The sequence below is a fragment of the Peromyscus eremicus genome, chromosome 8a, assembly GCF_949786415.1.
Source record: "Peromyscus eremicus chromosome 8a, PerEre_H2_v1, whole genome shotgun sequence".
In the NCBI taxonomy this organism is placed as follows: Eukaryota; Metazoa; Chordata; class Mammalia; order Rodentia; family Cricetidae; genus Peromyscus; species Peromyscus eremicus.
This window is the reverse complement of record NC_081423.1, coordinates 2,238,456-2,382,634: the sequence shown is the minus strand read 5'-3', so window position 1 is coordinate 2,382,634 and position 144,179 is coordinate 2,238,456.

The window sequence follows — 144,179 nt, the reverse complement described above, 5'->3', positions numbered from 1 at the left end:
CCACTGCACAAATCCTTGATAATCCACTCCAACTATCTAAATGTGTTCCTTATCTTTACTGCTTAGCACACACTGATGGGTTTGAGATGCCTTTGATATTTGCCTGAGCTTCCCCTGTAAGAGCTATGCTCAAGAGATCCTTAATGGAATATCAAATTCCAGACCAAAATCTGGGGAGAGAGAAGCAATTGCCTTTGATGTACACACTGCAAGGAGGAAAAAAAAGTGATTGTCTCTTTACCTTAGATGTTGGGTTGTAGAAAGACAAGAGACACCCTAAGAAAACAAAGAGGCAAATTGAGAACAAGCAACACAGGATGCTCCCAATCAGTATTCACTCAACTTGCACAATTTCTGGGGAGTGTGTCTTTCAGTGAATATGCAAGATGATTCTTTTACCCAAATATAATTAGCACCATTCAGTATTGTTATTCAAAGACAACATATCATATAGACAATATTAAACTGACAATACCCAATTATAATGAACACCAGGGAATATTCTTATTAAGGAGACAATTTGATAATAAGCAGCATCTGAAAGATTGTTTCCAATTTCATTTATTCTTGGATTAACTTCTGGAAGAGTCTTAATCTTTCTCTGTGTTTGAAGAATTGTTCTCTTCAGTGAATTCATCAGCTATGGATAATGCAAGTGACAGTTTTAAAGGACACACTTGTATTTGGCTAATTTTCTTTGGTTGGCATACGCTATTTTGAGCATGTTGCTGGTAACATTAGGAGTTCAACTCTTGTACTCACAGTTAGGATGAGAATATGAACACTTAACAAAGAATAATAGAGTAGGAAAAGTAGAGACTAAAAAAGCGTCATGAATTTCTACTTTGAATAATCTAGGGAAACTAAGTCCAAATACTTGGAAACTTGGGACAACACAACTCTGTTGCCAAAAGGATAGTTATATTGAAAGTTAATATCTACCCCACACTAGCTATTCCATATTGTGCTGAGTGGTTTATGCGCAAGCATTTGTTTAGCTTTCTCTACATGCTGGTGAAAAACATAGTATCATGCCCAGGAGACAGCCTTGGAGATCCTACAAAATACCCACAAGTCACACTTGTAGTAAAGGGCTGAATCAGCCTTCGAGTCCAGGGAAATCTGCTCCAGACTCATGTTCTTAACCTCTACATAGCACTGCCTCTAGCAGGGAGGACCTGAGATGTGAGGAGAATGCTGGTTTACCTATGTTGTATACATATGGAAGACACACTCTGTGCCTGCCATTATGTTAGCATTTAGCATGCTTTATCCTATTCAATACTTTCAATGTCCGTGTTTAATGGGTTGCAGAAGTATTTAGAGCAACATGTTCTGATTGTTATAAATGGAGGTATAATTCAAGAATGCCTTCTGAATTTACAACTGTCCGTTGGAATTCACAAATCTGTAACTCTAAAGAAAAATTGGGACAAGAGTGGAATAGATCCTTAAGTCAAGAAGTTTTCTCCAAGTACAATTTCATCTCACAAAATAGAAAACCTCTGTGAAACTTTCTAGATTGGCGTATGCTGAAGTGTATAGAGGCCCTGCTGTGGTGTCATTACCACACAGCACTGCTAGTGGTACCTCCATAGTCCAAAACTCATGTATTACTCACGGCCATGGGCAAGATGCATGTATGAAACTTCCACCAGTTATGCATCAGTGACTTATGTCAATTAAAAAGATTTTGTAATTACTCAAAAATCAGTGCTTTGATTTAATATGGTATTGCACCTCTTATCTGCCATTTTCATTGTTTGTTATATACACAGACTCAGCACTTCTCTTTAAGAAGAATGGGGCTTGTTTTAGTGGTGGTGGCACTCTTGTTTGGAGTACCAGGGACTAAACCGAGGGTTTTGTGACTTTTGGATAAGTATTCTATGCTAAGCTATACCCACAACTGGGAGTGTTTTCATATATATTGTAAACATCCAATAAACACACTTTGAATCTTATTATTCTTGTGATTCTCCCAGGAATCTTGTTAACACATAGATTCTGACTCTGGTGGTACCATAGATTTGTTTCAGGTTCCAGGCAATCTCAGTGTTCCTAACCCTTACACCCACCCATGTTTAATAGCAAAGATCTGATTGTAAATAGCCAAGTTAATATGTGCAATGGTTATCACTGACTGTCAACATAACAAAATATAGAGTCACTCAGTAAACAAGCCTCTGGCATATCTGTGAAAGGTTTTCTAGACTAGGTTAATTGAGGTGGGAAGACTTGTCCTGAATGTGAGTGACACTATCCCATGGGCTGGGGATCTGAACAAAAAAAAAAAAAAAAAAAAAGAGAAAGTCAGCTGAGCATCAGAATTCATCAATTTCTGCTTCCTGACTGTGGATGCAGTGTAACCACATCCCTTGCTCCTTCCTCATGCCTTTTCCCACAACAGTGAACTATTCCCTGAGACTGAGCCAAAGAACCTTCTTTCTTCAACTTCTTTCGTCATGCAGCTTGTCACAGCAACTAGCACAGTACAGAATGTAGCACGTGTATATAGTTCATCTCTTTTTTCAAAGAGCATGCCCTAACAAGCCATTCATCAAATCAATTCAACAAGCAGAACTAACTAACAAAATGTAAACTCAAAGTTTTAAGCCAACTGCCAGGGTAAACTTCTAAAAGCATTCAACATTTGCAAACAACCACTTCAGTGATCATGCTTTGGGGAAATACCACGTGCCGAGTATGTATGAATGCTAGACACCACACAGTGTTTATTCTGTGGTACCCAGTCATGCTGAGCTTTAAATTAAGGCAAACCACACATAAAATGGGAATAGAAAAAGCCACCCATGGCAACATTTACTGTACTCTTACTCTTTAAAAAGTTGGACATGTTACAGATAATCTGCCATTTTTGTCTCACAAGGAAAATAAGGAAATATTATTATTGTTCCCACTTGCTCACATTCATATTGTCCTTAAGGGAAAAACTGAGATTTTTGAGCAGTTTGTGAACTCAGTTGACTTCCTTATCATTGGGAATGAAAATTATTGTCCTAGTACTAAAATGAGATGAATAGTAGCCAAAATAGAGGAGAAATGAAGATCTTTGTCAACACACACACATACACACACACACACACACACACCTCTAAGTTCACCTCCTTCCTCTATAATTTGGGCTGAATACACAGATCTCCTTTGACATAGCCAGGGCACCTCATCCGGCTCCTAGTTTCAGTTCAAATCCATAATGTTCTTACTTAGAACCTTCTATAGTTCAGAAAAGCTGCCCCAGAAATTTACATACTAGCTTCAAATAGTTAATGAGGTCCCTCAGCCAGCCCTTCACCAGGTTGAGATTAAACAGAGCCATTCCTGAGTAGAGGGTGCTCTTAGGTAGAATAGTAAAAATGATCTTGATCTAGGTTTTTCCTCTTCTTAGAATTCTAGAACTATCTTTCAAGACAGTAAGTAGAGGGAAGAAGGATTTTAAGGAAATTTGGTTGGCATGGATTGTCTCCTATCCAAGAAGGTAATACAACCTCTCATGTTTCTGAAAGCATGCATTCACAGTATCACATCTCTACTTAGGAATAGAAAACAATTAGAGTCATGAGACCACCGGGAGAAAGGCCCATGCAGCCTCAGCAATGAAGTGTGTTATGTAGGTCTTAAAACGTATTTGTGTTGAGTGGTGAGGATTGTTATAGGAATGAGAAAAAAAATGTAAAAACAAAATCTGGATTTGTTTTAACACTGAGGGATTATGTATTTATGTATTTACTTACTTATTGAGGTCCAGACAGATCTCCAACTTGCCATGTAGCTCAGAATGACCTTAAACTTTTGATTCTCCTGCTTCAACCTGCTGAGTGCTGGAATGGAATTCCACACATGATCCACCACACCTATTTTATGTAATGCTAGGATCAAACCCAGAGCTTGTTCAGCTAGGCAAGTACTCTGCCAACTGAGCTACAACCCCAATGAGAGTAGACTTTTGAAAGATGTGCACAGGTGCTAGGAAAGTGCTCTGATCAGAAGCAAATTCTCTTGTCAGTTCTAGTTTGGGTGAAAGAAAAGTGGTAGGTTAAATTATACATCATCAAAATATATTTGGTTAGAAGAGTAGCCTCCAAGACAAGATTTGCGCAAAAACAAAAATAAAAAGAAATTTTTAAAATTTTAAAAGATTGGGATATAGGAAGACAATGTTAGAACTACTAAAGCTATTGATTTTTACTTAGAAATTTAGAAGAAAAGTCAACTTTACTAATGTTAAACCTGATTGACAAGTAAATTCATACTTTCTAAATGAATATGCATGTGGCTGGGTTATCATCAAATACTTTTCCTAAGAAGAGTGTGATTCCATAAGAGTAGCATCACTGATGTGAATATATGGATTTCTAAATGTCATGTTGGTAGAAAGAAAATGTACCAGGATGTATCAAAAGAGTATAATAGTTATGTACTAGAACATTAAACAGCTATTAAAACGAACAAACTGGATTTAAATAGTCTCAAACAAATGCCAAATGCTACATAATGTGCTAATTCTGATTCCTTTCAGGACAAGCTTAAAGGACATATAAATCAACACTGTGCTGTTTATTGAAATTTACAAATAAGTTTATCAATAAGATTCCAGAACTTCAGAATAATGTCCTGCACGGAGGTGAACACAAGGAGTTTAAGATGAAGGGAAGATTACAGAGCAAGGTATGAAACTAAGATCCTTCATTTGACTAGAGACAGGGTGCTGTTTGGGTTTGTTAAGTGAGTCTAAACTCTGCTGATCATTCAAATTATATCATGACAGTCACTGCAGCAGCAGCTGAGAGGAATGTGTCTTGAACCACAGCACCCTGGACCACAGTGGGAGGGTACAGAACATCTTGTGATCCCAGAGGTAAGGTGAGTTGCAAGCACACTGTCCAACCAGGAGAAGCAGGGGATCCAGCCAGGACTAGATTGCTATTGCCACCTCGAGAGCTAGGGGACCCCACCTCATGCATCCTAATGAGCAAAGCCATGTGGTCCTGGGAAATTTCCAGGAGGTTTAGGGGTGAGCTTGAGAAGTATATGAAGGGGAACCACAGTTAGACAACAGGACCAGAGGTTCTGGTCCCTAATGGCAGACCATCAACACCTGGTTTGCTTAATGAAAGCTGATCCTTCAGCAGGCCAGCTCAGTTAGTGATTCTGATTGGGACCATGACTTCTGCGTCTAAAGCTCCCAGCTGATGTCAGCAAGCACATGCTAGGCGGAGAACAGTAGGCTCTGTTACAGAATTTAGGCTCCAGAGCCAGGGTCCTTGTCTGTTTTCACTCCTCCTGGCCTGGTAACAACCAGTGCTATATGTGGCTAACAGAGGCACCTTGTCTGCTTCCCCTCTCATACCTCAAACAGAAACCTTGATAGAAAAAGAGAAAGTCAAGGGCCCCTCAGGAAGTCATGTGATATGATGTCTCTATTTTCAAACTTAGGAAACAAGAACTCCCATATGAGAAATGTGTTGCCCAAAGACAAACAGATCATTAACATCAGGTTTCAGTTTTAAATACTAATTTCTTGACATCACTTTGAAACTAAAACTTAATATTTTAGTTCTAGTAACAAGGGTTCATTTGCTCAGGTGACACTATTAACCTAACTGGCTTGAGCATGTACTGCTCTGCAGACCTTATTTTTTAACACAAACTATAATTATTCTAACTGTGAAATCAGTGGCTTCTTGAATGTGCAAAGGGCCATAAAAGTGTCATGTCCATGTGGTTTCTGAATGCTCACACTGTGATCCAGTTTCTCACATGAGTTTATTTAACTCTTAGAGAATGTTTGATCAGCAGTAAAAAGGCTCTAATCTGCACTTTAATCTACACTCTGTTTGAATTTGTGTACTCTAAATTATTGAAAGTCAAATTAATAAGGTTCTGAAGGACTCTTTAGTCTGACAAGGGCTGGTGATAGGGAGGGCTCAATACTAAATAGCAAATTCTAACACTCACTGGTCATCCTTCTTCATACTCTAAATAGCAGGGTTGCCAATTTAGTGGTAAATACAGAGCACTAGACAGATCTGAACTGTAGATAAATAATTTTTGAGATTTTATAAGAATTTTCTATTTTCTTTGCAGATTTTGACAACTCTGCTAAGGGAATTAGACCATTTAATTCTTGCTATTTTCCAGCTGGGCTTCACTATTGTTTCCAAAGCACAGACAAGTAGATGGAGGCAGTTGGTATTGGGTCACATGCAGATTGACAAAGCTCTGGCAGAGTTGGTTTTGAATAAAAACCTTGGTCTCCAGAGCCTGTGCATCTAACTGTGATTACATATTGCCTCTCTTAAGAAACAAAGTCATTTGACTCTCATTCAGTTTTCAGTCATATCATGTGTGATTCCTGTGGTCGCGTACTGCTTCTTGGGAGGAAGTAAAAACCTATAGTAGCAACACATCTGTGTAAATCATTACTGCTTCATGTGAACAATGAATTATTAAAGACAGATAATCAGGTTTCAACATGGCTGAGCAACTGGGGATTTTCCTAAAATTCCAGAGGTCCATCCTCCTCCTCAAAGATCCTGATGTTGTCAGTTCAAGAGTGCATCTTTGTCACGTACTAACTGATGAGCCTGCTGTTTAAAAACCCCGCAAAGAGGTCATTTTCATGCTTCATGATTATCAGCCCTTGATACAGTTTAGTATCACCTAGGAATGCTGTAACCTACCTGCTCTGTGATGGAGATTCCTGAGGATTTCCAGCATGGCAGCCAAGGTTGAGTATCAGAACTATAGACCTTACTGGTTTCAACCTGACTTAGTGATAAGTGAACACACAAAACATGGCTGAAATCCCAATAAGGTTACAGAAGGTTATATATGTGCATGCACATGTGCAAGTGTGTGCTAGTGTGTGGTTATAGAAAAGACTTGACATCTGAATACTCAGTATTATAGTAGTTCATTCAATATGTATACCAAAAACCTACTGTGGACTTGGTGGAGAGATATGCAGATACATGCTTGGGAAACAAGATGGCAGTCTGAAGTCCCAACTTCTCCAATGTGAAAATCCCCCCAGTTGTGTCCATTTTCCTTTGTTTTTTCTTTAAAACTAAATATTTTCCATGTGTATACATCATGTTTTCTTAATCCATTAACCTGCTCTTGAGCACGTAGGTTGGTTCCATAACAGCTGTTGTGAACAGTACTCAATAAGCTTTGATGTACAGATATCTCTATGATGTGTTGAGTTGCAGATCTTTGTAGTACATTAGGTCATATGGAAGATCTATTTCCTCAAAATAAACCTCCATTCTGAATATCATGGTGGCTTCACTAGCTTATATTCCCATTGTAAGGATTCACTTTTGTCCCACTCTAGTGAGCATTTGTTGTCATTGGCTTTCCTAATGTCTGCCAATGTGACTGGGGTAAAATAGAACCTCAACTAGTATTGACTTTCACTTTGCATCATGCTGGTGTCTAAGCTTCCATCATGCAAACCCTTGGAGAGCACACGCAAATCAAATCAAATTCAAGCCACATCAAATGGCACCTTCTTACTAGAAAAGGAGCATGTACTACCAAAACACCTGTCCCAGCATACGAGTAAATGTAGCACTATGTCAGAGATAAGAGCCTGGGCCATGTTGCTAAGATTTGGAGCCTTTGAAACCACAGGGGTTTGACCCTTACAACAGGCTCACACCAGTCATTCACCCAATTCTCAGCAATCACTAAGCACCATGTGAGATAGTAACCATGTCAAACGTGGACCATTCTTCAAGACAACATGAATGACTTCAGTATATTTCACTATGAACAACTTCAAGATGGCCCAGGAAGAAACAGGCTACAGACTTCTCTGCAAGGTATCTCACACAAAATAGTATTTCCTAACATCTGATGTGATAGCCCCAAGAGCCCTTTGAAACAACATCTTTTCTGAATTGTCTTCCCCATATAAAATTTTAATTTCCAATACACTGTTTACATATTGTAAGTTTCCCTTAAGTATTTAATTATTGTGTGTGTATATCACCTTATAAATAAACAGCATGCTTTTCTCTATCATAGAATCAATTGTTGTTCCCTTGGAGGCCAGAATACTCCCATTTAAAATGCATGCCTCAAACCTTAGATAGCATCACCTTTCTATATTTCATGGCTTCATTATGTACAAAACACTATCAAGAGTTCCAGATGAAACCAAGCATTGGAAGAAACAAAATACAGCATGTACACAAGACAGTAGCATAGTTGGTTGACATAATACAGTTGAAGTATGAGCTGATTGAGGTTCTTATACCTCCAAAAAGACATTTTGACACCCTGACTTCCCAATACCTCAGAAAGTGATCTTATCTGGAAATAGGATTATTACAAAAAAACAATCAATCAAAGTGAAATCATTAGAGCAGATCTTAATCCAATATAAACCAGTATTATTATGAAAAGGGGATATTTGTACATCGATACATACTCAGAGAACACTGCACCAAAGGAAAGGAGATGTAGGAAGATTCAAAGACTAGTAGGGGTGGACAGGTCATGAAAACGCAGTTTGTTTGAAAATGCTTTGATGTCTTGTGTGATAACTTAAAAAAATAAAGCAGCACACATGTACACACATGCACACACACACACACACACACACACACACACACACACACACACATACAGCTTTGCTGTCACTAATAAAGGGACCTTCATAATCCAGGAGACAAGCCCAGAATACATTCTCCTTTTATACATTTTGAGAGAAAACAGCCTTGTCAACACTTTGATTTTTGTATTTCCACCCTCCAGAACTCCAAGGCAGTAAGTAAATTACCATCATTTAAGACACCCTGTATCTGATATTTTGTTAAGATAGCTTTAGGAAACTAATGGAGTGAAAGAAACCCTCATGCCCTGAATAGATCCCAAAACACTGCAACAGTGAGCTGTCATGATAGAGACTTAGAGCCCCCTTTTGTTAAAACAGACTCTTCAGTGTAGATAACCAATGGTTGACTAAATGCAGGGCAGCTTTGCATCAGTCTTCACATTGCCTCTGTCGCTTTGGTCTAAAATACAGGGTCAAATTCTTGCTCAGCTCTGCACATAGACATGTTGATTGTTTAAGGAACTTCTAACAGCTGGAAATACAAGGCTGGTTAATCCTAAGTTTTTCTAACTTCTCTCAATACTTTTCAGACTGAAGATGCTATGATAAGAGAATTTAAGATATTTTGAAAATCTGGAAAATGAGTCTCTTAGACAGATCACTCCCATGAGAAAAGACTAAGACTGCCCTCTCCAAGCACATCAGTCATCTCTCACTGGGAAAGAATTGTATCCCTGAAGTATAATGACTCCCTGGAGCTGGCACCCCCTAACTCAGAACCAGACTGAAGTTTGACCAAGCCTACTTTTCTTTGTATACACCTTGCTCTCTTACTCCAGTCCTTCCCTGGTGTAATTGTGGGTTTCTTGTTAGTACCCCCAAAGGCAGGCCGAAATATTCATTCTTTTTCTAGAATGGCTAAATTAATATATCCCTGCCCTACTTTTCAGCATTACTTTTCCTATTTGATTTTAGGGTTTTAATTCAATCCTGGTCTGTGGGTCTCCCCAAAATTAAGCTCTTCTATAGTCTAGTGTAATTCTTTTTTTTAACTCTTAACTCTTTGGGGGCCCACCACCCAGCTCTCAAATAAACACACAGAGACTTATTCTTACTTACGAATGACTGGCCTTAGCTTGGCTAATTGCTAGCCAGCTTTTCATAGCTTAAATTATCCTGTCTACCTCTTACCTTTCTCTATTCTACATCTTTCATTACTTCTTACTCTGTAACTGGCTGTGTGGCTGGCTGGGCCTTGGGGTCCTCCTTGCCCTGCTCTTCTTCTCCTTCTCTCATTCCTCCATCTTCTCTCTTCTCCTCCTATTTATCCTCTCTGCCTGCCAGCCCTGCCTATCCCTCTCCTGCCTTGCTATTGGACATTCAGCTCTTTATTAGACCATCACGTGTTTTAGACAGTCACAGTAACACAGCTTCACAGAGTTAAACAAATCAACATAAAAGAATGCAGCACATCTTTGCATCATTAAATAAATGTTCCACAGCATAAATGAATGTAACACACCTTAAACTTTATTCCACAACAATCTAGTATTAGATCAATCCATGTGAGTCTATTTTATGGATAATAGGGATTTATTAAGATATAAATTGAGGAAATACATTCATGAATACAGAACCAAGTAAACAGCTGAAGTCATCCTCTGTTCTGACTGGGAGAAAATTCACCTGATGGTTCGATCAGACCAAGAAGCAGGCACAGAGAGAAGGAGCTTGTGAGCCTTCTCCCTTAACTTTTTAAGAGGTCATATACAATGGCAGGAAGCACCTCCTCCTTTGAACTCTATAGCCCAAGGTCACGGGCAGAGCAAATTTTCCCTACATTTTCCCTTCTTGTCTAAATAAGAAGGTTCTAAACTTAATGCAAACTATATACAATAAGAATGATTATCAAGTACTGTCCAGGAAAAACAAAGGGTAATAATAAGCAGAAATGGAACTACAACCAACAGGAACAACATCAAACAAGAAAGACATGCTAAATGTCCAGAAATGTCCAGAATGCAGATAAATGGCAAATTACTAAGATTACTCCAATATATTGCTGTCCTAACCTGAAGATTCTAACTCTAGTATTCAATATGTTTTAGCTAAGATATGAGATTATAACTATAACTATCTAATCTTCAACAACACCAAAGACCTGAGAAGAAATATAATAATACCTGAGAAAACAGAAAATATAAGCAAGCAATTTCCAAAATTTTTGTGAGAATAGACTGATATAGCTGGCAGCCTGGACAGTCACCTAAAGTTTCTCAGCGTCGTTGTGGTGTCTAACTCACCTACAGGCCTAGAATATCTGACAGACCATGTTCAGAAGCAGGAATTTTGAAAGTCCATGTTACCCTGTCTTGGTAAGGTTCAGTAGTTGCTTTTTCTTGTGTGCTGCTCATCCAAAAAGGACAGCATTCATACTATCAGCAGTTGAGGCAAGGGCAGGCCATTTTGCCCAGCAAGCCATTTTGTGCCAAGAAGAAGACAAACTTCTAAACATACATGTCTTAGAAGCCCAACATTCTCTTGGGATCAGATCAGTGCTGCCAGTAGCAATTGTGTCTCACTTCAACAGAATTCTAAGTTATCAAAACATTTAAATGCCATATTCTCTAGGTCTATGGAGTGTTTGAAGATTACCTATCCATCTGACATATGTTTATGTAAATCTGGAGAACCCTAGAAATGACAAACATAAGTGACTGTAATTCTGTAAGTCTTATCTACTTAAATAACTTAAGGACTAAGGCTACACATTAACAAGGTAAACAGTCTGTAAGCAGATATACCATAGAAGGACAATGCCTCAAAATTGTGACAATGCACAAAATATTTTAAACAGAGGTGGAAATGTGTAGTGCAACAATATGCAATATGACAACAATATCCTTAATATATATCAATATACAAAATATACTCAACAGAGGTAGAACATACATACAGTATGACAAATACAATTTTATATTTGCATCAATATACAAAATATTTCAAACAGGAGTAGAAATATATGTACAATATAAGACATATAGTTTTATATTTGTATCAATATACAAATTATCTTAAATAGGAATATAAGAATAGTTTACATTTGTATCAAATGTACAAGAATCAATATCAGTGCAAATTATCCAAGGCTGATAGTTTGCTAAATCAGTTTACTAGTAGATACAATAATCTACCTTAATATACTGTACCTATCCATTCTCCTTTTTCTTTTCTGAAGGAGAATATTGAGTCTAAATTTTATTGTTCCTAACCCTATAACTTTCCATCCATAACCCTGAGAAAAATGAAACCTTTGGGAGAGGAGCGTCCTTTTCTTAGAATTGCTTTCTGCTGTTTAAGGGGTGATGGTATCTTTGTGAAGTCATGTAAGAAAGTTTAGATAGTTAGGTCCCAAAAGGACTAGCTGTAGAGTCTTCAGCCAGTCTCAGAGTAATGGGTAAGATTGTCTGAGATTCTGTCCTGAAGTGTAGTATGATTGACCATCTCATCTTGAAACTATCCTGAAGAATTATCAATTCAAGGCTGATCATTGAGTAATGTTCTTAGGTACCATGGCATCTTTCTGGACTGAGTAGAGTTACTGTTGAGGGGCCCCATCTTCTTTCTAGAAATTTCAGAGATTGCTATTAGAAAGACTTATTTTTCACTGTGGAAAACTTGAACATTATTAATATCAAAATGGAAAGTTTGAATCTTAAAATGACATGACATGTGAGGAAGGATTCTGAGAAATCAAGAATAAGCATGGAGGGAAATAGAATCTTGATAACAATGGTCCTTAGATTATTTGTTTTCTTCTGTCTCACACCAGTTGGCTCTAATATGAGACAGAATCTCCTAATTTTTTCTTTTAGCAACATGCTTGGGTTTAGAGAAGTAGAGCCACATTTCAACTCCAAAGCCAGCTTGATTTGTAATTAAATTGGGACCACAACTTTTCTAGAGTTAAAGAGATATAGATGTTAGACAGTGTAATATTACCCTGTAGAGTATATTGATACCAATAGGTCCTTCTTTTCTGCTATAGACATCTGGGTATCCAAGGTCTTTTGATTTCTTGAAGATGGGTCTATTATCCCTTAAAGACTAAAAAAAAAAAAAAAACCTTCCCTGACCCTTATTTGTTGAGTTTTTCTTACAACTTGTAGAGTTGTCACATTGGTGGATTAGCTATTACTTATCATCAAGGGGCTTCTGTTAAAAGTGAATTTTTATTTATTTTGTTGGTATCCATAGCTTTTCTTCTCCTGCAGAAACAAAAGTAAAATCTCTTCTGCTGTGGATATCTCTATATGTAAATAAACTCTGATTGGCCAATAGCCAGACAGGAAGTATAGGCGGGACTAACAGAGAAGAGAATTGAGGGAACAGGAAGGGAAGAGGGAGACTGCCTGGAGCCGCCGCCGCCAGGACAAGGAAGATGTAAGGTACCAGTAAGCCATGAGCCATGTGGCAAAGTAAAGATTAATAAAAATGGGCTAAATATAAGAGTAAGAGCTAGACAATGACAGGCCTGAGCTAATGGCCAAGCAGTTTAAATAATGTAAGAGTCTGTGTGTTTATTTTATAAGTGGGCTCTGGGACAGGCGGGACTTGGTGGTGGGAGCTGGAGAAAAATTCTCCAGCTACACTCTTCCCCAATGTAGGACATATCCTGGTTTCCATTCCAAGGTCAACACATCTTTGAAGTAAGTGATTGGTTTAACTCAGGAGTTTTTTCTGTTGTCCAATGTCTCTCCACAGCTGTTGTCCCTTTCACATTAGCATTGAGAAAATTCAAGGTTAATAAGCATTATGTAATCTATTTCTAGGAGTCATTGTTACCTCTTTCTGATTATTTAGCATATGCTTTAAACTTCAATTGGATCTTTCCATGACTACTTGGCCTATAGGATTGTGTGGTATACCTGTAATATGCTTTATATTGTAATAAGCAAAAAACTGTCTAATTTTATTTGAGACATATGCTGAGACATTGTCTGTCTTAATTTGTACAGGTATTCCTATGATGGCCATAACTTCTAATAGCTATATAATCACAGAGTCAGCCTTTTCAGAACTCATAGGAGTTACCCATTGAAATCCTGAATAGGTGTCAATGGTATAGTGTACATATTTTAATCTTCCAAATTCTAAAAAATTAAACACATCCATCTGCCAAATTTTATTTCTTTGTATACCTTTAGGATTGATTCCTGCAAGTAATGGAGTTCTGCTATAGAAGGAACAAGTAGAACATATTTTTGCAATTTCCTTGGCTTGTTGCCAAGGGATAGAAAAGTTCCTTTTCAAGCCTTTGCTATTTACATGGTGTTTCTTACAAAATTCTGAGGCTTCTAGCACATTACCTATTAGTAATTGATCAATCCCAGCATTACTTGTGCTAGAGGGCCTGGCAGACTCATATGGGATTTAATGTGTTATATATATATATATATATATATATATATATATATATATATATATATATATATATATATATATATAATTTCCCTTTTTCTGGTGATTTCCTGTAATTGTATAAATAGTGAAGTTAATTCTGCGTTATCAGGAATAAATTCAGTAGTTTCAATATGTAAAACATATCTCTGCATATTGAGAGTCAGTAACTATATTGAGAGGTTCTGTGAAGCCCATTAGTACCATAAGAATGGCATACAATTCTGCCTTTTGTACAGAATTGTAGGGGCTTTGAGGCACTTTAATTAAGTCTCCTAATTTATATCCTGCCTTTCCTGATTTATTTGCATCAGTATAGAATGTGAGGACTCCAGAGATTGATTTTTGCCATACAATGTGAGGAAGGACCCATTCAGTTCTTTTTATAAGTTCTATTCTCTTGCTTTTGGGATAACAATTGTTAATCTCTCCCAAAAAGTTACTGTAGGCTGTTTGCCAGTATTCATTATTTTTCCATAAAGAGGATGAGGACATTTCCTCATTAGTTAAAAGTATTACAATTTCTGCTGGGTCCATTCCTGTCAACTGACAAAGTCTTAATTTTCATTTTAGAATCAAATCAGAGATCTTTTCTACATAAATCTTTAATGTTTTACTTGGTTTACATGGTAGAAATATCCATTCCAATATAATATCTTCCCTCTTCATCAAAATTCCTGTGGGGAAGTGTCTCGGGGGGAGTATAACAAGAATGCAGTTAAATTCTGGATTCACATGGTTCACATTTGCTTGTCAGATTTTCTTTTCTACTAGAGCCAATTCCTTCTCAGCTTTGGCTGATAATTCTCTTGGACTATTTAAATCTTTGTCCCTTTTTAGGGTATAAGCCAAATTTGCTAGTCCATCTTTAGTTATTCCAATGATGGTCTGTAATGCTTCCTAACAATTTTTGAAAATCATTAAGGGTCTGCAATTGATCTCTCCTGAGTTGTACCTTTTTGGGGGTCTGATTTGTTTTGTAGATCTATCTTATATCCTAAGTAATTAATAGAATTTCCTCTTTGTATTTTTTCATGAGCAATTTGTATTCCCCCACAAGGCAAAACTTTCTTTACTTCTTCAAATATGCTTTCTAAGGTACCTAACATTGGATGTACTAAGATATCATCCATATAATGGTAGATTGTAGATTGTGGAAATTTTGCACGAATTATTTCCAATAATTTTTGCACAAAATATTGGCACAGGGTGGGGCTATTTAATAGTGCCTGTGGGAAGACCTTCCATTGATATCTCTTGACTGGCTGGGAATTATTGGTAATGTAAAGGAAAATTTTCTCTATCCTTTTCTTGTAGAGGTATGATGAAGAAACAATCATTTAATTCAATAACTATAATAGGCCATTCTTTGGGTAACAGAGAGGGTAAGGGCATCCCATTATGTAGGGAGCCCATAGGCTGAATTACTTTATTTATGGCTCTCAGATCTGTCAGTATTCTCCATTTATAAGATTTCTTTTTAATAATAAATACAGAATTCTAAGGACTGGTAGATTCTTCAATGTGTTGAACACTTAGCTACTCCTGAGCCAGCTGTTCTAAAACTTGAAAGCTTGTAGTTTCTCTTGTGTCATAGGCTAATGTCCAACCTAGACAGTTTTATCAGTTATTCATTTTAAAGGTAGGGCCATTGGTACTTCTGAGAGTTTAACAGCAATTGTGCTCTGTTTATGTACAACCTGAATGATTGGTGGTTGTTTTTTATAGTGTCTTATATTATTACTTGCACAAACATAAATTGGTCTATATTCCACTTTTGAGATTGAAGGCATTTTAATCTGGGTATTCCATTGCTGTAACAGATCTCAGTCCCAAGGATTTACTGCTACATTTACCACATATGGCTTCAGCCTTCCTCTTTGTCCTTAAGACCCTATGCATTCAACCCATTTTGAATTTTGTTTTACCTGAGATAGGGTTCCAATCCTTAGAAATTGGAATCTACCTCTTGAAGAGGTCAATTCGGATGCCATGATTTTATTGTAATTATAGTCACATCCACAACTATGTCTACCAGTCCTTCCAGGACAATGTTGTTAATTCACACTCTAAGCTTTGGTCTTTGTTACTTTATGGAAGTCTGCCAAAATATCATTTTATTGTGTTTTTTTTTTTTTTAGAATTTTTGATCCATCTGTCAAAGTTATTCTATCATCCAATGCAATATTGTTCTTTACATTAGGCACTGGGTTATTTAATTGTCCTGGGGAGGAATTTCCTCTACAGTAAGGTTTGGACCATGTTCAATTTGGGGGCCTGCAAGAGGCTCCCAAAGGCATCTCCCACTGGTAGATGGTTGCCTTGTATGTCTCTTGTTGATCTGCATTCACTGGTCCAGTGTCGGCCTTTGTCACATCTTCTGCATAATCCAGAATATTGTGGTCTCCTGTTTGGGTTATTTCTAGAAGAAGCATTGCTTCTAGGAGCACTCTGTGTACAATTTCTTCTTATATGACATGGTGTACCACAGTTAAAACATTTGATACTTTGAAGACTCCTTCCACCATTGGAAATCGCCTCTCCTATCCAAGTGTCATTACCATAGTTAAGAGACTCAACACCATTTTTACATTGAATCCATTTCTGCAAAGATATTGACCTGAACTTTAAAGGTGTTAAGAATTCTTTTGTATTCTATATTAGCGTTATCAAAAGCCAAAGATTGAGTTAATACTTGTCTTAATTTTTGGTCTGAAACTGCATTGTTTATAACCTTGATCAGTCTTGGTAAAAAAAAAAAAATCAACAAATTTTTTTTTTGACCCCTGGAAGACCTTCATATATAGTTCAATTGGTTTCTCTGGTTCTGGAATTTTTTCCCCAAGCATTTAAAGTTGCTGAATGGCATAGTGATAGTGTATGTTCATCAAAGGTAGCTTGTACATATATATCAGTGACAGTCTTCACCAATAATTTGATCTTGGGAGATCTCAAAACCTCTAATTTTACCTTACTGCTCAAGGGCCTTAGCTTCTTCTCTCAACCAGCTTTTCCATTGTAACTGCTGGCTATATTCTAACATAGCTGAGATTAACTGATTTCATCATCTGGGATAATTCTATTTCTAGAAGACCATGTATTTAACATCTGTTTTACATATGTTGAATGTATGCCATAGGTAACTACAGCCTCCTTAATGTGTTTTAAATCCCTCATATGAATAGGTTGCCAGATATATTCTATATATTCTTCAGGATGTGTATCATCTGCTGTCTTCTCACAGATGGTGACAGGATAAGCCATTTTATAAGATCTACCTGGTGATGTTATTACTTGTTTGGCTTTGCCCTTCTGCTTATTAGCTTCTTTATTATCCTTACTGAGAGACTCTTCCAGATCTTGAAATCGATTAATTACCACCTGTTGAAGTGTTTGAACCTCCTCTGTTGTAAAGGATTCTAGAGATTTCATGGAGTCATACAATTTTTTATGTTCATCAGAAACATATGATTCCCAAGACTTTATTCTGTCAATTAGCGATGATCTTTCCTCCTTAGAAATTATCTGAATGACATTAAGATTACTCTGAAGAGTTATTGTGTTATCCATTAATTATTTATATTTTTATCAATAGAATTAAATCTGGTTGTCCAATTATTGTTAACAGACTGAAGTTTTGTGGTAAATTAGTAGATCTTGTGGTAAATTAGTAGATTCCAAAGAAAAAATTTGTCTTTTTAAGTCCTCATTACCACTCTGCAGAGCTTGACATTCTTGTGGTAAATTAACAGATTCCCTAGAAAGAACCCTTCTATTTAAGTCCTCATTACCACTTTGTAAAGCCTGTATCAATCTTATTAATGTCTCATTTTTGCTATTATTATTAAGCCATTTTTTCAATAATAGGAGATTAATCAGTATGCTAATTGCTAGTATGATGAACATTGTATATGTCCCAGGAAGGTTGTATATATCCTGTAAATTTTCATTCATAGTACAAACAAAAAAGTTTTTAAATTCCTGAGTGGTGAAATTGATCATCCTAATGAGCTTCCCCTTTATCAGTCTTAACCCACAGTCCCTTCTCTAGTTCTCTGGACTCTCTTTCTTCCTCTAAATCAACCCTTCCTGGCACCTACTTTCATCCCACCAGCAGACTCTAGTTCTCCAGCTACTTGCTTTGTTCTGCCATGAGGCCCCTTTAGCTTTCCCTACCTGACCTAAACCAGCCACAGTTCTCTTTTTGCAGGAGGTTCTGGGATAGATGGCTTGGTCAGGATAGGAGTCCCTTCTCATTAAGTGAACTTTCACAAATATAAAAGAGATTACTAATTCTTCCACCTTTATTAAACAATTTAACTACATTACTCAAGTTTACAACCCTACTTCACATGGCATTTGTATGATTCTCACCAACAATCTTCTTCCTGCTAATTTCAGGGGAGTCTGGGACCAGGCTAGGGTACATGCACATGCAATCCACCAAACTAATTCTACCTACCAAGTCAGGGCTGAGGCAGTCCTTGACCAGGACCCTGAATGGAATTACAATACCCCAGGGGGCATCCTTGCTAGGGATCAATTTATAACTTACCTCACAGCTGGTCTCCACAGGCTGCCCTAAAGCAGTAAATTATGAAAAATTCTAAGAGGTCATCCATCTCAATTCCTAGACTGCCTCACAAAGGCTCTCTTACAGTATACCAGTCTGGATTCCAAGATTCTAGATGGGAAAAAAAACACCTTATGACCTACTTCTTCTCCCAGAGTTTCCCTGATATTAGGGCCAAACTTAACACATCTAGAGAAAAGACTCTTGACTCCACAGGCAGAAGTCTTAGCCATGGCCTTAAAGGAAACCTTGGGAGAAATGAAAAAGCCTGAAAACAAAAATATCTGATTCTAACTAAGGCTTTTCAGCCAGCCATAGCAACTGCCCAGCCTCCTTTGCCTCCCAAAACCTGAGGAACTCTGGATCCCTGCTTCAAATGCAGCTAGAAGGGTCACTGGACCCAGATCTGTCCAAACACACACAAACCATTCTGACCATGCCCATGATGCTATCAAGAGGGTATTGGGCTGCTGACTGTTTTTATTTCCCTTGTGGCATGGAAACATCAGACCCAGATCACCCTCCAGCTGACCTCCTGGTCTGGTCATGGACAACTGAGGGAGCCCAGGTTTCTTTGGCCCAACTGCTACCATCTGCAACAGGGAACCTTGGATAGTCATCACAGTATCAGAGCAATAAATTTCCTTGCTTCTGGACACCAGGACCACCTAAATCCAGTCCTGATGGAGTTTTGGGGACACACCTCTCCTTCTTGTTCCCCTACTGTTGGGATAGGGTTCAGCCTTACCTGCCTCAAGAAATACTGCCACTTAGCTGTATTTTTAGAGGTATTCCTCTTACCCACTCCTTTCCAGTGGTGCAAACCTGCCCCATTCCGTTGCTGGGAAGGAACCTCCTAGCCAAAATGGGAGCCTCTATTTCCTTCTTTTTCCCCGTTAGCTTGATCCTAGGTATGCCAGTCTTTCTCCTCTTCCTTTTCCTCCAAGCAATACAATCTGATACATCTTTTCCCTTACTAGCCACCCAAATGGATTCCCTAGGTATGAAACACCCAAAACCCTTCTGTAGCCAAACAGCACCCCATCTCATCATTCAACTACAAAACTCACCAAATATATAACCCAGGTTCAATACCCAATATCTTTCCAATGCCTTGGGGATTTAATCTTCTAATCTCAGACATTTTAAGAAAAAAATCTTCTATGCCCCATATCTTCCCCCTTTAATACTCCTATACTCAGAATTTTTAAAAATCCAAACAGAATGTACCACTTGGTTCAGGATATCTGATTTATCAACTCAGCGGTGGTCTCTCTTCTGTGGAAGGCCAGGTCCCACCTTTTCAAGGGTTCTTATGAGGAGGAAAGAGGGATAAGAAAATATTAGATAGAAAGATAGTGAAGAAGAGAAAGACAGAAACACAACACAGGATAGCTTCGGGAGAACCTGGGTCAATACCCAGTGGATTTTTCCATTTATTCAAAAGGGCTTTTTATAACAATGCCAGGGTGACAGGCAAAAGTCCTCCCCCTTGCTAGATCAAAGCATACCACACAGCCAAGTGTAGACTCTTCCAAATACCTGGTAACCACACCAGTGGTCAAATCATCCCTTTATGCAGCCCTGCTGGATAAAGCAAGCTCAGATTCTTGGACCCTGAGTAAGTTCTCACTAGGAAGCCTCTATGGGTCTTTACAGCTCCCCCTTTTTAATATTTTAAAGGGACCCTCAGACCCCTTAGATAGACTATGCCTGTCTTAGGTCATCTTCTTTTTCACTAATCAGCCTTACCTGTCATGGAGATACACTTTCCGTCAAGTGTACTCTGTCTTAGGTTAGTAGCTAGCAAGAAGAGCTTACCAGTCTCTAACTACCAGCCTCTGGCAGGTGTAACATGAGTCTTAAAAGGTATTTTAATAAAAAAAATTCAAGAGCCAGATATTGGGATGGATGCTGCAAGATCAGAGAAACAGAACAAGCCACATCCAACCTCACCTTGCCAAATTCTCAGCCAATCCTGTTTTTTCAAACTGGAAGCCTCTGAGTCCTCACCTGAAAGGATCTCAGCTGAATTGCTGCTAAAAGCCTAAAAGCTTAAAAGAGCTTCTAGTCCCTGGTCTGTTTCCTGCCATCACTTCCTGGCATTAAAGGCATGTGTCTTTCTCAAGCAAGACATGAGATCTCAAGTGCTGAGATTAAAGATATGTGTCATCATGCCTGGTTGTTTCTAGTGTGGCTTTGAACTCACAGAGATCTGGATGGATCTCTGCCTCCAGAAGGCTAGGTTTAAAGGTGTGTATGCCACCATTTTCTGGCCTCTATGTCTGTCTACTGGCTGTTCTGTTCTCTGACTCTAGATAAGTTTACTAGGGTGTACAATATATTGGGGGACACAATACCACCCAGGCAGGGGAAAGTACAGAGCTTAACTTTATGCAGCTCTGAATCAGGTCCCCACTAGGAGCTTGCAAGTACCTGGAACAACCACATTAATACTCCTGCTCTCTAGGCCTGCCACATCTCCCAGTAAAGGAGTAGAGGATCACTAAAATGAAATGTTTTTGAATGGTTCTAAGATGTCTATAGCAGCCTCAGCTGTACCAAGCCTTTTTTTAAACCAATAAACTCTTAATGCAATGGCATCAAATAAATCAGTAAACTCCTGATGCAACTGCATCAAACCTAAAGACTCTCTTAGCTTCACCAAACCATATTTCATAAATATCAACAGGTTAACATAATTCTAGCATGAATATTACTATACACAATTACAATTTTTATAAACTTACATCCAAAAGCAAACTCTCAATAGAACTATTTACACTTTACAAACTTTAGCAAATATCAAAAAGTGGTGTTTAACAGAACTATTTACATTTTCTTCTAACAAGACAGAGGGTACATGAATTGTGAGTCACTATAGTTAAATTTGTAAGTGAAATAAAAAACCGTTCCATTTCTGAAGTTTTCAAAAGTTTAAAAAGTCAGTTCTAATACCAATCCCAAAGTTCAACTGACAGCCCAAGATCAGGGCCTGGCTCATCAGCTGCCCCGAAGTCTTTGTATAACAGTCCAAGTCATAATAACTCTTAGGCAAACAGTTCCATATATGAGGAGTTCCATTATCCAAATTTATTTCAGCTTCCCTGAATGTGACAACTCAACTCAATTCAAACAGGTGCCTCTGAAGCCTCACTCTCAGCCACAAAGGCACTTTCAGTTAGCTTTCCCCTAGGCAGAAACTGTTCCAGGACAAAAGCTGCTAGCTGGCTGAGGAAGACCTCTTTGTATAGCCTGCATGAACTGCCAGCAAACAAACTCTGCAGCATTTTTACTGTCCCAGTTGTCTGCGCCTCCCATTTCTGGGACTGTCTACCTAGAGACTCCAGCATCCTGAGGCCCTGTGGGTTCTCTCATGCCTTGAGCTTCATGGCTAAATGCTGCCCTGCTGCTATGAGCTACAGTTCTCAAGCAGCCCTTCTGGGTCTGGGAGGAAACCCAGCCATGACCAGTTGAGGCTGCTGCATCCCTAGATCCATTACCTGCTTTGCTGGAGGTCTGAGTGCTGCCATGCTTACATGGCCAAACACTGCTCCCAGGGTAGCTGCATGACTGCCTCATTCTGCTGCTGGGAGCTTAGGCTGGCCTAGGTTCCAGTGTCCCTGCTGTTCAACCTGAAGCATGACTCTGCATCACCTCAGCATTTCTTGCTGCCATTTCACACAGGGGCACATCTCAGCTGTCTATCTGGCTGCTGCTTCTCCCACAGCATCTCTGCTTGGCTCCTCACTGTGCCTTCTTCTCATCAGAAAACTTGCAGACCCTCACTGCTCATGCTGCTTTCTCAGAATCTTCTACTTCTGCAATGATGCCACAAGGGTCTCAGCCACTGACACCTGCGACAGCTGCTCTCAGACCATCAAGTCCACAGTAGCTGCATGGGCCTGAATGTTGTTTTTTTGCATTCCAGGTCCCATCTGTGCTGGGGGGGCTCCTCTTACCCTAAGTGGCTTTCTTATTAAACCTTCACCATATTCCTAGACCTAAATCTTGTTCTACCCTAATATACCTAAGCCTACATTTTTCAAACTAAACTTCACCAAACTGTTTTACAACTTTAGAAGAGAGAAACAGAGAAACCTGGACATAGACAGAAACAGAGAAAGATATTTGCTGCAGCCTAACTTTACTTTGCTTTATATTTACAATTTTACACCCAAAGAAAAGAATACCACCACCTAATCCTTAATTCATAACTGGACATGTCCAGCTGCTTCCACAGTGCCCCCTTCTCTCTCTTACTTATTTCCTCTGCACCCAAGTCCCTGTTCAGGCATCGTCTGTGGGAGGCCAGCTCTCACCGTTTCAAGGGTTCTTTTGAGGAGGAGAGGGGGATAAAGAAATATTAGATAGAAAGATAGCAAAGAAGAGAAAGACAGAAACACAGGAGAGTTTCAGGTGAACCTGGATCTATACTCAATGGCCTTTCCTATTTATTCAAAGGAGCTTTTTATAACAATGCCAAGGGACAGGGCAAAAGACCTCCCCCTTGCTAGATCAAAGCACACCATACAGCCTAGTGTAGACCCTTCCAAATACCTGGTAACCATGCCCATGGTCAAATCATCCCTTTATGTAGCCCTGCTGGGCAAAGCAAGCTCAGATTCTTGGATCCTGAGTAAGTTCTCACTAGGAAATCACTGTGGGTCTCTAACCCTTCACCCTATAGTAACCAATCCTTATACTCTCCTCTCCATCATCCCTTCAGGGACCTCTCATTTTCCTGTTTTAGACCTTAAGAATGCCCTTTTCCCTTTCTCTTGATCCCAGTCACAAAATATCTTTGCCTTCACTTGGACTGATGCAGACCCTTACCTTTCTACCCAACTCACTTGGGTAGTACCAGAGTAGGACAGCCCACATCTATTTGGCCAGGCTCTAACCTCTTGACTCCTCCTAAATCCAAGCTTATACAATATGTAGATGATTTCTCCTTTAGAGTTCATCCCCATCAATTAGTCAGGCTGACACCTCTACCTTATTAAACGTTTTGTCTGGCCAGGGATATAGGTTTCACTTTCTAAGTTCCAACTGTCTATTCCTCAGGTAACTTATCTGGGATTAGCTATTACTCCAACTCACAAGGCCATTACTCTAGATAACAAACATCTAATTCAGCCACTTTCAGTTTGTACCACCAAGATGAAGAAATTCTTTCCTCCCTAGGGATGGCTGGCTTCTTAAGCTCTTGTATTCGTTCTCTCTCTCTCTCTCTCTCTCTCTCTCTCTCTCTCTCTCTCTCTCTCTCTCTCCACCTGTCCCTTATATGAGGTGGCTCTTGGCCTCTCACATGAACCCCTCCTTGTACCCATTACCAAGACCTTTCATAAGCTCCAACAGGCTCTTCTTCAGTTCCCAGCCTTACATCTTCCAGATTTGACTCATGCCTTCTCACTCTGTCATAGAGAAGGAGGAATATGCTCTCAGGATCCTGAGTCATCAATTGGGACCTTCCTCTTTGCTCATTGCATACTTATTAAAGAAAATTAGACCATACTATCCGAGGATGGGCACCTTGACTACATGCTCTGGCTGCAGTCAAACTTCTTATGTGAAATTACAAAAAAAGTTTAATCTTTGGATAACTTACTAGTGTTTTCTCTTTTCACCACCTGTCCCATCTCTTAACATACAAGGGTCTCCAAACACAATTCTACTCCTGAGTTCTCTCTCATCAGGTAGCATTGGTAGAGGATGTCACACTTAGCTTTCAGCTATGCCATGTCTCAACATTTTAAATCAACTCAAGTTGCTGATTTGATGCTCTTAAGGTATGCATGGACCTTCTGTTTGTGCTGGCTTCTGCCACCCATCATATTTGTTTCCAAATTCTGGAGACCACCTCTTCAGCCACTTCTTCCCTCCACCTGCTCTACATCCATCTCTCCTCACCTATTTGGTAAGTGTCTTCTCACTGGCTCCTAGAGCCTGTTATGCCTTCTGGGGTCCCACCACATGGACAACTATCTAGTTACTAAGACACTTGCTCCTCTGCTTCTATTGGAACCCTTCCTGTTTCCTTGTCTCTTCTCCTCTAGAAGCTGCTTGCTAAGTCCCTCAGTTTCCTGAATTCCTTCTAGGCCTCTGTGACCTTGTCCCTCCTGTCTCTCAGCTCCTTTCTGGAAGTCTCACAACTCCCTTATTCCCTCCTGGGCTTCTCTTGTGCCTCTTAGCTCCCACTTGGAGCTTATAGAAACTCCCTCCATCAGAATTTTTTTGTGACACTTCCTCTCTTCCTTCAGGGATTCATATTTTACTAATGCTTTGCTCTGTTACTACAAACAGCTTGGCCTGAGTACAGCTGAATGGCCAAAATTGGCATGTTCAATTTTTAAAAAATAATTTATTATTATTATTACATCCTAGCTGCTGTTGACCCTCCCTTCTCTTCTCTCAGTCCCTCCCCACCATCTTACTTCTGTTTCCCCCATCCACTCCTCCTCTATTTCCCTTCAGAAAAGGGCAGGCCTCCTAGATATATCAACTAAACATGGTACATTAAGTTGCAGTAAGACTAGGGGCCACCCTTCATATTAAGGCTGGACAAAGCAACCCAGTATAAGGAACAGAATCCCAAAGGAAGGCAAAAGAGTTGGATACAGCCCCTGCTCCCACTGTTAGGAGTCCTACAAGAAGACCAAGCTACACAACTGTAATATGTATGCAGAGGGCCTAGGTCAGTCCCATGAATGCCCCTTAGTTGTCAGTTCAGTCTCTGTGAGCCCCTAGGAGCTAGGTTCGTTGATTCTGTAGGTTTTCTTATGGTGTTAATGACCTCTCTGGCTCCTACAATCCTCCCCACCCTCTTTACAGGCCCCCTCAAGCTCCACCTAATAATTGGCTGTGGGTCTCTGCATCTGTTTTCATCAGATGCTGGCTGAAGCCTCTATGATGAGAATTGAGCTAGGCAATGATCTCTGAGTATAGCAGGATATCGTTATGAATCATTTCATTGACTTTTTTTCAAATAATTGCCATCATCCTGAATTTTATTTTTATTTTTTCATTTTAAACTCTGAATTTTACTCTAAAATTAATTAATTTATTTATTTTAAAGGATTTTTTATTCATCTTACATACTAACCACAGATCTTCCTCTCATCCCTCTTCCCACTTCCCCCAGCCTCCCCTCCCCAACCCACTCTCTATCCCCTCCTCCAAAAGGGTTATACCCCCCATGGGGAGTCAGCAAAGCCTGGTACATTCAGTTGAGGCAGGGCCAAGTCCCTCCCCACTGCATCAAGGGTGAGCAAGGTGTCCAACCATAGGTAATGGGCTCCAAAAAGCCAGCTCAGGCACCAGGGATAGATCCTGGTCCCACTGTCAGGGGCCCCTCAAACAGATCAAGCTATACAACTGTCTCCCGTATGCAGAGGGCCTAGTCAGGTTCCATACAGCTTCCACAGTTGTTGGTTTAAAGTTTTTGAGTTCCTACAAGCTTGATTCAGTTGTCTCTGTAGATTTTCCCATCATGATGTTGACCCCCATTATTCATATAACCACTCCTCTCTCTCTTTGACTGGACTCCTGGAGCTCAGCCTAGTGTCTGGCTGTGGATCTCTGTATTTGCTTCCATCAGTTACTGGATGAAGGCTCTATGAGGACAGTTAGGCTATTCACCAATTTGATTACTGGAGTAGAGCAGTTCAAGCACCCTCTCCACTATTGCTAGTAGTCTAATCTGAGGTTATTGTTGTGGATTCCTGGGAAATTCTCTAGCACCAGGTTTCTCTCTTACCCCATAATGCCTCCCTCTGTCAAGATATGTCTTTCTTGACACTCTGTCCCTCCCTCAGCTTGACCACCCATTCCCTCATGTTCTCATGCCCCATCCCCTGTCCTCTATTGCCCCCCATCCCGAGTTTATTCATGGAGGTCTCATCTGTTTCCCCTTTCCAAGGCAATCCATGTTTCCAGCTTATGGTCCTCCTTGTTTCCTAGCTTCTCTGGAACTGTGGGTTGTAGTTTGGTCATTCTTTGCTTTGCATCTAGTATCCACTTATGATTGAGTACATACCATGTTTGTCTTTCTGAGTCTGGGTTATCTCTGTCAGGATAATGTTTTCTAGATTTGTGTGCAAATTTCATGATGTCATTTTTTTTACAGCTGAGTGATGTTCCATTGTGTATATCTACCACAGTTTCTTTATTCATTCTTTGGTTGAGGGGCATCTAGGTGGTTTCCAGATTCTGGCTATTATGAATAATGCTGCTATGAACATAGTTGAGCAAGTGTCCTTGTGGTATGGTTGAGCACCCCTTGAGTATATACCCAAGAGTGGTATTATTGGGACTGAGGTAGATTGATTCCCAATTTTCTGAGAAGTTGCCATATTGATTTCCATAGTGGCTGTACAAGTTTGCACTTCCACCAACAGTGGAGGAGTATTCCCCTTGGTCTACATCCTCTCCAACATAAGCTGTCATCAATGTTTTTGATCTTAGCCATTCTGACAGGTGTAAGATGGTATCTCAGTGTCATTTTGATTTGCATTTCCTTGATGACTAAGGATGTTGAGCAATTTCTTAAATGTCTTTTGGCCATTTGAGATTCTTCTGTTGATAATTCTCTGTTTAAATCTGTAGCCCATTTTTTAATTGGATTGTTGGTATTTTGCTGTCTAGTTTTTTGAGTTCTTTATATATTTTAGAGATCAGCCCTCTGTCAGACGTGGAGTTGGTGAAGATCTTTTCCCATTCTGTAGGTTGTCATTTTGTCTTATTTACTGTGTCCTTTGCCTTATAGAAGCTTCTCAGTTTCGGGAGGTCCTATTTATTAATTATTGTGTTTGTGCTACTGGTGTTGTATTTAGGAAGTGGTCTCCTGAGCCAATGCATCATTGAATTTTTTTTAAACCAGTGTGTTTTGATTTATCTTAGGTCTCTGGGTTATCCAGCCTCTGTGTCCTGGTGCTCTAGGCAATGCCAAGGTTGGACTCCCTTTAGTAGCATGGATCTTGGGCTGGACCAGTCATTGGTTGGTCACTCTCAAAATTTCTTTGCCACTTTTACCTCATCACATCTTGTAGGCAGGACAAATTGTAGGTCAAAGGTTATGTGGTTGGGTTGGTGTCCCAACCCATCCACTGGAAGTCTTGCTTGGTCACCGAAGAGCCAGTTCAGGCTACATGTCATCTATTGATAGGATTCTTACCTATGTTTACCCTTGCAGATTCCTGGGAGTTTCCATTGTACTAGGTTTCTACCTCACCCCAAAATGCCCCCTTTTCCAGTTGTCTCTTCCAGTATTCTCCCCCTCTATCACACTCCTGATCTCTCCTACTCCCATTTCCACTTGCCCCCAGTCCACCCATGAAATCTATTCTATTTCTACTTCCTAGGGAGATCCCATCATCCCCCATTGAGCCTTCTTTGTTACTTAGCTTCTCCATGTCTATGGATTATAGCACTTTTATCCTTTACTTTGCAGCTAATATCCACTTATAAGTGAGTGCATACCATGTTTGTATTTCTGAGTCTGGGTACCTCACTCAGGATTATTTTTTCTAGTTCAATGCATTTGATTTCAAATTTCATGATTTCATTGTTTTTATCAGCTAAGCAATACTCCATTGTGTAAATGCACCTCATTTTCTTCATCCATTTTTTCAGTTGAGGGACATTTAGGTTGTTTCCAGTTTCTGACAATTATGAATAAAGCTGATATGAACATAGTTGAGCAAGTGTCCTTGTGGTATGATGGATCATCCTTTGGGTATATACTCAAGAGTGGAATAGCTGGGTCTTAAAGTAGATCAATTCTTAGTTTTCTGAGAAACTGCCGTATTGATTTCCAGAGTGGCTATACAAGTTTTCACTCCCATCAGCAATGGAGGAAGGTTCCCCTTGTTCCACATCCTCACTAGCATGAGCTGTCATTTCTGTTTTTTATCTTAGCCATTCTGATATGTATAAGATGTAATCTCAGAGTCATTTTGATTTGCATTTCCCTGATGGCCAGGGATGTTGAACATATCTTTAAGTGTTTCTTGGCCATTTGAGATTTCACTGTTAAGCATTCTCACTGTTTAGCTCTGTATTGGGTTTTTTATGTCTAGTTTCTAGAGTTCTTTATACATTTTTGAAGTTAGTCCTCTGTCAGATGTGGGGTTGGTGATCTTTTCCCATTCTGTAGGCTGCATTTGTCCTTTGGAAGGTACAGAGGCTTTTTCATTTCATGAGGTCCCATTTATTTATTGTTGATCTTAGTGCCTGAACTATCAATTTTTTTTTCAGGAAGTTATCTCCTGTTCAAATGCATTCCAAACTATTTCTCACTTTCTCTTCTATCAAGTTCAGTAGATCTGGCTTATTTTGATGTCTTTGATCCACTTAGACTTGAGTTTTGTGCAGGATGATAAACATGGATCTATTTGCATTCTTCTACATGCAGACATCCAGTTAGACAGCACCATTTGTTGAAGACGTTCTTTTTCATTGGCATAATTTTGGCTTCTTTGTCAATAATCAGGTGTCCATAAGTGTGTGTATTTATGTCTGGGTCTTTGATTTGATTCCATTTGATCCATCTGTCTGTTTTTCTGCCAATACCATACATGTTTTTTTTATTACTATAACTCTCTAGTAGAGCTTGAAATCAGGGAGGGTGATACCTCCAGAAGTTCTTTTATTGTACAGGATTGTTTTTAGCTATCCTGGGTTTGTTGTATTTCCATATGAAGTTGAGTATTCTTTTAAGATCTGTGAAGAATTGTGTAGGAATTTTGATGGGGATTGCATTGAATCTGTACATTGCTTTTGGTAAGATGGCCATTTTTACTATGTTAATCTTATTAATCCATGAGCATAGGCGATCTTTCCATCTTCTGATATCTTCTCCATTTTTTTCTTCAAAGACTTGAAGTTCTTATCACACAGGTTTTTTACTTGCTCGTTTAGAATTAAACCAAGACATTTTATATTATTTGTTGCTATTATAAAGGGTTTTGCTTCCCTTGTTTCTTTCTAAGTCAAGTTGTCATTTGTATATGTGAGAGATACTGACTTTTTATTTAAGTTAATCTTCTATCCAGCCACTTTAATGAAGGTGTTTATCAGGTGTAGGAGTTCCCTGACAGAATTTTGATGGTCACTTATGTATACTATTATATTATCTACAAATAGTGATACTTTAACTTCTTTCCTTCCAATTTGTGTCTCCTTGATCTCCTTTAGTTGTATTATTGGTCTATATAGAACTTCAAGTATCATATTGAATAGGTATATAGAGAGTGGACAACCTTGTCTTGTTCCTGATTTCAGTGGAATTGCTTTAAGTTTCTCTCTGCTTAATTTGATGTTGGAAATGGACTTGCTGTATATTGCTTTTTATTATATTTAGGTATGTCCTTATAGCCCTGATCTCTCCAAGACTTTTATCATGAAGGGCTTTTAGTTTTGTCAAAGGCATTTTTAGCATCTAATGAGATGATCATGTCTTCTTTTTCTTTCAGTTTGTTTTTATGGTGGATTACATTGACAGATTTTTTTTGTGTTGAACCATCCTTGCATCTCTGGGATGTAGCCTAGTTGATCATGATTATCTTTTTGATGTGTTCTTGGATTCAGTTTTCCAGTATTTTATTGAATATTTTTGCATTAATATTTATGAGGGATATTGATTTGTAATTCCCTTTCTTTGTTGAACCTTTGTATGGTTTGGGTATGACTGTGGCCTCATAAAATAAATTTGGCAATATTTCTTCTATTTCTATTTTGTGGAATAATTTGAGGAGTATTGGTATTAGCTCTTCTTTGAAAGTCTGGAAATTCTATGCTAAAATGGTGTTGCCCTGGGATTTTTTTTGTGTGGGGGGGTGTTGGGAGACTTTTAATGACTGCTTCTATTTCCTAAGGGATTATAGGTCTGTTTATATTATTTATCTTATCTTGACCTAACTATGACAAGTGGTATCTATCAAGAAATTTGTCCATTTATTTTACATTTTCCAATTTTGTGGAGTACAGGGTTTTAAAGTATAGCTCAATGATTCTCTGGGTTTCCTAGTTGTCTGTTCAGACCTCCACCTTCTTGACTCTGATTTTGTTAATTTGAAATGTCTCTCTCTCTGCCTTTTAGTTATTTTGGATAAGGGTTTGTCTATCTTGTTGATTTTCTCAAAGAACCAACTCTTTGTTTCATAGATTCTTTATATTGTTCTTTTTATTTCTATTTTATTGATTTCAGCCCACAGTTTGATTATTTCCTGCTGTCTACTCCTCTTGGGTGTGATTTACTTCTTTTTGTTCTAGAGATTTTAGCTATACTGTTAAATTGCTAGTATGAGATCTTTCCAATTTTTTTACATAGTCACTTTGTGCTATGATCTTTCCTCTTAGCACAGTTTTCATCATTTCCAATAAGTTTGGGTGTGTTGTGCATTCATTCTCATGGAATTCTAGGAAGTGTTTAATTTCTTGATTTCTGCCTTGCCTCAGTAGTCATTCAGTATAGAGTTGTTCAGTTTCCATGAGCTTATAGGCTTTCTGTTGTTTCTGTCACTGCTGAAATTCAATTTTAATCCCTGGTGATGTGATAGGATACTATGAGTTATTTCAATTTCCTTATATCTGTTGAGACGTGCTTTGTGATTGAGTATGTGTTTAACTTTGGAGAATGTTCTGTGAGGTGCTGAGAAGATTTTCTCTTGTGTTTGTGTGAAATATTCTGTAGATATCTGTTAGGTCCATTTGGTTCACAATGTCTGTTAATTCCATTATTTCTCTGTTTAGTTTATGTCTGGGTGATCTGTTAATTGGTGAGAGTGGGGTATTGAAGTCTCTCACTATCCATGTGTGGATGTCTATGTGTGATTTAAGCTTTATTAGTGTTTCTTTTACAAATGTTGGTGTCCTTGTAGTTGGAACATAGATATTGAGAATTGAATCATTATCTTGATGGATTTTCCTTTAATGAGTGTAATGTCCATCCCCATCTCTTTTGATTAATTTTTGCTTGAAGTCTATTTTGTTAGATACTAGACTAGCTACACCAGCTTGCCTCTTGGAGCCATTCACTTGGAAAAATCTTTTTCTAACCTTTTACTTTGAGGTAATGTCTATCTTTGATGTTGAGGTATGTTTCTAGTATTCAACAGAAGGATGGAGCTTGTTTTCACACCCATTCTGTTAGTCTATGTCTTTTATTAGGGAATTCAGTCCATTGCTATTGAAAGATATCAATACCAGTTATTGTTAATTTCTCTTTTTTAGTTATTGTTGGTGGCAGTGTGTGTGTGTGTGTGTGTGTGTGTGTGTGTGTGTGTGTGTGTGTATGTGTGTGTGCATGTGTGTGTGTTCCTTCTTTGGGTTATGCTGGTGTAAGAGTATTTGTTGCCTGTATTTTTGTGGGTGTAGCTAACCTCCCTGGATTGAAGTCTACCTTCTGTAGGGCTAGATTTGTGGACAGATATTGTTTAAATTTGACTTTATCATGGAATGTCCTGTTTTCTCCATCTATGATCATTGAAAGTTTTGCTGAGTATAGTAGTCTGGGCTGGCATCTGTGCTCTCTTTGAGTCTACAATATATCTGTCTATATACCCTTCTTGCTTTTAGAGTCTTCATTGAGAAGTCAGGTGTAATTCTAGTAGTTCTGCCTTTATATGTTGCTTTGCCTTTTTCTCTTGCAGGTTTTAATGTTCTTTTTTTGTTCTGTTGTTTAGTGTTTTGGTTATCATAGGACAAGGAGCCTTTCTTTTCTGATCCACTCTATTTGGTATTCTGAAACATTATTGTAACTTTATAGGCTTAACCTTCTTTAGGTTAGGAAAATTTTGTTCTATGATTGTCTTAAAAATATTTGCTGGGCCTTTGAGCTTGGAATATTCTCCTTCTATTCTTATTATTCCTTTGTTTGGTCTTTTCATTGTGTCCCCAATTTCCTGCATGTTTTATGTCAGGAATTTTTTAGATTTAACATTTTCTTTGAGTGATGTATCTATTTCTTCTATTGTATCTTCAATGCCTGAGACACTTCTTTCATCTCTTGTATTCTGTTGGTGATACTTGAGTCTGTAGTTCCTGTTTGCTAACCTAGATTTTCTATTTTCAGAATTCCCTCAGTTTATGTTTTCTTTATCTCTTCTTTTCCATTTTCAGGTCTTTAGATTTTCTTTATATCAAGCTGTTGATGCCAATTAAAATAAAACAGTTTTATTTGTTTCCTTCAACTGTTTGCTTTTTCTTGGCTTTCTTGACATTCTTTAAGGAACTTACTGATTTCCTCCAAATTTTTATTGTCTTTTCCTTGGTTTCTTTAAGTGATTTTTTCATTTCCTCTTTAAGGACCTCTATCATCTTCATAAAGTTGGGTTTAAGGTTGCTTTCTTGTGCTTCAGCTGTGTTGGAAAATTCAGGGCTTGCTGTAGTGGGATGATTGGGCTCTGGAAGTGACATTTACCTGGCTACTGTTGATTGTGTTCTTACACTGATGTTTACACACCTGGATTTGGAGTGATTATAGGTCTAGGTGCTGATTTCTGGGTTTATCTTTTTTGTATGAGTGCTTTCTTCTTTGATTTATGTTTCCTCTCTAGTCCTCTGGCTGGAGTGGCCTGTGGTTGAATAGAGATTTTTCACCTAAGTTGAGGGCTAGAATTCTGATGGCTTGGATGGCCTCTGGTCCCATAGGGGGTTGCTGATCCAAGTTAGGGGCTGGAGTTCTGATAATGTGGTGGCATCCAATATGGCCAGGGGTCCTCTGTGGTTAATAAGGCTAGCCTGGTTTCTGGTGGGTTAGGAGGTTTTTGCCTAGCTTTCAGGGAGCTGGCTGGTTTTCTGTGGTTCAGGATGCTTGTCTGCCCTTGGGTTGAGTAGAGGGCTTCTGCCAGAGGTGACAAGGAGGGGAATGGCAGTTGGGGCTATGTTGGGCAGCTGGGGCAAGGTAGGGGTGTGGTAGGGTGATGGCTTACCTGGTTTTCAAGGAGCTAGCCTGGCCTCTGATGGGGTAGAAGGCTTCTGCCAGAGGTATGGCCTGGGATATGCGATGAGGAGAGGAAGGGCAGTTGGGGTTATACTGGGTGGGTGCAGGCAGGATGGAGGGGCAGTGTTATCTTGGTTTCAGGGAGCTGAACTGGCCTCTGATGGGTAGGAGGCTTCTGCCAGATGTGAGGGCTTAGATTGGCATTCTCTATTTTAAATGGTGACAACTTCTACTACTGTACAAACAACTGGTTCAAAATCTCATACTGAACTTGCTCTCTCCTCCTCTATTTTATCTCATCTACACCTGTCTGGCATAGCTCTTAAATATGGGTGTTTATCATCCAAGAGACCCCTACTGTCTAGACTAGGCCCTCTGCATACAGGAGACAGTTGTGTAGTTGGGTCTGTTTGAGGGGTCCCTGGCAGTGTGTTCATGATCTATCTCTGGTGCATGAGCTGGCTTTCTAGATACCATTACCTATGGTCAGACACATTGCTCACCCTTGATGCAGCAGGGAGGGGCTTGGCCCTGCCTCAAATGAATGTACCAGGATAGGAGAACTTATCCTGTTGGAAAAGGGGATGAGGGGTGATTTGGGGGGAAGGTGGAGTGGGGGAATGAGAGGAGAGATGAGAGGGGGATATGTGGTTGGTATGTAAAATGAATTTAAAAAATTAAAAAAGAGAGACCCCTACCTCTAACCAACAACCTGTCCTATTAGGGTTGAGAAATTGCTTTATACCAAGCTGTCAATGTCAATTCAGTTTGCTATAACTCCCTTATCTATCTCTCCTTCACCATGGCTTACCCTCTATTCCCTGTCTTTTTCTATGACCAAAAGGAAATTACTGTAAAAAGTGGCCAGAAACTTAAAGAGGTTACCCATTTTGGTCCTGCAAATACCATGTGACAAATTGGACCACTCTAGTTGCATATCAGCTAGTGAGTAACACTGCCTGGCCACTTTGGAGGGTGCTGGTTGTGTGTGTCCCTCTCGGGCCAAACTAACAACTACCATTTGTGGCCCTACTCATTGGAATATTAAACTCTCTCACCTCAATACTTATTAACTGCTCTGAGCCAGATACTTCTACCAGCCCCTTCTCTCCCACATCCCTCTCTTTGGTATCACAGATGGCTTTAACTCCTTGGGGGCATACTTTATGGGCACACTGGATCCTTCAGACCATAATAATACCTTGACCCTGAGTACTGCCACCCAACCCTTATGGCCAAACATTCATAACACCTAAATTCTCTGTGGCACTCAAGTTTAGTACTGCCTATTGACTGGGTGGTCTGGGACTTAAACCCTGGTGTTCCTTTTCCCAAAATCAGGGGTGGTACACAGAGAAGAACTCCTGCTGGTTCCCATCACAGAGTTTATAGCAGCATGACATGACATACAGTTTAGGTTTTATCCTTTCTTACAGTCCTAGTTATGACCACTGATATCACCACTAGAGTGGTAGGACTGACTACTTTCCTTGCTATTTACCATCAGTTTTCCTCTCAGTTTATCCAGGATTTCCAAGGGGTGGCTCATATCATGCTCACCTTTCAGGGTCAAATAGACTCACTGTCTGTTGTGGTGTTATAAAAGAAGCAATGATTAGATTTATGAACAGCAGAGAAGGATAGGCATTGCCTCTTTGACAGGGAGGAATGTTGCTTTTATATTAACCAATGAGATATAGTAAAAAAAAAAAAATAATAAGATCTGACAACTCCAGATGGATCTCCAAAAAAAAAAAAAAAAAAGGAAAGAAATAGCTGGACGTCTCTGGCCAGGGGCTCACAGACAGTCCAATATGGAATCAGATACTGCCCTTCTTAATTCCCTCTTTCTTTTTTTCTTATTCCTACTACTTGCATCCTGTCTTATAAATGTGTCTAGATTGCTTGAATGATAGATCCAAAAGATTTCTAACTAGACTTTTAAATCATTTGCTATTACAGGTTTGCTGGTCCCTAACTATGGAGCCAGAGGCATGCGACCCCTGGTTATACCTATATGGTGAAGGTCAAGTTGCCCCATGGACTTTGACACTCTCAATTATCAGGAAGTAGTGTAATGATAATGCTGCCCCCTTTCCCCACCCTTGGTTCTTTATTAATAATAAACAAAAGGGGGGAATGTAGGGTAAAAGGTCTGAGCCACTTCTGTGTTTGAAAACCTACCAAACTCACCAATCCCTGAGCACAAAATCCCACCAATCCCTGGGCTTGGCTTGAAACCCCACCAATCCTCACCCTATAAATCTCCACCCTGGAAAAGTCCTTCCCTAAGAAACCCTATATAAGCCTTCTCCTGTTCAATTCCCTGCTCGTCTCACCTAAGCAGAAGCAGCTACCCTCCTATGTCTCTCCCAGCAAATTTCTTGTGTGTGGTTTGTTATGCAATGTGACTTTATGGTATTCCTTGGCTCCTGACTGCCAGATGTCTTTCCCTTCAGAGACTCAGTACCTCTATTGGGGAAGCCTTTCTCTTTAGAGCTGTAACACTTCCATTGGGGAAGCCTTTCCATTCAGAGCTATAATACTTATACTTACAGGAGCAGAAATTACCCAAAGACAGCTGTATCACCAAGGCCCATAGCTCATAGACTTGGGAACCTGGAGTATACTGCAATGAACCTTCAAGCAATTCAACAAATTGGAGACTGTCCTATCCAGCTTAGCTTTGCTCCTCTGAAGGCAATTATCAGTTTTTATTACTTATACTGTAGGGGAGGGGTCTAATTAATCTGATTAGTTTCAGGGACTTCCTGAAGCTATTTTGAGTTGTTTATCTTCCTGCATGAGGAGCTTCCCTGCAGCATGGAATGTTTCAATCTCAGAGGAAACTGTTACACAACACACTTCTATCTTAATGTCCTATACGCATACATGATGTTATGTGCCTATATAGAATCTAGATACATTCATATAGATACATAATATAGGAGCTACAAATGAAAGAAAACATATTTGTCTTTCTGAGAATGACTGTGTTCCTTTTACTATAATGGATTCTACTTGCATACATTTTCCTGCAACAAGCACAACTTCATTCTTCTTTGTAGATGAAAAAAAAACCTCCATAATGTATCCATTCCTCTGTTGGCCACCTGGGTTGGATCGTACCTGTTGTCAATGTGCAATAATTTATCTGCTGATATGTTGACTTGGAATTCTTTGTGTAAGTACCCAGGAAGATACAGCTGGGTCTTGTGAGTAGTGCAGTTGGATCACACAGTAGAAGACCCAGATGTACCACCAGCTATAGGAATGTAAATTGATCCAGTTGCCATGGAAGTCAGTGCAGAAGTTCCTCAGAAACTGAAAACAGATAATTTTTGTTTTCTTAACAACACTGATTTTCCATAAATGGAAGAGATTGGCCAAATTTCCCCCCTTGGTTATTCTTGTGTAACTTAACACTGGTTAGAGTCATCAAGCATCACCTAGCCAAACTCTCTCAGGATAGGGATCAGCACCAGAGTATGGTATAGAAATGTAACTGTAGATATGATAGGATGAAAGGGTAGATTAATAAACCTGCTTTTAAAGAGCAACAATTTGTTTAAAATGTTTTACATTAGTATAGATTTTAATTTATTGATACAAGTTTAAACTTAATTTTTTATACTGTATATATATTTCTACTCTTGTTTGAGATATTATGTTTATGTAACTCATTTAGATTGTAATGGAAATTTAAAAATACAGATTAATAATTAGTCTTCTATGATAGTCAAACTTATAGTCATGTTAAGTTTTCTAGGTATACATAGATATATTTCAGATAGATAGATAATCTTCAAACACTTCAAAGACCTACAGAATATGGCATTTAAAATGTTTTAAAAATATAGACTTTCTGGACAGTGAGACATGTCTGCTTCTGGCAGCACCAATTTACTTCAGAGAGGAGGATAGGCATCGAAGACACTCTGTATGGAGTTTATCTTCTTCTTGGCAAAAATAGCCATTTGGGCAAGAAAATGTTCTTACCTGGACTGCTTGATTGACTGGACATACAGGACCCATAGGAAAGTGACCACTGAACTTTGCTTGGCAAAATGGTCCTTCAGGTTCCTGCTTCACAGAGGAAACTGCCAGACATTCTACAGAACACACAGAGAAGTGACTGAGGGACTCTAGGCCTGTGGGCTGAAGACAGATGCCCCAACTTTACAGAGGAACTTTAGATGACTGTCCAGCTGCCAGCTGTCTCTGTATACTCTTGCAAGACTCCTGAAAGTTGCTTGCATCCTTCTCCTGTTTCTCGGGTATTATTATATCCTTCTGAGGTCTTTGATGTAGTTCAAGATTAGATAGTTATAATTTCTTTAGTCATGATAAAAGATAAGTTAGATATGAAACCTTAGACTCACAAATATAGGATAGATATATTATTCTTTAATTTTACCAAATACAAATAGACTAGATATTATAAATAGACTAGATATTGTAACTGTAATTCTTGCTTGATAATTGTTTTGTTATATATAATTTTACTATGTTAAAGTTAAAACCTTCCCTTTTGAAAAAAAAGAAAAGGGGAAGTGCTAGGGATGCTGTGAATATGTTGCTCTGTTGATTGGCTAGTAGCCAGGCAGGAAGTATATTATAGGTGGGATAAGCAGAGAAGAGAATTCTGGGAACAGGAAGACTGAGTCAGGAGTCACCAGCCAGAGACAGAGGAAGCATAATATGAAAGTACTGGTAAGCCACAAGTCATATGGCAACTTATATATTGATGGAAATGGGTTAATTTAAGATATAAGAACTGGATAGCAATAAGCCTGAGCCATTAAGCCAAATAGTTTAAATAATATAAGCGTCTGTGTGTTTATTTGGGTCTGAGTGGCTGCGGGCCCAGGCCGGATTGGAGAAAATTCCAGCTACACCAGAGCAAGTATCTCCCCACACAGCAGACACTTTCAGGCCTCAGGGAGGATTGTTATGCCTCATGGGACAGAGAGGATAGCATTTGTCATGATGACATTTAGTTTCCCAGTTTTCATGTTTTACCTCATCTGGGGACAAAGATAGACATGTTGTCCTCTGTTCACTGGCTACAAAGAGTAAGTTGGAAACCTAATACTGATTTCCATAGAAGATGAACGAATTTATACCTCTCAATAGATCTACCATGTGACCTGGCTATAACACTCTTGGATATTTACATGTTATTTGTACATGGGTGTCTATCATAAAAATACTCACTACAGCTAAGTTATGGAATCAACCTAGGTGTCCATCAGCAGAGAAAGGTAAAGACTGTAGGGTGTATGCACTCAATGAAACTTCATTTCACCAAAAAGAACTGGATAATGCCAATAGCAGGAAGATAGACGCAACTGTATATTATGGTATTAACCAAATTAGGAAGCTTTGAATGACAAATACATTCTTTCATTTTTGGATTCTTAATTTTATATAGATACATGAACTCATATATATGTACACAGCATGAAAGTAGAAGTGAAGCTATCTAAGCACAAAGGAGATAAAAGAATGTGAGAAAGTGAGGGGGAACAAGGGAGTTACGGGTGGGGAGTGTTTTTAAAATATAGTATATGCTTATCCAGCCTACTACTCTATATACACCAATTTAAAAGAAAAATATTCCGTGTACACTGCCAAAACGTTCAACTCAAGAGGGACTTTTTACAAAGAATTCTTTAAAATAGAACAATTATTAAATTAAAAGGCACTTTAAAAACAGAAACTTTTGGAAAACTCATAATTGCATTTTCTTGTTACAGTGAGGTACATTTTAATTTTCACTAAGAAGAGGTGTCTAGGCCTTGATACACCTTTACAAAAGCTTAACTCATAAATTCTGTCTGCTCCTACAGGGATGAACCAGGACTTCATGGCAACACTCTCTTTTAAGACTAAAAGGTATTTTCTAAACCAATTGGGTAGTGCTGCAGTATGATCAGGAAAAGTATAGCCTTTCCACCCTCCAAAGTAGCTCAGCTAAATAACGTTAACATAATCTCCCAGGACTTATTTCTGGACATGTCTCCATGCATATAAAATTCATTCATGCATTTATTCACTCATTTGCTCATTTATTTGATTCATAAAATACCTGTGAAGTGTATTAGGTAACGTTTAAGATATTAGATAATAAAAAAAAATGTCTCTTGCAGTGGTTTGAATGTGAAATGTTTCCCATAGTAGGATATTTGAACACTTGGTTTCTACCTGTTTTCAAAAGCTGTGGTCCTTTTAGGAGGTGAAGATGGAGGTGGAGCCTCAGTGGGGAAGTGGGACATTGGGGGGGGGCTTTTAGGCTGCATAGCTGGGCCCTAGTTCCTGCTCATATTTTCCAAAATACAGTGACCAGCCAGCTTCCTGGTGCAGGCTTTACTCCTGTGCTAGACTGCAGCCTCCAGGAACTGTATGGCAAGAAGAACCCTGTCTCCTATGATTTCTTTCTGTCAGAATATTTTATTTCAACAACAGAAATACACAATACTGTCAGAAAACATCTATCAGTAGGGTTACTGAATATGAGACGATGAAGAAGAATGAAGGGCAGAGTAGGTGACAAAGAAGATGACCATTGGTGGCTTCTCTAAGGAGGTGTCACTGTAATAGAAGCACAGATAAAGGAGTGGCAGCAAGTACAACAGTCCTGAGGCCAGAAGGTGTATGTGGACAGTTACCATGTATGCAGAGGCAAGAGGAAGTGAGGGAATGAGACAAGCTGGAACCAGGGACTTGGAAGGCACAGTGCATGCTCACATTACTGGGAAACCACAGGTCAGTTTTTTACACACATATATGTAGATGTCACTCTATTTCCATTGACATGGTACTGCAAGCCTTCTCTGGCACTTATCTTTGCATTCTAGAATGTTTTGGTGATCTTATCCATGCACTTGGAGTCCCTCTCCTTCTTTCTGGACTATTGTACAGATTTTTCAAATGATGCCCAATCATAGTTCATCTACTGAGTTGTAGTAGGGGAGGCTGGGATGCCAGGTGCAGGGATCAGCAAGAGTGATGGCCTTGATGTCTCTTCTTGTAACAAAGCAGCTGCTCACAACAACTTGTCATATCTTCATGGTGTAATCTGGAGCTTGTTTGCAATGGTTCCTCTTTTCTTCATAGCACAGCACCCTTTCCCCATCTCAGATGCTGAGAAGTGGTCCATTTCATCCACAGTGGCTCCATGAAAACAAAAGGTATGGGTTAAAGGGAAAAAGCCCAACTTTTCTCCAAAAACTTGACTGGAGCCAACAGATGCTTTGAGATCTGACAGAGGACCAACACTCACTCCTGCTGCAGCCATCTGGGAGGATAACTATTTTACTCAGTCAAAGGTACACTTTGTACTTGTTTATAGTCTACTGACTAAAAAAAATAAGGAGGAGGAAACTGCCTCTTAAATCCTGCATCAGATTAACTTATTTGCTTGGGGGAACTTTGTAATGTCTATTTGGTTTGAGTGATTATTACTGTAGACTTAATCTCTCAGCTGACTAGTCACAGCACTTGTGAATCTCTATATTGCCATAGCCAACACTACAGACTTGGAATCAAGGTTTTGCCTTTTGCTCGTTCTATAAACTTTAAATGAGTTAGTTGATCTTATCCATCTGCTACTGTTGTTGTTTCATTGTTCTTGGGCTAGAACCCAGGACTATCATGCGTGCTAATCACCGTCTCACTGGCTGAGCTATATCCCTGCCCTTTCATCTTGTTTTGAGTATGAAAAATGCTATTTTATGCAAAATTATCTGACATAGAGATCATGTAGTCTCATTAGATGCCACTGTTAGCACCAAGATCATTATGACCCTGTATCAGGTTTCTTGCATATGTTATCTTTTCTAAACTACACAATAACCTTATATAATATATAATATTATCTCACTTTATTGAGCCTCAGAGCAATATAATATTTTCCCCAAGTTCATGCACCTTCTAGATAAATAGTAGATTCATGTCTCATTGTTTAACCATTATGCTAAGATGCTCATAAAAAGGCAAACTTGCAGTCATAATGGCCAACTGACAAAATAAAACTGTTATGAGATAGCACAATTTTAGGTAGAATGTAACATATAAAATATTTATACTGTGGATTTATTTTCCCTTTTATTGAAAATAGTTTCTTTCATCATACAATATATCCTTATTATAGTTTACCTCCCTCCACTCCTCCCAGTTACTCACCACCTCCCCTCCCATCTGGGTCCACTCCATTTCTGTCTCATTAGAAAAGAACAGACTTCTAAGAGAGAACAACAAAACATAAAAAAATAAAATATAGTAAAATAAAACAAAACCCAGCACATTGAAGTTGGACAAGACAAACTAACATAAGGCAGAGAGCCCAAGAGAAGGCACAAGAGCCAGTGATCCACTAGCTCACTCACTCAGGATCCCTTAGAAATAATATACTGAAAGCTTAATATGGATGCAGAAGACTTGGTACAGACCCCTGCAGGCTCTGTCCTTGCTGCTTAAGTTTCTGTGAGTTCATATGAGCCTTCCTTAGTTGCTTTAGAGGACTTGTTCTGATGTCCTCCAACCCCTCTGGCTCTTATACTCTTTCTGCCTCCTCTTCCACAGGATTCCCTGAGCTCTGAGGGGGAGGGAATTGATGAAGATAGACCATTTAGAGATGTGTCTCTGAGGTCTCCCCCTGCCTCCCACCCCTCTCTCTCTCTCTGTAAAATGTCTGGCTGTGGATCTCTGTATTTGTTCCCATTTTCTACTGGAGGAAATGTTTCTGGTGATGGATGAATAAGGTACTGATCTGAGAGCAGAATATCATTAGGAGTCATTTTATCACTACTATTTTATTTTAAAGTACAGTAGTTTTTGGTTTTACTCTAAGTCTCTGGGCTATCTATTCTCTGATTCTTGGTCACCCAAGCAGTGTCCAATGTGGGTTCCATCTCATTGAGTGGACCTTAAGTTACATCAACTGTTGGTTAGGTACTCTTTTTTTAATATTTTTATTTTATGATTAACTTAATTTCACATATCAGCCATGGATTCCCCCGTCCTCCCTCCTCCCACCCCCAGCTCTCCCCCCCAATCCACCCCCATTCCCACCTCCTCCAAGGCAAGGTCTCCCCTGGGGAGTCAGCCCAGCCTGGTAGACTCAGCCAAGGCAGGTCCAGTCCCCTCCTCCCTACACCAAGACTGAGCAAAGTGTCCCAACATAGGCCCCAGGCTCCAAAAAGCCAGCCCATGCACCAAGGACAGGTCCTGGCTCCACACAAGCTTTGTGCTACTATTGCCCTAGCATATTTTGCAGTCAGGACAGCATTGTAGATCAAAGAGTTTGTGGCTGGATTGGTGTTTATGTTTCTCTTTCAGTAGTCTGCAGAGTACCTTTGCTCACCAGAGACTAGAATGCAGGGGTAGAGGTTCTATGGAAGTACCAGCTTGACCTCTCCATGTTCAATGGGTTTTGTGGGTATTTTTCTTTAGCAAACTGACCTTGCTGTCAGTTTATGGACAGGAACCTATTGTCTTGGCAACAGCCTTTTTTTGTTTTTGTTTTTGTTTTTTGTTTTTTGTTTTTATTTCCATGGGACCCTTTTGGCCAACAACTCAATTAAATGTAACCCCCAGTTCTGGTACTAGAAGCTTCATTTGGTGAAAAGAAAAGGACATTTGGGACTCTGTTTCCTCATTATTTGGAGACTTCATTAGGATCACCTTCATATGTTTCCAGAGGTTTCTACTGTACTAGGTTTCATGCCAAGCCTCAGATACCTCTGAATTCTAGCTCCCTGCCAGCATACCCTTCCTCAATGCCATCTCCCATTCCTCTTCCCCCTGCCTCCAGTCCACCCATAACATCTATTCTGTTTTATGTGTGTTCCAATGTGGGCTTCCTGGGAGGTCAATGAGTGCCCCCCACCCCGATATTGTCCCTTCTTCTATGCCTAATCTCTCTGGGTCTATGGATTGTACCTTGGTTATTATTTACTTAATGACTAATATCCACATATAAGCAAATACATACAGTATTTGTCTTTCTGAGTCTGGGATACCTCACTCAGGTTGATTTTTGTCTAGTTTCATCCCACTTCCTTCAACTTTGATGATGTCATTTTTGAACAACTGAGCAATACTCCATATTGTGTATGGTGTAAAGGTATCATATTTTCTTCATCCATTCTTTAGTTGAGGAATATCCAGGTTGTTTCCAATTTCTGGCTATTATAAATAAAGTCACAATGAAAAAATTTAAGCAAGTGCCCTTTTGGTGGGATGAAGCATCCTTTGGGTATATGTCCAGGAGTGGTATATCTAGGTCTTGAGGTAGATTGGTTCTCATTTTTCTGAGGAATCATTGCACTTATTTCCATAGTGACTGTACAAGCTTGCACTTCTATCAACAATGGATGAGTGTACCTCTTATTCCACATCCTTGATAACATGAGCTGTCACTCTTATTATTGATCTTTGTCATTCTGACAGGTGTAAGATAGACTCTCAAAGTAATTTTGATTGGCATTTCCCTGATGGCTAATGATGTTGAACATTTCTTTAAGTGTTTGTCGGCCATTTGAATTTCCTCTACTGAGAATTTTCTGCCTAGATCTGTACCCCATCTTTAAATTAGATTATTTGTTTTTTTGATACCTAGTTTCTTGTGTTCTTTATATATTTTGAATATTAGCTCTCTATTGGATGTGGAGTTGATGTTATGGAGTTTGTGACCCCTGGGAAAAGAGCATAGGCTCAATCTAATTATAATTAGAAGATTTTTTGATTAACTGCTCATAGGATGACAGGCATAAAGCCAAATCTCAGGCATGTCCTGAAGGAAGAGTATGGGGAGGTGTTTTTTTTTCAAGGCAAAGCCACAATGACTATTTGAGGGTGTCACTGAGTCAAGGTTATTAGGAACTTATCTTTCATGGACTGGAGTCAGAGACAAATGGCTAGTGAGTACCAAGGTAGAAGCCCAGCCAAAAAAATGGAGTTTCTTTAAGAATTTCATTGGTTAAAAAATCTTTTCCTATTCTATAGGCTGGCATTTTGCCCAAAAGACAGTCCTTTGCTTTCAGTTTCATGGGGTCACATTTATTAAATGTTAAACTTCATGTCTGTACTAATGGTGTCCTGTTCAGAAAGTCTTTTCCTGTGCCAATGAGTTCAAGGTTTTCCCAACTTTTTCTTCTATCACGTTCAGTTTATCCAGTTTTATAATGAGGTCTTTGATCCATTTGGAGTTGAGTTTTATGCATCGTGATAGGTATGGATCTATTTGCATTCTCTACATGCAGACATCCAATTTGACCAGCACCATTTGTTAAAGATGTCTTTTTTCCAGTGTGTATTTCTGGCTTTTCTATCAAAAATCATGTATCCATAGGTGTGTGGAATTTTGTCTGGGTCTTCAATTCTATCCCATTGATCAATGTGTCAGTTTTTATGCCAATACCATACTGTTTTTCTGTTTGTTTGTTTTTTCAGTATAGCTCTGTAGCACAACTTGAAATCAAGAATGGTGATACCTGCATCAGTTGTTTTATTGTTCAGGATATTTTTAGATATCTTGGGTGCTTTTTGTGTTTCCCTATGAAGCTGAGAACTATCCCTTCAAGATCAATGAATAATTGTGTTGTAATTTTGATGGGGATTGCATTGAATCTGTAAATTGCTAAACCTACCAAACCATGAGCATGGGAGATCTTTCTATTTTCTAATATCTTCTTCAGTGTCTTTTTTCAAAGAATTGATATTTTATCATACAAGTCTTTCACTTGCTTAGTTAGATTTACCCCAATATATTTTATATTATTTGTAGCTATTGTGAAAGGTGTTGTTTTCCTAATTTCTTTCTCAGTCCATTTGTGATTTATATATAGGAGGGCTTCTGACTTTTGTGAGTTAATTTTGTACCCAACTACTTTGTTGAAAGTGTTTATCAGCTATAGGAGTTCTCTGGTGGAGTTTTTAGGGTCACTTATGTATACTATCATGTCATATGCAAATAAAGATACTTGACTGTTTCTTACCAATTTTTATGCCCTTGATCTCTTTCAGTTGTCTTATTGCTCTAGCTAAGACTTCAAGTACTATAGTGAATAGCTTGGAGAGAGTAGACAACCTGATTTTAATGGAATTACTTTGAGTTTCTCTCCAGTTGACGTTGCCTGTGGGCTTGCTGTACATTGTCTTTATTGTTTTGATGTATGTCTCTTGTATCCCTAATTTCTCCAGGACTTTTATCATGAAGGTGTGCTGGATTTTGTCAAAGGTTTTTTCTGAATCTAATGAAATAATCATGTATTTCCTTTTTTTTCAGTTTGTTTATATGATGAATTACGTTGATTTTGTGTGTGTGTGTGTGTGTGTGTGTGTGTGTGTGTGTATGTGTGTGTTTTGAACCATCCCTAAATCTCAGGGATGAAGCCTATTTGATCATGGTAGATGATATTGATGTATTTGATTTGCTTTGTAAGTATTTTATTATTTTCATCTACGTTCATAAGGGAAACTGGTGCATAATTCTCTTTCTTTATTGAGTCTTTATGTGGTTTGGGTATCAGGGTAACGATGGCCTCATAAAATGAATAAGGCAATATTCCTTCTGTGTCTATTTTGTGAAATAATTTGAAGAGTATTGGTGTTAACTCTACTATGAAAATCTGACAGAATTCTGCCCTAAGACCATCTGGTCCTGGGCTTTGTTTTGGTTGGAAGACTTTTAATGACTGCTTCTATTTCACTAGGGATGATAGGTCTATTTAAATTGCTTGTCTAATCTTGATTTAACTTTGGTAAGTGGTACCTATTAAGAAAATTACTCATTTTTATTTTAGATTTTTCAAATTTTGTGGAGTACAGGTTTTTTAAATATGTCCTTATGAGTTTCTGGATTTGCTTGGTGTCTGTTATCATATCCCCCATTTTGTTTCTGATTCTGTTAATTTGGATAAGGCTGTCTATCTTGTCGATTTTTCTTAAAGAACCAATTCTTTGTTTCATTGAGTCTTTGTTTCTATTTTATTGATTTCAGACCTGAGATTCATTATTTCTTGACATCTCAACCTCCATTTGTTCAGATATCTTTTTCCAACCCCTTTCCCTAAGGTAATAGCTATCCTTGATGTTGAGGTCTGTTTCTTGGATGCAGCAAGTGTGGATCCTGTTTTTTGCATGCATTAGTGTCTTTTGTGGGGAGTTGAGGTAAATGAGGTTGTGGTCAGTGATACTGAGAGATATCAATGACCAATGATTGTTGATTCCTGTTATTTTGGTGGTGGTGGTTGTGTGTGTGTGTGTGTGTGTGTGTGTGTGTGTGTGTTTCCCTTCTTTTGATTTTGCTGGTGTGAGGTTATTTATTCACTATGTTTTCATGGTTGTAGTTAATCTCTTTAGGTTGGAATTTACCTCCCAGAACTTTCTGTAGTGCTGGATTTGTAAATTAATATTGCTTACATTTGGGATTATCATGGAAAGTCTTATTTTCTCCATGTAAGGTGATTAAAATTTTACTGGGTATAGTAGTCTGAGCTGACATCTATTGTCTCTTAGAGACTGCAGTACATCTGTTCAGGCCCTTCTGGCTTTTAGAGTCTCCATTGAGAAGTCGGGTGTAATTCTAATGGCTCTGCCTTTGTGTGTTATTTAGTCTTTCTCCCTTGAAACTTTTAATATTCTTTCCTTGTTCTGTACACTTAGTGTTTTGATTATTATGTGCCAAAGGGACTTTCTTTTCTGGTCCAGTCTATCTGGTCCAGTCTATTCTGTATGTTTCTTTTACCATTATAAGCATCACCTTCTTTAAGTTAAATTTTCTTCTATGATTCTGTTGAAAATATTTTCTGGGCATTTGAACTGGGTTTCTTCTCCTTCCTCTATTCCTATTATTCTTAGATTTGATTTTTTCATAGTGTCCTGGATTTCCTGTATGTTTTCTGTCAGGAGTTTTTTTAGATTTAACATTTTCTTTGACTGATGTATTCATTTCTTTTATCATACCTTCAGTGCCTGAGATCCTCTCTTCCATCTCTTATATTCTGTTGGTGAAGCTTGCATCTGTGGTTCACATTAGAATTCCTAAATGTTTCATTACCAGAATTCCTTAGTTTTCTTCATTGATTAAACTCAGTCCTGTGTTTTCTTTATTGATTCTTTTTTTTAGGTCTTGTCTGTGTTTTCCTAAATTTCTTCAAGGGATTTATTTATTTATTTCCTTTTTAAGGATACCCCTCCTTTTTGGGTATACTTGGTTTATTACTCTTCTGGGTCTGAGTACCCAAGGGTGTCAGGTCTCAAATATTATTAAAGAACCAGCCTTAATAATATTCTTCTCAGGGGCCTAGAAGAGAAACTACGAATGGTGAGAATTATTTTTGGGAAGTGAATCTAAGTACACCAAGTTCTTTGTCCATCTACTTTATTCCTCTGGGATGAAATTCTGTTTACACAGCTTCAGTTCTGCTCTCATGTCTAGCTCCTTTCTTGCCTGATTTCTCTCTACATTTATCTGCTGTCCCCTCTATGTTCTACCTTAATTCTCTCATCTTAATTCTGCCTCATCTAGGTTCTTCTCACCTCATTATTACCTATCTAGTACTTCCCCATCTGGCTTTTCCTCATCTTCCATCTTGTCCTCAAGTTCTCTAGTCAAAATACTCCTATCCCTCTCAGTTCTCTGTCCTCAAGTTCTCTAGGGTATTCAGTTATAAACCCAAGCAATAGCAATCCTCCTCCTCCAGCCAGGTCACCAGGCTTGAATTTCTACGGGGTCATAAAGGCAGGTAAGAATTTTCCTCAGGCAGTGACTGTTAGGCTTTCTTTTACAACCCAAAAGGAGAATGGTTAAAGGAGGAGGTCAACTGAGAGCTAATATCGGTTAGTATATCAAAAAGGGAATTTATGTGCTCTATCTACATTCCTAGAAGTGGTTAGGTAAGAAGTTAGGAGTCTATAATGTTAGTAAGACTGTATAAGAAAGGAGGGTCTCACCTTAAACTGCACAAAAAATAAAGCTATCTGCCTGACCTAGGAGACAGGTGTTGTTTCCATAAGGGTATTACCTTAGTTCAGAAGTTTGTTCAGCCTTGTATGATTGATAGGTATTTTAGATAAATACACTGTTAGGAGTTCTTGGAAGCACAAAAGAAAATCATTATAGGAACCAGCTAATACATATACAAAAGCTAAAATATCACCAAGACTTCTGAAGCCACGGCTTGATCTTTGGAAAAGTTTTTGACTTTTTTAAGTAGTAGCTTTTGTGATAGTAGCTGAATTCCATTGCATTTTCCTGTGGCTTGCAGCACTCCATAATATTCACAAAGGCTGTTTTTAGGTCCTTCTTGTGCTTCAGTTATGTTGGAATACTCAGAGCCTGCTGTGGTAGGGTTGCTGAGCTCTAGTAGAGACATATTGTCCTGTCTTTTATTTATTATTTTATGCTGATATCTAGCAGTCTGAGATTGGGAAGATCATAGGTCTAGATGCTGGTATCTGTTTGTCTTTGTTGTATTTTGTCTTTTTGTTATATTGTTGTTCCTTGGTTTCTGTTTCCTGTCTGGATTTTACTAGAGTGTGGTGGCTGTGTGTTGCCTGGTAGAAAAATTTCTGTGGACCTGATAGGTGTGGCCACTGGGGAGTCCAGGTAAATTATATTTCTGGTTACTGGGAGCTGAGAGTAGGTTACAGGTCTGAGGGGTTTCACAGGAGGGAGGAAAGCAAAGGGTTTCACCAGGATATGCTTACCTAGTCTCCTTGAAATTGGGATTGAGAATAAAGAGAGGTCATCCCAGAAAGTCTGCTATAGAGCTGGAGATGAGATTGGGAGATTGAATCTGTAGGAATGGAAGGAGAGGGGAAGATCTGCAGTCAGCCTACCTGCTTCCTGGCAGGAGTGGCAAATTGTTTAGCAGGGAGTGTCTGCTGGAGTTGGGAGCTGGAATAAAGCAGAGTTGGGGATGGAGGTTAGGAGGGGAAGGTCTGTGGGATCCATGGGAGATGTGGGCATGGGGAAAGGAAGGCTGCAGCAGATATTCTGTTGCAGACCTAGGAATGAGGTTAGAGGATTGGATTCGGAGGAGAGGAAGTGAAGGTCTTCAGTTAGCTTACCTGCTTCCCTGGCCTGCTCAGCTGGTGTGTTCACAGGGAATACCTGCTAGTGTTGGAGGCTGGGATGCTGGGATGATTTGGTGGAAAGGAACATTGGAGATGATCTTTGTGATTTATTGTGAATGGTGTCAGAGAGGAAAAGGAGACCACAGAAGGCGTTCTGCTACAGGGCTTGGGATGAGACTGGGGGATTGGATCTGAAGGAGCAGAAGGAGAGGTGAGGAACTGTGGGTTAGCAGCGAGTGTCTGCTGGAGTTGAGCTCTGGGATAAAGAAAGGAGTTTGGTGTGGGGGTGGAGGTTAGGAGGTCTGTGGGATCCACAGGAGACAGGGCATAGGGCAGGGAAGGCTGCAGCAAGTGTTCTGTTATAGAGCTAAGGGTAAGACTTGGGAATTGGATCTGGAGGAAGAAAGGGAAAGGCGAGTATCTGCAGTCAGCCTACCTGCTTCCCTGGCAGGATTCAAAATTGAGGTAATTCTGTTTCAATTAAAACACAGTTACAAAATAAGTAAGTAAATAAAATGTTAAACAAAAAATAACCTTGTTTTCTTATAATTTTCTTGACTACCATCTTGCCTTCCAGGAGTGTGTCTACATAGCTGTTGAATCCACATAGCTCCTCACCAAATCTTTAGTAGGTGGGCTCTCAGTGTATATGTTGAAGGAACTTACACAAAAATTAATATCCAGATGCCAAGTCCTTTCTCTAATCTTATCAGAAGAGTTCTCACTCTCTGGTTATTAGCATACTTGTCTGACTCCGAGCAAAGTATCTTGTCCAGCAACATGATGGAGTTCATATCCCAATTGACAGGAACTGCTGTCAGTCTTGAAGGCATCATACATTAGCTAGTTCTTCTTGTTGTTCACACCTGAGTGTAGTCTAGGGTACAGTGGCCCCATTTCTAAACAAATAACAGACTAAGCAGGAGTTCTTGTAACACCTAGTCTCTTATCCAGCTCTAAATAAAGAGCCTTGAGATAGTTGGTGTATCTCATTTTTGTCTCTGAGCTTATGCTCCCACATCCATAAAATGTGATCAGTGACAGGAACTACCAGGGAAGCTGTTTTGTGAGCCAAAGTGGTAGCACAATGAAGCAATCTCTACATAGGCAAACATAATAGAGTTCACTATAACTTCATATGATTGCAGACTGGCTTCTCTAGGAGCAGATACTGAGATGGGTTTTGGGAGGCTGTATATTTATTCATGTTCAGTCCTTAGGCCAGGAAGGAATTGGAGGAAAAACATTTGGCAGCCATCACCCGTGAAAGAAAAGAGATGAACAGAGACACGTAGAGTGAGGCATATCTAGTAAATTTTTACCCAACTTGGACACAAGTACTACAAAAAGCAGAAAGATCATCATCAGGCCCAAATGGCCAGATTTATCTCTTCCCATTCACTCTGTCATAAGATGTCCTGGGAAGGATGTGATCTCTGACCACGTGGCTATTTACACCTAAACAAAAATCTACAGGCTGTCTGCTGGTCACACCCTCCATACCTGTGCATTGAGTCCTGCTTGGAAGGTCTTCATAGTACATCTCCATGTCCACCACAATTATCAGCATCACTATCGTCATATTCAGTGTTGGGGAAGAAATGCAATAATCACTTAAAAATTACGCTTTAGAGAAGTGGATAAATACCTCCATTTCCCTGCTGTAACCTAGGAACCAATGCCCATCAATCTCACACCATATCTGAAGGGCACTTTGCAGATGGAAACATGAGACCACAGCAGTGAACTCATTTCTTCAGGGCATACTCCTGTGGACTTGGCAATGCATGGATAGATGGGGCAGAAATAAGATTCACAATACAGGAATGGGGCTTCCCTGAGGAGAGCAGGCTTTCACTGACCTACAAGTTACTACTATTTTTGGGGTCTACTGGTGTCAGTGAGACCCTCAGGATGTGATTTTAATGAGTATGTTCTCCAGGGTCAGAACATTGCAAAAGCTGCCTCCCTCTCTGACATTTGCCATATTGGAAATCTTGGCTGAATCACTTCCCCCAATGTATAGACACATAGTCCTAAATATACTCAGGCAGACACCCTCATGCTGGGTACAGTCACTCACACACTGACAGACACAAAGACAGATATGAACAGAGCCAAAAGTGAGGATTGGGCAGCAGCATTCTAGAAAACTGATGATAAGCTGGCCCTTGAGCATACATTTGTGGATTTAGTGATGGAAAGGTGAAAATGTAAGTGAAATATATTGGTGACTAAGTGAAAAAGAAAAACAAAACAAAGAAAAGGAACAAAGGGAGATAGAGTGCTGTAGCATCCAGGTAGAATTTACTGGACTTTTACTCTGTAGTAGGCGCTGTTCCAATACTGTATTTCATATACAATGCTGTTTAATCCTTACATCTGGATACTTCAGTCATATCTATTCCCATTATGCACATGTGCACATTGAGCTCTGTGGAGCTTAACTTCTTTCTTCCAGTAGCCAATGGTGAAGTTTGGTGTAAGCAAGACAGTCTACAAGCAGAGCCTGTTGCTTAATCACTACACATTGAGCCACATTAGCTCAGGCATGTCCCAGGTTCATACATACAGGCATGTAGTTACACAAATCCTACATGCATGCAAACAGATACAAATGAATGTAATGAGACATGCATGCCATTAAAAGGAACATACACACACAAATCTATATTCATACATGTATGCATGCACACACATACTTCAGCAGGTTCAAAAGTAATTGTATCTGTTTTCTCTACCTCAATTATATGAGTCCATATGGATATGGTATGATGTGGGCTGCAGCTTCTAATCTCTTCACATTCAAAAGTCATGACAGTTGTCTGCATCTCTGTATGAGTCATTTCATACTTTTTCCCATGGCTGACAAGGTAAAATAAGCCAGTAGAAGAGCAGGTGGAAAGGGACAGAGAAGAGACCTTTGAGTCTCAGACCAGGTCAATGCCATGACTGGGACAGGGATGGAAAAGTAGCAATGACCACCACTCTGGAGAACATAAATAGCTGGGTAGGAATCTGCTGGTAAATAACACACCTCATGAACATTTCATCTTTTCCAATGAATGTGCCAAATGAGCTCTAACTACTCATCATTTCAAATCCTCCCAAACAGAGCATCCTTTATTTACAACCTACAGACAATCATTGACACAAGAGTTTGAATAAGTTATATATTCTATGCAACACATATCAGCCAACTCACAGTGCTCACACAGAGGCACAGGGAGGTGACTATGTTACCCAACAGGATCAAAGCCTTTGGGATATACACTATTAGAAGTTGAACTTCAAAACTTTCAGTGTAAATTTTTAAAATAGAATTATTTCCCCAGAAGAATGTTGTGCCATTGTCCCTTTAATAGAAAAACTGTTCTAAAATAATATAATTGTTAGAGGAACAAAAGCAAATCCACATTTCTTTTCCATTTCCTGCCTGTTAAAAACTTTGAAATGTTTTTTTTTTTTTTTTTTTTTTTTTTTTTTTTTTTTTTTTTTACTTTAAGGCAACTAGAAAGTGGTATTTATATAGCATTTTCCATGCACAAACACTTTGCATACATCACTGCATTCACTTTGCACCCTGACTTCTTAAAGGCTGGGGTTACTATGCCTCCATTGATCCAAATGAACAGAATGAGGTCCAAGATGCATAGCTGTCTGGGAGTAGTAGCTCATATGTATAAGACTAGAATTTGAACTCAGAAATATTTTGATTCTAAACCTTTAATGTCTGACCACTAATCTATATTTCTGCCCCCACTGATAAATGATAGATACTGATGTCAAAGTCAGATACCAATTAACACAAGGCTGTTCTTCATACTGGTTCTGTGACCTTAGGACAATTGCTACAGTTAAGAGACTTAGTTCCTCTTTATATAAAATTGAGAATAAGACCAATTTCTGTTTAAGACACATTGTTTATTCATTTTTAAATGTTGATTTTACCCCCTCCAAATTCTAGAAATTGACCTTGCATCCATTAATGTATTCCACTTTAGAGTAAAAATATATTTAGCTATAAGACCCCACCTGAGTAAGGTCGCCATTTGATTTTAAGTTTTCATTGGGTTTAACTCTTTATCTGTCACAAAACCTTACTCACTCATTTATTCACTCTTGGATTAATCAAATACTTGAAGTGCTTGCTATACAGAAGGTCCTTGTAATAAGTAGAAGGAGATAATAAGAAATATAGCAAACTCTATCACTCTCTTTGTGAAACACTGAGAATTATGGGAGCAGCACTTAACAAAAAGGATTATTAAAGCAAAGCATTTAGCTATGTATTTAAAGTCCATCGGGGGACATCAGAGGCACACAGTGGGAATTACACAATAAAAACCTCTCCAAATCTGCTGTCTCATAAAAGCAATGAAAATGCCAGTAAAAATATCAAAATTGACTTTTCTAGAACTCTGGAAATTACCTAAATGCTTGCAAAAATATACAAATCTTTTATTAAGGAAAACACTACTAAATATTATTAAGACTTTGTGACATTGACATTGCTCTTTTATGCATCCTCAGTTTCATGGTATCCTTGGAAACCAGCAACCAGCACACATGTGGGACCAGAAGGCTTCCGGTCATTGGGATAGGCAGAACTCATTCTGAGTACCCAGAACCCAGGGTCTCAGGTCACTGTCATCTTTGGCTTGTCTTACAGCTTCCTGGAAACAATAACTCACACGGCATGTGTTTACTTGAACTGATTCAAAGCTTTCCACAAGACAACCTTCTCCCTGAAGCCATTGTCAAAAACAGTGAGGGGCAATTTCTGAACACAGAAACTGCCAAAGGCAGCAAAAAAAAAATTGAACAAACAAAAAGTTGATTAAAAAAATTAAAAGGAAAAGGTGAAGAATGGGATGTCCACAGAGACTTTCAAAAATCTACATGTTCTCAAAGTCTAGAAGGTCACAGATGTATGCAAGGCTGTGTGCTCATCTAGAGATGGGCACATATGGAGATAAGAACTAAAAAGGTTGTTGGCTGACCCTGATACTCAGTGCGAACAAGCAGTGAGGGCACAGGGCTGGAGAGGTAGCACAGCAGGTGAGAGTATGTTTGAATGCTTGATCTCCAGTTGATGGACCTATTTGGGAAGGATTAAATCTGGCCTTGTTTGAGGAGGTGTGTCAGTGAGGGTGGTTCCAAAGAGTCATACGACTCACAGTGTACCCTCTCTCCTTCCTATCTGTGGATCAGGATGTAAGCTCTCAGCTGCTGTTCCAGTGATGCCTGTCTGCCTGCTGCCACCTCACCCTCACTCTCGCCGTGATGGTGATGGACTCCTATTCTTCAAAAACTGTAAACCCCAAATAAAACCACAGCTTAGGGAATACTTGGCAGGCATCCCACCAGCTGAGCTACATCCCCAGTCCCAGAAGCACACCTGTAAGATGACCATCTATTTTAATTTGTCTGACACTGAGAAGACTTCCCAGTTGTGAGTCCTCCAGTGATAAAACCAGGAAGATCTTGACAAATCAGAACAAGTGGGTCGCTCAATGTCTTCATCTTTGGGAAGTCAAGATGAACCTTACCAATGCCCTTGAAGAGTGAGTGAACTGGTTGGTCTCTTGCAGAGAAATCTACATTTCTTGCTGGAGAAATATTGAAAAAGCAAATGAGAGAACATGAAAGTGAAAGCAATCACAACCAGGAAATAAGTCAACTACTATAACTGGATGAACGATTTCTGTTGATCTCAAAGAGTCACACATTCCCAAAGAAGCTTCAAATATGATTTAAAAGTATGTTTGAAGGATAGAGAGAAGAATCAGCAATTAAGAGCACTTGCTGCTCTTGCAGAGGACTTGGGTTCAGTACTATCTGGATGACTCTTATACATCACCAAGTCCAGCTGCCACCATGAGGTACAACCTTGGCTGCTTCTGGAACATAGCTTCTCTGTGCTCTCAGGAAACACTTCCCAGAAGATTTCACCTCAGTGATGCTGGTCTCTTCTTAATTGCCACTAATTTCTTAGCTCCAGCTGACCAACATCAAGTATCCCAGTAGAGCAAAATTTTGCCTTAGTAGTTCTGGTATCTTGTTAATCACAGCTGATTCTTCAGGTCCAGCCAACCAGAACCACAGGATCTTAATTCAAAGTAACACGTGACCCTGATAAAATCTTTAAACTTCCCTCTGAAACTTTGCATGTCAGGCCTCCGTTCTCAGTACTTCTCTCAATATTATCTTCCAAGTTCCTAAAGAACATCCCATTGATCTCTTAACACTCAATTGTTCTTATAGCCCATAGTCCCAAAAGCCTTCCCAAATCCTCCCCAAAACATGGTCAGGTCTGTCACAGCAATACCCCACTCCTGGTACAAATTGCAATTTTTCTTAGTTAAGGTTTCTATTGCTTCAATGAAATAACATGACCAAAGAGGGAGAAAAGGGTTTATTTGGCTTATACTTCAGCATTGCTGTTCATCACAGAAGGAAGTCATGACAGGAACTCAAATCAGGGCAGGATCCTGGAAGCAGGAGCTGATACAGAGGCCATAGAGAGGAGCTGCTTGCTTCCCCTGGCTTGCCTAGCCTGCTTTCTTATAGAACCCAAGACCACCAGCCCAGGGATGGCACCACCCACTATGGGCTGGGCTCTCCACCATTGACCACTAATTTGCCTTATAGCTGGATCTCATCGAGGTATTTCCTCAACTGAGGCTCCTTCCTCTGATGAGTCTAGCTTGTGTCAAGCCGACACACAAAACTAGCCTGTACAACCAATATAGTCCCTGAACAATGGAGGCTATTGCCAATGCTCTTGGTTACACTCCAGGACTTGATGGTAAGATCCTATTACCACATACCACAGAGAAACCTTACCTATAAGCTTCATTCTTACTGGCTAGCTTTCATAATACTAGAAGATGCTATACATGCTACCAGAAGAGATTAAGTAACTATCAAGCTCACTCTGTGAACTATAATAACAGCTAGCTTGACAAGATATTCCAAATGGTGCAATATGGGCATGAATGTCCCAGGAATAACTAATCATTTCCTGATTGGATTTAATGCCTGCTCCACAAGTTGGGACTCATACTTGGCACCACAGCTAGGGTCAAGAACCTGTAAGTAGATAGATCAAAAGTTGCTAGGGGAGAACCTACTACTACTTTGCTTGATTGACTAGTATTAAGTCAATTCCCAATTACTTACTTTTATACCGATAGATTAGTACATCTCTCATCAGAGAAGGTTCTCTTTTGCAGCAGTTTAACATAGAGACTTACAACTGGTCAAGTTGTAGAAAAGGAAGGACTGGGAAATTCTCAGCCTTAAATGGACATCTATATCACACCTTTTCCTCCCAAGGTTCAGAAGTCATTGCAAAAGAAGGGGTGCAAATATTGTAAGAGGTGGGTGGTGATCAAGTACAAGGAAACTGTGTTTTTCAGACACATCTATGTAGTTGCACATACAGACTTACCACAACTAATAGCAACCTTAATGCCAACAATATCCCCACATGGAAAACGGAGACTGGATTGAAGTCTCACCCTTATATAAGGAGCTATTTGCAATTGTTAGAGTTTGAGAAAGTGGGGAGTCATTCTTCTTAAAAGTATATTCCTAATATGTCAACCATACTTTAGTGGATACCTATATACACAAGCACATATAGGCAGCAATACTGTACTTGAGTGTTTTTTGTGGGTTGTTTTTGTTTATTTAAGGAAGGCACAAAGTTGGGTAGGTAGGGGGTGGGGTGGATCTGAGAGCAGTTTGGGGAGGAGAATGAATATGATCAAAATACATTATATGACATTCTCAAAGAACTAATATGAAAATGAGAAAAAGAAATGAAATGAGAAAGCTAATCATGTAGTACTTTATAGAGTATAAATTCAAGCCTGTAGTTAACATATCAAGAAAAAAGAAATTATCTCTGTGAAAAACCCACATCTAGCATCAAAATTAATGACAGGAGATTAAATGCTTCCCTCTAAGACCAAAATCAAGACACAGTTGTCTACTCTTGTCATATCTACTTAACGTCATGGTAGAGTTTTTATCTAAGATAATGAATTGAGGAAAATTAAGTAAATAGCCTCCATGTGAGAAAGAATGGAGCAGAAGTAGCATGTGCCTGCAGACAATGAGGTGATGACTAAAGAAATTCCTAAGTAAATATTTCAAACTGATAATGCTAATAAATTATATGCAAATGTAACCAGATACAAGATAACTATGCAAAAGAACCCTATTCTATTCATACACACTAACAATGAACAAGCTCAAAAAGGAAGAAGCCAAGGAAACAGTTCCATTGTCAATGGAATAAAAAAATGACTAATACTTAGGAAATGTAACAAAAGAATTCAACAGAAGCCTGAGACACTGAAAACTCTAAAACATCATTAAACACAACTGATGAAACATCAAAAGTAAATACACAGAAAGACATCCTATATTCATGGGTAAGAAGACACTGTATTGCTAAAATGACAATGCTCTCTAAATTTATTTCAAGAGTCAACTTGAGACATATCACAGTCCTAGCTCCTAGTTTTACAATAGTTGCCAAACTGATTTTAAATTTTATGTGGATCTACAAGAGAGTCATGGCAAACATGTTAAACAAACAAACAATTAAAACCATCACCAACCTTATAGGACTTTATATTTTGTGATTTCAGAAGTCACATCAATCAAAACAAACAGGTTTTGGTTAAGACTGATGGAAGAGGACCCTGCTCTGTAGAAGGCTGGTGATCATATCATTCAGGAAAAGAAATACTGTAGAAGTAGAATTCAGTGCTGTAGTCATTCAAACTTCTACCCATGGGGTCTCCATCACTTTGGCTCACATTCTATTGTTCTAAGCAAGTTATGTGACCAAAAATCATATAAGTGGGCTACGATACACAACCATCCCTTAAGAAGAGGCAGGGAATATTCTAAGCACACACCTAGGTGGCATTTAAATACAGTGATGACATAATTTAGGGTCTAGTTAAGAAAAACATATTTGGAGACAATTATATTTGCTCTCCCCTCCCAAAAGCTAAAGATATGGTGTTTGATATATAAATGAGTGACCGCATTTGGAAGCACAATAAACAAGTGTTGGTGAGTTACCAGACCCTTGGAAGCTCATTGTTGAAGAGTTAGTTGTATTCAGCATACAGCCTAATCCATGGCTGTCTTCTCTGGGAACCTGAGTGGTAGCACATGTGCTGATCTGGGTAATGGTTGCAACGTTGTCTACCCCAAAGGAACAGGACCTCACTCCCAGACCATCCAAGGTGAGAATGAATGCCTGCCTTCTGCAGGTGTCCATGTCTTTGCTGATAGTGAGATGCTGTAACACTTTGCTCCCTTGCTTCCTGGAAAGATGGAGGTGACATTAAGACTCTTTTCTATTTGGGTATCTGTCTTCTTGATATTGATCTCAATCTTAAAGAACTAAAGATATCCTTTTAGCTTTATCCATATCGTTTTTGTAACTAGCCTATGACAAACCAACATGCTTGTTCACAGGCAACATTCTGATTCATCTGTGTTTTATAATTTTAATTTTTCTTGGAGTTTACATAAAAAACACCTCTGCTTGTAAAGGTAAAGGCTAGGTGGGTTGACTTGGGATTCCCCACCAGAGTTTCAATATGCAGGCTTCCTAGAAGCATGTACTCACAGAAGTGTGGTAACAGTGTCTTCACACTTTCCCAGGGCTCTGCCAGAGAAGCAGCCAGCCTCCAAGATGGGGAGAAAGGGTGTGAAAATAAAGCCTCCTCCTGAAAGGGCACAGCTCCTGTGCCTGCAGCAGCATGGGAACATTTCTAAGAACTTCAAATAACTAAGGCAAGTCCAAGATGTTCAACCACGCTCGTGAATAATGAGAAGCTATTTTAATAGCAACGAGATCAAATTATTTATCTATCAAAATGACAAAAATTGCAAATGTTTGCTAAAACCCAGCGTGGGTGAGAGTGTGCAAAAATGTGCATTTTCACTGCCAAAGGAAGGTATGTGAATGAATGTAGCACCTTCAAAGAGCAATTTGGAAAGAGCAAAGTGAAGCATGGATCTTTTGTGCATGTATTTTACCAATGCATTCATCTCTTTGCAAAGTCATGCTTAGAGCCACATCTTCCTGGCTGCATTGTTTGCAATTCCCCTGCTCTGTAAATGATCCACATCTAAACAATGGCAGGTTTATAAAACAGATATGTAATAGAATAACCTGAAATTATTTAAAACATTACAAAGTAGCTGGTATGGAAAAACACTCAGCGTATGTTGCTAAATATTAAGTGCAAAGTAGAAATGAGCCCTTTAAAGAACTTTTCCAGACTTAGGCAGCACTGACATCTTGGGATGCTGTCTACACATGGTAGGATGCTGATCAGAGTCCATGACCTCTACCTACTCAGTGACAGGAATGACTGCCCCAACTCTTAGCCAACATGGTGGCACGTTCCTCTAATCCTAACACTCAGGACTCTGAAACAGGAGGATTGCCGACTGGAGGCCATCATGGACTACATAGTGACTTCTACGTTAGACTGAGCTACCGACCAAGACCCAGTCTAACACACACACACACACACACACACACACACACCACACCACACCACACCACACACCACACACCACACCCCCCCACACACACACACCACACACCATACACCCCCCCCCCCACACACACACACACACACTTTCAGGCAAACAAGTATCCTGTTCCTAAGTACAGAAGATCAAAAATATGGACAGGTGAGTGCAACCACCTGGTTGCTCTGGACTGTGCAACCTTTGGAGCTAAGGGACTTTAGTCACAAACCAAGACTGGCTCTTGCTGTTGCTGCATGACCTTGCTCAGGAAACCTCTCCAGCCTCAGTTTCCTCCTTGTAGAAACTGTGTCCTAGATTACAAGAGCAGCACTACTGCTCAGTGAACACTCCAGAGCTGCCTTTAGAGGCCCTTTCCTCCAGGCTCCAGGCTCTCATTTCATACCCAACATAGAAACAGGTTAACTCACCTCATTTTCTCCTTCTTTAGAATTCTCCATACTGCCCAACACTTGGTACATTAGAAGAATTTCTCCGAATATTGTTTCTTTGGACAGTAGTCTCCTGAGAAAGGGTTGGGGTTAGTACTTTAAGGGTAAAGTGTTGTTGCTGAAGAAGACCTTCCATTCAGCTGCCAGATGTCCAGCCACAGGGAATGCTGGGACAATTTATCCATGCCTGAGTCCTGGCATTCCCTCTTCCACGCAGAAATTAAAAAAATAAATGGCAGCGGGGCTACACAGGAAAAGCATTTCATAAGAGTCTGGATGGGATGGTCTTTGATGTGATGACAGACCTTACTTGAGAAGAAGCTCTGTGTGGGCAAGGGATGATATGGTTGCTACACCACAGCAGGGTTATACGGCCAACCTAGATGTTGTAGAGGAAAATCTTCAGTTACATTTAATTCACGTGGTTAAGGCAGCAGGAGTGTGTTTATGAGCACCCATCATGTTGTTCTGGAGGTTGTATCAGGAGGTTCCATGGTGATTAAAAGCTTCCTTTTCTTGAGTCAGAAAAATCTGAATTTAAATCTCAACCCTGGCTTCTAGATAATAAATCAGAGAATATCTAAGTTTCCAAAATTGTATGAGTTAGTACAAATAATAAATCTGTCTATCTCCCACCTCCTTCTCTCTCTCATACTCACACATATGCATGTGTATATATATATGTGTACATTTGTACACAGTCATACATATATACCTGTAATTATACATACATACATACACACATATTAGTTCTTTTCCAGATAGATAGATAGATAGATAGATAGATAGATAGATAGATAGATGGATAGATGAGTGGGTGAGTGGGGGGTTGGGAAGTGGATGGATGGATGGATGGATGGGTGGATGTGTGTGTGGGTGGATGGATGGATAGATAGTTAGATGATTGGTAGACAATACTCTTACTTGGATTCCAGCCGGTTCCATTGTGCATATACCGCCTATGTAAAACAAAGAGGTAAAGGAAGTGAAAACCTTTGTCATCAGGACTTTCAGGCCATGCTAAGCAGATACAAAACTGGATACTTTCTGTTATCTGTGATATTTATAGGGTTTAATCCTTATTACTTCAAAAATATGTTAGTGAGATGCCAAAACATATATATGGTTCTCCAGACAGAGATGTATTCTTCAGACCTTGGGTCTCAATTTACAAGGAATATATTACTGAAAGTACAGGGAAGTGAGAAATGGAAGATCAGAGAAAGAGAGTACGTGGCATGATCACATGGTCAGGAGAGACTGCAAACATTTTTATTTATTTATTTATTTATTTTTATTTTTCGAGACAGGGTTTCTCCGTGTAGCTTTGCGCCTTTCCTAGAACTCACTTGGTAGCCCAGGCTGGCCTCGAACTCACAGAGATCCGCCTGGCTCTGCCTCCCGAGTGCTGGGATTAAAGGCGTGCGCCACCACCGCCCGGCTTATTTTTTATTGTATGTGTGTTTTGCCTGCACATATGTCTGTATACTGCACACATGCAATGCTCACAGACACAAGAAGAGAGTGTTGGATGCCTTAAAACTGAAGTTGTAGGAGATTGTGAGCTGCAGTCAAACCCAGGTCCTGTGGAAGAGCAGCCAGTGTTCTATTCTGCTGAGCAATCTCTCCAGCTCCCTTAGGAAAGACTTTAAAAAGAAGTGCTGGAGAGTGGGTTATGGACAAGCCCAGAGAATAGATGGGTGGGACAGGAAAGGGTGGCCAAGCAAGACTCAGAGCACCTAGTAGTGCGTTGCGGGGGGGGGAAAAACTCAGAATAGACATCCTTTGATAATTACACAGCAGTAGATGTGTGCCTCTCAACTCTCCACTTAACATTCACCTAACCAACATTCCACCTGGTGATTAGTCTACATCAGATATGACTCCAAGTATTTCAGAAATATGAAGTCATTTCCTAACAAACACCAAACTCATCCATTTCTCAAGACATCTGTGATGTAAACTCCATTGTTACTTTCACTTTGTAGATGAGCAGGTTGAAGGGTCAGCAAACATCAAGAAACAGAGTCATTTATAGAGAGCAGAGACACAGATTTTCACACCTCAGACTTTGCTATCCATTCCAGCATTTGTCTTAGCCCTTAGTCCTGGGGCTTTAGATACACACAAACAGCACATTCTGTGTTGCATCTGTTAGACGTCTAACAGACATACAAGCTAAGGGCTCTTTTCCTTCTTCCAAAGTGCATATTTTCGTGTAAAACACCTGCTCATTTTCTATCAAAAATACAACTATCTGGGGCCTCCAGCATGATGGTCAAAAGAATCAAACCGAACTCTATCTAGCTTGTAAATAGTATATCATAGATTATCTAACTTCTAATAGTAAACCTATCCCTTATATCTAGATACATATATGCATATATATGTACAATATAGACATGTAGATGTGTATGTATATACACACATGCACACATAGATACACATATCCCATTGGTTCTTTTTCTCTGAAGCACTGCCACAATGTGTGTGCGAGGGTTTGTGTGTGTGTGTGTGTGCATTCTTGCGTGCTTTCTTGATCAGATCTAGCAGAGTTCTATGATGACTCCTATGTAAAAACAAATACATGAAAAGCTTTTGTTTCCAGAACTGACAAGCCATGCTGAGCAGAAAATAATGCTGGGATGCTTGCTTCCATGATACTCACAGAGCTTGGTCCTCATCATTTTAAAAGTACATTAGTGAGATGTACAAATGCATATATGCTTCTTGGAGAACAAACATGTTCTTCAGCAGTTTTTGTTTAGCTAAAATAAAGTATTTCCTTCTCAGATATAACTCGGAGATATTCTCAAAAGAGAGAATCCCTTCTGTATAAAACAAATAAGCCCCCTCATAGAAGTTAGGGACACCTGACATACGTCCCTTCCCTGAGGCTGCAAATCCTGGAGATTTAGAATAAATGTTATCTCAGGTCTTGTGTTACTTAAGGGTGGAATTCACATTGGTTTGTGTTTGGGAAGAAATTTAATGACAATCTGAACAATTCAGGGATTATTCTAACATGGAATTATGTGTGTTCAATAACAACTCAATAAATTTCAGGGACCACATGTATTCTAATTACCTTGTTGGAGATTTAAATCAGTAAGTAGTTCCTCTGTGAATAGAAATTACATCTGACATTTGTTTATATTATCAGCAGAGTACACATTAAGTGACCAGTTAATGCCTGTTAACTAAGCACATAATTCAATGAATGAGCTCTAAATTCTACTATTGGACGTGGTTATACTTTCTTCATCTCTCCATTCTCTGTGGTAAGACCCTAGGCTCAAGGGACTTGGCACATCTGCTTCTCCATCATCAGGCTGTTCTCCACAGCGTTTGTTGCCTGAATACTGTCTAGAGTATGTGGCCATGGCAAGAAGATAATATGTGTGAACAAAAAGAAAAGCAAGCAGGAGGCAGATGAGTTCACGGCAAGTTCATGTCTATCTTATTTTGGAAGGAAGTGGGAAAGGAGAACAAAGTTTTCGTGAATAATGCTGCTTATTGAAACAGGCTCTCTTGCTCTGATGTGCTTAAGATGGATGCAGCATCACACTGACTTCAGAGGGAGTGGGAGTGTAGCTGACAGTTTTCCATCAGAGTTTTCATGAAGAAGGAGTAAGGTCCTGGCCCCCTCCCTTTCCTGGCCCTCCTCCTCCTGCTGCAGCCTGCCTTTCCTTCACAGCTTCTGGCTGCTTCAAGGCACTGGGGGAGGAATTCATCAGGGGCTGACAAGTGGCATATGATATTAGCTTCCAATTACATGAAAGGACCTGAACCCCACGGGATGGTGTATTAGTCCCTCTTTGTGTTCCCAGCCCTTATGCCAAACAATAATGCCTGGATCCAGTAGGCATGGTCATTTGGTGGTGGGCATGTGCCATCTATGGCCACCCTACATTCGTTTCTTCTACCATCACGTGTCTTTCTTCCCTTTTGAAGAACCATTCTCTACTCTCCACTCATTTGGTTCTGAGGACAAAAGGAGCTAACTCTGAAAGCTCTTAAAATACAACTTTGCTCAATTAGTATTAACTACCATGGTATCTTGTATTAAATCATACCATTAGTACTCATAAAATTCCCATGTAACAGGAGAGCATGAATAAAGGAATTTTCAGAGTGCATGAAGGAGCTCTGGGTGAGTTAAAATATAACCCATATTTTGAAAGAACTAAGCATGAACTCTGAAGTATAAAAACTGAGGACATTTCAGAGAAAATGGAACAATAAAAAGGATACAGATGCACAGACTCACACATATGTTTAACTTGAGAACTGATGCAAGAAAGCTGATATTTTCACTAAAAAGAGCCCTAAAAAATAGAACAAGTATTATTATAGAGGAAAGAAAATAGCCAAAGAAAAAGTACAAGACAATGTCTTGGTTTTGAAAAGCATAATTCTGATGAAAAGATGTTCTTCCTATTCTAGTCTTGAGGATTTAAAACAAGGAAAGAAGTCAAACCAAGACACACCATCGTGTTTTTAGACAAAAGGGGCAAAGAGAAAAGTTTTAAGTTTTTAAAACAGGAAAACAGAAGGCAGTAGAGAGAATGCTGGCGAGATTATGGCACTGGACTCATACTGATGTTAAAAATGATGAGACGTGAGAAATTATTTGACAGTATTGCTACCAATGGCTTCTCAATTAGAGGTCTACACTTGTCCAAAGAACAAGTCACGGATGAGGAGGCACTCGCCTTCTTTTTCTCAAATTAGCAACTGCTTGAAAAGCTGATGGACAAAATGCTCCACCAGAATGGAGGAGGATACCAAATAGAGAAATAAGGTCTTCAAGGACATAATTCCAGAAGAGACTATCAGCAAAGGTGATTTTTAAGAATAATTTTGCCCTAGAGGGCAACAAAAACATATTAGAACAGGAAATACAGGAATTTGAGAAATATGAATTGACTCATCCCAGAAGGGCTGTAGAATCAATAGAATAACTGATTTATTTGACTGTGAAAAAAGAGTTACAAGGATAATGTTCTGTGAAGAATGTGAAGTAATTTATAAATAGAAAACCAAACATATGGAAAAAAGAGGCAATTATCAACACCAGGAAAAGCAAGAGGTTACATAACCAAGAAAAACTAATATAATGTTCCCTGTTCAACAATACCCTGCCTTTCTGGGCCTTAGTTTAGTGCTTGGCACATAGAAAATATTCAATATCATTTTACTGCCCATGCATTCTCATTAAACACATAGTGGTTAGAAACTGCAATACCCCTCTACGAAAATCAGTAGCAATACTTCAGAACGTATTCTTACTTGGAAATCGTGTGTGTGTGTGTGTGTGTGTGTGTGTGTGTGTGTGTGTGTGTGTGAGAGAGAGAGAGAGAGAGAGAGAGAGAGAGAGTCTGTGTGTGTGGGTGTGGGTATGAGTACATGTGAGTGTTTCTGAATGTGTATGTATGTGTTTATATGTGAGTGTGTGAATGTGTGTGAGTGTATGTATGTGTGTGAGTGTATGTGTGTGTGTGTGTGTGTGTGTGTGTGTGTGTGTGTGTGTGTTTAAGTTTAAAGTGTGGTTCTTTGTAGCTTGATGGACTCACTATCTAATATGACTGGTATCATAAAATAAGGGAAATATTAACTCAGAAAAGAACACCATACGACAATGCAGCCATACACTTATTTGTTATTTTTTCCCTAGAACAATATGTGTGAAGTTTCTTTCCATGCCAGTAGATGTCAAATTCTCATTTTTAAATTTCTATTTTAATTTAAACACATTGAAAATATTGTGTTGTGCTCTAGAATGCAGGTATTTTAAAATTCACTTGCCATTATCCTATTGATGGAGATTTAAGTTCTTCTCCCATCATCTCACATGAGTATCTTTCCATGTTCTATATGGGATGTGAAACAATTGACATGGAGTATAGCTTTGAACACATCTGATGTGACAGCTGGAATTCCAGGGCTGTTCATGTGAGTTTCAGGCTCTGTGGCAATAGTTGAAAAATCTCCTACCCACCTCTGCAAAATTACTTCCCTGAAAGGTAATTCACATACTACCAAGTTTACCCTTACTGCAAATTTACACACACTTGCAAACAGCACTGTTTTAGTGGGTTGAATTTCACCCCTTACTACTAAATCACATTTTCAAATCCTAAACCCCAAGTCTTCAGACATGGACACCTAGAAGAGGTGAGGGAGCGTCTTCTCTGAGAGGCTTTGGAGGGTCCACAGCCCAGCAGACACCTTGGTGGTGCCACCAAAGACACTGTAAAATTTCAACACTCATAGCATTGAGAGACTAAAGGACAATATTGAATCATGTGACTGGTTCAAAAGGCCTCCAAATAAAAAGTGCAAATGAAATCAGGAGCCCCAATTAAACAGAATCTAAATGCTTACATTATTTTTCATTTGTTTTCTTCTTGTATTCCTGGACTGAACCTACAATTCAAGATTTTATTTTCCTTCTTTCTTTAAAAGCACCAGGTAAAGGGGAAGCAAAGACGCATTTCCTAAAACCAGCCGATGTCATAACCTCACCCAAGTCTTATCACTGGAACCTCCCACACCCAGCCTGTCCACGTGGAGCCTCCAATAGCCAGCTTGTCCATGGGGAACCCCTGATGCAACTAATATCCAGACACAAAATGTGGGCAGTGTGCTCTCCAGATTCCTCTTGATCCAGACTCCATTCTCTGGGGCCCCCATTATGGTCTGCTCCATCCAGCCTTGTAAGTTCTGTACATAACAGTAGCTATTTGTCCCACCCACGTGCCTCCATCTTTTGTTTCTCTGTTTCCTTCTTCTTGGCTTTCGATCCTTCTGTGTGACCTTTCACCTACTTCCTTGGTCTCATTCTGAATTGCCTGTCAATGCAAAGACAAGTTTAAGTGCACAAACTGGGGCAAAGGTCCTGAGGTTGGTACCCCGCCTGTCTTGGTCTTAGGTCTTTGTACATGTCTGTATGCCTAAGAGAGCACAGTGGGTAACAAGCACGTTATAAACATCACAATTATAATTTATTACCTGTGTATAGCTAACCTCTTTAAGTTCTTTCTGAGACCAGTAAACAGGCTCACAGAGCATATTAGCCCCACATTGGTCCAAGGAAGAAAATAATGACCCACATTGTGCTTGGGCTCTATATTTTCTCCTCAGATCTCTGCAAGAAGCAATCTAGAATATTGTAGAGTATGCAGAATATTCATGGCATAAGTCAATTCTCATAATCTTTTCACTGTTTAATGCCTGTCACTTACCCTCCACTCAGTCTTAAAAATCTGGGTAATCAAGGAGAATGAAGATATGAAGGGGAAGAAACACTAGACAGCATAAGAGAGAACGTGAGACAAGGAAGAGGATGAAAAGCAAAACGGGATAGTAAATCAAGAGTTAACAGAGAAAAGAATGTGTGTGTGTGGGGGGATTGGTTTGAGATTCCCTCATGTGTTAGTGTATCTTGTTTATAACATTTAAATGTAACACCCTGTTGTTGTCGTTTGTTTTTGGCTTTTTGGGGGGGTCCTACCACCCAGCTCCCAAATAAATCACACATGGAGGCTTATTCTTAATTATGAATATCTGGCCTTAGCTTGACTTGTTACTAGCCAGCTTTACTTAAATTATCCCAGCTATCTTTGGCTTTGGGGCTTTCCCTTCTCTATTCCTGTATATCTTTCTTTGTTTCTTACTCCGTGGATTGCTGTGTAGCTGGGTGGCTGACCCCTGGGTCCTTCTCCTTCTCTCATGCTCTTCTCTCCCAGATTTCTTCTATATATTCTCTCTGCCTGTGAGCCCTGCCTATCCTTTTTCCTGCCTTGCTATTGGCCATTCAGTTCTTTATTAGACCATCGGTGTTTTAGACAAGCACATTAATACAGCTTCACAGAGTTAAACAAATGCAACATAAACAAAAGTAACACACCTTAAAATGATATTCCCTAACACCCTGTGGTGTTGAAAATGGGAATATCATGTGGTGACCCATACTTCTGCTACTTATCATATGTTGCTCCAAGTCTAAGCCGTCTGTTCCCTCCAGTCTCAATCAGGTGGGTGTCCTGTGCCGAGGAGCTGCTTTATAAGCTAAAGTAGGTCCAGACATCAAAGGTTTGATTCCTAAGTAGCTGAAAGAAATTATGCTAAAGAAGTAAAAATGGTACATTTGGTGTCACAGGACTAAAGCAAAGAGACACTGAATTATTTAATTTAGGAACAACAACCAGCAAAGCCATGCCATGCCATCTGCAATCAACGTGCACCCTTACAGTTACACAGATGGCTGCCTCTGGGAAAGTTCCAGGCCAGTGGTTTGCAAACTTAGCCACATACTGTTATCACCCGAAAGCTTAAAAAGGATTTTCAGTGCCTAGGTTGTACCTCAGACCAACTAAATGGAGAGATTATTGTTTTTAAAGGTCTCCAAAAGACGCCAATGAGAAGCCAAGTTTACCAAACTGTCTTGGATAACCCTGTAAATCAAATCAGTGTTGGGGTGGGAGGCTCTGTAGAGAGGCAGCATGTCAAGTAGCTCAAGAAATGATTGCACCTGTTGGGTAACTGAGGTAATGATTCGGGGACTGTCATAGGGCTATGAAAAGCCCATCTGTTTGAGAGGACAGTTAATCAGGTGACAGGCTTCAAAGCCGACTTCCACATTCCCTGACATATGGGTTGCCCCAAGTGTTTGATGGTCTTAGCTTATTGGTGGCTGTTTATGGCCATCTGCTGCCAGCAACTATGGAGGAGAATGACATGCTACCAGGCAGCTCCCTTTTATATTTGTGTCTCTACTAAATGACCTCATTTCTCAAACACTTAAAAAATACAGCTGTTATGGTTTGAGTTGGTTCTCCTAGTTTCATATGTTAAAAATCTTATGCCCCCAGTGCCTCAGAATGTATTGTTATTTATAGACGATACTGTTGTGGCCGCATTGCAAGACCCCCAAGCAAGACCACCACAGAGCCAATATCCGACGCAAAACACAAAGGGGTTTATTGATAACAAGCAAGACCAGGCTTGGTCTGCATCCAACACACTGGCTAGCCAGGTGAAGGAGGACGGCCCTGAGCTCTCAGGGTGAGGAGTTTTTAAAGAGAAAAACTGCAAACAGGGTGGTACAAGCCTTGGCATCATATGATTGGGTCAGGGTGTGTAATCTTTGAATTTACTGGTTGGGGGGTTACAGTTATCATTTTGGGGCAGGCCTGAACAAGTCCCCAGCTTTGTCCTTGAGCTGCCATGGGGGCTGGCTGACCTCACACATTTACATTGACCCATGTGCATAGCTCTAAGTTGGTAAGGGGTCCCAGACAGTAAACAAACTGGCTGAACCTTGAGCAGTAACAGTACGTGCAGAAAGGGAGCTACTGCAAGGACTATGTCTTTTGTTCATGGCCCTCCCAGAAACTGCTTGCTTAAGTTTCAGGAAACTGAATTTGAGGCCTCATCTCTGAGAGAAGACCGACTGCCTGTTATGGCACCTGCTTGGTCCTTTCAATACTTAAGATGAGGTCATCCTGGAATAGGTTAAGTCCTCAATCAAGTATGATTGGTGCCACCTTCGAAGAAAGAATTTGGACAGAGGGCAATGTGTATAAGAAGAAAGCATCTGAAGATGTATACAGGGGGGTAGAGTAATGCTCCCAGCAGTTATAAAGATGTACCAAACATGTCCAGCATACCACCAGAAGCCAGGCAAGAAACAAGGGCCAGATCTTCCCTCAGAAGAAACCAACCCTACCAATGATACTGAATCTTGAACCTCCAACTTCCAGACCTGTGAGATAACAAATTTGTAATTTAAAGCCATCATTTTGTGAGCCTATGTTACAACTTACATTATGGGAAACTCATGCAACATCCAACCCTGGTGAAACCAGCACTGCACACTAATCACAGCATGAAGTCTGAGATGTGGGGAGAAAGGACCCTGAACTGATCAAAACCTCATTTCCAATCCTGACTTTAGATCAGTCTCTCAAACAGCCATGCCTGGCCCCACTTGCTCCCTGTATGCAGGGTCCAGGCCATTGAAATGACCCAAGGGAGACTTGTCCTGTATGTATACAACTTATAAGTTTGTACGGGGCCCTGCTCCTGCCTTGGCTCATCTACAATGCCCTTTTGAAATTCTTAATAATTTTTTAAAGATGTTTTAACTTTATTTTTTAACAAAGACCTTTTTTCCCCTTTGTACTGGGTTCCACAAATTTTGTCACTAGTTGTATAGCTTGGTCCCCTTGTGGGATTCATAACAGTGGGAGCAGGGGACATCTTTGACTCTTTTGCTGGCTTTTGGGACCTTATTCCTCATACTGGGTCACCTTGCCCAGCCTTAGTGCAAGGGGAGGTGCTTAGTCTTACTGCAACTTGATATGCCATGTTTTGTTGATATCCATGGGAGGTCTGTGCTTTCTTAATAGAAATGGAGGAGGAGAGGGTGGGGGACAGAGGGGAGGTGGGGTGATTGAGAGGAGAGGAGGGATGGAAAACTGTAGTTGGGATGTTAAATAAATAAATTAATTAAAAAAAATAATAGAAAACTGGGCCGGGCAGTGGTGGCGCACACCTTTAATCCCAGCACTCGGGAGGCAGAGGCAGGCGGATCTCTGTGAGTTCGAGGCCAGCCTGGACTACAGAGTGAGTTCCAGGAAAGGCACAACACTACACAGAGAAACCCTGTCTCGAAAAAACAAAAAAAAATAATAATAGAAAACAAATTGTGTCACTACCTGCTTACCAGCTTATTCCCTTGGTGAGATCCAGGTTACTTTCCTGAAGGATTTTTCATATATTCATTCTTCATTCATATATTAAATTTTCATACATTTCATACATTCATTTATATATTCTACAAGTTCTGTTCCATTAGAGAACCCTGCCTAATACAACAAATAAATGATAGAGCAGAAGATATGGAAACTGACATATGCAGTCTTGGCATATGCAGTCAAGTTTTGAGCCTGTGCTGACCAATTGTGACTGAGAGTCATAAGGATTGCACACCCCTTAGGACTTCTAAAGGAGGCTGGATGCCGTGCTCTTTTATTAATATGGTTATTTTATTTACAATGCCATTTGAAACTGACATAGGTTTAGATGTTCCATAGAATAATGGGAAGTTGGGGAATTGTCCCCACTTCTTCACACCCTCCATGAATTATAATTATATATCCTTGACTTTTCTGTGAGCAGCTAAACTGTGTCGCATTGCAGCCAGAGTGACCTTCTGTGCACATCTGTATTGACTTGGCTATGTGACTTGTCATGACCAATAGAACTTACATAGAACTATTAATGTGTTGCTCCCCAGCTGAAACCTTAAGGAACATTGATAGTTAGGGTTATCAACTTAACAAAATTTATAACCATCCATGAGACAGGTTTTTGGCCTGCTTTGGAAGGCTATCTTGATTGTGTTAATTGATATGCCCACTGTGAGTGACATCATTTTCTGGATGGCATCTTGAACTATTTAGGTGGATGGGGGCTTGGGAGGAGTATTCATTATTTACTGCTTCCTTATTGTGGATTCTGTGTGATCAGATGCTTAAGCTCCTAACTCTAGACCTCTATATCATGAAGTACCTTGAACTATGAGCCTGTCTGTAACACAAATTGCTAAATTGTCTTATAATAAAAAAAAATAGAGCCAGATATTGGGGTCAAAGCTGAAAAACCAGAGAAACAAAACAAACCAGCCATATTCTTACCTCTACGAAATCCTCAGCCTACAGAGAGTGAGTTCCTGTTTTCTCACACCTTATATTTCTTTCTGTGTCCTGCCATATTATTTCCTGGGAGTAAAGGCATGTGTCACCCCTGCCTGGTTCTGTTTCTCTCATGTAGCCCAGTGTGGCCTTGAACTCACAGAGATCCAAACGGATCTCTGCCTCCCAAGTGATAGGATTAAAGGTGTGTGCCACCACTGTCTGGCCTCTATGTCTAATCTAGTGGCTGGCTCTGTCCTCTGATTCCACAATAAGTTTATTAAGGTACACAATATATCACCACATTTTCCCTTTTTTGTCTAAAATAATAAAAGGTTATAACTAATATAAGAAAAACTATATACAATAAGTATATACAATATATACAGTCAAGAATCACATTAACAATGTCTAGTCCATTAATGTTTGACAGATTAAGACAAAAAACTCCATTATTTAGCCTATTTTGATGAGTCCAAAAATGTACCTAATTCACTTTCTATTCTAACTTGCATTACCAACCGAAAACTATCTTTTGATGCCTTTCAAATTTATACACTTATACACCTCTTAGTGAGTTTCTTTTCTGAATTTCTTAACAAGGAAAACTCTATCTAATCTTCAGATCACTCAGAGACCTGAGAAGGAAATAATATTAACTGAGTAAGCAGGAAGTGGAAACAAGCAACTTTTTTTTTGTTATTATAAGACCATTTAGCAATTCGCGTTATACCTGTCCTGGCTAGTTTCATTCAACTTAATACAAGCTACAGTCATCTGAAGGGAGGGAACCTCAAGTGAGAAAATGCCTCCAGAAGATCCAGTTATAAAGCATCTTCTAAATTAGTGATTGATGGGGAGGGCCCAGACCATTGTGGGTTGTGCCATCCCCGGGGTGGTGGTCCTGGGTTCTATAAGAAAGCAGGTTGAGCAAGCCATGGGGAGCAAGCCAGTAAGCAGCACCCCTCCATGGCCTGTGCATCAGCTCCTGCCTCCAAGTTCCTGCCCTGTTTGAGTTTCTGTCCTGACTTCCTTCAATGAAGGACTACAATGTGAAAGTGTAAATCAAATAAACCCTTTTCACTCCAAGTTACTTTGATCATGGTGTTTCATTGCTACAATAGAAAACCTAAATAACACAGAGTCACAATAAATCCATTGTCCTGAGCTGCTTTGTCAGGAACAACAGGAAGAGGAACTAAGACAGAGCTCTTCTCTTACCTTGCTGCATCTCTGCCCTCTGTCATTAAACAGCCCCAATGTAGAAGCTGATCCAAAGACAACCAGAAGACAGATAGGATAAGCCCAATGTCTAGTTTGGATTCAAAATGGATCCTAACTCAGTCTAGAGAGTCATTTTCTCTCTACAAACACATAACACTTAAGAGTCCGATGTATTTGCCCATTATATTCTGAAGATATTTCTTCTGGCTAGACCTTGAAGCCACACTGCTCTTCCACAATTTCACTTCTGGGATGACATTAAAATGGCTTATATTTTCTTAAGTTATAGAAAACAATATATTTTGGATTCACAGGCCTGTCTGCTGCCATGCAGCTCAGGCAGGTGAAAGACATACGCTGGCCAACCTGGGTCCTCACAGTCCAAACTGAAGGCAATCAGAGGCCTGTCTGGTGCCAGAAGGTGCCGTTATGATGAGCAAATATATGGTGGATAAATGGGAGAGAAAGAGAAGTAGAATAGCTCATGTGCTGTGGAAAGAGGCAGAACTGAAGAACTGAAGGCAGTGAGGAACAGCCTGATGTGGGTGGCCTGCTTGCCACCTGGGGCCAGGGTGACATCCAGGCCTGGGCTGCTGCTGAGGAACATGTCTGAGTCCATGGTTCTACCACAGCCAGGGTCTGTGTTGATATCCATGACCCATATTGCCATCAAAGACCAAAAGGATGCCCAGAGTCTGAGCCACCACCAGTGGTCATTTTGGTGTCCAAAGGCCATGACATCACCAGGGCCAAGCTGATCTACATGGCTTGACTGACACTTGGGGACATGATGATATCCAGGCCTGGGCTGCTGCATAGGACCATGTCTGGGTCCATGGTCTTGCTGTGTCTGGGGTCTATGTTGATGTCCCTGGCCCATGTTACCATAGGGGTTCATAGAAGCCATGCATGTTGAAATCAGGAAGACGACGCTGAGCCAGCCCTGCCCTTCACTGGCCCTGGGATAGCTGGCCCTGCCCCTTACTGGACATTGCAGCAGGAGAGCTGACCCCAGCCCTCATGGGATAGCTAGCTCCCACACTTAGGAGAGATGGTCCCACCTCTCACCATGGGAAAGCTAGCCTAGCCCAGATGGCATGGGCCTACAAGAGCTGAACCTACACCTCACTTGAGGGGGTCAGTACCAGTGGTCTAGACTGATTAGCTCAGCTACCACCCAGACCCACAATCTGGCCTTGGATTAGCTCACCCTGACATCTACCCTATCTAGTACCTGCTGGAGAGTGAAGGTTCTGGTCCCATAGAACAATATCCGCAGGATCTCTATGACTCAGGGCAATAACAAGATATCTGAGAGGAATTTCAGCAAGGGTCCAGTGATGATGGTGTGCCAGAGGCTTTAAACTGGACTGGACTAATGACTCATTGCAATGAACATTTGTAGGTGGGGCTGATTGGACAAAAGGGTATAATGCATGACACCACAGCTTTCAATGCCACTACGGCAAATTAAGAGGTATTGGAGAGTGAGGTAGATTCTTTGGTTTACTTTGTTTTGTTTTTAATTAATTTTGGGGGCTTCCTTTTTGGGGAAGGATGCTGCAGTGGTGAGGTGAACATGGAGGGATAAGGAGGTGAGCAGGATTGAGGTGCATGATGTGAAATTTCCAAAGAATAAATAATGTTAATATATATGTATATATATTCTGATTGTGCTTTTAAATGAGTAAGCATCAAAGGAAGAACATCTTTGCTGTGCAGAATTATCATAGTAATAGCTGGCTGATGGGTGTCATTTCCTCTGGTGAGCTTGCATGGATTTCCCTGGTCTGACCCCTCCTTAGTTCTCACCTTTACCATCTTATCTCTCCCTCCATCACTCAATTCTTTCAGTCTAAGAAAGTGTCATATCTGACGTCTTATTTCTGAGGCATTCACACATTCTCTCTTCCATTTTCCTATCCAAACAGTTACTCACTAAGTGCTAATTCCACCAGAAGTCTCCTTCAAAGATTCTCAAGGAAATACCATCTCACAGTCCTCTGACAGTGTTGATCATCACTGGTGTGTTCGGAAAATACATGGAGATGTTTTTTATTGTATTTTATTTTCATCCCTGTAGAATTATCAGAATAGAGAGACAGCAACACTTTGCCTTCCGCACTGACTCCCCCACCTCCATGGAAAGTAAACCCTTGGAGCCTCTAAAGCACTTCCCTCTGCTGCTGTCATCATAACGGAAAGCAGAACCTGTGTTTTCTCTGTCTTCTGAGGTCATAAGCCATTATGCTGTCATGAAAGAGGACTATGGTTTCAAGGTCGACCCATGGGAAATCCCTCCAGATCGAGGATGGACAGAGGCTCCATGAGCCTCTCTGTGACCACTTCAATAGAGAGGAGCTGGGCTTCAGCCTCTGACTCCCAGCCACCTACATTCTTTCTTAGGTGTCATGGAAACAGCAACTCTAGTAGTTTCAGAGAATATGTAGGCTTGGAAAATGGGGTAGTTGACAGAAAGCACGGCATATCATAAAGGTCAGGGGAGACTGTGTTCTTATATTTTGTTGCTCTGTGACAAATTGCCACAATTTAATGGCTTAAAATGACACAAATGTGTTATCCTATGGTTACAATGGGTCAGGAGTCTGGACTAAGCTTACATATATTCTCAGCCCAAAGTCTTGCAAGCTAGAAATTTGAGGTCCTTTGAAAAGTCCCACACTAGGAGAGTGACTCCTAATGGTGTCTAAGACAGAATTACCTGTCACCCAGATGTGCCAAGGGCTAAGAATGGACCTTAACCCAATGTACAGAAAATGTATGTCTGACTCATTGTGTCCTTATGTGGAGACTTCAAATTGAAACTAGCTACATTTTAAATCTTGCTTTCCTAGTACACTGTGAGGTCTTGGAAGCTGAGATATTTCTTTGTTGTACACTTTTTATCTACAATGCTTTGCACACTGCCTGGAGCATCTAGAGACGGATTCAATAAATATTTGCCAAATGAGTGAATGACTTTCGGGTGTTAACACATGCTTGCTGAACTAAATGGAACTAGTTCTAATGTACATTATGTGATATATGAAGGGTGGGCATCACTGTAGCTATTGAGTAAAGACGAACTTGGAGACAAATCAATAGTAACAGCAAAGCTAGAACTTTTCATTCTACCCAGAGGAAATACTCCTTTTTCTTTGAAATATGGCCCTGAAATTGTAAACTCTGACACATTCTAAACCATGTGACTCACCCCTTTCATCTTCTAGGATCAAGATGGTTGGGGAATGAAAGACAAATAGGAACTCTGTATTAGACGGTATTTTCTGGTGAAATTCCAGATGTTGACATTTCACACATTGTAGTACTCAAATTTTCTGAAGGGTAGGTCTTGCTATGTAGCCCAGGTTAGCATCAGATGTTGATTTGTTACTTTTCTTGTTGCTGTGACCAGATGCCTGGTTGGAACAACTTAAGGACAGAGGGGTTTTGGTTCACAGTTCGAGAGAGCACAATCAATCATGGTGGAAGGCATGGCCAAGTTCATGGCTGTAGAAAGTGGGGCTGAGACTTCTCTAGGGCTTATTACACCTCTGTAGATGTAACCAACCATCTTTTTAAAGTAAGAAACACAGAACCAATGCAAAGAAGAAAGCCAAGAGGTCAGAGCTAAGAGCTAAAACCTTACCCTTCCTCCTGCGGTGGTCCTACCTCTCTGAAAGAGAGCTACTTTCTGTGTTAAAGTCCTTATATAGAATTTAGTTCTGCTTTCTCATTGGTTGTAAACCCAACCACATGACCGCCTCATCACAGCCTGTCTGTATAGACCTCCAGGTTTTCCATGATTGGTATTGAGATTAAAGGCATGTGTCTCCAATGTTGGCTGTATCCCTGAACACACAGAGACTTACCTAGCTCTGCCTACCAAGTGCTGGGATTACAAGCGTATGCCACTACTGCCCTGCTTTCCTATGGCTTGCTAATAGCTCTGACCTCTGGGCAACTTTATTTATTAACACACCTCTGAAGGCCAGAAGCAGATAGTATGGACTTCACTGGGGCCATCTATAACCATTTATCCTAGCCTTAGAACTCTACATGTGTCCATTAGACACCATGCCTCAAAGGTTCCAAAACCCCCTAAAAGGGCCACCAGCTGGGGACCAATTCAAACACATGAGCCTGTGGGGACATTTTATGTTTAAACCATTACAGTATCCAGACTGGCCTTGAACTTGCTATGTAGCACAGGATGGACATGAGTTCTTGATCTTCTTGCTTTGGGCTCCCAAATGCCAGGACTACAGCAACTCCAAAGTTTTAAGATTTATTTTTATTTGTGTGTGTGTGTGTGTGTGTGTGTGTGTGTGTGTGTGCGCACAAGGGCATGCATTTGCTCACAGAGGCCAGATGAGTGCATGAGATGCCTTGGAGCTGGTGATATAGCTAGTTGTGAGCCACCTGACCTGGTGCTGAGAACCAAAACTCTAGTCCTCTGCAAGAGCAGCAAGTGCTCTTCACCACTGAGCCATCTCTCCTGCTCCCCAAACTCAATTTTTTTTTTTTAAACATTAGGTTGTCTATAAACGTCTTTAGTTTTCAGGGGTTAAGAATTTCCATGCCTGACTTAGTTCCACAACCCCACTAACCAAGAAACCGAAGTGACATATTTCCAATCAATACTTTTATTAACATGTTTTAAATTTGCAGGCATCTTTGCCCTAAAACTGGCACTCTATATTTAGCCAACATCGTGAGAGACATCTGCCCAATGAGGCAACAGCATTCCTCATAACTGATACGTCATCTGTTTATTTTGGTAGCTGAGCACCTTCTGGAACAACAAACAGACACCTTTGGAAACAAAGATGGAATTTTGGGTATCTTAACTGATAGGGGTTGTCTAAAATTAAAGGCATTGCTAATTAACTGGAACACAGAATTAGAACCTACAGTTTGGGAAATATGTGAGAAAAAGAATGTTTGTCAGGAACTTCAGCACAGGGGAGCTAGGCTGGCTGCTTCAAGGACATGTAATTGATTATAAGAATTATATAATGTTGTTAAATCTCATTAAACAAAAACCTACTAGGTTGTGCCTGAATTAGATCATTTGTTTGCTCAAAAGTTGGCATCTAATTCTCTTTCACTGCTAAAATTATGAATAGAACTAGTGGTTTAAAAAAAACTACCTGTGGGAGGGGATACTGAAATTGACCATGGTTTCATTTATTTTTAATCAACCAATCACTACTTCTTAAGGAAAGTACACCTGAGTTCAAAGGAAGCACTTGTCTTTAGTATCCTTGGATAGACACAGAATGAGTTGCTTGACACGTTGCAAACTACTTGCAGAAGTTGTACTACAAGTACTGGATCCAGAAACTAGTGTTCTTCCAGGAAAGCCATTTAGACGAGGGGAAGGAGTAAGATGTAAGTGTCTTCAGACATGATTTTCGTCTGAGGTCCACTGTTAGCACAGAGAGAACTGCAGTGAGGTCTTCCTTGCTGGTGAGAAGCAGAGTACTCCTGCCTCCTTTCCTGAGACCATAAACACTATGAATATTATTAAAGAGTGGGAGTCACAGGAAAGCATGGTGCTTAGAAAACAAACTATGTCCATCAGGATGGGACTCGGCCACTAGCTAGCGTGTGGCCATGGACAGGCTATATAACCACTCTTCCTCAGCAGCAATGGTGATGATGTCGGATGTGATGTGTGTGTGGACTGGCTGATCTCTGTATATCAGAAGCCCATGATAATTATGACTTACAATAAAGAAGATGAACTCAAGCCAAACTGTGCAGACTAAGATGGTTGCTCCACTCCAAGAGATGTTTGGGGATCAAAGATCCTTCTGGGTGCACTGCCATGCCTGGGCTATTGTTCACTGGCAAAAATGGTTTGATAATACATGCCACCTCCAAACAACAGGATGGGAAAAAGGAGGGTAAAGAGCATAGGGACATGGCATTTCTGCTCACACTCACTGGCATGAAACTTAGACACATGGCAGCCTATAACTTTAAGAGAGATGAGATCATATAGACTTTATTCTGGGGGGCCTACAAGCCCAGCTAAAACTCAGGGTGTCCACTACCATGAGGAAGGGGACATCTCCTGTGGGGGCACAGCTGCTGGAGTCACAGCATCCAAGTTTCTTAGCATGTGACTTGTCAGTAAGAGGTCACTATTGTTCTATGACAGGTCCATCAAATACGGAAAACATTTTAAGAGAGAGAACCTGGGACATTCTCCCTGCCTGAGTCTCATCTAGTCTGCCGGCTGCCTTCCCTTTCTCAGTGGCTCTCTAAGCACATAGAGGTCAGGAAGACCACATATGGCCCACATGAAGCTATTTCCTGAGTTCTTAGTTGCAATATGCCTTCCAACAGAGGAGCAACGTCCACCTCAGGAAACCATGACAGACAGTTGTGAATACTAAAACATGACTGCTCCCCTTCCGTTCTCCCTCTCTCACACATATATGTTTTATTACAATGAAATGTTGTAATTTCATTATAATATTTAAAAATAAAACTACATTTTGGAACATAGTCATTGTCATATGTATTTACAGTGATTTTGGCTTTTCAGCATATGATTTGATTTGCAAGAAGAGTCATCCTGGGTTAAGAAAATCAAAGGAAAATTGCCAATCTGAGATGACAAACATGTCAGTCAACTTCTTTACATGTTCTGGGTTTTAACACTGAAACTCCCATACCCCAGGATACCTCCAAGTTCAGGAAAATCTGAGATGACTGGCCATCTGAACATCAGAGGAGCTTTACAGATACAGCCATCTCTCCCATAGCTAGGAAAGGGGTTCAGATAATTTCCTCAGTACTGCATTTAGCCAACCTGGCTTTGTCTCACAGCCACTGTTATCACCAGAAGAAAAGACATGGTAATTGGCCAGCCTGACTTACCCAATCACTTCTCCATGCAGACTGTGATGTTAGCTCCACTTGAGTTTTAAGAATGCCAGTTCCCGGATAATCACAAGGATATAAGTATCAGCAGAATGGAGCAGGATGTTCCGTGTACAAAAGTGTTGTCATCCATGACAACAGGAGTCCCTCCTCTCTCTCCTTCCCCTCTCTTTCTTCCCTTCCCTGCCTTCTTTTTCCTTTCTCTCTTATATGATAAATATTGTACCATATTTGAAGATCAGCTGCTTATGGTGCTCAATGTTGGGCAGCTCTTAAACTCAAGAAAGAGAGAATTAAATAAACTCTAATAATGTATGATGTGCTTGAGGGGTACAGATAGATAGACAAGTAGACAGACAACTAAATAAATAGATGAATTAATGTTATAATAGGGAAATATACAAAATATTCTGTGAAACCAGTACACTGAAAACAGTACAGACGAACTTCTAAAACAGATGAGGACTCAGGGATGTTCACAAAGGAGACCTTTGATGAGTCTGAATGATGCAGAGTTTGTGACGTTTTCTGGCATGAAGTGGTTCCCAGGCAATCTCAGCTGTGGTATTCACTATTATGTGCGTGCTCACCTTCACACTTCCCTAATGGAATTTAAAAAATTCTATGAATAATAATTAGTAAATCTAGGTAGACACAGTCACTGTCTTCTGTTGTCATTAGTTTTTATCATCTATAAAGAAGTGTATAGAGTTATTTCTTCTTTTTAAATGTATGAGTATGTACATGTTTATGTATATGACTTGTGTGTGTATATATTTGCATGTGCGTGAGTGTGGGAGCATGTGGACGTAAGAAGAACAACCTCAAGTGTCTATACTCACCTTCCCTTGCTTGAGACAGAAACTGTTATTGTTCTCTGCTGCATATTCCAGGCTAGGTGTACCCTGAACTTCCAGTGACTACTCTCTCTGCCTCCCATCTCTGTTAAAAAAGCTGGAATAAAGACTAACATTACTATGCCAGACCTTGCATGAGTTCTAGGAGTCTGAACTCAGCTCCTCATGATTGCTACACAGTAAGTACTTTACTCCTGGAATCATCTCCACATCCCAGACACATCTGTTTCTTGGGCTCTTGGAAACAAGTAATTTCTCTCTGCAAAGATTTCAGGTGTTTGAGTTTTACAGTTGATGAAAGATGTTTGATGGTGAGATTCTAGTTATTCAGGCATCGTTGTCTTAGGAGACCGTGGTGTACATGTGATAAGAAGCAGGTTTATCACATGTACACCACGGTCTCCTAATCGGGCGGTGGTGGCGCACGCCTTTAATCCCAGCACTCGGGAGGCAGAGCCAGGCGGATCTCTGTGAGTTCGAGGCCAGCCTGGACTACCAAGTGAGTTCCAGGAAAGGTGCAAAGCTACACAGAGAAACCCTGTCTCGAAAAACCAAAAAAAAAAAAAAAAAAAAAAAAAAGAAGCAGGTTTACCTGGTATCTAGATCAGATACTGAACCTGAACATTTTGAATCTCCAAGGGAAAGAGGCAACCATATGTCTCTGAACTAAAGCAGAATCATTTTATCCCATTATCTGAAGTCATGTTGGACCTGGAGCAATGGCTGACCTGAGGCCAGTGACAGAGCTAACAGAGGATCTTCTGTGACCAGATGGGCTTTCTGAGTTCTACTATTGATAGATTTCTTGGACAGTCTCTTCCTCATGAGTGAAACTTTGTTTTCTCATATCTAAATTGTATTTGGCCAGCAAATGAGAGAGTTAGGTGGACAAAAACATATACAGCTTCAAACAGTTCCAGGGCTTTGTTTTTATTTCTTCAGTTAGTAAACAGGAGGGTAGCAAACCCTGTGCTATCTGCCTTGTGATCTCATATTCAAAAGCCCCATTATGAAAACAGCAGGACCCATTAAGCCACAACTTTCCAACCCCAGAAATTACTACCTTGACTTAATGATTACAATTTGTTATTGGTATGCAGCCCCAGCAGATGAGTAAGTCTCAGCATACAGAGAAAAGTGGATTTGAAAACAGGATGGAGTAGGAGTTCACAAATGCCCACACAGCATTCCTGGAAACAAGGGCTTTGAATCCCCAGGGACATTATCAACCTCATTTTAAACACAAGGAAACAGCTCAGTGAAGTAAAGTGACTAGCTGTGTCACATGTCTGGGGGCGGGGGATATAAATTCAAGAGTTATAAGCTCAAAGTGTATTTTTCTTTCCATTGCTCTCTGTCAGACTGATTGGAGAAGCAAAACCAATGCAATGCACCAAAGAGTCTGAAACGGAGAGGCAGGGTGGCAAGAAATGGGTGCTGCTGCAGTTCTCATGGCAGCTGGTGGCAATGTCCAGAGGGATCCCTGCTGTGCAAAATCATTTAGCATTGTCTGACCCAAACACATTCATACACTGTGCACTCTGCCATTCCACTGCCCACAGCAGTGTGTTCAAACCTCTACCCAGAAAAGCATACTAGAATGCTTGAGGCGTGATCCACGCTGCCTTAAAATTAGAAACTACTCAACTTTCCCTATGCAATAGAGAGATAAACTAAAACAATATAGTCACACTGCGGGATATTAGACATGTAACAACATGGTTGAGTCATTAAATATATGCTGAGCAAAGCCAGACATGAAGGACCAAGACATCTGCCTAGCATTCAAGATGTACTCAATTCAAAGATGGTGTGTGCCTGTAATCCCAGCATGCACAGGGGATATGCATGGAAGAAGGAGGAACAGAAGGCAGAAGTTTGAGACTACCCTCTGTTACATTACAAACACAAGGCCATCCTGGGTAATATGAAACTCTCATTAAAAAAGTATACTGAAAGTTTTTATTTATATAAAGTTTAAAAATATGATGTTATAAGAGTGGTTGACCTAGCAAAGTGGGTCTAAAAGGACACATGAGTTGGACCTTCTGGAGTATGGATGATACTCTCCCTCTGGGACTGATTATATTTATGGCTGAGTATCTTTTTGGGGAAATTCATTGAGCAATCTTCTTAGGACCTAGGCACATTCTGAAGGTACATTACACATGAATAAGTCAAAAGTGAAATCTAAAATAAAATTCACACAAATTAAAAAACATGCTAGCTAAAGCCCACTAGAAAATCTGTGAACAACAATGGGGACTGATACCATAGATCTTTCTTTTAGGGTCTGGTATTTTGTACTTAAATAATTTGGCATCACAAGGGGCATGCAGTTGTCACCCTGTCTTGGAGGAACATTACTGGAAGGTTGATTATGTTGCCTCTGACTGTACAATAGGTAAGAATAGAGCGCCCCACATCTGATGACCCAGTTCTCACCATCATGTGATGGCATCTCTTTCACACTCGACTTTGGATAACCAGGTTTATTTTAATTCACAGGTTTATTCCTGGGAAACTCTCAAAGAGCTAAGATGAATTCCCCAAATTTCTCAGGGATAAAAACCTGTTTGTGTCAAGATTCAATATTACCTGAGATGGAGAAAGTTTGTTTATCAAAAATCAAGGCACCCACAGAAAAAAATCATGAAGGTTATAACTTTCTGCTTGCTCAAGCTTCCTTTTGAGTAAATCATGCCATATATCACTGCATAGTAACTACAGAGGAGGCAGATTGGTTCAGTCACATTGGGAAGTAGAGGACTGTTAACATCAGCATAGAATTTGTGATGATGTGTTGAAGGATGGTTGGCACCCAAAGGAGAGAAACGTGTGTGCTCATGTTTTATGACAAGTTTTGTCACTTGGAAAAATTGGAAGGTGGAGGCATTTACAAAGATTGGAAGCCAACTTCCTCACATTGTCAGTTCTGTGATTTTGGAGGCTTTAAGTTTGAAACAATAAAAGCAGATACTATATCTGACACTAAAGGAGAAGTAAGTCAATGCTAATGACCGGCCTGGGTATGGTGGTTGGTGCATGGCTGCAATCCCAGTGCTTGGAGACTAAAGCCAGAGGACCTAAGGCAGGGGAAGGGGACCCATGGCATCAGGACAAAGGTTCCATGGCTTCTGCCTGCCCAGAGTGGTCCCAAGGAGGGGCTGCCATTGTTAGTCTCTTGCTTGGAATTTAAAAAACATAAAGACTTTGCAGAGGGGAGGGGGAAGTATAGGGTAAGCATTGTGGGTGCCCACCTCTGTGGTTTTTCTAAGAATCAGAGTATCTTCAGCTATGATTGGTAAATGGTTGTCAGCAAGCAGCAAGCTCTCAAGAAGGTGATCTTGTAGCTAGAGTTTTCCTGCCTGGCCCACAGTCAGGACAAATTTCTCTCACCTGCCAGTCCCACAGCCACTCAGACCCAACCAAGTAAACACAGAGACTTATATTGCTTACAAACTGTATGGCCGTGGCAGGTTTCTTGCTAACTGTTCTTATATCTTAAATTAATCCATTTCTATAAATCTATACCTTGCCACATGGCTCGTGGCTTACTGGCATCTTCACATGCTGCTTGTCATGGCGGCGGCTGACAGTGGCTCCCCCACTCAGCCTTCCATTTCCCAGAATTCTCCTCTCTCCTTGTCCCACCTATACTTCCCACCTGGCCACTGGCCAATCAGTGTTTTATTTTACATAATGATATCCACAGCAGGATCTTTCAAGGCCAAGGACCTATCCTGACTGATGTGGGCTCAAACAACCCCTGGCATCACTGAATGGCTGCAGGTGGCTGGAATGGTTCAACTAAGGATGTAGATCAAAAGCTTTAATATTTCTCACTGTGGCACCTGCTGTAACAGCTACATCCAAGGACTACTTCCTTTGCATGCCTGGTGCCTGGACCAATATGGCTAGACTCTGGACTCACTGGCATTGCTTTCCCTCCTGATAACCATTAGATTTTCTCACAATATGGCAGTAGTCTTCTGGTACTCAACCAGGAGAGCCTGGTTTAGGCCAGTGGAAAGAGCATAAATTTCAGGAGTTCTGGTGAGGTGATCTGGGGACCAGATGAAAACGTACAATGTAGGCACAATAATTTGTTCACCTTCATTGTGTGTTCAGAGTCACGCTGTGACTCAGACTCCACAAGGTCACAAATAACAACATGACCTTCACAATATGAAAATAACACACTTCATGTGAGTATACCAAGACACAGTTCATCCAACTCCAGGAGCAGTACCAACAGCACAGGTCTCCTCAGCAGGAGGGCAAGAACCCTTACACACGGCACAATGGTCATAGCTAACTGTTCAAGTAAAGAACACAAATGAGAGAGCCCTAGGGGATTCCTAGACATAAACTCAGGTTGTTCTAAAGGGTTCTGGAGGTTCTCTGTAAGCACCAGTGACATGTGACTGTTCAGGCTGACACACGGCTCACTTGTACAACCTAGTTTGAAAAGAGGAGAGTCACATTTTATAACATTTGTAACCCAAGCTTTGCACTTAATGACCTCACACTCGGGGGTTAGCATCTAATTGGAAAAAAAATGAAATTAACATATACTAAATGATAGTGTATGTTATTATAAGAGATACCATCAGGGAGTCCCAAATAAATGGCTCACATACAAGGTTTTATAGGCACAATCTCCAATAAGGAAGTATTGTGACAGCTACAAGAAATGGATGAGGAAAATAAATCTGTTTTGGAAGTTGGTGCAACTTACTTAGGTAGAAAATGAGAGGATTTAATCTCAAAAGTAGAGACATCTTAATAACATTTGGCCTAAGACACAATTATTTTTCTCCTAAACAAAAAAGTTAGGCTTCAGCCATTCATAACGTACAATGCATAAAAATCTGGGGTTTCAAGATTCATGGGAAGAATAACTGCCATTAGAAGAAGGGACTGAAAAGTCAAAATTAGAAGAGGCATTTTAAAATAGCTATTTACTTATGTGTCTTTTTAGACTCAAAATTAGAACCTGGTTAGGTTGTCTGGAACTGTCTTCACTGCAAACACTCAGTTCACGGCCCAAGAGCAGTCTCAGACAGGCGTCAATAAGTGAGTATGGCTACTGAGTATTCACAAACCAGAAGGCAGAGCGGCCTGGCCTGTAAATCATGGCTTCCTTGCTCCTACTCCAAATGTTTTTCTTCATTCAAATGAGGTTAGAAGGGCCTTGCTCCTAGCACAGAGGGCTACAGAAATGGGCAGGGGAAACGTTCCATGTAGGGCAGTGTTTCTCAACCTTCCTAATGCTGCAACCCTTTAATACAGCTACTCAAGTTGTGGTGACCCCCAACCATAAAATTATTTCATTGCTATTTCAAAATTGTAATTATGCTACTGTTATGAACTTTAATGTAAATATCTGATTTGTGACCCCCACAAAGGGGTTGTGACCCACAGATTGAGAACTCCTGATGTAGAGGAAACCTGTTTCAGACTCAGAGGTAAGAGAGGGTATATTTATTGGAGAAAATATCAGTGTGACTACAATAGATTCAGTGAAATAATAAATTAGAGGTCTTACTGGGTTCCCACCAATACTTCAAAAAATGTACACATGGATCAAAGTCATTGACCCTCAATGGATGTCCATTTCTTCCCAGGAAATGCATCAAGCTGTTACCTATTCAGTATTTTTTAAAGAACAGCTGATGCCCTGCAGACAACAAAAAAGCACTATGAAATTCCCTCATGCAGACATTGATTCCACTCATGAGATAATGGCATTATGGCTGCTCCAAATGAATCAGCTAAATGCTTCACCAGGGGAAAGAGGTAATGCTGCTTCTTGCCAAGTGCACTAGTACATTCCCTCCAGTATGTAACTCTTCACCTCTTTTCTGTGCCACGTAAATAAGGGTCTCCTGCATCAGACCACTTAGAGGCTGCACAGTTTCTTCTCTGCATCATTTCTGACAAACTCCTCCTGAGATCCATGTCATTCCAGTTGATATTTGGCTCTAAAGAACCAAGACACAAACAACCCAATGGAACACAGTAACTACTAAGTGAATTTTGACTGATATTTTGTTGCATGGAACAGGGTCCAATATTTGTACTTGGCACACAATAGGTATTTGCAAACATTTTTTTTCTCTTTCCTTTCTTCCAGGTCATTCCACTGTTCCATCCTTTGCCTAAATCTCATGGCACCTCTCATGGGTCACATTTTCCACTACACCAGGCACCTCAGGGGCATCTATGTAAACAAACATCAGATTGGAGCAAGACTTTTTTGTTTGATATCTAATAGACAGGATTGAAAGAAGCTAAGTGCCTGATGGTGAGCCTGTGGGGTGATCTTCAGTCTATGGCCTGGTTCATGCTCTACATACCCTGATAGAAAGGACTGGCTTCACAGGGTGCTCTGAGCATGACAAACCCAGAAGCTTACACAGTTGGAGCCACCAGCTTTCATCTGTGTCAGATGACTGCAGTCTATGAGTGCTTCCTTTGGAACAGTAGAAAGCTGCAAGAAGACTCTGTGAGTGGGTATGTAACACACAACACACACTTCCCAGTCCAAGATCAAAGGGTGACATAAAACAATTGATAAAACAGTGACATCTAAATTCTCGGCTTGTGATTTCAGCTACCCAGTGAGTGATCCCAGGTTATTTTACTAATTTTGTGTCTACGTTTTACAGGATTAGAGCTAATTTCCTTCTAGACCTAAATTCAAAGCTTCCTGTGGCAACTTTGGAATAATGAGGAAAAAAATACTAGCCCTTAAGTTATAGACTGTGGATTCTTATTCTAACTTTACCACTAATCAGCTGTATGGCCTCCCATAAATAATTTAATGTCTCTGGGAATCATTCCCTTTAGCTACAAGATGAGAAGGGTGGACCTGATTAGCTCTAAGTTTTGTGAGTCAGTAACTCATAAAAGTTGAGATCGCTCGAGGCATCTCCTGTGAACAGCATCCGTGAGCTCATGAGGGTCAGGCATCTGAATGCCTGCCCAAGAAACAGGAAGCCTTTGATCTGCCATATGATATGGAACTTGTTGCCTACTTGTTTTGCAGAAAGACCACCGCTCCAGATATCTGACATCTGCCTGTGCTTACCTGGAAATTATTTCTACATTTTTGTCTTATTATAAAAAAAAGATGAGTTCAAAGAAAGAGAAAAGCAAACAGAAGAGCATCTGGGTCCTCCCCATCCTGGGATACACAGGCCCACCCCATCCTTGGATACACAGGTCCACCCCATCCTTGGATACACAGGCCCACCCCATCCTCTGATACACAGGTCCATCCCATCCTTGGATACACAGGCCCACCCCATTCTCAGATACACAGGTCCATCCCATCCTTGGGTACACAGGCCCACCCTATTCTCAGATACACAGGTCCATCCCATCCTCAGATACACAGGTCCATCTCATCCTTGGAAACACATGTCCATCCAATCCTTGATTACATAGGTCCACCTCATCCTCGGATATACAGGTTCATCCCATCCTAGAATACACAGGTCCATCCCATCCTCAGATATACAAGGCTCATCTCATCCTGGAATACACAGGTCTACCCCATCCTCAGATATATAGGCCCATCCCATCCTGAGATACACAGCCCCACCCCATCCTCGGATACACAGGCCCACCCCATCCTTGGATACACAGATCCATCCCATCCCATCCTGGGATACACAGGTCCACTCCATCCTCAGATACACAGGCCCATCCCATCCTGAGATAAACAGATCCATCCCATCCTGAGATACAAAGGCCCATCCCATCCTCAGACACACAGGCTCATTCCATCCGTGGATACATAGGTAGCTTGTTTTACAACTTTCAGTCTTGTTTGAAATATCCCAAAGCGAAATACATCATTTGCCCAAATTATCCCCATTTACACATGCTATATAAACCTAAGTGTTCTAGCATTCAATGACTTCTTGCAGCCAACTCCCTCTCTCTTGCTATTCCAGCAGTGTCTGCTGTTGGTCACCTCTGGCCACACCACCTTCACTGGCTCCATGTTTCTTAAACTATCTCTTCTCTTCAACCTCAAAACACCCCAAACTTCCCAAGAGAGCACTAGCCAAAGTCTGGTGCTTGGATATAGTAAGTTCTAGAGAGGAGAGAGCCAGGTGGGGACAATTGAGAGACATGCTAGTAATGGCATGCTATGACCGGGGCCTTTTGTTAAAGGCGAGGTTACAAACATGCAAATTTTTACAGGTCATGGTGTGTTTGTTATAGCTGCTCACCTTTGATATTGTAATACAGAAGCAGCCACAGTGGCATGTAAATAAGTGGATGTATCTGTCTCAGTGTCTATTTCCAAGCTCAGGCATGAGTCAGGACTGCCTGTGAACCACTGCTCAGTGACCCAGCCACATGAGGCTATGAGTCACTATCTTTGAACTGAGTCTCTGCTCCTCTAACTTCTCATTTAAGGAAATACCTGTCCTGCACTTGAAAAGGAAAGTAAAGAGTCTGCACCCAAGTGGACTTCCATCCCAGGACAACCCTCATTCATACTAAGGTGGAATTCCCAGTCCTGAACTTTGTCATTCTGGATTTTTACAACACCTTGAAAATTCTAATTTGACAATTGTTGTCTTTGTTTGTTTGCTTGTTTCTTCAAAGGAAGAACTCTTATGCAACCCAAAGAATCCAGAGAAATAATGAAATTATAGTTATTTGCATATTTAAATGTAACAATATCTATATTAGTATGTTCTATGTGTTATTATAATTTGTGTTTTTGGATGGGCAAGTGCACACATGAACATGTGCATTTGGAGGGCAGAAGACAACATTTGGAGCCCTTAGGTGGTAATTGGCCTGAATTTTAACAAGTCAGCTAGGGGTGCTGACCAGCACCCTAGGAATCTGTTCATCCCACTATTGCTTGGATTACAGGTGTGCACCTCCATACTTAGCTTCTTGTATGGGCTCTGGGGATCAAACTCAGGTCCTCACGCCTGTGAAGCAAGCTCTTTACCAACTGACCCATCTCTTAATGCTATATGGTTATACATGAAATGAAATTGTTCTGTTGGACCCTTAGGCATAGATACCATTCCTACGGCTTGCCAAAGGCCCACTTACGTGTGCCTTGCCTTTACAGCCATTCTGTAGAAGAAGCTAATAGACTCAGAAAAGTCCTCTTTTCCTTTAAGCCCAAACTGAAGCTCTCTGTTTTCTTTATTTTCTTTTTCTCCTTACTGTTGCACAAAGAACACCACTGTTCAGTGGGTTCTGTACGGTATTAGAAGCAGTGATTTGAGCTGCAGCTTTCTCTAATAGTAAGAGCTGCCATTATTAGATGCTTATTACAGAGTTGGCACCTTACCAAATTTTTTTTTCTTTTCCTGTTTTATGAATGGGGAACTAATGTCAAGAAGTTGATCAGCTCCCCTAGGTTCACAGAATCAGAAAATGGTAGAATCCATGTGGAGAGAGGGTCTCTGTGACTCAACAATAAGTTGACCTTAACACAATGCCAAGAAGCCTCTGCATCCTGGAGACCTCTCACATTGCTTCCGCCCCTAAGGCAAAAGAAGGACATAGCTTCTCCCACATGGCAGCAGAGAGTCTTAGCATTCCCCTAAGACAAATACACTTACTGAAGCACTTCTTCTACCTGTCAATCATATGCAGTAAGAAAGTTCATGACATGATGGTGGACTTAATTTGAGATGAAACATATAGGCTTAGAGGAAGAAAGTACCACGTATATAATTTGAAGCTTTTTGCTTGTGGGATCTTTCAAACCATACAAAAATACAACACTGAGATTGAATGGGCATGCAATTAAATATTTAAGCCAAGAAATGTCACCTGTTGATTTGATACAAACTTATCAGCCAGCAATGTATTCTAAAAAAAAGAATGAAATATTTGCTTGAATGCTAATGTTATACTTCTTCCTCTTACAAAGGAAGGAAGATTTGCTAAGGCGCTTACCCAAGGTCTTACAGCTAGTCAAATGGCTGAGCCATGATCTGTCTTCCTGATAGAAGTGGAAGCTGGTTACTATAATGCAAAATAGATTAAGATACAAAAGCAGCTTAACAACAAAAGCTCAAAGAACTGTGTAGGTGATATCATTCTAATTGGGCATCGGATCATCCTAAAAAGGAAAAGAAAAAGCATTTTTCAATGCATTCTCAGAGGCAGCTTGGGGTACACTTGCAAAATGGGAAGAACATTTCAAGTAAAAGGCCGAGGGAAAGTAAATGCCTGGGGAGATCAGCTGTGCACGTGGCTTGGACAGAGAGAAGGAGACTTGAGAGAATCAGATGGGGGTGAGCAGGAGACAGGGTAATGTCAGGCATCCTCCCATCACAAGAGGATGCAAACGGGGCATCATTCCAGACTACTGCAAAAGTCATTGAAAGCACAAAACCACTTGAACCAATAGCCTCATCTTTTATAAACTTGTAGTGTTTCTGAAGTTTTGAAGGGCTTGGCACAGTGTCAGTGTTTAGCAAATATTTATTGCACATTGAGGGATCTCCAAGAACAATGAACAGGAGGCTTATCATTTACCATGAGGGTAAAATGGGAAGAAGTACTTGAAGTCATAAGGACAAGGAACTTTGCAAATAATTTTCAAGATTAAATGTGTCACTGTGTTACAGAACACCAATGAACTAGAAAATAACAATCAACCAATCAATAAGAAAGATGAAACATTAGTGTGGAGTGTGTGGGCAAAGTTCAACTTTCAACTCACCGTTCATTTAGTGACTAGGACCCTCATGTGGAACTCTTGTAATCTGATGTGAATAATTCTCCATGGACCAGTGTCCTCCTGAGTTAGCACATAAAGCTAATGACTCTTGCTTGAGGGAAAGGTAGAGGAAGAGGGAGAGGGAGGGGGAGATAAAGCAGTTGTGTAACAAAATTGCTAAACAGTCTTATTAATAGAAAACACCAGGCCAGATATTGGGGTGATAGCTGAGACATCAGAGAGATAGAACAAGCCACATCCAACCTCACCTTGCCAACTTGTCAGCTGATCTTGTTCCTCAAACTGGAAGCCTCTGAGTCCTTACCCGAATGGATCTCAGATGAACTGCTTCTCAAAAGGCTAAAAGCTAAAAAGCTTCTAGTTCCTGGCCCTCACACCTTATATACCTTTCTGCTTCCTGCCATCACTTCCTGGGATTAAAGGTGTGCGTCTTTCCCAAGCAATACATGAGATCTCAAGTGCTGTGATTAACGGTGTGTGTCATCATGCCTGGCTGTCTGCAGTATGGCCTTGAATTCACAGAGATCCAGATGGAACTCTGACTCTGGAATGCTAGGATTAAAGGTTTGTGTTACCACTGCCTAACCTCTAAAATAGCAAAGTTATATACATGGCTTTGATCTTCAGTCAAAAGTCAACAGCTTTCAGACTGAGTAATACCAAGGACTTATATGAATACAGTCTGTAATACTTTAAAAAAGAAGAAAGAAAGAAAAGTCATTTCTGTTGCTTAATCACCCAGTCTGTGGTATATTTTTATGGCAGCCTAAGAAATCTAATATAGTCTTTAGTAATTGAATTATGACCTCCTGAAGTTTGCTAGACCATTTTGGAATGGACAACTCTGGGTCTTTCCATGTAAAAGGATCTTTATCTTCTGGGAACAACCTGTAATGTGCCATAGCTTTCAAGTTCCAGCAGACCTGAGTATCAGATGGAGGAAGCAGCATTCATAGTATATCCCACTTCAGCAAGACCTGACATCTTAAATTCCACCATATTGTTCGTCTTTTGTAATTTTACCATTTGAGTTTTAAGGGGTAATACTGCCTCACTTAAGAAAAGCTATCTGCCAATGAGGAAATCCAGAGAATCATCAGGTTATACTTCAAAAACCTGTACTCCACAAAATTGAAAAATCTGAAAGAAATGGACAATTTTCTGGATAGGTACCACATACCAAAATTAAATCAAGAACAGATAAACAATTTAAATAGACCTATAACCCCTAAGGAAACAGAAGCAGTCATTAAAAGTCTCCCAACCAAAAACATTCCAGGACCAGATGGTTTCAGTGAAGAATTTTATCAGAGATCCACAGCCAAGCACCAGGCTGAGCTCCAGGAGTCCAGTCAAAGAGAAGGAAAAGGGATTCTATGAGCAAGGGTTCAAGATCATGATGGGGAAATCTGCAGAGACAACTGAACCAAGCTAGTGGGAACTCATGAACTTTAAATCAACAGCTGTGAAGCTTCCATGGGACTGGACTAGCCTATGGTGGGACACCTTACACAGCCATGATGGGGGGGGGGGCTTGGACCTGCCTCAAATGAATGTACCAGGCTCTGCTGACTTCCCAGGGGAGGCCTTACCTTTTTGGAGGAGGGAATGATGGGGTAGGTTGGGGGGGACTGTGAAGGGAAGAGGGGGCAATCTGTGGTTGGCATAATAAAGGAAAGAGAACAATAACAAAAAAGAAAAGCTGTTTGCTGTCATTTGTTATCAAGAAACAAAAGAAGTTGGAAAAAGAACATGTTGGTGATGGGGAAGAACTGGCTAGTGGGGAAGGGAAAACAACGGGAAAGACGGAACGAAAAGGGGGGAAGAGAGACTGGCAAGTTAGTGTAGTGGAATCCAGGGTTCCTCGGACAACTCTGATGAGAATTGAGGCAGGATGGTTCTGTGTTGTAAGTCTGCGGTGTGAACCGTAGGGTATTTAACTGCATCCCTGACCTCTACTTACTCAGTGTCTGCAGCACATAACAACCAAAAGTGTCTCCTGACATTGTAGATACTCTCTGGTGAACAAAATTATTAACTGCCTATGGTATGATTTTTGTTAAAATATGCAAATGACCATTTTAATTGTATAGAAGGAAGGGGAAAGAATAGACAAAGAAACACATTGTCTTAGTCAACTGTTTTATTGCTGTGAAGAGATAGCATGACCAAGGCAACTCTTATAAAAAAAAGTGTTTAATTGGGACCTTGATTATACTTTTAGAGGCTTAGTCCATTATCCATCATGGTGGGGAACATGGTGCCATGAAGGCAGTCATGGTGCTGGGGGACTAGTCTGTTAACCATCATTGTGGGGAACATGGTGCCATGAAGGCAGTCATGGTGCTGGAGGACTAGTCCGTTACCCATCATGGTGGGGAACATGGTGCCATGAAGGCAGTCATGGTGCTGGGGGACTAGTCTGTTAACCATCATGGTGGGGAACATGGTGCCATGAAGGCAGTCATGGTGCTGGGGGACTAGTCTGTTAACCATCATGGTGGGGAACATGGTGCCATGAAGGCAGTCATGGTGCTGGAGGACTAGGTGAGAAACTATAGCCTGTTCCACAAGCAACAGATAGAGAAGGAGGGAGGGAGGAGGTGGGGGAGAGGGAGAGGGATAGAAGGGGAGAGGGACATGGAGAGAGGGAGAGGGGGACTGACAGGGAGAGGGAGAGAGGGACATGGACATGGAGAGGAACATGAAGAGAGGGAGATGGGGACTGACAGGGAGAGGGAGAGAGGGACAGGGACATGGAGAGGGACAGGGAGAGAGGGAGAGAGACTAGCCTGTCATGGGCTTTTGAAACTTCCAAACCTACACACACACACACACACACACACACACACACACACACACACACACACTTCCTCCAAAAGGCCACACCCCTTAATCCTTCAAATCCTTTCAAATACCTTTACTTCCTGGTGAGTAAGCTTTCAAATACATTTAGTAAGCCTTGGGGGCCATTATTATTCAAATCACCACACATATAAAGACAGGAAGGTGGGAATTGAGGTGTGGTCTCTACAGGGTCCCACCATCTAAAGGCTTGGGTTACCTGGATGTGGTTGAGGGTTCAGCTCATGGGGACTACGGTTATCAGCATCTAATAATTTTCCTCACTACTCAGAGGATGGGACATCAAGCCAGACAGACTTATAAAGGGCTCCAGTTCCTTCCTTCTCCTAATTTGTTCCACTGCATCTTCATTCTTTGGTGCAATGCTTTGCTTCAGCTGAAAGGCAGTGAAGGGTGTGCCAAGAATTTGCCTCTATTTTAACAGAACTTGTAAGCATTTAGAAAATCGATTATGTTTTGCTTCTTTGTTCTGAAATAGGATTTCATATAGCTCAGGCTGGCCTCAAACTTGTGATGTAGTCATGGATAACTTTGAATTTTCACTCATCTTTCTTCTACCTCTCAAGTGCTGGGATTAGAGGTATGTGCCTCTACACTCAGTTTATGAAGCCCTGTGGGTGGAACTTCAGGCATGCTAGGTGACCAGTATTCCAGCTGAGCTACAGCCCCAGTCCAGGATACTGTGTTAGTAATAAAAATTTAGGGTTCTAGCTTCAGAAAGCCTGGATACCTCCAGCAGTAACATTATTCGGCCCAGGTCCAGCTGCTTTCTACCCAAAAGCCAATCATTGGAGGGAAGGAAATCAGTATTATTTGAGAGCTAGTGTCTTGACATGACAGGGGAAGGTGCTACTGCTCAGGGGTACAAAGCATTTTCATAGGATGAGAAGAGAAGCAGGGGACATAAATAGAAATGTTATGTGCTGTCAGATTGTCTTTTTCTGTGGGCCCTGTCTTCTCACTTTTCCTTCATGGTAGAGCTTGGTCTTCTGAGGCCAGTTATAAACATACTGCTTTTCTTCAAGTGAAGTAGTAAATAAATCAATATGCTTTGAGTTATCTTATTCACAGAATGAAAGAATAAGGACGGGTATTACAACATTTTGATATTGTCTAAAGGTCATCAAATGTTAGAGGTTCACAAATGTAAAGGAAGACCACTTAGCCATTGATATCAAAATCACTTAGGAACAGAGTTTTTGCACAATTTAGAACTCAGGCAAGAGGAGGGGAAGGAACTCTGCCAGGGGCAACTTGAGGCAAACATCTGCTATTAATCTTACTTTGAGCAGGTAAGGTTTTGAGTTTTCATTTTTTCATCTGTAAAATGGGCTAAAATCAGTATCCCAAACATTTGTTTTAAAGAATTCTAATAATTGAAAATCACCTGAATTAATAGAAAAAGAAGAAGTAAATATTTCCTTCTATTTTTACCAAGTAAGGGATCAGAAAGATGAAGAAAATAAATATTAAATAATATGGAAAGTGACTGAAGATGGCTATAAAAAAGGGGCTAGTTGAAGAGGACATAGACTGTCTATAGTATGTGGCAAGACTCTATAAGAAGAAAGGATACTTCCCAAGCACAGAATTAGAGCAACTATTATGTGGTGAAATATTTAGGTTTACCTTTCTAAGAACTCTCCCAAGATGGTTAGCTATAGGTTTATAAAAAAGGGTCCTTCTCAAGGGAAATGGTTGAAAATATCTTCTGGAGGAGAAGAAACTTCTATACACACTTTAGCACTTAGCTAAGCTTTCCCTTAGAAGCCTGCCCAGATCACCTCAAAATCCTCCAGTCATTGCTATAGCTACAGCTTCTGTGATGTCAGAAATGGAGCAAACACTCAGGCATCCAAGGGGAAGGAGGGAACGGCCAGGGAGATGTCTGATTTGGAAACGTAGTTGAAGTTAATTACCTATAAATTTCTACCCAATTCAAATACAAATTTCTACCCAATTTCTTATTGTCATAGTTAGGGTTTCTATTGCTGTGAAGGAACATCATGACCACAGTAACTCTTATAAAGGAAAACATTTAATTAGGTGATTCACTACAATTCAGAGGTTCAGTCCATTATCATGATGGTGGGACATGGTGGCATGCAGGCAGACATGGTACTAGAGAAGTAGCTGAAAGTTCTACATCTTGAAGACAACAGGAAATCAACTGTGACACTGGGCATTATCCTGAGCATAGGAAACCTCAAAACTCACCTCCACAGTGACACACTTCTTCCAACAAGGCCATACCACTCTAACAAAGCCACATCTCCTAATAGTGCCACTCTGTAGGAGCTTATGGGGGCCAATTACACACAAAGTACCACACTTATTAAAATTTCCAATATTACTCTTATTCTTATTCTCATCAGACTAAACATCTAGCTTTAAAACAAGAACTTGGGGGCTGGGAAGGTAGCTCAATGGTTAAGACACTTGCTGCTCTTACAGAGGATCTAGATTTGTTTCCCAACATCCATGTTGGGTAGCTCACAATAGCCTGAAACTCCAGCTCCAGGGCATTTGATGCCCTGTCCTAGGCTCTGCCAGCACCATCACACACACTCTCACATACAGATAAACAAACAAACAAACAAAAGAACAAATCTTCTTTAAAACACACCTTGAAGCAATAAAAATGAGAAACACAGAATCTACTTCACTTCGATTTTGTTTGTTTTCTAGCATAACACTCAATTTACATAGACAGGATTTTCCCCATTGATTCTAAAAGCTGCTTGGCTTAAACTGATATATTACTCAGGGTTCTTTAGACTAGCAGAACAATAGGATAAACATAAATTACAACAGGATTTGTTAGATGTTTTACTCAATATTGAAGTGTGATCCTAATTAGTCTTAACAATAAAAACCCAGAGTTAGATATTAGGGTGAAAGCTGAAAGATCAGAGAAGCAGAGCAGCAGCCACTAGACACTTCTTACCTCTATGAATCCTCAGACCAAACAGGGTGCAGAGATCCTGTCTCCACCCATCTTATATTCCTGTCTCCACTACCCTAATGCTAGGATTAAAGGCATGCACCATCTGTTTCTCTTTTAGACGGGTTCAATCTTGTGTAGCCCAGGGTGGCCTTGAACTCCTGCTTCCTTTTCCCAAATGCTTGGATTAAAGGTGTGAGCCACCACTGCCTGGCCTCTATGATTAACTAGTGGCTAGCTCTACCCTCTGATCTCTAGGCAAGCTTTATTTGTCAAAACACAAACAAAATATCACACAACACAGTATTGTTGGAATAACAGTAAGTATCTTGCAACAGGACAGCTGAGAGCCCAGCAGCCACTTAGTCCACAAAGCTGGGTGCCTCTGCACTCTCAGTCTGGCCCCATGGACCTGGAAGATTATTAGAGAGTTGTTTGTCCTCAGTCCACAGTGAAAACCAAAGAAGTTGGTTTTAATGTCCATGAAGAAATCATCAGAGGCACCAACAGAGCAAATGAACTTGCCAGCAAAACTAAAGACAAGCAGACAAAAATGAAGCTTCCTTTCTTCTTTCCTACTAAACAAATACAGGCTGCCACCCAGAGGTGTTGCCACCCAGAGGTGCTGCCCACACTTAGGGTCTTCCCACTTGAAATAATCTGACCAAGAAAGGCCCTCACAGGAGTGTCCAGCAGTTTGCCTTTAGTTGATTCCAGATCCAACCAAGCTGACAACTCAGATTAGCCATCACCTATGGTTTCTGGATGCATTCATCTTCCTGTATTTGTATAGCAAGTTCATAGACAAAAAAAATAAAAAAATTTTAAAAACCATGGTTAGGAATTAAGATCATTATTTGTATAACAAAAGGAAGACAACTTATCTTCGTAGCATGCCAGTCTTGTAAAGTCTCATGCTAAAGGCTTCTATGTTATTGCCTCTGAAAGATGAAAAATTGCATAAGCAATTGGAAAAAAGGCTGGACCATCTTCTCTCATTCCTCTTTTCTGCACACTTTCAAGTTCAACAGATGATGGGCACTTGTGTTCTCATGAGACTCTGTGCGCAGGCGCCATTCCCCGGGCCAGGGGCAGGCGACTGTGATACAGATGCTGTTCCCTGGGTCAGTGGCAGGTGACTGTGATACAGACACTTTTCCCTGGCCAGTGGCAGGTGACTGTGATACAGACACTTTTCCCTGGGCCAGGGGCACGTGACTGTGATACAGATGCTGTTCCCTGGCCAGTGGCAGGTGACTGTGATACAGATGCTGTTCCCTGGCCAGTGGCAGGTGACTGTGATACAGATGCTGTTCCCTGGTCAGTGGCAGGTGACTGTAATACAGATGCTGTTCTCTGGCCAGTGGCAGGTGACTGTGATACAGATGCTGTTCCCTGGATCAGGGGCAGGTAACTGTGATACAGATGCTGTTCCCTGGCCAGTGGCAGGTGACTGTGATACAGACACTTTTCCTTGGGCCAGGGGCAGGTGACTGTGATACAGATGCTGTTCCCTGGGCCAGTGACAGGTGACTGTGATACAGATGCTGTTCCCTGGCCAGTGGCAGGTAACTGTGATACAGATGCTGTTCTCTGGCCAGTGGCAGGTGACTATGATACGATGCCATTCCTTGAGCCAGGACTGTGATGTTGCTGGTTAATAGAAGATGGAAATCTGGAGTCGAGGATGAGAATTGTTTTCTAGTAATGGTGAGGATTTCGGGGAGGAAGAAGCAAATTAGTGGCTGCTGAGCTGAGAAATGCTTGACATGGAAGGTGACATTCTGAAGCATTCAGGAATTTGCATATTTGTAAAAAGATCTAGGGTCATGGAAAAGACATACATAAAATGGACAGAATTAAAAAGCTGACTGATTTGGTTGGTTTTGTCTTCATTTGCTTAATCTTGTTTTCAGAGAATTCCATCCATTCAGTTCAATTGCACTCAATACTTTAGACTAGATAGATGTGAAGCTTGTGATGTTGAACATCATGTGTAGAAGATAAAATACTGTGCTAGGCTTGTAACACCAAAACTGTTTTTAGCCTATATGAGCATGAAGAGGCTGCTCCTACCTTGTACCCTGTCAGCTGGCCTGAGATGGACCTTCTTGGTACAGTTAGGCTATTGCCAAAAAAATTTGCTGATTGTTGCAAAATATTTTACTGCCTCAGCTATTTCCAAGGTAATGGGTCACAAGATTAAGCAGGTTAACCACTAAGTTCTACTTTTGTATGGAACGCTTGCTTGCTTGGGTGGCTGAGGTACCTGAGGACATCTGTTACAAAATCAAGCCTTGCCTACACCCAGCAAGATATGAGTTCATTTCTGTTAGGGTCCTAGAGAAGTCCCACAAAAGACCACTGTCCATGTATGTAATCAGCAAGAATGTTTTTATTCCAGCATGCTGGGGCCTGCAGTCCTACACAAAGGCAAGATGGTGAAGACCCCAAGAGGGATGTGTGGGCTCCTTTTAAGCACAGCCAAGGGGAGGTCATAGAGCAGTTAGGTCATTTTAGATATGATTGGGTTAAGCAAGTGGCAATCATATTAGTATGATTAGGGCTAGTCAGGGACTGGTCAGGGCTTCAGTTTTCCATTATTGGGCAGGCCTGGACAAGTCCCAGGCTTTGTCCTTGAGCTGCTGTGGAGGCTGGCTGGCCTAGCATGTACTGACTGTGGGGGCTGGCTCAGTGGCCCAGGCTTGGTGTGTCCTATCTCCCTTGTCCCTGTGGCCAGGGGCACTAGTGAATAATTGTCCTTTGTTTGTGGTTCCTTAAGAAACTGCTTGCTCAAGTCTCAGGAAACTGAAATTGAGGTCCGATCTCTAAGAGAAGACTGAGCAGCCTGTCATGGTGTCTGTTAAGTCCCCTCAACTTGTTTCCTCAAATGGTAACTTTGTGGGTTATGCCCTTATAATCCTTTAGCTAACAATATTCAGGCCTTTACCTAGAGAACTCTCTCTGGTTTGGTCTTGGGCAGTCTCTTCTTAATAAAAAGCCTCTAATTTACTAAAACCAAAACTTGAGTCAGAGGGGTAGTGAATCTCTGAAGGTTCCCAGACCCACAACAAAGCTAAGGAGTGGGAAGGCGATCACGGCAAGGCTTTATTTAGTTTCCAGTTGTTAGCAGTTCCAAAAGACCGTTATAGTTCATGTATTATACCAATATTAATAGCTACCATGTACTTTTAAAATAATTTTATGAGATTTATTCATTTTACTCTACATATGTGTGTGTTTTGTCTCTCTCTGTATATATATATATATATATATATATATATATATATATGCATAGGTATGTATGTATGTATGTATATAGTTTCCAGTCGTTAGCAGTTTCAAAAGACCATTATAACTCATTTATTATACCAATATTAATAGCTACCACATACTTTTAAAATAATTTTGTTAGATTTATTCATTTTACTCTACATGTGTGTGTTTTGTCTCTCTCTGTGTATATACATATACATGTATGTATGTATGTATCACATGTTCTCTCTCTCTGTTTATATACATATATGTGTATGTATGTATATATCACATGTGTTCTTGGTGCAGAGGTCAGGAAGGGTATCAGATCCCCTGGAACTGGAGTTACGGTTGGTTTTGAGCCACCAGGTGAGTGCTGGAAATGGAACCTGGGTCCTTTACAAGAGCAACTAATGCTCTTAACCACTGAGCCATCTCTCCAGCCTCCATATTTTTAAATAATATTTGTATTCTTTGAAAGTTTCATGTTTCATACATGTATACAAGGTGTATTGATCATATCCATCCACTAATACCTCTCTCCAACTACCTCAAAGCTCTCACCTCCTCTCCTTCCCAACTTCATATCTTCTTTTTATTTTCATTTTTTTGTTATTAGTAACTGTCTAAGTTCAATTAGTGCTGCCCATGTACACATGGGTTTGTGGCCACTCACAGGGGCATGAGTATCCCAGCGTCCATGTTCCCAAAGGAGCAACTCTTTCTCCGTCAGCACAGGAGAATGGGTGAGGGGTTAGTTGCAGGAGCAGAAATAACTCAAAGACAGCTGCGGCACCAAAGCCCGCGACAGCTCCAAGGCTGGAACCTCAAGCACATTGCACAGACTGCAGACAGCTTAGCAGACTGGGGACTGTCCTTGCCAAACGACTCAACGTGGTCTAAACCTCTCCCGGGGAGCTGATCTAGTACTCTTTGCACTGCTTGTCTGAGAGAGATTTTTAGCTTTTATTGCTTACTCTGACAGGGAGGGACCTAGTGAATCTAGTCAGTTTCAAGGACTTCTGGAGCTCTCTTGACTGGTTTACCTTCCTGTTTAAGGAACTTCCTGCAGGATGGAATGGTTCAATCTCAAAGGAAGCTGTTAACACATCAGGTCATTCCAGAAGTCGGCATTTCACAACTTTCCTCCCCATCAGCTGGCTCATCCATTCTTTCTACCCACTCTTCTGCCAAGTTTCTTGAGCCTTGGATAGTAGATTTATATGAAGACCCATCTACAGCAGAGTACTCAAAGTTATTTATATTGGGCACGTTTACCAGCTTTGAGCCTCTACGTTAACCATAACCCACTGCAAAAAAGAATTTTCATAGACTAAAGTTAGAGCAGCATAAATCTACGGATATAAACTTAAACATTCACCATGCAGTTTGGTAGCATGTATATTTAACAAAACAACAAAAGTAGGACCACCTTAGGGCATGTGATCTTCCCAGTCACTGGCTCTTAAACAGAGTCACAGTTTCAGACATCAGATCCCTCCTATGGTGTAGGCCTCATCTCCAACCAGTAATCAGTTGTTTGTCCACAAAACTATTGTGGCACTATTGTCTAAGTGGGCATATCTTGTCAATGTGTCAATATTGTTAGCTACTACTTATGAGTATCTACCACATTCTTCTAGAAAAACCTATACAATAGAACGGAAGGTCATGAACACAAGAGGCAGTGAACGTTGTTTCCAAATCCACACTCACCTCTTAATTTACTGTGTGATGTTTGTAAAGCTAGCCTGAGCTATACTTCAATGGTATAATGCTTGCCCATCATGCTGAAGACCTTGCATTCCATCCTCAGTACCTCAAAGAAAGGAGAAATAAAACCAAGTGCTCATCTGTGAATCTGAATAAATGGACAACACGTGCTCACTTACTATGAGCATGAGAGAGGGAATATGTCTAGAGAAATGTTGTTGGCATAACAGTTGTATCATTTCTATGCTCAGGAAATATATTGTGTAGACTGTACCTCATGTCATCACGTATTATCCCTCCTTTATATATGAGTAAACTGAGGTGCAGAGAGGCTAGCTGCTATGACTGAGGACTGAATAGGAGTAGGGCACTTACCCAGCAAGCTTCATGCCATTGCTGACTCCCTAGCACTGAAAGAAACACAAGGAGGAAAGGAAAGAAGGAAAGAAAGGGCAATTAAGGGTGGTCAGAAGAGAGAGAGAAAGAAAGAAAGGAAGGAAGAAGGAAAGAAAGAAAGAAAGAAAGAAAGAAAAGAAGGAAGGAAAAAATAGAGAGAGGGAGGGAGGGAGGAAGGAAGGAAGAAAGAAAGAAAGAAAGAAAGAGAGGGAGGAAGGGGAGGAAGGAAGGAAGAAATGGAGAGAGGGAGGGGCAGAGGGAGGAAGGAAGGAAGGAAGGAAGGAAGAAAGAAAGAAAGAAAGAAAGAAAGAAAGAAAGAAAGAAAGAAAAAAGAAAGAAAGAGAGAAGGAGGGAGGGAGGAAGGAAAGAAGGAAGAAGGAAAGAAAGAAGGAAGAAAGAGAGGAAGGAAGAAGAAAAGAAAGAAAGAGAGAGGGAGAGAGAGAGAAAGAAAGAAAGAAAGAAAGAAAGAAAGAAAGAAAGAAAGAAAGAAAGGAAGGAAGGAAGAAAGGAGATATATAAGGCAAAAAACAGAAGAGAAAATGACAATTTAGTTTAAATAGCTTAATTAGCAGTGCTAGAGCTGGGCTTGTGGTTTTGTGTAAGAGCGCTTTCTTAGTATGTGTAAGGTCCTAAGTTTTATACACACACACACACACACACACACACACACACACACACACACGCACATACACACCCTGTAAAATCAAACAACACATCTTTCTATACCATGGAATTGTATAGAATTGTTCCAATTACCTAAAGCAGGAGGCTTCATAGAAAGAAAGAGCTAAGTGATTTTTTTCTCCCCAATTCTTTAGCTTTTGTGGCCTGGGGCTAGAACCTAACCTTCTACCACTGAACTATATCTTCAGCCCTGTCACTAAGTTCTTGTGATAAGCCTGGCCTTGAACTTACAATATCCTGCCTCAGCCTCTGGAATAGCAGGAATTACAGAACTGAGCTATGAGGTCTGAATTCATAGTTGCCATCTATCCTTGTAAGATAGGGACAAGGAAACATGCTAATAGGAAACTAACAGATAGGTTAGCAATATCAAGTTAATTTTTTTTTTCCAGATGGGAGGTGGGGTGGAGGCAAAAGTACTTTTTTTTTTTTAAATCATTTTTGTTCAAACTACCCTGTCTGGGAAATGTGGCCATTACCCACCCATCTACCCTCTTTCAGTTTATCTGAAGATCAGTTAGCAACTTAGTTCCAGTTTGGTGGTGAGGAACTTCAGCATGATTACTCCAATTGTTGTTTGTTTTGTTCCAGAGACAGGGTCTCTTGTAGCTCAGGCTGGCCTGGAATTCACTATATGGTGGATGACTTTAAATTACTGATTCTCCAATATCCAGATCTCAAATTCTGGGATTATAGGCATGAGCCCCTCATGTCTGGGCATAACATGAATTGCTGAACAGTCTTATAATAAAAACCCAGAGCCTAATATTGGGGTAAATGTTGAAAGATCAGAGAGACAAAAGAACAAGCTACTGCCAAATCTTACCTCTAGGACTCCTCAGCCTGAAAAACCTCAGCCAATAGACCTCTAGCCAAATGAGCTTCCTCAGTCGAAAAGGCTTTAGTTCCTGTCTCCTTACCCTTATATACCTTTCTCCGCCCAGCCATCACTTCCTGGGATTAAAGGCATGTGTGCTTCCCAGTACTGGGATTAAAGGTGTGTGCCACCACCGCCTGGCTCTGTTTTCTCTCTTAGATTGAGTCAATCTCATGTAATCCAGGGTGGCTTTGAAATCACAGAGATCCAGATGGATCTCTGCCTCTTGAGTGCTAGAATTAAAGGTGTGTGCCACCACTGCCTGGCCTCTATGTTTATACTAGTGATTTGTTCTGTTCTCTGATCTTCAGGTAAATTTTATTAGGGTACACAGTATATCCTCACCACATCTAGGTTATATTCTGCTGCATATGGATTGAACCTGAGACGTTTTACATGCTAGGCTATGGTGATATTTTATTTTGTACTAAAATATTATTTGTATGTTAATAAATAAAGTTGCCTGGGGGTCAGAGCTATTAGCAAGCCATAGGAAAGCAGGGTAGTGGTGGCGTACGCTTATAATCCCAGAACTTGGTAGGCAGAGCTAGGTAGATCTCTGTGTGTTCGGGGATACAGCCAGCATTGGAGAAACATGCCTTTAATCTCAATACCAACCATAGAAGACCTGGAGGTCTATACAGACAGGCTGTGATGAGGCGGTCATGTGGTTGGGTTTACAACCAATGAGAAGGCAGAACCAAAAGTCTATATAAAGACTTTAACGCAGGAAATAGCTCTCTTTCAGAGAGGTAGGACCACCGCAGGAGGAAGGGTAAGGTTTTAGCTCTTAGCTCTGACCTCTTGGCTTTCTTCTTTGCATTGGTTATGTTTCTTATTTAATAAGACAGTGGGTTACATCTACACTAGGCAAGCCATCTTCTCACTAGATACATCCTCCAGCCTCCAGGACCTCAACACCAGCCTCCTGTGATATTTACTTGATAAAGGCAGGATTCATGTCTGTCATGTACATTCTATTAGTAAATAGTCATTTGTTGTTTAATCTCACTGAGAAGGTTATCCTAGAAGTAGGGCTGCCTCTTTGACATTTCAGACTCAAGCATGTTTATCTCAAAGTGTTCTCCAAGACTAGTCTGTGATATGGAGAAGAGAAGACAAAACAGGCCAAGAGTAAAAAACTTCATGTCCTTGAGAACAGATAGAAGGTCAACCATTTCCAACAGAGGTTACCATCATTTACCTTACGATATCAAAGTCCCTACACTGAAAACCAAACACAGGAAGTAGGCCATGGGAAACTCAACTGTAGAGAGAAAGCTCAGCCATGGAAAGGAAGCTCAATTGGGGACTCCAGCTGATTGCCTTACCTTCTGCAGTCTGTTTCTGCTAGATGTAAGTGAAGGCCTGAATGACAGTGTCTATCTGCTACTATGTGTGTGTTGTTTTTTTTTTAACATAGAAGCCTCATCGGAGGGGACACTCTGCTTTTCCTAGAACTCTTTCTATTTGGGAACTCTAGCTGGCTGCTTCAATGGGACTTCTATAGCAGATATCTCCTGGATGTTTAGAAGCTCCTGAATTGATGATATTTTGCTATCTATTGATGTTTCCTATCTATCCTTTCACATCTGCTTGCCATATATTCAGTAAATCTCTCACTCAGAACTGAAAGTAGAGCTACTATAGATCATTCTCTGAACTGAACAGAAAATCTCAGCCTGACTCTAAAGTCTATGTCCTCACCTCTGCGGGTCACTGCATGTGATGGCTATTTCTTGGTTGTCAACTTGTCTATATATGTAACTAAAACCCCCAAATGGAGGGCACAGCTGTGAGGGGTTTTTGCTTAATTTGAAGTAGGAAGAACTACTTCTAATCTGGATCTTTAAGGTGGGAAGACACACCTTTAATCCAGATCTAATCTGGGCCGTGCTTTCTGCTGGAAGCCTATGCAAGGACATGGAAAAAGAAAGCTTTTGCTCTTTGCCTGCTTGCCCTTGACTTGCTAGCAAGTCCATTCCTTCACTGGCATTAGAGCCTACTTCTTCAGAATTGTGGCATATATTGAAGACCAGCTGAGACACCCAGCCTTTTAGACTGAGCAACTACTTGATTCTTGGACTTCCTCTTCTCAGCCAGCCATTGTTGAGTTAGTTGGACCACAACTGCTAAGCCATTCTAATAAATCCCTTTTCTATATATAGAGAATGATTCTTTTTTTATCGTTATTATAAGAATTTTTCTATTCATTTTACATATCAACCACAGATCCCCTTCTCCCTCCTTCCACTCCCCAGCCTTTCCCCCAAACCTACCTCCCATTCCTACCTCTTCCAAGGCAAGGTCTCCCATAGGGAATCAGCAGAGCCTGGTACATTCAGTTGAGGCAGGTCCAAGCCCCTCCCCCCTGCACCAAGGCTGCACAAGGTGTCCCACCATAGGCACTGGGTTCCAAAAGGCCAGCTCATGCACCAGGGACCAATCTGATCCCACTGCCTGGGGGCTCCCTAACCAGTTCAAGCTAAACAACTGTCTTGCCTATCCAGAGGGCCTAGTCCAGTCCCATGGGGGCTCCATAGCTATTGGTCCACAGTTCATGAGTTTCTACTAGTTTTCCCATCATAGAATCCCTCCTCTCTCTCATCGATTGGACTCCTGGAGCTCAGCCTGGCACTTGGCCATCAGTTACTGGATGAAGGTGCTATGATGACAGTTAGGGTATTCACCAATCTGATTACTGGAGTAGGCCAGTTCAGGCACCCTCTTGACTAGCGCTAGTTGTCTAAGGTGGGGTCATCTTTGTGGATTCCTGGTAACTGACCTAGTACCCAGTTTCATAGAGAAAGTTTCTATAATTTTCATTGTTCTAGAGAACCCTAATACATTGCATCTGGGTAAAACTAGGTTATTAGCATTTTAACTGAGCTTAGAAAAAGAATTTGCTTCCTGACTTCCCTTCATACTCCAGAATTGAGAGCCTAGTATATTAGGTGGGGTTTGGCCATATTTGTGTTGGCTTCTTGATGTTTCTTTGTTAGACCCATTGCCTGATGGGTTTCAGTTGAATGAGAAATGAATGAATGAATGAATGAATGAATGTGTGGAGACTGTGAAATCAGGAATGGTAACAACTTATTTAGCATTCCAGCACTCAGGAGACCAACATAGGATAGGGAGTTCCAGGCCAGCCTGGCCTACATGGTAGAAAATTGTCTCAAACAAATAAAAGGAAGTGGTCAGGAATAGGATACCATTCTGGGTTCTTAACAGAACATCTTCTATGTGCCTCTAAGTAGCATTGATGAGTCCATTAGTCAGCCTTTGATTGTAAGAAGTTGGATAGAGATTGGTACATTTCAGAATTTACTGTAAGCACAGCATGCCTTTGAGGCTTAATTAATAATTCCTCTTTAAAATGCAAAAAAAAAAAAAAAAAACCCTAAACTGCTAATGTTGTGTGACAAGATTTCAGCCTGTAGGTATCTCGTTCTTTTTCAAACATATTTTTCACAACTTACTGGATCCATTATGCTAATTAATGAAAACACTAGCTTCCAGGAATACACCAAGGTTTTATGTTCGTATTTGTAGTAAAACTTCTATTTTTCTGACATTATTTATTACCGAGAACAGAAATGTACCCATTCTTTAAATCAATAATTGAAAGAACTCTGTGTGTCATGAACACTGAGAACTGCAGAAACTTCAAAGAAGCTCTGCAAGACCTCAGCCCTCAGGGGATCGGAAATGTGGGTGTGAAGATAAGCAAGGCTCACACAGCAATGTTAAATGACACAGGACAGCAAGGACGGACAGAAAGCTGCATGTGGCAGAGCTCAGCTTCCTGGAAGATGATATCAATTCCTGCAAGGCTGCTGGGTTGGTTTGTTTGTTTTTGTTTTGTTTTAATTTTGTGTTCATTGGAGTATCACAGCAGGAGATAAATTGTTAACGAGACATTAACATACAAGCTATCTGGAGCCATTGAAGCATATTTCTGGTAGGGTCAATATTGGCTAAAAATGTGAAGGGGATAGAGGAAGAATAAATCCCATCACTTGTGAGAGCTCAAGGCAGAGCTGAAAGCACTTCCTTTGTTTTGTTAAGAAAAGACATTATAAAATACTGTTTCCAGGCACGACATGGCCATTGCCATTCTGAAGTCAGAGCAGCTGAGAATACCTGACCTAGGCCCTCACAAGATCCAACTGTGGACACTCCCTCACAGGATGATGTGGAGAGGGTCTAACCCTCACCTGAAATCCTAGCCACTTGCTCCTGCACACTCCTCCCCCATGATGTAATTCTGCCTCAGCTACACATGGTCCCAGGAAGTACTCAAGTACCTAGTGGGTAGAGCTAATTGAAGGGGCTGTCCATCTCTGCAGCCTTTGGGAAGCCTTTTCTAGGCTAGGGAGAGATCTTTAGGTGGGGCAGCTCTTTGAGGATCACCCATATTCCTATAAGTGCTCACTCATGCTCCTTGGGTGGATCAATTCTTTGATCTGTCACTGATGCCTTAAGGAAGTTTACTAACATCTCCTAGGAAAAGCCACACAGCACAGTGTCAAGTTTCAGAGAAACCCTGGGACAAAAGGCTAACTGTGGTGACTATTTGCCTTCTAATGTGTCTCTTAGCCTCTAGGCTCACTCAGCAGCTGTGGCTCCTCTCAGCACTTCTTACTCTGCCCCTGTGCTTACTTTGGGTTTCTATTTCTGTGAAGTGACACCATGACCATGGCAACTCTTTTGGAGGAAAATATTTAGTTGCGGTGTCTTACAGTTTCAGAGTCTCAGTCCACTACATTATCACCGTGGTGGGATATGGCAGGCAGACTTGGTGCTGGAGGAGCAGCTGAGAGTCCTACAACTTGCAAGGAACAGGAAGTCCACTGAGACACTGGGCGGTATCCTGAGCAGAGGAAACCTCAAAAGCCCGCCCCCACACTGACACACTTCCTCCAACAAGGCCACACCACTCCAACAAAGTCACACCTCCTAATAGTGCCACTCCCTACTGGATTATGGAGGTCAATTACATACAAACTACCACAGCTCCCTACCCTAAACTTGAGCCCAAGGGCTTCCCTTCCCTCCCCCAGCTTCTCTTCCTACATAACCATGCCACTTTGGTACTCCCTCCGCTCGCTCTTGCCTGTGTTGGTCTGTTGGTCCCCCCTCTCTTTTCTTCCCCTCACATACTCCCTCTCTCTTACTCTCCCTCTCTCTCACTCCTCTCATAGTCCTGTTCAGTCTGGACCCTTCCTCTGGCTGTTCTCTCCCTCATATTCACAATAAAAATCTTCTCCTCAAGGATACTTTGGGGCCGTCATATCCTCATTTCATTCACACAGGATGTCACACTGCAGCCCAGGCTAGCCTCAGCAATTCTCTTGCCTCAGTCTCCCAAGTGCCAGGACTGCAGGCATGGTCTACCATGCCTAGAAAACGGTTTGCTATTTTTCACATTCAGATCTTGTCGTTCTTCGTTAGGGCTGTGAGTAGGAAGGAAAATGGAAAACAGAACCAACTGGGAAAAGATATGCCAAACCTGATCACTTATTTGTAAAATTTCATTTAAGCTTGCATCCTTTGCTGTATTATGCTATACTGCAGTATAAATTATATATATTAAAAAAAAAAAAAAAAAACAAAAAGGAACCAGCTAGTCAGAAACATTTCAGGGCACTTTAGACTCTCCCATTTCCAGTTCCTGTTTCCACTCCACTGTTACCTTAAAACATAATGACCTTGTATTTCATATAGATCCAGTTTCTGTCCTATTCATTTGTGGAGTTAATTGCTTTGGGACACTCCATCTAATCCCCTATTTTTATGCTTAAGACCCTTTCTGGTTCCAGTATATTCCTTTGGTATGTGTTTTGGGGGAGATGAAATTAGATATCTTTGGTTCTCAAAAGAGAGATTTTTCAAGATTTTGTTCTAGGGGAAAAAAAATGTCATGGCAACATGTGGATGCGGCTGTTTGCCATGGTTACCATAAGAATGATGTGGTTGCAGAAAAGATGGACATTAAAAGACTTCTCCTCACTTCACCCAGGAGGAGGAGTTCTGTAACAATGATAGTTACTAACAACTAATTATTAATAGTGTCTGTCTAGCCCAGCTCAGCTTTAAGCATTTTAAACGTATTAATGTCCCCAAAATACAATGAGGTAGGTGATCTCAATACTCTTGATATGCAAAGGAGAATCTGAAAATAGGGAGAGGCTGCATGGTTGAAGAACGGGGTCAAAAAGCAGCCTACCCTCACTGCCAAAGCTTGCTCTCTGTCCTAACTGCCTCCAGGGCCTTAACAAACAGGGTCACAGTGACTTGTTGACATCCTCAGACCTGTGAATCCTTCATTGACCAGAAGGTAACAACATTTCTGAAATTACTTTTAATATCAGCCTTGTCTTTGTGAGTAACTCTTGACTTGTAAAGAAGGGACTTGAGGTCACATCAGTGACAAGGGATTACAGAAGTAACTCAGTTGTTACAGAGCTTGTCATGGGGACACAAAGACCTGAATTCAATACCAGCACCTATGTAAAAAGAGCTGGAAACAGTGGTACACGCCTGTAATCTTAATGCTGGGGACAGACACATGAGGGTTTCTGGACAATCGGTCTAACCAAATCAGCACGCTCTAGGTTCAGTTACAGACCCTGTCTCAGAAAGAAAGGTAGTGAGGAGCAGTTGAGAAAGACATCTGACATTGATCTCTGTTCTCCACATTCGTGCACGTGTGTGTGTGTGTGTGTGTGTGTGTGTGTGTGTGTGTGTGTGAGAGAGAGAGAGAGAGAGAGAGAGAGAGAGAGAGAGAGAGAGAGAGAGAGAGAGTCTGCTATTATGATCAGGGGGCAAACTGCTTGAAGAGAGCATAGCCTTTAGAAAAGGGCTGAATGTAAAAAGGAAAATTTTCATTAAGATTTTAGGAATAAAGGGCCATGTGAAAAGGTTAAAGATAATGGGATTAGTTAGCCCAGAAATGACTAAATGACCACTTAATTACTGTCTTCATTCATTCACCAAATAGAACATGCTCCATCCCTTCATTGCCCCTAAAACGCTAATGAAAAAACTGGAGACAATGACCTTAAAGCAAAGCAAAGCAAATGAGAGACCATTCCTGGGACCTTGACGGTCTCACTGTTATGACAGCCAGGGCACACCTGGGGGACACTGAGCTAAGCAAAATCAGCCAGGTACAGAAAGAAATGCTGTCTGCTCTCAATTAAATGTGAAATCTTGCAAAGTCAAGTCTGTAGAAATAGAGAGTAGATGTTGTGGCGTGAGGCTGAGGAATAAGGGGAAAAGGAGATATTTGTCTTTTGTAAATTGAAGAAGGTGTAGGATCAAATGCCCAGGACAGTGGGCAGAATTCCTGCTATGTGCCTACAGCAAGCTTTGGAATACTCGGATTCACAATCATATGCCAACAACAAAGGCAAAGTCCTCATTCCACAGACCCACCTCTATTCCAAAATGTTAGATCACTAAGAGAAAGAATTTAGAATTTGCCTTTGAGGGCAGAATCAAAATATAAGACTCATAACACATAAATTCATGAAAACCTCCTTAAGCATCATCAATCCAAGACCCAGTTCATGACAGAACATACTCTAAAACAAGAGCCATCTTCACTCGAGGGTAAAACAGTCTCTCCCTCTACTGAAATATGGATTTGGTCTTGTCTGTTCTTCCTGGAGAGCATGAGCATTTGTGCTTTCATCTAGACAAAAGTGATGCTAAGTTTCAGATCAGGACCATCAAGCCACACATCCCATCACCTGTTCAAAACTTTGAGCATGTGGATATGAAATATGGGACAAGCTGCCTGAGACCATTCAAAAAAGTTTGTAACAGGGTCTCCTATGTTACCCAGTCTGGTATTCAACTCTTAGATTCAACTGATCTTCCTGCCACGGCCCCCAAGTTCAAAGTAGATTTTTAAAGAGTCTCTCTCTCTCTCTCTCTCTCTCTCTCTCTCTCTCTCTCTCTCTCTCTCTCTCTCTCTCTCTCTCTCTCTCACACACACACACACACACATACACACACACACACACACACTCACACTCACACACCTACATGAAGTGATGAGTGTGTCAGTTCAGGATAGCCTGTCTTTCAGGCTTGGCATCGTTGGAAAGTCAGGGTTTTGAAGGAGGACGTCCATCATTTATCTTGATTTTTTAAATGGAGAAACAGAAAGAAGGATACATGGCTCCTGTTGGTGTCTGGAGTTCTCAGGTCTTTAATCCCTTAAATGTGAGGCTAGGTTTTCACTTGCCCAGGTCTCTGCCACCGCCATTGTGTTACCTTTCTGGGAAATGAGGACTTACTTTTGCCACAGAGCAGCTAAGGAAATAAAAGGTCAGTTCTCAAAAGCCCAGCTGGGAGCCAGCTCTGCTTCTTTTGACCTTCCAAACTCCACATTAGAAGGGCAATGATCTCAGTGATTTACCAGCATGGGCCGCTGAGCCTACAATGAGGCAAATGGCTGCAGAGAGGCTGAGTTAATGCTTAGGCAAACACATCCTATCCAAGTGGCAGGAGTGTTTCTCTTCTGGGGGGCTCCATCTTCTTGCACTTATGAAGAGTGGGAGGCTTAGTAAGGCATTAGACATTAGACGCTGTCTTCCAGTCACAAATCCATACAAGATGGATGGCTTTAAAAACAACACCTGCATCTCATACATCAGAAGCTGGCCCAGGACTTGCTATGTAGCTGAGGATGACCTTCATTTCTGATCTCCTTGTCTTCACCTCCTGTGGGTAGTTTGAATGTAATTGACCCCTATAACCTCATAGGGAGTGGCACTATTAGGAGGTGTGGTTTATTGGAGTGGGTATGGCCTTGCTAGAGGAAATGTGTCACTGTGAGGGCAGGCTTTGAGGTCTCTTGCTCAACCTTTGCACAATGTGCCTGGCAGTCAACTTCCTGTTCTCTGCAAGATGTAGTACACTCAGCTACTCCTCCAGTACCACATCTGCCTGCACGGTGCCATGTTCCCTGTCATGATGATAATGGACTGAACCTTTGAAACTGTAAGCAACCCCAATTAAATGTTTTCCTTTATAAGCATTGCTGTGGTCATGGTGTCTCTTCACAGCAATAGAAACCCTAAGACACCTCTGAAAGCTAGTTTTACATCATTATTTATCATGTCCCACTTATGCTGGGAACTGAATCCAGAGCTTCATACATTTGGACAAGTACCCTACTGGCGTCCAACGTGGTGGCAAGAGTTTCCACCTAAAAACTGAGAAAAAAAGATTCTAAAAAGGAGCTAAAAACAGCTTCCTAATTGTCTCTCTCAAATGAGCGGCAGCTGCTGGTTTCAGCTACTGGTGGGTTCTGGCGTGCGTGCTCAACCTGCAGTATGGCAGGAATCAGGCCTCTGCAAGTGGCACATTAAGCTGCGTGGTGGATTTAGCCTTTGCAGGTACAAAACAAAAAAAGAGGTTTTTGGGCTACACGCTGCTTGGATAAAAGCATAGACCCACGATAGCTCCCAGAGCTGGTGGTAAACATAGCCATGTTGGGAAGCTGAGGTGGGCGGAGCCAGCAGCCACAGCTGCTGCAGTTTAAGGCAAGAGATTCACAATAAGACAGATTCAGATGTAATAGTTTACAATGTGTGTAAAAGATACGTAGGCTTGAAAGAGACAAAAAAGGTGATATATAGAGTTATAGAAACAAATACATAGTTTTAAAAAATAAAGTCATTAAAGAGACAGTAAAGGTAGTATAAAAAATAAGCCACGTAAAAATGGATATTACACAGAGAATCTGGATTGTGTTGTCTTTGGGACTTTTAACTGCAGAAAAACATTTGATTGTAAAAGCTGTTGAGTTATGCCAAAATGTATATTTTAAAGGTACCTTGACTTCAAAATTTGGATATAAGGATATGTTGTTTTGGAAAGGAGACTCTGCTTTTGTTCCCACAGAAAGCCAGAGGCTATGGATTTGTTCCAGATTAAGATACATCAGGTTTGACCAGCCAAGACCCCCTGAAAGGTCTCCGATGACACCATGGCCCAGATGATCCAACATCCAGAATGGTTTGAAGGCATCTGGCTCAGACGATACAGCCTCATGGACTATTCCATAATTCTAAAATTTTCTTTTTTTCCCCATAAGATACAGCTCCCCCTTCCAGCAGGAAGTAGTAAGAGAAGCTACGCCCAAATTCCCAAATTATATGTAATTTTACTTTGTTAAGGTTAAAACCTTCCTTTTTGAAAAAAAAAAGGGGGAAGTGCTGTGGGATGTATGGCAAATGTGTTGCTGATTAATCAATAAAACACTGATTGGCCGTTGGCTAGGCAGGAAGTATAGGCGGGGCAAGGAGGAGAATAAAGCTGGGAAGTGGAAGGCTGAGTCAGAGAGACACTGCCAGCCGCCACCACCATGACAAGCTGCATGTGAAGATCCTGGTAAGCCACGAGCCATGTGGCAAGGGATAGGTTTATGGAAATGAATTAATTTAAACTGTAAGAACAGTTAGCAAGAAGCCTGCCACGGCCATACAATTTGTAACCAATATAAGTCTCTGTGTTTACTTGGTCGGGTCTGAGGCTGTGGGACTGGCAGGTGAAAGAGATTTGTCCTGACTGTGGGCCAGGCAGGAAAACTCTACCTACACCCTACCAAGTGTGCCACACTCCCAACCTGAATGTATATGGCTTCTTAATCACATGGCAGGGTCATTTTCAATACACTCCTTCTTGTGAAACCCAACCCCTTTCTTCTCTCTAGTTTTCATCCCTAAATCTTGAAGTCCTGTAATAGCAGCTTTACTGGGTGTGTATTTCCTCTTATTTGGGCTTTAGGGGAGAGTTATCAATTGATTCCATACATCCTGTCTTCTTCTGGCTTGAGTATCAGGGATAGAATGTAAACTTCTTTGAAAGGAAGAGAAGGGGAGAAGAAGCCTTTGCCATCATCTGTCTCTAAGGTAGAACAGAAACAGACATCCTGATTTTAAAGTGAAGATTGACTGTCTCATACTTAATCTCTTAACAGTCTGTCCTTTTCCCGCTGGGAGTTTCCTTCCCAATGACTTTTCTATTACCCAAAACTTGTCTGTGTTTTGTTTAAGAAAAGAGTCTGAGCATGTTCTGAGCCCTGGTATGATCTTCAGGGAGCTGGGGGAATGAATCCAGCTCACCAAAGCAATAATTGAGACCAAGACTGGGGTGGGAGGAAGGTAGCTGTCAGAGAAAGGATGCCTTTTATTTCACAGGGACTCCAGAAAGCTAGAAATCACTGAAGAAAAGTATGAGTTGGTGTGTTGTGGGTGACAGAGGCAAGAGGCACAGTTCAACCAGGTCACTCACAGCAGCATGTGTAGTTTCCCTAATCTTTTAGGGACCTTGACTCAGGCCAAGTCAAGGGATTCCTGGTCTCAATGAGGAAGGAAAGAATTTTAGGAATAACCAGGGCAGCCACAACTGGTGTACTAATGTCCCCATGCAAAGACTCTGCCAGCTCTCTGTGTCCCTAAGGAAGGCTGCATATCCAACCTCTATTGGAAATCTCTGAGCCCTATTGCTGGTGTTCTATTTATTTCTGAGGGACTGACTCACTAGCAAAGATGTCTGCACTGATATTGCAGCATAGATCTGTAAGATGATAGGAAGAAGCTGGTGAGGATATGCCAGACTTTCCTGTACTGTTTTTGTGACTTTCAGAAAAATATACATAAATATATGGTTCAAAATTAAAACTTAAAAAATAGAAACTTCTCAAAACAAAACACTCTTTAGAACAAATAAAACTAGGTTATCAGCTGAATAGATGTGACAAGCTGCCTCTCTCTCTCTCTCTCTCTCTCTCTCTCTCTCTCTCTCTCTCTCTCTCTCTCTTTCTCTCTCTCTCTGCAACAAGGATTTCTGGGAAAATTCGCAAATGGACAGGAGTATCCCTGAGATGGTAGCTGTTCCAGAAAGAGCGAGCTACCACCATGCTGAGGAGATGGTAGGATTTGTAGCCGTCAGAAGTGAGTTCACAGCCTGGAGTAACTGCAGGAACCCTGGAAGTCAAGATGGGCCATTGCTGGGGTAGGGAGTTGGGGAGCAATAAGGAGGGGAATAGCAGGGACATGCAAAAGGGGGGAGCTCTAATTAGGGAGGGGGAGATAACTACTGAAGAAGGAGGGTAAAATAACAGTAAGAATGTTTGAAATACCAAAGGAATCATACTATTTACTATTTAGCTAAAAATATTCTATAAAACATGTGTATAAATATACATACAGAGTTTAAATAACATTTTCTTGTCTGGTTGACATTGTTCCTTCTAAGAGCCAAAGACTACCTAACAAAACACCCCAACATCAGGCATGAGAACCCTCCTTTGAGCTGTTGCTTAGAGACAGCTGTTCAAGAGACTCTCCAAATAGACTGTTGTTATGGACCTTGGTTGTGCCCCACCCACCAACCACAAAGCAGAAGGGAAGTCCCTATGAAGGCACCATGCACAAAGACAAAGGGCCCAGAGGCCCCTGAGCTGAAATTGACCTGCAAGCCTCCTCCCTAAGGACTAGCTTTCAGGGTACCAGAAGGTGCCATGCAAGCTTCCAAAGGAAGAAAGTAATCAACAGGCCTACCTAGCTATGACCCTATGAACCAGGACAAAGACTAGCATGGCACAATAACTCCAAGAGGCCTCAACCATACGCAAAGAACTACACAAAACTAAGAAATTCTGAGAGTGAGGAAAATAGTCTTGCCCAGGAAAGAGCACATCAATTGGTAATCCAATACCAAAAGGACAGCCCTGAACCACATACAAGTAACATTATACAGACTGAAAAGGTTGTATTTAGCACTATGTATTTAGCATGTAACAACAGCTAATGATAAAAATGCCATGAATTTTAGAGCAAGAAAGAGTATATGGCAGGGTTTGGAGGCAGGAAAGGGAAGGGAGAAATTATAACTTCAAAAGTAAAGTTTAAATCCAGATAAAGAAAGTTGGTAACAGGGCAGACACGCTGTTGTCTATGGTAATTCTGAGTAACCTTATTGAAGAAGAACTTTGGCTAGAAGATGTATTAGTAGCTTTGGAGACCAAGAGTCCATGTTTCAGTCCCTGATCTGATGCCAGTTTGCCTCCTTATTGCCTGAAAGGCCTGGGGTTAGACATACTCACCTCACTCCTCACTATGCATAGAACAGGGCTCATATTATTTCTACATCTCAGGTTTACAGTAGAATTACATAAGCACTTGATAATCTTCAAAATAGCAAGCATGCATAGACGACAACAGTGGGTGGTTTTGTTAATACCCACTGGGGCATTATCCCTGTGTTCAATTTGATGCCTTTATAATCAACTTGCCGTATTCCCAGCCCCTATATTTTTATTTAGTTCACAGGGGCTCATTATTTTAAACAAGGAAATAAAACTTCCATCTACTGCCTTGTTCTATGGCTTCTACGGCACACTTGGGAAATCTTAACATTAACAAAATACCACACATCATAAACCACCCACCGGTACCCCTTCATTATTCTTTTCAGGCCTGTATTTATTCATTTTTCTTGCCTCTTGACATTATTTCCTGTTGCTTGTGGAATCCTCTGCACGTCAATCAAGTTTAAACCTACTTTCCTTTTACTTCCAAGAGGGGGTCTGGACTGGACCAGTAACTTATTTGCAAAGTATCTGTTGGCCTGGTGAGGCAATGACTGCCATGCAGAAGCTATCTCCCAAGATGGACATCTCTCAGAAGCATCAGCTCCCTTTTTCATGAAGATCGGTTTGTATCATTTTCATTGCTTTTGAGCACTAGACAGAAGTCTGAAGGTCTCATGCTTCCCCAGTACATCTCCCTCTATCTTCTGTCACTGGCCTGGTCTCACCAGGTTCCCAAGCATTCACCTGCTCCTAAATAACAGGCGTCCCCTTCTCATCTTCTACACTTGCATGAATTTTCTTCATTTCAAAACTTGTCCCTTAAGAGTCCAGTGCCATCACGTCCCCTCTGAGAAGTCATCTGTAGCTGGAGTTTAGTATCCTTTACTTTACATTACACACTTTAATATGCTAATGTTGCATGCACATCCCAACCATTTATGAGATCCTTAAGGAGCCCTGGCTATCTGGATTCATCTTGTTGTCTCCAGTCCTACCATGATCTTGGCAAAAGGGAAGTTCCCTGGAGATGCTTGCTGAAAGAAAATCATGTTGGCATGAATTTTGATGCTAAGTTTTGTGGAGACAAAGAAGGTTTTCTCTTTTCACTACAGAAAGACAGCTCCTAGCAATGTCCCTGGAGTATTGTCAATAAATATTTGTTGAAGATGTACGGATGTGAGTATTGTGGTAGGAAGGACTGCTATCCTTAGTCACCTGGGATAGCTTTCTTCACTGTCTTTTCCTCTGATTGAGTTGTTCACTCTTGATGCAATCATATTACTTAGGGAATATTATATGATACAGATAGTTCCAATTCATGGATTTTACTCAAAGTCAGACCACCTGGACTAAAATCAAGACTTAACACCTTACCCCATATACAGCTTCAGGCCAGCTGTTGGACCTTCATTGGCTTCTCCTTCCTAATTTAAAAAAAATGGGAGGTTGTTATTATTAGCTATATTGATACTAACTCCCAGACTAGTAAAAAGTGTTTTTTAAGGTTCTTAGCATAGCACTACACAAACAGTAAATGCTCCTTGTATTATTACTGACATAAATTGGGATGTTGGTTCAAGGTAATATGCTTGATACTAGATTACATGCTAGGTAGGTAGTAGTAAGTATGGCAAAATTTGTGTCCTTGCCTGCAAGATGCTCATATTACATAAAGTCAAACATTTGATGTGGGGTGAGATGTTCAATGAAGCAAATAAACAAGGCCAGCAGAGATGAGAGGTGAGTTTATTGGTAAAGCAATACAAACAAGCAACCCAGAGAATGGTATTCTGAGCTGGGGGTTGGAAAAATAAAAAGAAAACACACATAGACAGAGTAATTAATGGGGGGGAGTTAGTTCAAGTCCATCTGCATTTTGCTTTGTGTGTTATATTTCTGTCCTGTTTGAAGAGGGTGTTTGGCATTCTTGATTAAAGCTGATATGACCACCTTTGCACATACTAGTTCTCAAAAATTCCCTGAAGAAGCTGGGCTGTAGCTTATCTGGTAAAGCACTTGTCTAGCATATATGAAGCCCTGAGTTCGAGTGCCAGCATCACATAAGTTGGAATTACAGTATATGTCTGCAATTCCAGCACTCAGGGGGTGGCGACAGAGGACCAGATATTGAAGGTCATCTTGAGCTACATAGCAAACTCAGAACCAACCTAGTGTACATGAAGAGCATGCCTCCAAAAAGAAAAAGAAAAAATGCATTAAAGAGATCATATGGCATGTGGCTTATGGTGAATAGATGCTGTGTGTGTGTGTGTGTGTGTAGACAGACAGGCCAGGAAAGCAGTGGCTTGAGTTCTGTGTGTTTGCAGATTAGTAAAAAGGCCCGTTTGTTTCCATTTCTGCTCTCACAGCACAGCCAGGTAAAGAAAAAAAGAGCACCTTCCAAATCTACCATGAGTGCTGCACAGAGGGGTTAGCCTGGGCTTTATGGGATACCTGGCAGCAGACACTTGCCACTTCAGTCCTAGTCTAACTTGAAAGGAAACTGAAATCTCTTTCTTTATGGGTTGGGCATGAGTTATAAGTGGGAAATCATGAATAAAAATGAAGGAGCCAAGAATGTCAGGATTATCAAGACAGGGAGCATACAGGTTCAGCAGTGGCTTGAAGTCAGTAACTCTCTTTCCTTTCTTCCTCTTGGCTCTCTTCCTTTGGTTCCCTCTCCTTCCCTTCTCTTCCTTCTTTTTCCCCTTCCCTCCCTTTCTCTTCCCTTCCTTTTCTTACTCTTCCCTTTCTTTCTCTTCCTCTTCCATTGTTTCTTTCTTCCCTTACAGAAGGACAGTGTGCAAGGGTAACAAAAGTATGGTGATATGCTATTTCTCTGCACCTTGACAGATATTTAAAAAAGAAAAGCAGCATTGTTAGTGTGGATTCTAAAGAGAGCTTTTCTCAACTTCCCTGGATGCTTCTCTCTCTCTCTCTCTCTCTCTCTCTCTCTCTCTCTCTCTCTCTCTCTCTCTCTCCCTCTCTCCCTCCCTCCCCCTCTAAGATATTGAGAGACTGACACAGAAATGTGATTTTCATTATAGTAAATATCACATCACTTAATAATGTCTCCTGTAAAAATCATAGATACGTTTACAACCAAAATTACTATCTATCTGTCAACTTAATGTAGTTGGATTTGAGAGGAGGGAGAGACATGCCTTCCAAGGCCATAATGGAGTCTGACCTAAATGTTAGGTTGGCCATGATCATTATGTCTCTTAGCTGTGCCCTACACTGTAATTATTAGCTTTTACGCTGTCCTGCTCATCACAAAGGCACCTTCTGATGCCACCCAAGTCACAGACTTACCTGTCAACTCCTTCCTTTTCCATTCTGTGATGGGACTAGAGAGCAGAACACCCTCCTCTACAGGATTTATGTAAGAAGAACCATCTGTGACCCAGCTCCAAGGCAGCCCACAGACACCTTTTCTCTGTCCTCTGTACTTATTACTCATCAATAGCTCCAGATGTTGAAGCTAAGTGATTTCTGAGGTCACCTCTTCACAATCTATAAGCATTGCAGGACTAGAAAGGACAAATAATACAGCATTATTCTTCGGGTAGATTCTAAAGAAAACTTTTAGCTCAATACCACCTTTTCTCAATTTTCCTGGATAGTCCTTCAGGTTTAAAATAAAATGTGTTGTTGTTGTTGTTGTTGGTGGTGGTGGTGGTGGTGGTGGTGGTGTGTGTGTGTGTGTGTGTGTGTATGCAAAAGGGTGTGTGTGCATGTGTGTTAGCAAGTATCCTGAGGCCAGAAGTCACCTTTGGCTACTGTTGCTCAGATGCTCTCCACCTTGTCTTTAGAGACAGGGTCTCTTACTTTGCTTGGAACTTTCTGATTGGACTCAGCTGAGTGGCCAGTGAGCTTTGGGAATCCTGACATTTCCACTGCTCCAGAGTTGGGATTACAAACCCACACCACCACATCCAGAATTTTTAAGGGACATTGGACATCTAACTGGGGTCCTTACATTAAAGTACAATGCATGTACTTTACGTGCTAAGCTATATCCCCAATCCCAAGTTTGAAGAAGTAGAAGTAGTGGGATCCAGTGCTGTTGTGTCTGATGTACTCAGGCTTTTGTGGACACAGTTGATGGGATGGCACAATAATAGTCTGTGGAAAGGCTACTAACAATAACTATCACAGATTTGTAGAATACATGTCAGTTTAAACCAGTCTTTCATGCCTATTCCAGTAACCCTGAAACCAGGTAGAATTATGAAAAAGATGCTCATGACAGAAATCATGAAAAAAAAATTAACATGTAAGGAATTGAACACTTCCTCAATGGGGTATGTGAAGCTGTGTAATACGGACCTTATAAAGAATGTGTGCTGGGAAATTGTGTATGATCCAACATGTATTTAAAATATAGAATATAAAACTAGGTTTATAATATGATCTCACAAGAACATTTGAAAATGTAAAATGTAAACTTTGAGGAACGGACCCCAGTGTTCAAGATTATTTCTGGCCTTGTGCAATTGTAGGGGTTTAATCTCTTCCTTTTAACATTTATCGTATTGTCTACACTTTCTATAGCATACATATATTCCTTCATACACTAGCCAGATATTGCTTTAAAAAATCTAATCTTTGGGGATGAAATCAGAGGAATGTGTTCCTTTCTGGAAGGGAAACAAAGGTACTTTCTGGAAGGATGGAAGTAGTCTATGTCTTGATTTGGGTGCTGGTTATATTGTTGTATACAGAGATAAAATTTCACTGGGCCATGTCATCATCCCACCACAGGTATTTGTTTTGTCTCAATTTTAAGAACACAATACTCTGATTAACCCATTCCCTTCACTCATATAGTGGTCCCTATTTGATTTTTTTCTGTAATATTTGTGACTGGTACTGTGTTTCCATAGGGTTCCCAGCACCCCTGTTAAACTGTTCCAGTCCATATGGCACCAACCTTACCTTTATAAAGGAACCACTTTATCTACTTTTTACTCAGCTGTCCAAACATAATCCTTACTCAAAACCCATATTTAGCTGTTTAACTTGCTGAGTGTCCCCTGGGATGCAACTTCTTTTAATGTTTTCAGCTTCAAAATTTAGTATAGGAAGTGAATATCATTTTCCTCACAGGATCATGTTGTACAGATTGGCATATACATATAAAGTACCTGTCAACAGGTGAAAGGCTAACTTCACCTGTGAAAAGACTCCAAGAGGTCATGAAATTTGTCTAGCTGTGTTTTAACCTAGATCTTTCCAGGTCCCATACCTTTTAAAAAGATGTGTTTCTTTCTATGTGTATGAATATTTTTCTGCATGTGCACTTGTGCAGCATATGCATGTCTGGTGCTGCAAAGGCCAGAAGAGGGTAGAGTGACACCCTGGAACCGTAGTTACAAATGGTTATAAGCTGCCAGGTGTGTGTTCTGGAAACCAGACCTCAGTCCTACGCATACTTTCTCTTGGGTGATAGCTGTCCAGTTACACTGGACCATTTCTGAGGGGCCGGGTATTATCAGCAGTGATAAACTGATCAGTTGCTTACTCTTACAACAGATATACACAGAGCACCAAGTACATGCTCTCAGCATCTCCTCTTTACCTTTAGGTTTTATCAACAGCATGCACAAAACTCAGCTTCTCTGTATGGCCACACACATGTGTGTGCTACTGCTTGTCAAGGTTAGAAGAAAGTCCCAAGTGTCCTTCCTCAGTGCCATCCATCTTTTTGTTTCTTGAGACAGGGTCTCTGACTTTCCTAGAATTTGGGAAGCAGGCTAGTCTGGCTGGCAGGTGTGCTCCAGGGCTCTCCCTGCATCTGCTTCCTCAGTTCTGGGGTTACAAGCATGAATCACTATGCCAAGACTGTCAAAATGTGGGTTCTGGTGAGAACTCAGGTCCTCTTGCTTGCAAAGCGAACACTTCACAGACTGAGCAACTTTGCCAGTCCACTCACCCAACTTCTCACAACTCCTCACTTAAAATGTCTTTCTGTCACTGAATCCCACTTTGCGTATGGACATGGTGGACTTGCTGGAGAATTCCCACACTCTGGAGACAGCCTTTGGGGACTGGTGGAAAGCAATGTATACAACTACTCAGCTCTCCCACTGTCCAGGTTGGGGAACTCTGGGGTATGTATTCTACACTGTCTTCTATAGTTCCCCAAGAGTCCCTGTGGGTTCTAGCTGTCCCCATGGTAACTTTTTTAATAACATGTCCTTTATTGATTGCCTTTCTTTACTGTAGCTAGGCTCCTACCACCATACTGTCCCTCTCATGTAAATAATTTGAGTCTGTGACTCAACATCTGCTTCATGAAGAAACAATCAAAGACAAGCATCTTTCAGTAAGCTGCCTTTATGCAGCTTGATTCCTGGTTGCGTTGGGGGAGATCAGCCATAAATAAGAAAAAGGAAATGAAGTATATTTGTAAGTGGTGACAATTATCTGAAAAGAACCAACACGATATGATGGAGAACAATTAGGGTAAATGACTTATTTTTAAATGAAACAAGCAGGCATAGTATCCATAAGAAGTGACTTTCAAATTAGGACTTAGAGAAAAAGAAGGATCCAGTCACACAAAGAGCAAAGGAGATACTTCCAGTCATTGTGTTGAATTTTCAGTGCTACGATGAACACTTGAGAGAAGCAGTTTAAAAGAGGAACAATTTATTTTGACTTATGATTTCAGAGTTCTCAGTCCAGGGACTCTGCCTCCATTGTTCCTGGGTCTGTGGTGAGTCGGTATACCAAGGTGGAAAGGTGCAGGAGATGCATACACCACAGTGGAAGGGAAGGGTGCAGTAAATGCATATACCACAGTGGAAGGGTGCAGGAGATGCATACACCACAGTGGAAGGGAAGGGTGCAGGAGATGCATACACCACAGTGGAAGGGTGCAAGAGATGCATACACCACAGTGGAAGGGAAGGGTGCAGGAGATGCATACACCACAGTGGAAGGGTGCAGGAGATACATATACCACAGTGGAAGGGAAGGGTGCAGGAGATGTATACACCACAGTGGAAGGGTGTAGTAGATGCATACACCACAGTGGAAGGGTGTAGTAGATGCATACACCACAGTGGAAGGGTGCAGTAAATGCATATACTACAGTGGAAGGGTGAAGGAAATGCATACACCACAGTGGAAGGGTGCAGTAAATGCATATACCACAGTGGAAGGGAAGGGTACAGGAGATGCATACACCACAGTGGAAGTGAAAGATGCAGGAGATGCATATGCCACAGTGAAAGGGTGCAGTAGATGCAGTGAAGCTGAACTATTAACTTCATGGTAGCCAAGAACCAGAATCAGGCAGAAAGGAGGGGGCCAGGGCAAACTACCATTCCCAAAGACATCTCCATCAACCTACTTCCTGTAGCTAGGCTCCACCTCCTAAAGTTTCCAGTACACTCCAAATTAGCATCACCATCTGAGGACCAAGCTTTGAACACATGAGCCTGTAGAGATATTTTCTATTCAAACAGCACCCCTGGTTGTGAAATTGCTCTGCATATTCAAGAACTCACAGGAAGATAGTATGGCACTTGCAGAAAGACTGAGGGATTTTGGAGGCACAGGCAGGTGTCTAACTTTTGGGGGCTTATAGGCATGCCAAGAAGTTTGTGTTAGCATAGGGAGATGGCTCAGAGGTTAAAGCACTTCCTAAGAAAGCCAGAGAACTGGAGTTCAGATCCCCATGAGGCCTGTGAATCCAGCCTCAAAAGGCAGACAGGGGATCCCTGGAGCAAGGAGGCTAGTTTGCTGTCAGTGAGCTTTGGGTTTTATTGAGAGAGCCTGTGTCTTAGTTAGGGCTATTACTGCTGTAATGAAACACTATGACCGAAAGCAACTTGGTGGGGAAAGGATTTACTTGAATTACGTATCCTGAATCACCATCCACTGAGGAAAGTCAAGGCAGGAACTCAACCTAGGTAGGAACCTGGAGGCAGGAGCTGATGCAGAAGCCATGAATTGATGCTGCTTACTGGCTTGCTCTTCATGGCTTGCTCAGACCGCTTTCTTGTAGAACCCAGGGCCACCAGCCCAGGTTGATACCACCCACAGTGGGCTGCACCCTTGCACATCGATCACCAATTAAGGCAAACACTGCAGGCTTGCCTACAGCCCAATCTTATGGAGGTATTTTCTCAATAAGGTTCCTCCTCTCAGATGACCATAGCTTGTGTCAAGTTGACATAAAACTAGCCACAACACCCTGCCTCAGTAAGTAAGCTGGGAAAGCAATCATGGATGTTTCCTGGCATCAACCTTTCATCTCCACCTACATGCACATATGCACCCACACGGGTGTGCCCACACATGCATATTACACACACACACACACACACACACACACACACACACACACACACGCACACTTCAGGCATACTTAAGAAGAAGTTTGGATCCTCACAAAGCTACTGACTTTGTTTAAAGGAGGTCTTTGTTCTATTCATGAATTTGAGCCTTGAATAGAAGATACTTCTTTCATTTTTCTAGCTAAGGTCTTGGGTTTTGAATCCATTCACACCGCTTCAGGGAGGGAGAGAAAGGCAAAGGGCATGGGGAGGCTGCTTCTGCTAAGCAGTATGTCAGGAGACACTGTAGGGATCCTTTGTTTCATCAAGTTAGTTTTCCCCTGGATTCTCCAATACCTCTAATTCTGGGTGTCACCAGGAAATAGGTATGCTGCGCCTTGGTGACAACCTTTTCCTGTGACTATAGCAACCTGGGGCTAGGGCCATTTTTCCTTCATCAAAAGAATGGACTGGCTTCCTGAAGATAAGTAAAACCTCATTGTTGCTCTCAACTCTTAAAGAGAAAGCATGTACAAGGGTAATAAAGATACAGCTGAACACTGCTAATGATATTGCATGAAATAACATGAATTAAGTAAACCATTTCTCTGCAGCCTAATTATAGATGCTTCCGGATGAAAATGAAAGAATGAGCCTTGAGCTGGGGCCTCCCTTCTTATTCCAGCCATTATTTCTGGTGGTGGTGGTTGTGTGTGTGTGTGTGTGCGCGCGCGCGCGTGCATGCACATATATGCACATGCATATACACACAGAGTACAGTATATTATTGTCTGACAACTATGCAAACCACTGGCCTCCCAGTTTGTGAATTGGAACCACTTCTCTCTGTTCCTGAGAGAAATGATGCAGCTAAACCAGGCAGAGTAGTCGGAGGAAGGAGCAGTTTGGTGGCAACTCCTCTGACTTGCAGACTCTGCGGACGTAACTCTTCTCCCTTCCCTACTCCTTAGATACAGCTGTCTTTCCCAAGGAGGCTGACCACACCATTCAACAGCACGAAAGCTTTAGAGGCTTCAGGCAGACTTTGGGTGAAGTCTGCAACTCCCATCCTGTACGTTTACATCTTAATCTACTTCTGGTTCCCACTGTGGACTTTCAGGGTGTTTGCTTGTTTGGTGCTGTACTCTTGTGTTAGCCTGCCTCCTCTTAAAGAACACATGCTTAGCTTCCAAGTTTGCCTCAAGAATGCCGTTAGGTATAAAACATCCCTGGCTTGCTAGGTAAAACTGTTCACATCCTAGCAATATGGAAATGTTGCAGTTTGCACAACTGTCCCCGCAGAGGCGCCTGTGTTTACTGCTTGTCATCCAGCAGGTGGCACTGTTCTGAATGGTCTGGAAACTGGGAGGGTAGGTAGGACCCAGCTGGAGGATGTAGGTAAATAGGTGGGGGCAAGTTGTTGAGAGTACCTTGAACTTGTCTTCTTCCTGTCTCACTCTTTCCTGTCTGTGGTAAGGCTCTGTTTTGCCATACTTTCCTCGCCATGGTGGTCTAAAATTCCAGACACCATGTGCTAAGATGGATCTTCCTCCATCAAGTTGGCTCAGTGGAAGAATTTACACTGGGGTAAATACACCAACCCATAGAGCAAAATTTGAGACAGAGATGGGCTGATTTTATTCCTGATCCCATTCAATGGCCTTACTTTCTCAGACAATAGCATGATAGTAAACTTCATGTAAACAGAGATTGGAAGCACAATGGGTCTCTGACTCCAAGATCCCAGACAAGCCTGGCCTGACCAGGTGGAGAGTGAGAGTCACATGAAGAACATCTCAGTTGTCCCAGCCAAGTCATTCTAGAGCAGCCAGCTGCTACTCAACTTTTAGTGGAGTATGAACAACTGAGCTCATACAACTCAATAGACCTAACCAAGTGAAGCACCACTGTCAATGGTTCTTGTTGCTCTGCACCACTATGTTTAATGAACTTGGCTTTGCACCGATTGTTAGTGTAGGGCACATACCGAGGAAGATTTAGGTCTGGCTGGTGGTTGTCCATCAAGAAGCAGATAAACCATAGCTCACTTCATTCCCAGTGAAGAGTAAAGGCCGAGAAAAGGTAGTGTGCAGGGTCACCACTGTTAGCTCATAATTTCTTTCCAGGAATGAGCAGCAGTTTGGTTTGATCTAGACCCTTCCCTTAATAGGTCAACTTTGAAAAAAAAAACAAACAAACAAAAAAAAAAAAAAAACAAAAAAACTCTTTCAAGCAGTGAGAGGCAAGAAGCCAGCCACACCTGCTTGATCCTTTAGGGGACAAGAAAGTCCCTTTGCACAGGCTGCCTGCAAAATGAGAGAGAAAGAGGGATGGCTCCCCCTACAGGACATATCTGACCAACTGAACATGGCTACAAAGGTTGACCTTTGCAGAATCACAGTGTTCTGTTTCCCAGTAAGGATGTGTTCCTTGGAAGAAGTGAAAGGGAAGCTGTTTTACTGGGAGTCACTAAGGAAGGTGACAGATTGGGGTGAATGAAGGCAGAGGAAAAGGAACTAGCAGATACTGGCCAAGTAGGAGAAAGGCATTTGCCACCACACTCCTGACTCTTCCAAGTATTAAATAAAGTAGTATATATGAAAAGAAACCTATTGTGTTATAAGCTAATTAAAAGGAATTAAGAAAAAAGTGCTAAATAACATATAGAAAATATAGGGAGTACTTGCTACATGCTGTTATACAAACCCATTGATCCCTCACAATAATTGTACCTTCATTTCACAGAAAGACATCAGTTCAAACCACACAGTTAAGTGATGGAATTGGGATTCAAACTCAGTCTTGTGCTTTATCCATGCTTCACCTGGCTTTCAACAAGCCATGGGAAACTTTGCAACTTGGCATATGGCATTAAGCATTTGATGTCCATCAATGGCAATAGATAGAAGAATGTCCACCTCTATTACCTACCTTGGACCTCCCACATTTGAGCCGCTAGATCTATGCTCCTGCCCCTAAGCAATTCTAAGCATGTGGAAGTCTTTGTTATATCAGCCTAAATCCTACCTCTGTTTTTGGTTCATCATACCATTGCTATGACACAAACACACTCAGCTCCCTCCTTTAATTTTTTTCTTAGTATTATTGTATGTATGATGCATGTATGTGTGAATGTGGTATCACACATGCTACTAACTTGTGTGGAGGTTAAAGGATAACTCTTGAGAGTTAGTTCTTGCCTTCCACCTTGTTGATTCAGGGTCCCTCTCACTCTTTCTATCACTCCATACTCTGGGCTAGCTCCTTTATCTGCCACTTGTGTCACTCTAGGGGTACAGAAGTCCCAGGGCTGAATTCAGGTCATCAGGTTTGTGAGGCATGTGCTTTTGTCCACTGAGCCCCCTCACCAGCCCCTACTGTTCCCATTTTCCTTCCACCCATGTCATGTTCCTGTTCTCCCAATTTAGCCCATTTGATTTCTACAGCAGAATATTTCCAAGTAGCTGGAACTACATAATTATACTTCATAATCCATTTATCTGAATGTGTGTGTCTAACAGTTCAAATTCCTTTTTCAGAGAATGAACCCCCTTCTATTTATTCAGTATTTTACATTACCTCCTACACCAGTCTTTGTCTGAATTTACATTCTGGTAAATGAAAGAAACTCATGTCTTCATTGTCCTAAGTCATTCTCTGTGACTTCACACTCCCTCCCAGGGGAATATTTTTTATTTCTACAGTAAACAAAGTCAGATTCTATTCTGTCCTTCACCTCCAACTTCATTGACTTCGAGTGTGGCTCCAGTCTTTGGTATTTACCAGGATTTACATAGGAACCAATAGAATGGAATCTACAAAGCTGACACAAATATGTGTGTAGTTGGTGAGAGAAGTAAGTAGAAATCTTCATTACCACAGTCAACAGTACATTTAGGAAGTGTCTGCCTGACCAGAGCTGAACAGGATTATGCACTTGGAAATTGATAATCATGTTCACTCGACCTTTACAAAGTGCCTTAATGTGTTAAGATGCAAAAACATGAAGGAAAGTACTCGGTGCTTTGTTAAGTCTTCCTGGAGTTAGAGCATTACAGAAGCAGGTTTGTATCTGCAGTTACCCCTAAGCTTTTAAGTGCATATAAAGGACAAACGAACCACACTCCACACTCAGCATCTTCCACTCCCTGATACAGGACATAGTTCCCCTGTGGGAAGAGAGGAACATGGAGCTAGACACTGCCAGAAGCTGTTTTTCCTGATTTAAACAGAGAAACCTAAACTATGTGAGTATTGAGTGGACAGACCCTTCTTGTGGCATGGGGCTGTAATCAGAGTGATATAATAAATAACTGATGCACATCCATTTGACAAGAGGTACTTCCAAAAGCTGGGGATATGGTGATGAGAAATACAAGCAGACACTATTCCCCATTGTACTGGAGGATAGAAACACTTACCAATCAAGGGAACTAGTTTCAGATGTTGAGTGTTTAAAAAAAAAAAAAAGATAACATGGGATAAAGATCTGGCTAGCAAGGACTCTGCATGCATCCTCTGGGTAGGAAAGCATGTCCACCATCTCATGGCCACACAACCAAATTCATATTCCATTTTGAAATGAAAACTGGAAACTCTGTGAACTTTCCAGTTTCTGGTTCCAGTGCCACCCTCTTATCTAGTGAGTCACTTCTTCGTCTCCCATCTGCTTGGCCTGCCCCACAATTGCTCACATTGGAGTCAGCTCGGTTAATGTCTTTTTTGTGTCCCTCAATATATTGTGCAACCTAATAAACTTATCTGGGGTCAGAGAACAGAACAGTCACTAGATAGACATAGAGGCCAGAAAATGGTGGCACATACACCTTTAATCCTAGCATTCTGGAACATCTGGATCTCTGTGTTCAAAGCCACACTGGAAACAGCCAGGCATGGAGACACATGCCTTTAATCCCAGGAAGTGGTGGCAGGAAGCAGAAAAGTATATAAGGTGTGAGGACCAGGAACTAGAGCTTTTAGGCTATTAGCGGCAGTTCAGCTGAGATCCATTTGGATGAGGACACAGAGGCTTCCAGTTTGAGAAAACAAGATCAGCCTAGGAATTGGCGAAGTGAGGTTAGCTGTGGCTTCTTCTGCTTCTCTGGTCTTTCAGTGCTCACACCAATACCTGGCTTGGGGTTTGTTTTTATTAATAAGACCTTTTAAGATTTGTGCTACAAATCTTATGTAGTGAGTCACTTCTTCATCTCCCATCTTCTCGACCTGCCCCACAATTGCTCACATCTGAGTCAGCTTGGTTAATGTCTTTTTACCATGACTTCCCCTACATTGCCACATACAATGTTTCCCACATAGAAACGAGTGGATGAGCCACTGGGGCAATCTGCCATGTTAGTGTCTATTCTTAAAGCCACTGCACAGATGTTTTTGATTTGTTGTAGAGATGTATCCCAATGCCTCCACTCTAAGAGATAAGTACTTGCCTGTATTGCACAAAGCCCCATGTTCAATCTCCAGCACTTCAGAAACTGCATATGGTGCCACACAACTGCTTCCCCAAACTTGCAACATAGTGGCAGGAGGATAGGAGTTCAAGAACATCCTCAGCTACAGAGTGAGTGTGAGGCCAGCTTGAGTTACCTGACACCTACTCTCTCTCTCTCTCTCTCTCTCTCTCTCTCTCTCTCTCTCTCTCTCTCTCTCTCTCTCTCTCTCTCTCTGTCTCTCTCTCTCACACACACACACACACACACTACTGTAAGTTGAAAATATCCTGAATCCAAAGTGAAAGCAATTGTATATACTGACCATCCTGGCTTATTCTCACAGTACATTGGAGATCAGAAGACTTTTTTTATCCTTGTGAAGTTTGATGTGTACTTCACTGTTGCTGCCCTGCATTATGAAAGGTATCTGTGCTGAGTATCATTCCTAGGTGAGGAAAAGAAAAAAATCAAACTTAGAAGCATTAGTACATTCTACTTTTGTACCATGGTAAAGTGAAAATTGTAAATCAAATCACCATAAGTTGGGAACATGTCTATAGTGGAGAATTAATCACACCCAAAGAGAGATCTAGTCTCTGCCCTTGGCTATAGGAATATATTTCCTAAACTCCCACAAATGCCATGCTTGATGGAGTGTCTGTTTGCCTGAGGTTCTTTGTCACTGGACAGTTTAACAGTGTGATTGATGGTGGCAGCTTTGGGCCATACTGTCTCAATTCCACCTCCAGACAAACTAGAGACATATGGCCAATGCTATATTATGGGTCCTCACTCTGGAGAGACTGCTCATTTAAGGCCCAAGCTAAACTCTAGACTCCCAGGCTCAGGTCTGCATCCCTCTTTGCCAATGTTCCACGCATTGTGTCACACACAGATGTCAGAAAAGTAGTTCTGTCCATGACAATATGGGAAAAGAAGTTCTAGATTTGGAAATTTTTCTGGAGTCTGGCACTGGGCCCTTCCTTTAGCTGATTTCCTCCTATAAGAAGCTGTAACCATAAGCAAAGTCACTAGCAGTTACTTCTGCAAAGCTTCCAGTTGATTGGAAAAGTTTAAGGTAGGTTTGTAACCTTCCCCAAAACTTGAAATTTCTAGTGGAAGTGACAGCAGGCTTGTGGAGACTGCCTCTCCGACTCTACAGCCATGGCTGCCAGGCATCACCAGGAAGAAGCTCAGTCGGTAGAACATGAGACTCTTAATCTCAGGGTCGTGGGTTCGAGCCCCACGTTGGGCACTAGATATTGGTGAAATTATTAAGGCCACTCCACGTAGTTAAAAGGAGATTTATTTAATGGCGTAACTTACAAATTAAGGGATAGGTAGGTCGCGGGGTCTGGGGAAGGTGTATCACAGTCCAGCGGTGTTCTCTGGAGCTCTGCTTTGTCCACCTCCACCATCCAGGGTCCTGGAACGGGGCGAGTGTCCGCTGATCCAGATCTTGGGTCCCCAGGCACCTCCCTTGGCCCCGCCTTGTAGGCGTGACAGTTGCCGAAGTCTCAGTGGGGGTTGGAACTTCCAGATCAAAGCTGGAATGGCTACCCACTACATCAAGGTCCAGAACACAGGTTCAGTTTGTATTCTGGAAAGCTCCTTCAGTGGCTGCTCTGCACAGATCTGTAGATGTAACGTCTTGTTAAATAAACACAGAGCCAAATTCAGAGTTAAAAGCCCAAGAGGTCAGAGCAATAGTTAAGAGCTAGAAAACCCTTTCTTACCCTTCACTGCCACTGCTGTCTTTCCCCTCAGCAAGAGACCTACTTCCTATGTGTTTGTCCTTTTTATTGACTTTCTCTTCTGCCTTCTCATTGGTTGTAAACCCAACCACATGACCTCCTCGTCACTGCCTGTCTGTACAGACCTCCAGGTCTTCTATGGTTGGTATTGAGATTAAAGGCATGTGTCTCCTTGCTGACTGTATCCTTGAACACACAGAGATCTGCCTGGCTCTGCCTCCCAAGTGCTGGGATTAAAGGTGTGCACCACCACCACCCAGCTTCTGCTATGGCTTGCTTTTAGCTCTGACCCCCAGGCAACTTTATTTATTAACATACAAATAAAATTACATTTCAGTACAAATAAAATATCACCATATAGATCTGTCTTTTTTGGTTGGTTGAGAACCATTTCATCACTGATAGTATTTACTGCTTGGACCCAGTTTCTCTGTACTGATTCCAAAGCTTTCTGCTATCACCATCTGTGGCAGGATGGACCACAAACATTCATTGGGTATAAGAATGAGGAGAAAAGTAAAGGTTGTCTCCATGTGGGAAACAAGAACTATGATAGGAGCTCTCTAGGCAGGACCTTGGGGAGAATCCCTTTCTAGTGACATGTCTGTCTGTCTTCCTCCTTTCTTCCTTCACTCATCCTGTACCTTTCCTTAATTCTTTCCTGTATTAATAGAAGTGTCTTGGTCTCATTAGCTCAATGATGTCAGTGAGGTTTGAGTGACGAACATAAATGATCAATCTACTTGTCTCTGCTACAATTTATCCTTGGTTGACCTGGATTTTTAATGGAGAAGGTCATGGGACTGTCTTGAGAATAACTTGCTCTATACCCAGAGAAATGTGTGCTCCCTTTAGTAGCACCATATTTATTCAGAGAAACCAGATGGGCCCTCTTGAATCAGCACTTTCTAGACCAGTTGCTTTGTGAGACACAGGCACACCCATCTTTAACATTTATGGCTCATTTACTTACTTTATTTCATTACTGTGTGGATTTTTGTGATGAGGTCTCATGTAGTCCAGGCTTGCCCAGACTTTCCATGTAACCAAGGATGACCTTGAACTCCTGATCCTTCCTTGTCCACCTCCTTGATGCTGGGATTACAGGTGTGTGCCACCATGCCTGGTTCAGTGCTGTTTTTGAAAAAGCATTTTCAGCTTCCACCTGCATCTGCAGCTTTCTTAAGCAGCAATCTGTTTCAAAAGGGAGAACACTGAAGGGAAGTGTGTCAAATGTAACACTAAGCCACAAGAGGTGTGAACAAGAAGCTACAGGAATCTAGAAGCCTGAGTGCTTCACTCAGTTCAAGGATTTTTTAAACCCAATTTGAGTCTTTAAGTAAAACAAGTAGCTAAATTCTATTAAGCTTGGGTAAGGAAGGAAACATAATTCTGGACAAAGACACAGCATATGTGAAAGTACAGACATTTGGAAACTGAGCCTCATTGTGAAGAAGGCTAGAGCAACATGAGACAGGAGATGAGAACAAGGAGCTGGTAAGTGAGCTGTTGATCTCACAGGTTTGTATCAGGTCACATTAGGAGCTTGGTTTGATCCTATTGTAGTGGAACTGTTGAAAGCAAGTCAAACCCACAATATAGATATCTCACTGCATGTCTCACTGGAAAGAGAGAGTGTGGTGTCTGAGGACCACTTACCAAGCTACTGTAGTAATTCCAGGAAGCTGAACATGGGATTTAACAGTTGGTGATTTGAGTGGACCATATGGGAAAGTAGTGTGCACAGTCTTTGGGGACAGATTCCTTAAACATCATGGATTGGGGAGGCCCCTGGGAAAAATTCTAAGCTTGTCCTGGATGGAGAACTTCACCTGTATCATGAAGAGTGCCTGTGAAATGCACTGTCCTTGGTGGTTGTATAAAGGAGGGAAGTAAACGTCAACTGTGTTGATGTCTGTGATGCTGTGTTTGCCTTGGTGCTTTGCCTAGCCAAGCTCCAAAAGGAAGGTACCACTACATACAGGGATGGATGTAGTGGGTATTTGCTCTACCTATGACCTTGGGCTACCTGGCCAGATAGAGGTGGTGCTTCTTTTCTGCCTATGTGATCTCTTAAAAGAGAAGAGAAAGGGGGTTTGTGTTCTCTTGGGTTGGGAAGACTGAATCAGGAGAGTGAAGTGGTGTGTGTCAATCCCCATCTTTACTGGACAAAGCAGAAGGACTCTGCAACTGGATATACCCTATCCTGTACCTGTGAGTCTGTATTTCCATAGCACCCATTAACAAATCGATACATATTCTTATATATACACCCTTTTTGGGTCACAATTATAGTGGCACCCAACATAGGGCATGAACCCATGACCCCGAGATTAAGAGTCTCATGTTCTAGTGACTGTTTTAATTGTGGTAAATCAGGCCATATAAGAATAAATTGTACACAGGGTACTTCTAGAAACAATGTTTCTTCTAGGAATGACTCAAACAGAAGGCTCCAACCTTTTGGATTATGCAGAAGATACAGCAAAGGCAGACATTGGATCAGTGAATGTAGATCAACAAGAGACAAACAAGGCAACCCTTTACCATGAGGAAATAAATGCCTTTGGGGGCCTTTCACAGGTCCCCAAGTCAAACATGGTCCAACCATTTCCAGTCACTATGGAAGAAATTCCTCCCCAGAACAATTAGAAGATCCAGTGCCTAATGTAAAAAACCATACTGCATTGGATAATAGAATAGCTTTGAAAGATGAATCAAAAATTCCAAGAGAAACCATAAAATGAGTATTTTGGCAACTTCTACAAATGAGCAAAGACCAAAGCTAAGAGTACAAATAAATAACATTATAATTGAAGGTTTGCTGGACACAGGAGTGGATGTGACTACAATTACACCAGAATCATGGCATCTGAATTGGCCTTTTCAGGAGGTGGATGTTCAGTTCCTAGGAATTGGAACCCTATCTCAGGTAAAACAAAGCACATGATGGGTTGAATGCACAGGGCCAGAAGGACAGAGAGGAAGGCTGAGGCCATATGTGGCTAATGTAGCAATGAATCTATGAGATCATGATCTATTACAGCAATGGAATACACAGATTAACATTCCTCCAATCTCAGAAATGGACCATTAACCAATTCATGTTTCTGGCAATAATATTATAAGATACTATAAAAAACAATCACTGACCATTCAGGCTGTACAGAAATAGGGCACCAGCTGTTGAACTCTCAGAGATATCAACGGCCCTACCCTTAAAATGGTTAACTGATAAACCTGTCTGGGTTGGGCAATGGCCTATGACATCAGAGAAACTACATGCCTTAGAACAGCTGGTTCAGGAACAGCTAAATGCTCAACATATTGAAGAATCAACCAACCCTTGGAGTTCTGTATTTTTATTAAAAAGAAATCTAGAAAATGGAGAATGCTGACAGATTTTAGAGCCATAAATAAAGTGATTCAGTTAATTGGCTCTCTACAGCCTGGAATGTCCTTGCCTTCTCTGTTACCCAAAGAATGGCCTATTATAGTTATTGACATAAAAGACTCTTTCTTCACTGTACCTCTACAAAAAAAGGATAGGGAAAAATATGCCTTCACAATATCTACTTATAATAATTCTCACCCTGTTAAGAGATAATCAATGGAAGATTCTCTCACAGGTTAAATACCCCCACCCTGTGCCAATATTTCATACAAAAACCATTGGAAATAATTCATGTACAGTTTCCACAATCTATAATTTATTATTATATGGGCAATATCTTATTAGCTGATTCAAAGGTAAATACTTTAGAAAAATGTTCAAAGAAGTAAAGAAAGTCTTGACTCACTGGGGATTATAAATTGCTCCTGAAAAAATACAAAGAGGATATTCTCTTTATTACCTAGGATATAAAATAGGTCTACAAAAATTAGACCCCAAAAGGTACAAATCAAGAGAGATTGATTGTGGACCCTTAATGACTTTCAAAAATTACTAAGAGACATTCCCAATTTATGGCCTACTTTTGGGATAAAAAAAAAACCATGAACTGAGTCATTTGTTCAAAACCTTGGAGGATGACAAGGACTTAAATAGTCCAAGAGAATTACCAGCTGAAGTTGAGAGAGAATTTGCTTTGGTGGAAAATAAATTATAGTAGGCACACATGGATCATGTGGATCCAGAGCTTAACTACATTCTGGTCATATTATCCTCTATGCATTCCCCTATAGGGATTTTAATGCAGAGGGAAGATATTATATTGGAATGGATATTTCTACCACATAAACAGAATAAGAAATTAAAGATGTGTGGAAAAATTTCTGATTTGATTTTCAAAGGAAAATTAAGACTTTGTCAATTGACAGGAAAGGACCCAAGTAGAACAATAAAATTTTCCTGACGGCAATCTCTGAGGTCTCCAGAAGGAAGATGGGGCCCCACAGCAATGATTCTACCTGGTCCATAATGATGTCATTTAGCCAATAAACATCACTCAAAGATCAGCTTTGGACTACTAACTGCTCAAGACAATTCCAAGGTGGTGGGCTGAGATGGTCCATCATCTTACACCTATAGCCAGAATTTCAGATAAGCCTTGCCCATTACTCTAAGACTGGCTACAAATGTTACAGCTAGTCTTAATGAGATTTAACCACTGTTTTACTTTTCTTACAGGATCCCACAAACAGACAGCAAGAAGCAATTCTAGGAAAATGACACTTCCTCTCTGAACAGGTTTTGTTTTCTCAGTGTTATGGATAATTGTCATCTGTTAGAGGTTGGTTGTAAGTTTATAGGGTTGGGGTTGGATCAATAAAGTTTAGACTCAGGAATTTCTTTGAAAAAGAAAAAGAGAAAATAGGTAGGATAAGATAATAAGATATATTATTATATATACTTGTAAACTAATTTAGCAAACTATTAGTTTTGGATAATTTGCATTGGTATGGATTCTTGTATATTTATACAAATGTAAAATTATATTTCTATTCCTGTTTAAGATAATTTGTATATTGATACAAATTCAAAATTGTATTTGTCATATTATCTATATGTTCCTACTCCTGTTTAAAATATTTTTGTATATTATACATTGATACAAATATAAAATTATATTTGTCATGCTATATGTTTGTTCTATCTCTGTTTAGGATATTTTGTATATTGATACATATTAAGGATATTGTTATTATATTGCACTATACATTTCTACCTCTGATTGAGATGTTTTATATATAGTCACAAATTTGAGGTCATTGTCTTTATACTGTGCATCTGTTTACAAATTGTTTATTTTTATAACATGAAGCTTTAGTCTTTATGCTATTTAGGTTAATAATAATTATAGGTTAATAGTCACCCATGTTTGTCATACTTATAGTTGTTAGGTTTTCTAGATATACAGAAATATATGTCAGATAAATAGGTAATCTTCAAACACTTCATAGACCTGGAGAATATGACATTTAAATGTTTTAATAACTTAGAACTCTGTGGGCATCAGACAAGATTGCTCGGCAGCACCGATCCAGTCCCAAGAGGATGTTGGACATCGAAGACACTCCATATGGAATTTGTCTTCTTCTTGGCAAATATGGCCTGTTGGGCATAGAACTGCCCTTGCCTTGACTTCTGACAGTAAGCACGCTGTCTTCTCCAGATGAGTAGAACCCAAGGAGATGACTGCTGAACCTTGCCAAGACAGGGTAGGGCAGTCTTTCCAAATTTTCTTGCTTCTAAAAATTGTCTGTCAGATATTCTAGGCCTGTAGCCAAAAATGGATGCCCCAACACTGCAGAGTGTCCAGGCACTTAGATGACTGTCCAGGCAGCCAGCTGTTTCTGTCATTCCTTGTATTTTTTGGAAGTCACTTGCTTGTACTTCCTTCTTACTCAGGTAATATTATTTTCCTTCTCAGGTCTTTGATGGGGTTGAAGACAAGATGGTTAAAGTTACAATCCTCTTGTGTCTTAGCTAAAAACATATAAGGTACTAGATTTAGATTCTTCGAGATGGGACAACTATTGGAGTAATCTATTTATTTTGCCATTTACCTGTATTCTGGACATCTAGTATGTGTTTCTTGCATGATGTTGTTCTTGTTGGTTGTATTTCCATTTTTGTTTATGCTATTACTTGTTCTTTATCCTGGACAATACTTAATAATCATTCTTATTGTATACAGTTTTGTATTGGGTTTAGAACCTTCTTATTTAGACAAAAAAAGGGGGGAGTGTAGTGGGTATTATGACCTTGGGCTACCTGGCTGGATAGAGGCAGTACTTTCTGTCTGCCTACATGACCTCTTAAAAGGGAAGAGAGAGGGAGATCATGCTCTCTTGGGTTGGGAAGACTGAGTCAGGAGTATACAGTGGTGTGTGTCAATCCCCATCTTTCCTGGACAAAGTAGGACTCTGCAACTGGATCTACCTTATCCTGTACCTGTGAGTCTGTATTCCCATAGCACCCATTAAAAAGTTGATATACAATCTTATATACACACTTTTGGTTCACAATTCAGGTGGGGAAAACATTTTACTATGCTTTCTGTTGCTGTGATAAAACACTCACCAGAAACAACTTGAGGAGGAAGGGGTTTATTTAGTTTACAAGTTGTAGTCTGTCATTGAGGAAAGCTAAGGCAGGAACACAAGGCTGGAGCTTGAAGCAGAAACCATGGAGGAACACTGTTTTCCTCCTGGCTTACTCAGCTGCCTTCTTCTACAGCCCAGGCCCACCTGCTTGAGGACAACAGTGGCCACTGTAACACAAATTGCTAAATGGTTTTATTAATAGAAAAACCCAAAGCCAGATATTGGGGTGAAAGCTAAAAGACCAGAGAAGCAGAGCAAGCCAGCCACAAGTTCTCACCTCTAGGAAATCCTCAGTCTAAAGAGAGTGAGTTCCTGTTTCCTCACACCTTATATACCTTTCTCTGTCCAGACATCACTTCTGGGATTAAAGGCATGTGTGTTTCCCAAGCAAAAACATGAGATCTCAAGTGTTGGGATTAAAAGCATGTGCCACCATGCTTGGCTCCGTTCCCAGTGTGGCCTTGAACTCACAGAGATCAAATCTCTGTCTCCAAGTGATAGGATTAAGGGTGTTTGCCACCACTGTCTGGCCTCTATGTCTAATCTAGTGGCTCTCTCTGTCTGCTGATCTTCAAGGCAAGCTTTATGGGGGTACACAATATATCACCACAGCCCACAGTGGGGTGGACTCTCATACGTCAATCAGCAATTAAGAAAATGCCTCACAGACATGGTCACAGGCCAATCTGATGAAGGCAATTGTTTGAGGTTCTCTCTTTACAGATGTGTCAAACTAACAACCAAGCTAAGCTGTCACAGTGGGAACTCTTTCCTTGAAGAAAGTACTTCTCAAAGAGTATTTATTTAACCAGTTGTAGTTGTCCATTTCTTTGGCTATGGCTGGGATAGGAATGTTGGCTGCTTGGAAAATATCAAATAACTGATCCTCTAGCAGAGTCAATTCCTCTGTCACATTTCTTGCCCTTGGGCCACAAGTCCACCAAACAGCCAAGTGGTAGATGCTTCTGAGCCTTTGGCTCCCTGCAATTGCACAAACTTGTTACTATTGACTTCCATCTAATTACTTCACTGTTCAGTTGGCAAGGTTGTTCTTTGATTTTTTTTCCTGGTTACCTTATGCCCAAAGGGAATGCTTAATTAATAGGAAACTCAAGGCTCTTACAGAGTCAGTTCACACACTCAGTTTGCCTCACCTCACTATCTGTGCATTGTGAGACACCACTTACATTGTCTGTGTCTCAGTTACCTATACCTTTTAAATGGGCACAGGATGGTGAGGTGGCTTTCTGCCCTGGTGTATACTACCCTTTAGTTCTCATAAAAGTCCTAAGATAAGTGATATTTATGTCCCATTTTTATACCTGAGAAAAATAAGGACATGAATAATCTATCAACCCCTATATCAAGATAAAGACTTTCATAAACCCTTAAGTATATGGGTCATTTCTTTCTAATGTTGATATCTAGGAATCTAGGTGATCAAATATTTTATTTTAAAGGATAATAGGTATCCCATTCTAGAATATATATTTTATTAAAGAGAAGGCTTCTATTAGCAGTTTAGTTTCTAATAGGATTCTAAGCTTCAGTATTACTAATATTTGGGAATGGATTAATGATCTGTTAAAAGGGTGTGCTGTGCAAGGTAGAATGTTTAGCATCACTCATGGCTCCTATGTGGTGGATACCATCAGAAATCCCTGAAGGATGTTACTGTGAATTGGTTGCTATAGCTCAGGTCACAGGGTGTATCTCTGGATCCAGAATATTTGGGATAAGAGTAGGAGAGAAGCAGTTTCTCATCAAATGGATGTTCTGTCTCAAGGAGAAAGTAGTGCAGGGAGTGGTGAGGGCTATCTGCTCAGCAACCCCAAGGAGCAGAGTCTTTTGTCTCAGAGCCATGCACCTATGGAGGCAGAGCAGGCTTCTAGCCGACATCTGTCTAACTCCACATCTCTTTCTCCTCTCCCCTCCACCCCTAGGGGAATAAAAGAGAAGCTTCTCGGACAATTAGTGCAGGGACTGGCAAACTACAGCCTACAGGTCAGATGTAGCTCCTGGGTGATTTTATGGTTTTATTTGTAACAAAGGCAAACCCACTAGGGGACGTATTATTATGACTATCTTCATGCGACAGATGCAGAATTGACTATTAGCAGAAGAGACTTTATGGCCCAAAAGACCCAGGTGATTCACTACCAGGCCCTTTCCAGAAAGATTTGCCCAATGCATAATTCAGAAAACGAATCTCTGCCAGCAGTTCTCTGGGAGTTGCTTGCTAGGTAGCACCAAGGGGAGGCAAGATGGTGGCTTTTCCTTTTCTGCTTGAAAAACTACCCGTATTTCTTCCTTTCTTATTCTCTTAATGTCTGGTTCATTTGTCCCTGCTGGAAGAATCCTGTAATTGAAAAGTGAAAATGATTCTGGAAGAAAGACTTGAGACACAAATTGCGTGTGGGAATAGGCCTGACACTTGCCTGTTGTGCGTATCACTGTACTTGATGGTGTTTTATTTCCCTTGAAAGGGGCTGAGAAACTTAGCATGCCAGTGTTATAACAGCAGCCATTGCCACCCTGATGTCAGACCAAGAGGGTTTTAGCCTCCCTGCTCCTCTGTCAGGCTTTACATGCATGTGGTTTACTGTGCTTTTCTAGTGTCAGAACATAGCAATCTACAGTGAGATTGCATTTTTAAAGATGGTCTATGCCAGCATGGATAGAGCTTCCACAAGGCCCTAAATGAAGAGCTGTATATGGACATGGCTTCTGAGGGAGGGAGAACCAGTTTTCTTCAGGGATATGTGCCCTACTCCTAAGTGATCAGTCCTAAATACACGCACATGTGGGCAACTCTAACTGCATGTAGTAAGATATGTCTATGTGTGTTATTTATTTATACATTATATCTCAACAATAATTACAGAAGAGTCATGTTGTTAACAAGGGGATGGAAGGGACAGAAGGAGTTGGAAAGAGGAGAGGGAGAGTTATAAATCATACATTTACAGTGTTCTCATGTATGAAGTTTTTAAATAAAAGTATGTCCTTATATTTCAAGAGGCCCTTTATGGGGGGTGTGGGCCAGCTCCACCATAACCAAAGCCTATGGCTAGAAATGAACTATATTTATCTCCAAAGAGTCAATACACGTTTACTGAATTCTGGGCCCACAATCTTGGTGCACAGGGAGGGAGATAAAGTTTGGAAGGAGATAGGACCTGCTCAGAATCACACAGCAAAACATATCTCAAGACACCTATACTTCCCCTTCTTTCTCATGGTTGCTAGATACTTATATTTCCCCCAGGATAAGTCACAGACTAGTTGAAACAAGAATCCCTGCCCTATGCTGCTCTGAGATGTAGAGAATAAAAACACCAGCTCTTACTGTTCTCTGGTTTAAATTTCCCTGGACTCATTTCTTCTCTTGGAAGAGAGTCCTTTGTATGGCCATATTGGCACACATCCATGTAGCCAAGGCTTGCTGACCTGTTTGGTCTAGTTTCTCAATGGGTGTCTCTTTTGCAGCAACATATGTTATCTTTCAGTTGCTTGTACCATCCCGGAATTGGTGCACATACTCAGAACCAGCATGTAGCCATCACCTCAGCATGAGCACCTCTTCCTTCTAATAATCCTCCTTCACTCTTTAGATTTAGATATAAAGTTCTCATCCTCAATACTTTGCATCAATAATGACTCCTTAGACCAAGTGGCCCTCTGGTGACACTCTCATGGCTTCCTTTATGCTGATTTATACCCACAATTATTTATTTAACATGTCTATCTCATTCCTCTATAAACTATAGGATTGCAGAAACTACCATGTAACTAGTGACACATGCTACTCAGTACAGAAGTGTTGGTTAACAGAAATACAGCCTTTGTACTCGGGGTGAAGAAGAAAAAGCAGATGTCTTCATCATACAGGCAAGTGGGACTGGCAGGGATTTGTCTTCCTAGCCTCTTATGATGTGACATTTAGAAGGCTTGTTTAATCCTACAGACATCTTTGAAGGCAGCTGACATCAAGTGAAACAGGTCTCCAGCACCCTCCCCTTAATCACAGTTATTTCCAGGCCTCTCCTCCTAGAACTTCTTTGTACTCCAAATAAGCTCTGACCTCTCAATAGTCTCCTTCTATATAATTTCTCCAACATCCACACCTGCCTTGAGATAGTTTTGCCCTCACCCAGCCCTAAGCCATGATCAGAGTCCC